Below are 121896 nucleotides of genomic sequence, written 5' to 3'. Positions count from 1 at the left end.
GGCTGTGAATGGCAGAGCCAGTCTGTGAGCAAAATGTGTTCAGCAAAATGGTGTTTTTTTTTTTTTACAGCTGATCTACAGGCTACGCTTTCTTTTTTTTTTCTCCGACAGCGACATTGAGACAAAACACTGAGGGGGCTAACAGCTTTCCACACCTGATGACTGCTGTAATGAAGAGGACATAATCACTTCTACTTCCTGCTGTGCTAACCTCAGCAGGGTTTGATGTTTGCACCAAAAAAGTTTTTGTAAACTCCAGTTCTGGGTGAGTGTTCATGACGGTGGCTCAGATACTGAACTAATTGAGTAGCTGAAATGGCAGGAATAAAAAAAAAAAAGAAAGAGAGAGAGAGAGAAGAGATCCACATAAAACTGGCTTATGATGATGGGCTCAGCAATAATGGAGTTCAGCCATTCAGAATATCTTCCTTGAGCGGCATTTAGCATTCACACTTTTGCTGGTGAGAATCCAAATGTGAGAGTGTGTGTATATGTGTGTTTGTAGATATGCATGCATCCCCAATCGTGTGTGTGCATGTGCATGTATGCATGGCTTGCTTCCGGCAAGAAGCCAACCAGGTTTGCGATATGACATCACCCGATCTGTTGGTTTTTTGCTAATCATCCAAGTTAAGAAGTAATCGCGAGAGCAGCATGGATCAAAGTTAGGATAGCACCCGAGTAGCACCAGAGTTGCCCGTCGCCGTGGGTGTGTGTGCACGTTTGTGTGTGTGTGTGCGTGTCTGACACACCTCCAGGAGTTTGGTTGTGTAGAATGGGGTCTGGATCTGGCCAGGTTCCTGAGACGATAGCACCATTTGAATGTCTCTGTCCTCGTGCTCCCTCCCGGCAAAAGGAGGACGTGGGAATTTTTTCCGTGTTTGATTTTTGTGTTGAGGGCTGGATTTTCGAAGCTCATTCACTGGCACTCAGTCAGTTTGTGTTTGTCTTTGTGGTCCCAGGCTGTTCAGGATTGACCTGATAAATGTTCTCCATCTCACAGGAATGTATCAAAATGCTGGATTCTGTCCTCCAAGTCCTGCGCCACAAACGAGAGAAGAACAAATACACACACGGCTTAGTCTCAACCATCACAGTAGACTCTTGATGTGTGTACAAAGCATCTTTGCACCATGGTTTCAATGTTACTTGGAAATTTCCTACAGCAAACAACAGCTTTCACCATGATAAATGATGTAAAATGAAGCAAAGCTGTGCTGGAATGAAACAGGCAATTTTTCTCAGCATGAAAACAGCAGAGTTTGACACTGACTAAAACTGAACAGAGCCACAGGAAGAGAGATGGATGTTCGCCTGCAACAGACTATGATTAATGCCTGTGTGTGTTCTCTCATCTGAATGGCTGAGTCAGTACGACAGACAACGCTGGAGGATAACAATCGACATTTACAACAGTTAAAGAATATCGACTTCACGGGAGACGACAATTTTACACTTTGAACGCAAAACTTTAGCAACAACCTGGCAACAAGAGACGCCAGGAGAAGGAGCTATTTGTGTAATTATCAAAGAACAGCAAAAGTGGAAAAGGCCTTTCGCACAAAAAAAAAACCTGATAAAGGAAATATCTTCTGGTGCAGTATTTGCTTTGATGTAAATCTATTGAAAAGTATGATTCCCAAATTATTTCTTCAACCAAGAAAGCAAAGGGCAGGTGAGGCTTTTTTTTAAGCTGAAATCATTAAGTGATTAATTGTTAAGTCTACTGACAGAAAGTGAATACAAAGTGAAATGCCAAATGTGTATGTGCTGTAATGTGAATAATTGCCAGTTTACTTAATAATAAACTGAATATATTTAGGCTTTGGAGAATTAGCTGAGGGGAAAAAACAAGCAAAGTGTGTATGTTAAGTTCTGCTAAGAGACACCGTACAGGGCAGTTTAAAATGTCATTTTATGAAAAGCTTATTTGTGACATATTATACTGAGCACTTTACACTGAGCGCAAACCAATAGTTGAATGGGTCAGGTACTGGACTCAGCGGACTATTTCCTGTAAAAAAAACAAAAACAAAAACACATTTATTCATACACTCCCTAACTCACTGATGCTTTCTGTTGAACCATTTGTTCATTAACCCTCACACCATCACACAAATAAGCTCTTACACCTTGACTCTTTGCACCTGTGACTGCAAACTTTATCTGACTGAAGGCAAATCACCTTCCAATCCGGTAAACTCAGCCTCTGCAGAAAATTCCCCGTCTCACTAATCTACTATGTCGGACAGAAAAAAGAAAGAAAAAAACAGATTTCCATAAGCCCTGGCTGCCAGCCAAATAGCTGACTACTCAGTGAGGTCCAGGCAGCTAAGTTATTACCATATTTAGTCAAAGTGACTGAGGCCCTTATACACCTCAACTGCAGGAGGTAACAGACCTTTATTTGAGGCAGACATGTACAAAAGAAAGGCCTTGGCTTCTAATTCCTGTTTTTGAGAGGTATAATTGGTCATATTTTAATACAAAGTCGCGTTTCCCCACTGCTCTCTGCGTGGTGTGAGGGCAACACTGCATGCAAATAAGACCGCTATCAAACCACTTCTTCAACGAGGCTACAGAAAAAGCAATATTTTTGAATGTTTACAGTCTCCATGTGCCATGTTTCAAACAGAGTGTGCATTGGTTAATGTAACGGTAAGTGTTATCCGTTAGCTTGCCGTACATTTATAATGTCCGAGTCAAAAAGTAAACAAATGCGGCCGTCATGGTTCATGGTCTCAGAAAGTTGCTCTACCAGAATCACTTACAGTAGCTCAGAGCTGCTCCAGAAGGAGGACAGAGGACAGAGAGGAGGACCGATACTAGGGGTGGGGGGGGAATTGCGATTCTAACCATCCACGATTCTGAAGCGATTCATAAACTTCAAAAATATATTTAAAAAAAAATTAAATAAAAATTAAGTTTCTATTTTGAAAAAACCCACCAAACACCAGTTTGTGTTATTTGTGTACAGTTTATTTTTTGTAACTTCTGGGAGAAAAAAGCAGCTAGCCCGAAGATTTTATTTATGCTAATTTTTTTGAACAGTAAGTAAGTTTTTATTTGTTTTGAATGAATAAATGTTAACTTTTGTCTTAAGTTTGCCTTTGTGTGATCACATTATCTTATACAAACTGTATTGTTTTGATGCCATAATTTGCCTTAACACACTATGCATTGTATCAGTTTTCAAATTTTCAATCGAATTGTGACCCTAAGAATCTTAATGGAATTGAATCGTGAGACACCCAAAGATTCACATCTCTAACTGATACTGTTGTTTTTTTATGTTATGATATGATATTATTGCATGCACATTAATCGATCATGGTGACTCATCAGGATTATCGGGAAGCTTGTCAACACTCATTATTCAAGTCATTCCAGGGCGTAATTTTTTGAACACAAGTCATATTTCTCAAAGGTTTTTTTTTTGTATAATTGTAACATCTTGTAAAATGTTTTGCTCATTTGAGTTACGTTTTAGAAACATTTGTTCATCCACTCTCATGGAGATGAAATACTGTTCATTTACATTTAAATTATATATAAATGAAAACATTTTTTTTTGCAGTATCATATTTTAACCTGAATAATAGTGAAAATGGATAATGATCCCATGCCTCTAAGTTAGTGACTTTTTCATTTCATTGCTCTATAAATAATATTTACTTGTAATGTCTCATCTTATAAATAAAATATAATTTCCCGTAGTGAAAGTGTATATGATAAAATAACGGCATTAAAATGTGCTGGAGTTTATATAGACTGAATCTGTATCCCGTTGAGAAAAAGCACGACCTGTAGCACCATCTTTCTCGAGCATTGGCAGAAGTCGGCCTCTTTCATGGCTAATGAGTAAGATGTAGCAGCATTGCAGATGTAGGGGTTTTATTTCCCAAAGGAGCCGTCAATACTTTGCAAAGGAGAAATCCAGCTCTGTGCGCTCTCCACTGTTAAGACGTCATCAACCTGTGATGTTCAACCCTTTTGTGACAAAGGTATTATAAATGACTTTGGTGTACTCGCTCCTCTGAACCCATCTCATCTCTTTCCACCTGAGCTACTGATTTCCTTCATTTCCCAGATCAAATTTTCAGCAAACCCTGGGAGAGCCGGGCTCTCTGTGGCGTGTACTTGTAGATTAGGAAAGTTTAAAAAAAGAAGGGGAAAAAAAAAAGGATGTACGTTTTTTTTTTTTTTCCAAAAAAGAAAAAGAGAGTCAAGTGAGAACAATCTTATGTTCTATGCCCAGATGAAGGGGTTGTCTCACAAGATACTGACAACAGGTTCACAAGGATGAAACGCTTTGTGCTCTGCAGGGGCAACTGTCAACAGCAAAATGACTCTCCCTCTGTTTTATGATTTATCTCTTTGTATGAGTGTTCAAGACTGCTGCTTACTGCTTCGTGTCTTCAGATGCTTACCATAAATGATTTACAGGGTGCACATGCCCTTAATTTTCTTCTCATGTAGTCAGGTCATCTATATTTCACTGCCTGTCAGCAAGGGTCAACAAGATGCTGCCAAATAACTAAATGCACCGAGATATACCAATGTGGTTTATTTTTGCAATATATATCTGCAATCTTCAGCAGCAGACACACAAATAATAATGTTCAGGTCGCTCAGCTAGTAGGGTGTGCAGCTCTGGCATCACACAGATCCAGGTCAAAGGTCAAAGGCTCCTACAAAGTCTTTAATTGTGGTCTGAGATACAAGGAAAATGTATTGCTAAGCCAAGGGTGATATAAATGGCAATTTGTAGTCGGGATCATGGCTGGTGTTATTGTGTGCAGAGCAGAGATGGTCCCTCTGGCCTTAACTGGAAGTAGGGTGCAGTCCAGTCCATCTGCTGAAAGGTCAGTTCTTCCAGAAGACTGAGACAGGCCGTACCCAGAGGAGGATGCACAGAGAGTAAAGGAGACAAATGTATGGACACGCTCCATTTCACTCGCCTCCACAACACACCATACACTGCAATGGAGTGCAACATTAAGTAGAAATGGCTTCAGCACCCCCCTGCATACGTGCATGTATGTGCACATGTTTTTGCATTCTCCGGGGAGTAACAAAGAGATGACCCGCTGCGGAGCCGAGATGAGTGTTGGAAACACAGGCAAACAAAGCGTGTGCCAAACGAGCTGACATTTCTGCCCTGGGAACACCAATTTAGGCTGGCAGTACGAGATGAACCCAGACGCGCGCCCTCCCCACCTCTGCCAACCGGCCTGGAGACAAGCAGCACCACCTGGCTGACTGCTCTCTCCCTTTCCTATGTACCGTTTCCACTCCTGACATCCTGACAGCCAGCTCTAGCTACCAGCACCAGGACACTGACATCTCTGACCCACTGTCTGCACGACATCCTACAGCAGCAGCAGATGACCAGATGGGATTCTGGGAAAATATACAGCAGCTTTTTCTGTACGGAACATTGTCAAAAGAGATTAGAGATGAGAAAACGAAGAAAAAGGAGGGAAGAAAACAACCAAATAAGACCTTGTACTGAGGGTTGTTGATCCTCATTTACTGTATGCACAGAATGCACTGTAGTTACAAAAAGACTGACTTACCACACCTTAATGTGCTACAATCAACACTTTCTATTTTATTTTTATGATTTATGGCCCTGAATAATAGGAACTATGCTACAGTATTCTAAAACCTGTAATTCAAGAGGAAAAGTGCAAAGATATAGCAATTTTAATGCCATACAGGCTGAATTGTACTGGTAAAAAATATTACATACCAAAGTATAGACCTTGAGCTGCTTTATATATATATATATATATATATATATATATATATATATATATATATATTTGGATACCTTTGAAAACTGCTTTGGATTCCAGCTCCTGGATTCACTTTGTCTCTAAACATCACAATCACAACACACAACAACTGAATACAATCTTATACAATGCTCACATAGAAGTCCCTACTGTCCTCATTAGATCCTATTGTGGAGCTCTTTCAACAGTAAGACAGATTTATATTGATACTACACAGGTGCACACCATTAATGTCCAGCTGTAGGTCCAGGGTGGATATGAATCATCTAATACCAACTCACCTACTGTGGTTTCTGCCATGATGACTCGACTTTGGTCTACATTTATGCTCCCAAAATTAATTTTCTACTTCGAACCTCAGATTTTATATACCCCCATTCACTGTTCCATTATGGCTTGGTGTAAAAAAAAGAAAAGACTAAAAACATGTGCCTTGGCATCATGAAGGAAGTAACTCAGACAACTTGACCTACTCTGCTTTCATGATGTCAAATCTGCAGGTCAAAATGAAGAAAATTATGTTATTTGGCAATTGGACAACTATATCCCCTGTTGTTATTTTGGGGGCCAATTCTTTTCGCTCTCTCTTGCTAATTTAATGTCTGCTTTCAAGGATTCTGTTTTATTCTGAGCTTTGTGGGGGTTTGTCAGTGTGAGGAGAGACTTCACTCCTCACTGCGTCATCCAACACTTACACCAGCACGGCATGGCAGTGGGTCAGTCATTTTTAGTAAATAGATTTCATAATATTTAATGACATAATGTTTGCAGTAGCTGCTTCTTCTTCTTCTTCTAAATGGGTCTGTGACTAACAGGCTCTCAAAGTTTGAAGTGTTTATTCCGCAGTGCACTGCAGTAGATTAGTGATGACAAAGTCAATCATGTAATTCTGTCTGGAAACGTGCCTCTTTTAGCCTATTTATCTCGTTTACATAAAAAGTATGTGGAAACGGCATAGTTTGTGATTAAAATAATGATTATTTGTGATGTTTTAGCAACCCCTGCATCGATGTATAATTTTTTTTATGATTTAACTACTTCAGGAGCCAGCAGCGTGACGTACAACGACGTGCCCCAGAGCTATGACGGACCCTTGTGCGTGCAAGTTACTACTAACAAAACTAACAAACAATGTGGATGTTATTTTGGCTATTGTATTTGGAAAGTAGAGAGGAGCAGTTACACGGAAGCGATCAGAACCATGGACAGCGCTCAGTGCCGAAGGTGAAAACAATGCACCTGTGCTTTTGCATCCGGTTTAAAAGCAAAATACTCCCAAATAGTGGAATTCTTGTTCTTTCTTCCAACAAACGGTTGCCTGCTAATGGTGTGAGGTGATTGCCTATAGCCTCACCCCCACCTCACTCAACCCTAACACTCACCAGGTCTTCAAACTGTAGAAAAATACTTAATTCTCCTCTTTATGTTCTGTACAAAAGATGCTTATAGAAGGTTTACAAACCAAAACAATTAAATAAAAATAACCATTAGGTTCAGTTGGGTAGAAAATAATGCCAAAGACTTTCAATGAAACAACTATTAGAGTAAAAACCTAATTTTACATTAAAGAAAAAAGTCTTAATCTAATGATATATTCAATCTCACAGGTACTTTGACTTTAAATAGATGCAGAACAAGTGAAACCTATTTTGTGAGACAGGTATAATACTATAACTCCCGGAAATACTCTCATACCATTGCAACCCTACAGGGGAAACAACTAATGTAAAAAGGATCCGAGCTGAATTTCAGTGAAATAAATGGTCAACATGACAGAACCAGCAAACTTGTATTGTTTGTGTTCCCTATATAAATCATATTCATTCATCCTCCTTTCTTTCCATATTATCCCCCCGGTAATTTCCCCCTGCGGTAACTGTACACCCATGTAGAATATATACATTATATACGGTTGTCTCCCTTCAACATAAATGTATACACTCTACATTGATATCAATATATAGCGTGCATCTCTGAGCTGTACACTCACACACTACTACAATCAGATAAACCGCATTGTTTTACTTAATGTTACGTTTATATTTCATTTTTATGTAGCTGTAAGAGCTCAGGAATTTAGTCCATGTTTTTTTTTTGCTTGCTTTAATCGACTAGATATCCTACTGAGAACAGTTTAGACTGCTAATGCACTTTAGAAGAGCTGACTCAGTGTGTCTGTTTAACTGACCTCCAGTAGCTGGGTCTTGTCGTACTCTCTGCGGTACTTGTAGATACACTGGCTGAGAAGGGAGTACAGTCTCTCCAGCTGCTCCACGCTGTAGCCGTCGCTCTTCCTCACCGCCATGTCCAGTAGCACCTGTGAGGAAATAAAACAAAGAAACACATGAAATCGATGGCACTTAAAATACCACAAACTCCTGATACAACTCCTTCCTTTCTCCTTCCAGTGGTTTAACCAGCCACTAAGTGCAAGGGCTTAGGTAACATATCTGCTTTTTTTTTAACCTGTATTCAGCTGAAAAACACCTTTCTCACTCATCCAGGCGTAACTTTAACGACCTGATGCAATTATTCTCCACACCTTTTTGAAAGTAGTTGTGCTGTTTATTTATTTTCCAAACTTTTCCCCCTACAAAAAAAAAGTTTTTGCAATTGTGAAACAACAAAGACCAATGACAGGACATCTTCCATCATTTTCTGCTTGAATTCCATTTATAATAATCCACATCAACGGAGAGAGAGCGAGAGAGAGAGAGAGCACTGCAAGTCATAATGTCTGCCGTGCTCACAGCGAAAACAAGATTTCTTTCTTGGCACAGGTAGCCAAAAATATTATTCTTAATTATTAACTACTACATTGGGAAGTGGGCAGTTACTGCAATGGAAAATAAATGAATAAAACAAGAGGCACTTGTTTATTTATGCACTATAATTTGTATTCTTAACATAGATTTTTTATTTCTAAATAACGACTATTGTCCATAATGGTATAACGCAACACCCTTCTTATAAATATCTATTACCTTGTGAAAGGTAGTGAGGTAAAGTGAGACACTGTGCTGAATAACTAGTCATACCAAATGAGCACTGATGTTGGCGCACAGAGACGGAGAATGTGGAGGTCAGCTATATTCAAAAGCAATTAAGATCAGAGTGACAGCTAATTAAAGCTAATCATAATTAGAACCAAGTTTACATTTCACTGCTACTTTAATTAAAACGTTCTGGACAGTCAAACGGCCTTTAAATTGACCTGTTCCTCACATTTTAACCGAGCCACAGTCTGCGTGTATCTATTTAAACACAGGACTCATCAGAATGCACGGACTAAGAGAACAACGGCACAATAATTAAAGTTGCATTACTGATTCAAGGCAGAGAAATTCTAAAGTGTGTCTACACACTTACCAGAGGGACGGCGTATGTTAAACACACAAGACCAAGGCAATGTCAAGATGAATACGAAGTGAACGTTCTTAAAAGCCTCTCGTCAGCAAATGTCCAAAAGATAATTACAGGGGCAAAAAAAGTAAACACCACTTTAGTCACTGTACTCCGACTACCAGTCGTCTTGATTATTGTCACATCAACAAAACCTTCAGTCAGACGGAACTCGTGAGCACATATTTAACTTTAGAAGCAGCACCTCACTTCCCTGTAAGGACGTCTTCACTTTGCAGCACAAACACATCGCATAGACTTAGGGAAGTGAATTTCAAACACCAGCTGTCCTTGAGATCCACCCTCGATGTTGGCAATTCAGATGCTACCCCACAGCTATCAACATAAATAACACGGACAGGCTAGTTTATCTCCTGCAATATGACAGCGTAAACATTATGGATAAAGACGGGCATTTTAACATTGAGGCAAACCTGGTCAGAATGTCTGCTACTGTGAGAGGGAGTAAAAGATGACCTTATTTGTTAAAGATATAAATAAACAATGACATTTTCTTCCATCTTTTAAAATTTTCAAAATACCTAAAAATGAAAATGGCCCACAACAAAGGTTTGGGCATACTGGACGCTGAGTATTTTGGACAGAATCATAGTTTGTAATGATTTTTTGTGGAGGTTTAGAGTATCTGACTCACTGGGCAGATTTTTATCTCTTCTTCAAAGAGCTTCTACTTATTCAAGATTCTTGGGTAAGCATTCATGCCATTCTCTTTTAAGGTCTAGCCATAGATTTTCAATTAATGTTGAGGTAGGAAAACTGTGAGGGCCATAGCAAAACCTTCACCCTCAGTCACTAGTGGATTTTAAGGTGTTTTGAAGCTAGCTAATTGTCCTGTTGTATAAGCCTCTTCTATCTTCTTTTTTTTATTAAATAGTGAGTGATGTTAGGTTCCAGATTTGCTGGCATTTATTCGAATCTATTCTTTCTGTCTGCCAGTGAACTGCAACAAATGCACAAAACTTGATCGGCCCTATACCTAAAGGTTGAATAAAGGTTTTCTTCTGATGAAATTCTGCACGCTTCTCCTCCAAACATACCTTTTCTTATTTCAGCCAAACGGTTCTATATAAAATTAATCAGCCCACAGGAATTGCTTGCAGAATGCATCAGGCTTTTTTAGACGTTCAATTCACCTGGGAACTTGTTCTGATGCTGAATTCTGTGGCGAGGATGCAGAAAAGTTTGATGCTTTCATAAAGGTCATATTTGTTCAGATGAGGACTCACAGTAAAAGAGTGCCCTAGTCAGCGAAATAGTCTTTAGTACAAGGTCTATTGTAGTCGTACAGAGGTTCTGAAAAGCCTCGCTCGCAATCCTATGATTAGTTTTACTGAAAACCTTTGTTGATCTTCCTGATCGCTACTTGACCTCCACCACTTTCTGTTAACTGAAATTTCTCAATAATAATATGCACTGAGAAGATGAAGAGCAGAAAATAATTTGTTCTTCCTATTGCCCTCTCCGGCTTTATCAATTACTTAAAGGAGCCAGTAAAAGTAAAAAGTAAAATCAAACTTAAGGGACAGGAAATGACATCAGCCACAGAGGCTACTGGGAGCTAACAGCAGTTAGCATTTGGAAAAGTGATCATTTGGGGGCTGTAGCAGGCACATTGCCGTCATATATAACATGTATCCACTGGACAGATAAATCCTCTGAGGCTGAAACTTTGTGTTGGACTCTGTGCTGCACTGTGGAGCCAAGAAAATAACTTTTCGCGGACTTCCGATTTTCTGTGTTTTACGGACAACTCCGCGAGACAACAATTCAAGGAGTTTAGCGCATTGTGATGTCACAATGAGTGCGGAAGTCAACATCATGTGTTTTATCTCCTGTACTTAAAACTGAGGAGGACTACAAAAACATTAGAGTCATCTTATTTCATACTTTGTCGACTGATAGGGCTGCAGAGTCCCAAATATAATGATTAAAAAGTTGATTTTGCACAATATGGGACCTTTAAAATTTTGGAATGCCAATGAGTAAGGAGTAATATTGTTTGTTAAACCATTTAAACAAGCCATAGCACTTTTGAGCTAATGAAGGTCTAAAACCTTGGTAAATCTGAAGTGCCATACCTTTACAGGAGACTCATCCCTTTGTTCATTGTAAACATTTTAGAAAAATAAAAAATAAGACACTAATCAAAATGTTTTTGGACATTTTCTATGAAGCCGAAAAAATGACCAGGAGCTCCTAAATAATTTACATGCCACTTTGTCCTCTGGTCCATGGAGACACTTAGATTTCGAATATATCACCTTACAGTAGTTTTAAAGCAGGTTTGACACTTTTTTTTTAACCTAACTAGGTGGGAATATTTGAGTAGCTCCAGATGAGTAAGTGTTGTGTATGCATGTAAAATGTATGGTTTAACTGAAATCATGTCCTCGTTATGAAATGGAATTATCATAATATAAAAAATGTGCACCGCCTGATTAGAGTGTACGCAGGACATGCATGTAAAGTGGTAAAGTGCATGCATGGCATTCACTATTCCTCTGATGTCCCCCTCCCCCAATATCACTATTGAGAACAGAGGGAATATTGTTAATCTCCCTTGTATTGAGTCGCTGGAAACAGGTTTAATTTTTAATGCTTTACCAGCCAGAGTTCCAGTGGGTTCTTACCATTCTGAACTCAAGAGGGTGGAAACATTCATTTGAAAAGATAATGCCCTTCAAAATATTCCATAACCTAATCTGGCAGTCGCAGAGGATTCACCAGTAATATGCCTTTGACATAAAACCCTCAACCTGGTCAATCTAATAAATTTACTCCCTTGACGAAAAAGTGCAAAAGGAAACTAAGAACACTAAGACTTTCTCTCTTATTCCCAATTCATGCAAATTGATAATTATAATCATGGCTGCCTTAAAAAAAGCACTCAGCCGCTGTGTTTTGAACATATTTTCTTTCTTTCTGCTTTTTGCACAGTACCCCTGGTAAATTATCAAGAGACTTTTTAGGTTTCATTGTTTCAACCCAGCCCTGAGAACTCATAAAAAGAGGACCAAATGGAGCACATCATGGTGCGATGCCAATTTTAACAACATGTGCATAAAAGCTTTAATAAGTATCATTACAATCCATTTCGCATGTGTGTAATAATGTAAAATACTCTGCAAGATACTCCTCTAGTCTTCCTTTCATCCAACTGCTCCTGCATTGCCTTCTATTTTTCATGTTTTCCATCTCTCGCTTTAAGTGCATTTCACTTCTTTATTGTGCACCTTCTCTTTTATAGTGTCTTCTCACCTCAAGCCTATTTCAATGTTTTATAGAGCCTCTCTTCACCTTCTCTTCAACCACATTTTTTCACACACAGTTCTGTTTCCAACGGTTGTTTTTTCATTTGCTTCCTCTTTGTCTTCCCTTCATTCTCCTCTTACCATTAGCCAGCTGATTGCAGCCGTGCACTTTTTTCAGCTTGATCAGGATGTCAGCAACAGTGTGGACTTAATGATGCTAGTGTGTATTACACACGATCCGTGATTGAGTGAGTCCAGTGCACACAAAAGGGTAGTAATCCCAGATAGTTAAATAGTGCTACTGATGTGGACCATTTAACCTCACCCACTCTGAACGCCCTGCTTCTTCTTTCCCTCTCCATTGTTACTCACATCTTTGTCTATCTCCATGTTTCTTAAGACCAGAGACTCAACCTCTTGCTGTGAAAGAGGATTTGATCATAGAAAACAAGTTTTCAATGGCATTAAATTCTCAGAGTGCTGTAAACCAAATTAATACTGGATTTATGTTCATTTTGACTGGGCTGCAGCTCCGCTATTTAAACCCTGACTAATTTATCAGATGATATGCTGTTACACCATCAACTATAAGGCAAACCCATAAACTAACTGTTCTATTGGCTCCAGATTTTCTAATAAGGAAACTGTGCCTCAATTTATTGTGAATGGCAGAAACGCAGCTAAAGGGATGATGTCACAGGACACACATGGAGAAATTAATAAATGAACTGAATTTAACACCATCTTTCACTCATTACAAAAAGGATGCTTCAACACTGCTCCTTTTCAATCCATAATCTACTGTGTAAATGTAATGACGTGACTGTAACTCACTAACGCGTTGTCAACAGTGTAAATTGATACTAAAAGAGCAGATAGATGAATTCAAAACAGTGTCAAGTCACAGAAACACTCTTGTGGCTTGTGTAGTTCACTATTTATTATTTATTTATGTTCACAAAGTAAAGTTTAGATTACTACATTAAAGCTGCTGAAACTAGGGCAGGTTTCTTCCCGACTTCCTGCGTATTGCCGTATAAAGTAAAGATCCACTTTAAACACAAAGACAAGTTATAAGAAATAAACTGTACATTAGCAGGGCGACACTACAGCAGTAAAAGTGGCTTGCATGCTTCCAGTACTGTGCCAGATTCTTCTGTCTATGATCATCAAGGGTTGCTTCACAAGCTTCAGTTCCAGGCAGTAAAGGGGGAAACAACAGGGATGTGATGCCTAGCAGTCCTTGTCACCAGGGACACAATTAAGCCATCAATATCTCCCTCTAAAAGAACAATTCACCCTCTTCTTCCTGCATTTTCTTGGCGCAAAAATGAGTAATACTACATTATTCTAGTTTGGTTGATACCATTAATGGATTCAACAAGGGCAGAAGGTGGTGTGAAACAGAAATCCAGTCACAGTGACAAATAATGTGGCTTTCAGGGCACTTGGTCACATAGGTAATGCAATATTGATAGTGCTACAAGGGTCAGGGACCATCATGACAAATCAAATTATCATGGTCTCAGCGCATTAAAATGAAATGTTCTTCCATTTCAGCAGGGCAGGTAAAAACCCTGCTTGGGTTGACGTTTCATCTTCAATATATAATAGTTGGCTTTACTCAGAACAATAAAACCAATGGAACATGCCCAGCCACTCAATGGCTGTGCATGCCTCAGTATTTGTGTGAGAAGGTCATTTGTGTGAGATCTATATTAAGCTTCACGACTTAGTGCTTTAATAAAATGAATCCACTTATCGTTTAATTGCTTGTGATTTTTATATGTGGCCTAATGAGGATGTTTATTTTCCACAGTGTGTTAAATTAAGACCTCCGCTTTTATGTTAACCTAAGCTTAAATGTTACCAGGTTTTAAATTCACATTCGGAACATTTATTTTCCACTAAGACTACACCTGCATTGGACACCCAGTCAGACCAAGACTTGAGTTGTGTTCATTCAGTAGAAGGTTAGGGATTAAGGGCCAGTCTCCTATCCTTTTGAGCTCACAAAAACATAATTCAGGCAGGATATCGACTAGAATTTCAATATCTGATTTAATTTTACTTTACAAAGTCCAGGCTCAATTTGTGAATGTGTTTCCTTATGATTTATTTACACCACACACACACCTAGCAATGTTGCACAGAGCATTTCTAGTCATTTATCCTGGGAACTTAACTTTCTTCCACATTTCCTGAAATATAATACTGTCTAACAGGTACGTTGTGTGTTTAATTTCATAGTTAGAATAATTAGTTCTTCTTACATAAATCTAAACATAAACATCAGACAGGACAGAAAATGGAGTTTCCTTACCTGTTCATTAGCACTATTTATGTTGACAAAACATAAGCCAGATATCTGCAGATAAGTTGTTGTGTACTAGTGTTAATTACCCGCCAGGAACACAGACACTGCACTTCAATAACCTTGAAGCACGAGATAAGATCTCTTCAACAAAAATGTGTGAGAGAAGAATTTTTCATCCATTAGCTCTTAAATATCTACATAATATCAGGCCATGCCCTTACACACAAGCCTCTTTCATACCATTGACTATGATAGTTCATTTATCTTTAACATAGCTGCTCAGACACATCAGCTCATTTCCCATCAGCAGGTAACTATAGCAACCAAAGCTACAATAAATGCACTTGAGCTAGAACAGCCAGGCTGCCCAGTGCCGAGCTGGTAAATTCCCAAAATAAACAGCTAACGTTTAAACGTCTCATGGTCATTTGTTTACCTAAGTCGTCTTCAAATAGAAAAGCATTGAAATATGGAATGTGTCTGAGCGACTGTGAGGACACATTACATATTTCAATGCTCAGACTTGGATCAGAATCAGAATTACAGTATTTACCATTAGGCAAGTATGTCATATATAGTAAACAACCTTATCAATCTAATCATGCTGTTCTTGTCTAGCCATGTCAGTATATACACAATAGTTCATATAAAAATCCACCTCTGCTCCGTCAGCAAGCTGATTTTTGCAGAACAGCTTTGGCCAAATCTACTCCAAGTATTGTGGTTTAAAAAGTGAGACTGTCACGCTGTGCAGCATTGTCCTCGAGGAGGGTAATTATTGTCACTCAGCTCACACTACTTCACGCCATTAAGATATTTTGGCTAATCCAAGGTAATTTTTTTCCCGTACTAAAATTATGGCTGTGGTTTTTTCAAGACAATCACAATTTTCACGATCCACTTGGGGAGTGTGGAGGTGCTGGTTATTAGAAATGTAGACAGAAACACCTTAAGAGTGTATATGTTTTACAGGGTGTCATTTACCACAAGATTGAGGTAACGATAATGAATAGGGAGTGACGTAAAAGTGATTTCTGATTTCATTTCGCAAGAAGAAAAGGGTATTCTGAGAATTAAAAAGCTGTTAAAAGTTTAAGAAAAAACAAGATGTTTGGTAAATAAGATACAGGGTAGCTTTAATATTTTATAAGTTTAAGACAGCAGAGACCCATAACACCAGTTAATAAGGAGGACAATCTTTGCACTGACTCGCCACAAATGACACCTCTGCAAAATGACCTGATACAGAGATTTGTGGTTGTTTTGGATTAGGTTGTTTGATTTGGAATAATCCTCAAGGGAAATAAAAGATAATTAATTCATATTTATTTCAGGTGAAGTAAAACCAGTGTGACTGCCGTAAAAGGGAACGGTGTCCAACACTGAAATAACCTGTTCATCGTGCATTACATTTCCAAAAATAAGAACAAGGAAACATTTGACACATCTAAATTAGTTGTTGCAATATCAGCCTCTGTAATAGAATTTTGTCATCAAGATTTAAAACTTTCAGGTCATGGGGCTTGTAATTTATAGACGTGCTTCTCCTTTTATAACTCACTGTCATTAGAGTCTTTGTTAGTAATAAAAGTACATGAGAGATTTATTCTTCCTCTGACTTGGAGGCTCACTTTAGCACAACATCCATGCCTACAGTAGCGTTAATGTTGAAGTGCATTCCCTGGTAGACCGATACCACTGGGTGACAAAGGAAAAACGGAAGCATTTAATAAGAGGTACAAAATCCTACACAATCTATATCTTCAGTTTATATAAGCCAAGGTTTAACTGGGATACATGAGGTGCGACCGAGGCAAAAAGGGTATAATTAATCACCCTGAAGGTTCAGTTAAAAGGCAAACTACTGCAGAACAGCAAGAAAATCGAGGAAACTGTTTGTTATGGGCTTTATGGACACTACTGGACTTCAAATGCATGGCCAAGAGGCACAACTATGCACGTACAATTACAGGCAAATGACTGCAATGTCAAGGCCATTGAATGAAATAAATTGAGTGAATGAAAATAAAAGACACACTTCAAATGTTATTGACAATCAAAGGCTTGTCCAGCAGTATTATTAAGCTGTTCTCTTTTGAACGGACATGTGCCATGGCTACTTCAACAGAGGCACCCCCCACTGTTATTAGCACTAAAAATGAACACAGATGACAAGCTGAAATGAGGCCATTTCTGTTGACAGGCTTCTCTAAAACAGGAAATCCTGACATGCTGTAATGGCTAAAACATCAAGCCAAGAGACTCCATACTGTGCCAACAACTAGGAACACTAGCTCTTTTCTTTAGGGAGCTGCAAAAAAAAAACCAGCAAAGCAAACGATTATTTGTGTTCTTGGTAAGATAGAGGAAAATGGCAGGGCGAGATGGGATTTCATGTTACTGAATTCTCATTCTCAATTGTCAGCACCACTTCTTCTAGTCCATCTGCAGACAAGTGTCCGATCATTGATGAAAGAAAACAGCAGAGAATAGGGCACATTTCTATTTATTCTTGCAGTGGAATTAATTTTGTTTCAAATACCATCAAGCATTTTTTCAGTGAAACTGCAAATAACAAAAGTTGATTTCACTAAGAGAATCAACGCGAATAACTGTGTCAAGGCTCTGAAAGATAGGATGTGAATACTCAAATAATAACATCTCAGTTGCATCAGCATTTAGCGCAGGGTCTGTGAACAAACTAATACCAGCGATCGTATTCAATTTCAGAGAGATTTCAGAGTCTCTTCCATCAATTTAAAAGTAAAAAAAATAATGAGCCCACTACAATCAATGAATGAATGCAACTGAGTGAAAAGGGAAGGAACAGTACAGCACTCATGAAAGGCCCTAATACACATCAGGCAACATGCCAGTCTTAGCTACGCCAGCAAATATCTGCTTAAATGGTGACTTTATTCCTGCACACCGGAAATTCAATTTGTTCCGTAAGCCAGGGATGAAAAAGCAATTATTCACAGTCCACTCCTTTCACAATCTGTTTTTTTTCCCCCAGATATCCTTTCTTCCCCCTGTGAACAAATATAACCCAGATTAGTGCTGTGTGTGAAGCTGGTCAATGGGACAGCCACTTGAAGCACTAAGATCAAGCCAACTAAAAAGCTTGTCAATCAATTTGAAAGATGTATCCACATTCAGCAAGACGAGATTGCACAACTTGCCGTCTCCACCATCCCAATGGGACACTGGTAACAGGCACTAGACAAAATGGGATAGCCTATCAATATGTAGCATGGAGGAAAAAAAATAAATGTATGTCAGAAGAACCCTTCTTTTACACCAATTACACTACACAGTGCCCTAAAATCCCATGCCCCCCGTCCCGATCAGTGAGAAGTGCTGTCACAGGAGCCAACTGAACTGACGCTCCAATTTACACTTGGGGTATTAGGTGGGACTGTAGCGTGACCGTGCCATGCATTACAGAGCTCCTACATGTTCTCTGTTACTCCAACACATCCTTAGATAAGTTGGCAGATCTAGTGAGGCGCAGAGAAACTCATGTTTGAGTCATGACCTTATTTCCTTCAAATGCACCAGGAACAACACCTGTTGACTGAGGAATGAGAAAATGACCTGCTGCCATTGTAACTGGCTCTCTCCATGTTTGGATAGCAGGGATAGGAAATGCTGATAGATGGGAGATAACAGGAGGGAGACAGTGGAATAACTACAGGGTGAATGGAAAGGAAGAATAAGCCTAAGATTTTAAGAATCAGCCATCTGAGAAGGGCAGTGTGACAGCATCAGCCACAGAGAGACCTATGGATATGGAAGCTTAAGGCTGGTTCCCCCATGATTGGGTTTCTCTGCCATCCATACCTTCAATTCCACAAAAACGTTCACTTTGGTAGACTTCTCAATGTCTACATATCAACTCTCTGCAACCTTTCATATGTTTAGAAGCTACAGTACAAACGGATGCATTAATGGCACAGAATCTCACTGAGATGAGAACCATCCATCTCAGGAGCCAGTGCGTGTGACAGAATACACCAGCAAGGAAAAAGGCAAGAATCGGTCTGCTTAGGGTTTTAATACAGCCCTAACCAGGTACTACATACAAGTCAGTTTGTACACCTAAATATCTGTGTACAAATATCGACGGGGGCACGGACCGGGCTTTTGCAAAAGTAAAATCTTTCTAGGTTGTACATGGTTAGATCATGTTGTAGAGAACGAATAGATTGTTTTTAATAATTTAATGATTAAATAAATAATCAGTGTTGCTTCTTGTTTAAATAAGCGTACATTGATTCTTGTAAATTAATACCAGACAGTGAGTAAACACTAGAATATTTAGTTTGACACACCTCTACACTGAAATCACATATAGCTTTTTCCACATAACAGAAATTTAAAGCTGTATTTATTGCTTCTTCTGGATATCAGTCCTTGGGGCACTTGTCTTTAAATGAAGGGTATTTAATAGATTTTAAACTGAGATGACCTTTTTATAGCTTTGACAGAACAGTGCAAAACACACTATAAGTAATTCTTTCATTCACTTGTCACTTTAGGAAAAGCCCAATGTTGCAAGTAACATTGACACTTGTTATTGTACTACATTATTGCTGCCTTTAGGATCACATTATTGTATTATTAATTGTGTTAATTGTTGGTTGTTGGTAATATTTTGTATTTAGGTGGAGGCTTTAAAAAGCCCAATGGACAGACTGCCTATCACTGCACTGTACTATTTTTTAAAGATTTAATTTGAATCTTTTGCAAAATTAACAAAATACTGTTAGATTCAAGAACTAAATCAAGTCAGACTGATGCAGCGAATGGAATTCAACGTTCAGAAGTCTTTGCATGTATCCCAGTGTTTGTCTTCCTTTCCATTCTGCAGTGAAAAAATCCTGTACCATGAGCCAAAATCATAGTACTTATAAAACCAATGTATCACTACAAGACTAAATGATAATAGATAATAGTTAAATATTTTTTTTTACCAAGAGTTGCTGGTGGTCCACCACTACCGGAGGATGTGGAGGAACCGGTGGTGGCTCATCCTCAGTCCTTTCAGCAGATCCCTTCAGTTGCTCTGAGGAGCTCCTCTCTTTGGAACCCCCTATGAAGACATAAATGGATGATTAATGGAAAGAAGGTTAACCGAGACAGATAAAGTATTATGAATTAAATCAACTTTAAATTAATGGAAGAGGCAAGTGTCAGACCTCAACTTGTTTTTCTCATGAAGCAGTGGAGAGAACATACTGGATACTTGAAAATAAAATAAATCTCAGCTGCCATTGCTACAAGATTAAAGTAAAACCAGGGTATGGGAGAGTAAATGAATTTGAAAATCCTAACTGCTACTGGGTGCACGATTTTTCATATTAGGCCTCTTTCCTGTCCATTTATAACAGCATTCAAAAAAACGTTTTAATGAAAAAAAAGGGCTGGCTCAGCTTGGGAGAGAGGAGGTGGAGTAGCCGAGTTGTTGTTTAAGGAGCCATAGTTTGTTTTGTGATTGTGTAACACTCTGATGGCTTGTCCATATTCTAACGGCACCATTACCTCAGCCTCCAAACTGGCCTCTGTCCATCACCAGCCAAACCACACGCTCGTAATCAAACACAGACTTATTGGCTTGTCTGACTCGAACACCACACACAAGTAAAAGGAGCATAATGGCTTGTGGCAAAGAAATAAAATATATGGCAGGATCAGAGATAGGGAAAAGCCCTGTGAATCTTTATAGACAGAAACCATTGAGGAATCATATCAGAGGGCTTAGCTTTTAGACAAAGGTTGACATAAATTTCAAGCTCCTGGGCTTCCTCTGTTGAAATATATCATCTGCTAAGGCAGGAGATAGCATTTTTATATTCTGTATGACTTATGTTGCATTATTCATGTCCTCTCCTCTATTTTTAAAAGCCAAACCAAAATGTAAATCAGAGGAGCTGAATGATAATCAAAAAAAGTAATTTCGCCACATTTTAATGATGAGCAAAGCGCTGGCTACATGTGTTTGAGTTAAATGATTTTCTTATCTTGCATAACTGTATAACCACAGTTAAGATTAAATGATTAGCAAGTAAAACGGAAAATACGGCAAAGGCAAAACCTTACTTACTTACAGCAAATGCTGGACCACGTACAGCCAATATTTGAAAGTGAGGACATAGAGTTTAAAAAAAAAAAAAACCCTGCAAAATCTACACGAAAAGTAAACAAATGCCACTAGATTAAGTCATACAATATTTAGCATATTCAAGACATCAATGCATCTGCTTTCTACTCGTGTCAGGTAGTTTTCAGGTAGATTTACTTAACTCCCACTCTTCTGCTCTAACATATGAAGTATTTTGGCACATTTTATAAATTTTAATACATTTACATATTTTTCCTTTTCTGTTATTGCACAATGGAACAAATAGTGTCTAAAGTTCAGACCATTAGGGTATTCAATTATTTTACAAACTGGTGCTTCACACTGCTACACCCCAATTTATACTGACAAAATGACCATATACTGTACATACGCTAAAGACAATATATATGCTCTGTGATTTTAGCTATAGTTGCAAATATTTCTTTAGATAGGAAGACAGTGACCTATTCACACCTATGTCAAGTGCTGTACAGTGAAATGAATGAGAGGCAGAGAGCCGAGATGTGTCCTGAAAACCCAGCTCTTCCAAGAGCATCTTCTGTCCTAGCACTTCCCCTCCCCCCTCCACTAAACTATCTCTTTCTGCACTTGGATCCACCTCGGCACTCTCGCCTTCTATCAGTCCACTGTTCCCATCGAGTGGGGTTCTTTCCAAGACTACTTCTATGTAGCTTATTCCTTTTGTGAGTCGCTTTGGATAAAAGCATCTGCTAAATGCTTCTATGCTTAAAAGTAAATGTCTGGAGAGGGTAAGCCCACACTCAAACTCATTCATAACGCTCAAAATTTACAAGAATTATTGCTCGGGTAAAACAAAAATGCATTAAAGGGATCTGAAGGTGCCAAGTTTATAATGTTTTCTGTAAACATCTATGTGATGACAAGTGAAATAAACAAAAGGCAAAGTTTATTGCTATGCTGAGGGATGGCAAGAAATCACTTGTGTTGGTTTGGCATTTCAAGAAAATTACTTTTCCAGCATCATTATAGGCTATTAAGATAAGTTAAAGCTGCAGCACCGCTGTCCCTCGGAAAAAATGTTAAAGATCAATACACAGAGAAAAATTAACATACTTTCCATCATACAGTTGCAGTGACATCTGTTAACGGGATTGTGGGTGGCAGGAAAGGAGACATGGCAACGAAATAAATGTATGCATTTTCAAAACTTATCAATACACAAAAAACATATTAAATAGGGAAGGAAAGCCACATTGCCAGGCTAGCTGTATATACCTTCTTTGTCTTGATCTTCTTCTGCACTTTCAGTTACTGCCCTCCCGTCCTGAAGAGGGTGCCCCTGAGTTGGATGGCTCTCAAGTTCGTCTTTGTATTCCTCCTGTTCTGGCATGTTAGAGCTGGCAGCCACGATAAGGGGAGTCCTTTTCTCCTGCTTACTGCTCCTCTTGAGGTTCTGTGAGTCCAGGCTGTCCATTGACTCATTTCCATTCACACAGTCCACGTGTGATACTGGAAGATCCTCTGTGTGCTTGGACTGGGCCTCTGCATCTGAGGATTCAGACGTTTCTGTCAAAGGCTGGCTGTCAGCCTGCTTGGCCTGGCTATCCACAACACTGTCCATGTTGGGATGAGAACTGCCAGCAAGACGATGCAGATTGTGGTGTTTCTTTGTGTTCTCAGACTCTCCCTTATTGGCTGTGGACTGCTCCTCCTTAGATGCTGGTTCTTCTCTGGCTTCACTGGCCTCAACAGGAGGCTCATTGGAGCTCTCCTCCTCTGTGGAGGGGAGATGGGGATGGTGGCCATTAGGTTGGGGACCAGTAGTGTCACAGGAGGATTCCTCATCTTGTGTCAAACATGAGTCACTCGGTCCTGCAGCTTCTACTTCTGCCTCAGGCTCATCCTCCTCCTCCTCCTCTTCTATTCCTTTTTTGTAGCTCTTCTTCTTTCTGATAATACCCCTTCCCCAGGAGGGCCGCCGGCGAATCTTGCGCTTTACATGATCTATGATGAAGAGAGAAAGATTAGTTAGGGAACCTCATTGATTTAATCAAGCACAAAAACATTAACACAATTAACAGTTATTAAACCAGGTTCATTTCAAATGCCAATTATGCATATTGAGTACTCGAATGACATTACATCCTAAACTACATAATATATTCTCAAACTGTTACTTCTTACAAAAGAAACAAGAGCAGAAAAGAAAAAAAAATATCTTCAAATAGCTTTCAAGTTGACTTCATTTAAATCTTTAAATTTGAGTCTTCCCGCAGGAGTAACAAGCGATGTGTGACAAAGACAGTAAGAGAGACAAAGACAGCAGCCGAGTTATATCGCTGATATTTGGACTCTAATAGCAGATGGTGCATGGGGTTTTAAGAGGAAAGGGAAATCCAAGGCTTGCTCTCTGCAGTAAAAGTGACACAGCAAGCAAGAATATATGTTAGATGCAGAGAAACAACAAGACATTTGCCTTCATTTACTGCTTTCAAGAAGCAGACACCGAGATAAAAAGCAGAGTCACAAATTCAGAAAACGTCAGTCGAAAAGAGAGAGTGGGGACACTGAAGAAAACTGAGCACAAGTGAGTTTTCTCGCTACACAAACATTTGAACCCGACAGATAGTTGTCAATTTGACACACACCCTAACCCGTCGCAACAACATAATCCAGAGGAGTGACAGATATATTACTTCTTTCATAAAACAACTATCTCATTTTGTCCAAGCCTTAAAATTCTGCAAAGGTCTACATGACTGATAGAAATCTGCCAATGTGGAATCTTGCACAGAATCAATAACACATGCCAGCTAAGATACTGAATGGCTAAAGGTCAAGGTTTCCTTTAGGTTATTTATCAGAAATGAGTCTGCAAACATACACCGAGTGCTGAGAGTGTTGCCTAAATACTTTCGAGACTCTAATGTGCCATCTATACCTACACAACATTCCCCACAAATATACGACTAGGCAAACGGAGCAGCAATCTTGATATGTCTGCGTGTTGCCTGTCAAATTTTCGCTCACCCCCATGCTTTTATCCAAGGCTCATTTTCCACTCTGCAGATGTGATTATGCATGCTGTACATCAGAGGACGGCAGAAAAGGAAACATTATGTTATTTGTTTGCACAGTGAAGGGAAAATGGGAAGGAAAACACTCACACTAACTGCAAGTTATATTTTGTCACCTGCAAATATTATGACAAAAAGGTTATTAGTCAACTTGTTCTCAGTGATTTACTGCGGGCTTTACATTTTAGGAACGGTGTTCTCTAGTGACCACCTTAATGACCAGCCACACAAATCATGTCAGCCACAATCTCCACATTAGACAACCCAGTACGGAATAGAGTACACTTGGTGCCAGCTAATGCTATATAGCTCCAGTAGCTGACATGGCACAACCAAGGTAATGCCCCTCTGGCAGGAAACTACGCTCTATACATGTATACTAGACTAGACAACTCATAAATCAGGCAATATGTCAGACAACTCATCTCTTCACCAGCTGTTTTCATCATAAAAGTGAAGATGGTGGATGGATGTTGTGCCCCGGGATGCCAAAACAGACAGAGACATGCTAAAGGGAGAGAATTTTACCGGATCCCCACAGATACAGAGACAGCGGAGGAACCACTGTCATCAAAGGTGCTCACAGCGAGCAAAAGACGATCAAGCGATGGGAACCCACAGGCGACAGATTTTGGGGTTGGCTCCTGGTAAATAATGGACTCACATTTGATCTCATGATTTGATTCCGAGTCCTTGGGTCACAATTTGATTAAAAATAATGCATGGAGAATACTTTTGCAGGACAGTGTGTCCTTGTTTATGGTAGTGATGGGAAACTGAATCAACGGCAATCAAAACAAGCAACGTTTTTTTAAGTTTTGAATGGATTTAGAATCATTGGGGATAATACTCATGTACTCATGATCTCTATATGAATCAATTTTTTGGACACCTCAAATATACAATTATTGAAAAGAAATTAGTCACAATTAATGTGTTTATGCAGTAGCTAAATTAAGTACTTTTTTTTCAACTTGTTTTAAAAACTTGAAAATATACAGCATATCTAGGACAATGTAGCAAACGTTCCAGCCTCAATTCTCACTGAGTTTCTCATGTCAGTATTAAGTAAAGTATTAAACTTTCCATCTTTCTCTCACTATTTTAAGTCACACTGGCATGTGCCAAATAACTGCCACAAAATTTTCTTCACCGCACTTTCATTTTAAAATGAACCATTGCTCGGGCTACGTGTCATCAGGCCAGGGGACTAATGGATACCTTACCAAAAATAAAAGACAATGAGACACATTCCCATGCCAAGGCTCCCCACCACAAGCCATCGAGCCCAGCTTGTAACACAGCCTCTCTGAACTGGTCCCTGGGGCTGTTGGTGGAATTATATTGAAGGTGGGATGGAGCTTTGTTTTTTTATGGTCCCTCCTGATCTGATATGGAAGAAGTTAGCGGTAGAACAGGCTTCGGTACAGACAGAATGTCTAATTCATTTCCAGGTATGGCACAAGTAGCAGCTGCTCTGCTCTAAGTGAGGGACCACAAATGAACAAAGCAAGAACAGAGAGGAAGAAAACCAGGATATTTCTGATTGCTTGAATCATATCAATATCTGTATGTAATTTTATTGAACCTTCGGGATTTCAATTTTTATGTAGGGCTGTCATGTTGCAACATCCAGCGATTAATCTCAACTTTTATCTTTTCAAGTTCAGCACAGAGAATATTACTTTTTGCTTTACGTTATATGTTTCTGCTTTAAAAAAAAAAAAATATATATATATATATTATCACTTTTACTGAAAACAGCAAAGTAAAGGCAAACCCATCATTGTTATTCTTAGGTGATGATAGAGATAAAATATAGATGACTTGCATGACAATTAAAAAGTACTGCAGAAAGCAGCTTATTTCAGCTGCATCTCTTCCAATGGTATTTTTCTTTTAAACCTCTCTAGATGCTTACATTCCATCACATATATCTTTTTAACTCTCACAAACCAAAAGTAAAAATCCAACTTTCAATGACAGATCTCTTAGGTCAGCTATCACCTATCACTCCTGAGGGATGTAGACGTTTAGACTGAATCATAGCAGACAGAATGGCGGCAAATGACTCATCATAAACAGTTGTTAAATAATGCATGAAAGAGGGTTGGAGCATGTACAGCCAACCACCAAGGGCAGATATACTGATGGGGGAGGATAAGATAGAGAAGGGGAGCTGTATCCAGAGCACTCCGGGATAATTAAAAGTGCATAACCCTTTCAAGATTGAAGATTCATGTATTGGCAGAAATATTTCATTGTCATCCAAAAGTCATAGAATCAGTCACTACTGAAAAACTGAACTGAAGAAGCCACATGGATAACAGGTGAAAGTCCAGTTAGGTAACTTTTGGATAACTATGACCGGGACGAATGAGAATATTTTCAATTTGCCATCACACTTGGATGTCGGAACAGAGTATTGACTTGGAGAAATGCAGCTTTTGAGAGCAAAAAGACCAAGAAGGCAAATATCTATCAGCAAGCATTACATCAAGAAATCAGGCCAGTGACAGTTCAGTAGCACATTGGTAATGCCTTTGGGCAGAATAGTGAATCTGTCTCTGGTTCACATACTGTATTCCTTTATTTAATCGGAACATTATATGGCTGCATTGTTATTAACTAGCTTCAGGGCCGGCCCAAACATTTATGGGGCTCAATAACTTGCATTAACTATATTATAGCTTATGTATTTCAAAATATTTTTATTTATTTTATTTCATGATTAACACTATTCAGATATATGAATGCATCCATCGTGATACAATAAAAAAAATGATATCTTGTATTGATTTATCAGATAACAGTTACAACTTCGTTTTGAAGTGAGGACAAATGAAAAAAAAAAAAACTTAAATACTGACAGCTTATATACAGTATGAAATGTTTTAAGAGTCTTTATTTCACATAGTATTACCCACGGTCTATAGCACTGGAAAACCAGTAAAAGCCTCAAAGCCATGATCCAGATATTTCATTTCCATATACAGTTTACAGTAGGGTCATCCAAGAGAACTCTAAAGTACCTCACACCCATAGTATTAACATGCATTATGATGGAGAATATTTATTACTTTTATATCTCTCCAAGTCACACTACCCCATAAAGGCAAGTGTACTCATCTCAGATAGATTGATATGATGGGTCTCTGGGCTCAATGCCACATTATCAGCACATCAGTACTAACTCATACATACCCTAAAGCTAGTTAAAATAATCTAAGCAATGAATTCAATCAGCCACTCTTCTTGGCCAACATTATGCGAAATGGAAAAACTTGCCAGACTTATTAACCTTGAAGTTTTGCACTGAAGGAATGTAGCCGATTTGAAGCTTATTTGAGGGGGAAAAAATGAATTCAGTACTAAGTAAGTACGAGCAAATATAGTATCAGGTGTGGTGGACCATTTCTTGTTTGGGACAAGTAATAATCAAAAAGACATCTGGTTGCTGAACAATTGGCCAGAAAAAATATGTGAAATAAAAACACTTATTTCTGTTTGCATTTACATGTGTAATTAAACAATCATATTGATCTTCCTTGTGTATTAGTCACTGCAGTTTCCAGGAGATTTGAAATTCCGACCAGTCACAGAGGGAAGATCGTAGCTCAGATGGAGATGATCAAACCCGTCTGCTGATCTGTTCTCCCACAAAGCCTATTGGTTACAGTGACTTGGCAGGGAAAAGTTCAGCAGATGAGTCTCATCATCTCCATCTAAGCCTCTGACTATGCTTACAGTAACTGCATGGTTTCTTGAGTACTGTATTCACAGTTTTTGTCACTCCAATTCATTGGAATCGACAGGACTTGAGGCCTCATTCTTCCAACATAAATTACATATTGATCAGACCCACTCTCATCACCTTCAACTGACAGGGAGGAGCTTGGAGTAAGGTTGGCATAGTCTTAAATGAAAAGAAAAGGATTCCATTTCATTTCATTACACACAAACTGATGATGTAAAATCCTGTTTCATTTTTACAGACATCTTGTGCCAAAAAAAATCAGCTCATCAATCAGTTTGCAGTTGGTGTTTCTTTCAATTTATGTAATGATGATTCAAATAGAAAATAGTTTCCATCCACCGACAGAAATCAGCTTTTCCCACCTCATAACAAATGTATTATTTCCCCAGCTATATCCCTTGTTAGACTAAAAACAATTGCCAAAACCAATTCCTGTTGATCTAGCAATTCATTAATTGACCATCTGCTGCTGCTCTACTAATATATAGATATGAATATACAGTCCATGTTGAAAGATGCACCTGAGTTTGAACTGCAGTGGATAAATAAAGGCATAGGAAAGGGTTGAAAAGCAAAACAAGAGGCAACATGAGGAAACACTCTGTAGGAAACAAAGAGAGCCAGAGAGACGCAGGGCGGTGACACAGGACCTCGGGGTGTCAGTTTGTCACATGATGTGACACTTGATGAAATGTCCAGATCAATAAATGATCCCATCATTGCGTCTTGAAATTAAGGAGATCAATCACTTCCTTCAATTGTGGTGTCGCCCTTCTCTTTTCTATCCTTGTTCCCTTCCTTTATCTCACATAAATGTTCTACACAGCCCAGTCACGTCTTGCTTTCACAATAATCAAGTTCTTTATTAGGAACACTATACATAAACAGGCAAAAACGTCCCTTTGCTCTCAAAAAAACTGCATCTGCTTTCATTACATGTTTTCCACAAGATGCTGGAAGGTTACAGATTTGCAATGCTCCCATTTAACCACACTCCAAAGGTGTTTTGTTTCAGATTCAGATCTGGTCATCAATTGGGGCCATGAAGGGATGGATATTGTCCACAACAACAGTCAATTAACTCAAGCCAAGCACCAAATGGATGTAGATTTTACATTTGGCAACATCTCAAAAGACTAGCTGCTAAACATTTGTAGCCAACCATCTGACCATAACCGTAACAAAACAAACAACATCAATTAATAGGCAAAGCAGTAGCCGGAGTTTCATGGGACTTTCAGAAAACTTGGTGACAGTTTGGTGCCATCCATCAGGCTAATTAAAAGCAAAGAGATGATAAACTGAAGGAGTAAACTAGATTTTACTATAAAAACCCACAAAGAAAAAAGTAATCACCAGTCAAGAGTCACTGAAATCACATTATTACCTTTGTTGGATGTGATCATTAACTGAAGCTCCTGGCACCTTTCTGCTTTATACTATTCACTGCTGGATTGTTTAATGAATAAGCAGGTGAACAGATTTTCCTTATTAAGTGCTAATAAAAACGCAACATATGTTGCAAATAAAAGTAAATGAGATCAAATTTTATTTTTAATTCACCTTTCTTCGTTATATCAGTATGTAAGGCGTTTTAAAATAAGAAAAAAAAGATGCATTGTTCTTATGGAGTAACACCTGTCTGCATGTTACCAATGACATCAAACTTCTCTTCCTGTACATATTCTGCATCAGAGAAAGAAGCTTACAATTTAAATTAAAGGAAGAATCCGGAATAATCTCCCTCCAAAAATAATTTTAAAAAGAGAACCAATAGTTTTTAATTAATTGATTGCATAATACATCACTGTAGCCAATCACCTCTAAGGGGGAAGTCAAACATCAACACTAATATAAAGATGGAATGTCACGAGGTGTATGAACTGCAGATATAAGAGTCAGAGCATCTGTCTCTTTCTGTCCTCTCTGCTGCTCAGTAAATGGCCAGTGGGATGATGGTGCCTCTGGTGTCCTCCTCTCAGAAGACAGATATGCCCTAATGCACCAGCAGCTTCATGTTCTATTGAAGATGTCGGCCTGTGCCTACGCGCACATACAAAGCAGACTAAGAAACGGGAAAGGGGGGAGATGTGAAAGGCTTCTTGCCCTCATGAAAACATGCAAACAGAGAAGTTGCAAGACTGAAGCAAGGAGGTAATGAGTTGTGCACTTTTTCCAATCATTGTGACTGATGTCTGTTATCAAACTGCATGTGGGAAAATTAATATGTACCTTGCAGTAGCCTCCAGAGGGAAAATACTATGTCCCACATGTCCTAGCCACTGTGAACTACTCAATTAAACAATGGCATAATATAATACAATGAGTTTGTGACTGTAAACCAAATAAGCTGTAAGTAAACATTGTCTTTATTTGAAGTACACATAGTGTAGCATGGCCTCCTGACTATACTGCTACACTTGGATGATTGGTTTTGACCACAACGTCATACTTCCACGAGAGTGAGTTCAGCCAAGTGCAGATAGAGAACACAGGCTTTGCAGACAGACAGATGCAAGTCCAAGACGTAGACATATACGAAATGTTAGGTGCACCAGTGTAAAACTAAGAAAAAAAATGGTGTCGCACTTGAAACGTTTTTGGTTGAATGTGCAACAAGAGCCCTGCAGGTTGTCATAATGTCTGTTAAACAAATTAGATACCATTTTGTTACCCTTAGAGGCTTTTAAGGGATTCAAGTGATCACAGTTGTATTATAATAATAGTAATAATGGCAATACTAATAGGATTTAACTGTAAGAGAGTCAAAACTTTATATAGCTACCTTGCTTTTTCATATTCATTGGCTTTTTATATTGCAACAAACTGAATTATAAGTAAGTCGCATAAGTATCATGTCATGCCAGATTACAAATTACAATATAGAGTAATTAATTGCTCAAACTAACAGTTAAAGCTCCACTATGATAGAAATTTCAACTTCTCAAGACCAGCTAATCCTCTGCTCCTCATTGGTGATGCTTAAACTGTCCGCTTCCTCCTAATCTGTGTTGTACGGGACGTGCCGTAATCACTAATCTAACTATTTTAGGACATTTGCTAGCACTGCATTTGTTCAAAGTTTTCACCCATCTGTGAAGACAAGAGTTGAGACAAAGGTCTCCTACTGTTGTGAACTGCACCAGGAGAAATGGCCTGCCTAGGATCCACTTAGCTGCTCCATTATTCAGGAATCAGAATTAAGGCTTGGTTATACTAAAAGGAACTAGTGCGTTCACATTTGGTTAGTGTATGACATGATTTTAACTAAATTGAATGGAAAGACAATGGCACACATGTTCTCTCTCTCTCCTGGAAGGCCTTTGATAGCGTTGCCACAGACAATCATGCACATCTGCACTGCTGATTAGTTCAGCAGAAACTGGATCGTTTGAAAACTTTGATTTTATTGAATCTACCAGAGTAATAGTGTACATTTTGCTGTTTGCTGATGATGTAGGTTGTGTTCTCATTAAACTGAACTGTGAAATTGCAATAAACGACTGCATGTCACGTTATATGTAATGCAATTAACAACCTTGCATATTACGAGCTAATAAACAGCTTTACTGAGAGTCACTGAAAATATGATCCTACTCGAAGCCTCAATTTAATGACTTTCTTAATTCCTGAGCAAGGTCTCCTTCATCTAAACAGAATGAGACCCAGAGGCCTGAGAAGGAGAGTGCTTTTTTAGCGTCTAGTCCCAGACAGAGTAACCCCAGAGTAACATCACTGTGCCACTACAACAGAGAAGACCCAGTTCATTAAACAATTAAAAAGTTAAATGTATCATGCTGAACATGAGTCTGATTTATCGTAAATACGACGGTGTGATAAGTAATGATGAACAATTCACAGGTTCGTTTACGATACTGGGAAGCTGATAAGTGACACAAATGCTTATGACTCTCAGGAAAGTGGTGAGCAGGAAAATGGCTGCTGTTTTATACGAAAACACATCCCATTCTCAGTCTTAAATTAATGGAGATGTGACAATTAGCCTGAATAAGTGTGAATTTAAGATTCATTTGATGTAGGTCTCAGTGGGCACACTTCCCCATTCTTATAAACTATGTAGTACCAATAACCATCAAACCTGAAGCAGAAATGTTCAAATTAACCAAGTGATTTGAGGACTTTTAAAATGTGTGAAGACAAAACAATCAAAAACATCTCAGAGGTTAGTGCTTAGGCATCAATTCAATGAGTAATTCAATGAGAGTGAGAGAATATACCGCATTTCATGACCTCTTATTTACTATATGATGTTTACTGAAGCTGACTGCACAATGGTAAAAACAATGAGTAAAATCCCAGGGGTGGCTTGTATAATTCCCCGTCTGTCGTCCATCCAAACTGCTGACATAGTGAGTTGCTTCGGTGTTGGTGAAAGACAGAGGGAAAAGTGAGATCTTTCATCATGAAATCAGCACCCGTCACAGCCATGGAAGCCTCTAAATGTGATTTTTGACGAAACGATATTCCTGGCGTGATAATCTCAATAAGAAATGCATGTGTCACTTGAGGTCCAGTTATCTGATTAACCAGTCAATCTGCAGTAATTTCAGCATTTAGACACTGTAAAAGCTGTTAAGCTTTACAAGGCTTGAACAGGCGAAGGGGGAAAAAACCAGCACTAAAATGATAAATCACCAAGGGAATGCTGTTCAATAGGGACACCTCTACAAATCTGTGTCAGCGATATATTTTCTATAATCACTCTTGCCCTAATCTTGTCATTGCCTGTGCATTGCTAAGCCTAGCACTTTAAAAGGCAGTGACCATATATTTCATAACTGGAACCTGTCTACATAACAACTCATCCTTTCTAGCATTCAAAAGCCACTCTCTCACACCCATTAACACTCTGTCCTAATATCCTGAGGCAGCACAGCTTGTTGTCATTGGGCATGCACAGAGGCAATGAGCAGCAAAGTTCAATCATTCCAGCACAACTCTTTGGGCTCATTTCTTTCGGGCAAAAATGTAAGCTGTTTACAGTAATATGTTTATCTGCATTGCACAGTAATAAAACAAGGCATTAAAATCCCGTGAAGAGGATCACCACCCAACCTTGTCAACTGTGTACACTTAGCACACAGATTAAACTATGCATGGTGGAAATGAAAAGACCCACAGACACAGAATGAATCTTCTGAAACACTAACACTGATGTCAGCTCATCTCCTCCCTGAAACAATAAATGGAAGCAAGAGGCATCATGGATGATTTTACATTCATTTCACGCATGGTGCCACAATCCATGAGAAATCTGTGCCCAAATGGCAGCTTACGCTCAGTGCTTATTCGCTTGGGGCTTTGCATGCTTTGCATGGATTTTATTAGCGAGCACCACAGGATGTCTGCGAGAGTGCAGCTCAAGATTGTTTTTGCCTGGTAGCAAAATACTGTAGGATGGAAAAATTCAGTGTCCAGTTCAGATCACTAATACAGCTTCTTGGTTTCATGCAGTTTTCTCCCGCTGCCCACAAGCAGCCTACTCTTTACTTCTTTATAGTGCAAATTTGGACAATTTGCTAATTTGAGTAAATGTTTGGCAAACTGGCAGAATGACAGAATTTGAATATCACAATTTGCATTCCAATTTTCAAATGTGAAAGCAAACATGAAGTGAAGTAAGAAAATGGGGGCAGTCTGCTGATTAATGTGAAATGGAAAAGGAAATATGATGAAATTTGATGCAAGATAAAACAAGGGGTTTCAAGTTTCTTAAGTGTGGGTAGTTTTATAGGTCACTTGGACTAAAACTGTACAACCTGTACATTTACATAAATCTGCCAACAGTACGTCCACATGATGTCACCTTAGTTCCATTGACAGGAGACAGTGCGTCAAAGGCACAACTCACAAAGAAAAGCTTTACAAAAGCAACAACGGCAACAATAAGTCTGCAGTTACTTCAGGTAAAACTAACAAAACACACTGGCACCATGGTTTAACTTTGCATTCAGTAAGAATAATAGAGCCAATGTCCTTGTAAACAATAAGGGATAGAAGAGAAAAGCAAGTAAACTTGTCTTCGACTATACAATATTATTCTCAAATGAAAGGACACCTTATTAACCTATATTTTCTTGAGCAATGTGACCATTTCAGCATGTTACAGGCTGTGTGACCAATGTCCTTTTATCCATGGAAAAACACAGGCCATTCTTTTTTGCAGTTAGTACTTAAGCCTGAGGAAAAGTGATACGCAAGTGCTTATTTGTAATTTGAATATCCGATCAAGGTCTTGTGATAGTCTGATATTGACAATGAGGAGAGGGGCTGTCTGTTTACCGTCTGTTGCTGCAAGATACAAGGCAGGGGAGAGGCAAGACACAGTAACGTTCAATCTACATGAATGCAGCCTAGTGGCTGTTGCCTTGGGCGTGCTATTGACTGACAGAGAGGACACATTGTGCAGTGCATGCATCGTTCTTTTCTTCTGCAGTTTAACAGTTGAATGCGGACAATCTTGACAAGTGGAGGTGGGAAAAAACACTGTTGAACTATGGCAAGAAAACACAGAAGCATATGGCTTGTGTTTGCATATGACAATTAAGGAAAACAAGAGAATAATCAAATATGTTTTTTTTTTTTAGGCATATCATGTGACTTCTGTGCACCAAAGCCCACCCCAGCTCATTTTAGCCTGTGAAAAGCAGTCAAGAGTGAAAGAGAAAAACTGAGAGAACTTAATTATTGATGAAGGGAAAGCACTCCATTTGAACTGGATCCTTGTGGTGAGATGCACTACGAATGAACCCAGGACTGCAGCCCAGGTACTGGGCCATGGGTTTTATGCTCCTCTGGGGAAGGTGTGACAGAAGCGCAAGCAATAGGGGGTTGGCACGCCAGAACTATCCATGCAGTCTAATTTAAGCAATATTCTTCTTCCTCTTTTCTTGTGCTTTAACAGCAGCGATGTCTCCCTTCTTCCTACACCTGATTGATCTGACAGTAGCAGAAGATGTCCAAACCACCAGCATCTGAACAACTGGTCTCACCCACAGACATTGCTTTTAACACATGATTCAGAAATATCGTTAGCCTTCAAAAAGCCACTCTCATAAATTTCTACACAATTTCAAAAAAGCACATTTCATCCCTGCCACTACTTTCTGTTACATCTGAATGTCACAGGTAATTTTCAGCTCTGGGCAAGCTGAAATGAGGGATGGAAAGAGAGAGAAGAGGTGGCCCAGATAAAAGCCCTATAGAACTGCAGATACCAAAACAGCTCCAGATAGGCTTCACCCTGCAGGTAATGATATAGGATAACCCAAACCTCCAAATGTCCTGACATTCAACAGAAGAGGAAGGGAATCCAACAACCCCACAGTGTCCAAGCTGCTGTGGGTACAATTTCATGCGCTGTTCATTCACTCTTTATATTGGAAGAGAAGCTGCCATTTCCACTAGCAGATACACTGTGCTTTCATTATGTACTTGTGTCATATCAAGACATAACTGACATTGTGATCAATTAGCCTAATAGCTGCCTTGCTGAGGTGCTCCAGGTGAGAACTGGCTGCCGATATCACAAATTAATCACCTGGGTTAGCCTAATTAATTAAGCCTCTGGTGGAGGCTGATAACGACTCTCCCAAGAGCAACTAAATTGGTGGTCCGCATCTGTGACATTTAGCTATGTAGATAGGGACTGAAGCTAAAACTAGCATTAAACTACAGTTGGCTGTCACACAAAAAAGAGATCAGCCTACATTACAAATTCAAATTCTTTACATTTCTTTCATATTGCTAGAAATGTGTGAATTAATTTGTGTCAGAGTGATTATGCAGTTTTACTGTACACTAAATGGAACAATCCTTAAAATAACTGCCAACTCTAGCTCCACTATATAAACAGATAATAAAAGTCAATGTGTAAGGTAGTTAGACACACATGTAGAATACCATGCAATACAATATAAAATGTCAAGGCTGTAAATAAAGAACATTGAATGAGCCCCATGGGAATCGAGGCTGTAGTAAGTGACTGATATACTGAACAGTACTAAACTGAAATTTTCATCTCAACCCCTAAACAAAACAATAACTCTTCACCTGGTCTTACAGACTTGCACTGAAGCATACCTTGCTAAGCTTACACTAGTGTTGAAGGATAAAATTACGCAACTAAGTCTAAATATTCACTCCCCAGTCCACTACAGTCTACAGCTGCTACATTTAGGCCAAGCAGGACAAGATAAATAGCAATGAGCTTGAAACCTTCATCCCTCAAAAGGAGACTCGTCTCAATGGGAGAATGGTTTACACTCACAGCAGGGGTTATATATTAGCAAATATTCCTATGAGAGACATGCACCACCTTGTGACAAACAGATGAACTGCACAGACACAGAAATCAGTCTTAATTTGAGCTTCAATGAACACACACCATTTGCCCCTATACACACACTACAGTCCATCTGCACACTCCTTAATGCCTTAGGTCGATTCTGAACATCTCCTGCCTCTTCTGACCCATCTCAATTTCCATATTTAGTCTTGGGGCATTTTTCATATGACATATAAAACCTACTTACCCTGATTCACTCAGGTAACAGCCTCATTAGACTGCCCCCTGCTTATGCTCGGCCCTCCCTTCACCCTAAGGCACCCGGCGTTTTCTACAGGTGGGCATGTAATTGCTCTGTGGCGTGGCCATGTTCTGAGTGTTTAGGGGAGAGCAGTCTTGCTAATGAGTCTGCTCACTGTGTTTCTTCTCTACTGCTGAGTGTGTGTGTGCGTGGAGGCCAGTGTATGATATCACATACAACTGGTATATACTGTTTTAATACAAACACAGCTGCTTGCTGCTGCATCAGGGAAAGAAAAAGCAAAATGCTGAATAAAGCTGAAGTTTGAGATTTTGAGAGTCAAATAGACTCTACTCTCCCCTTTATCTCCTCTGTCCTCCATTTTTCCTTTCACCCCAACTGATCGAGGCAGATGGCTGCACATCTGTCAGAGAATACTTTCTTCTTCCACTGATGCCTAGTACTTGCTCATTGTGTGAATTGTTGGGTTTCTCTGCACTCTATAATGTTGTAAAGGTGTCTGCCTTTCCCTGAGATAATGTATGCTGTGATTTGGATAGCTACAAATAAAATTGAATTGAACGATATGTACTTGAAGAAATTTCTTGGAACTTCTTTAAGTTAACAAAGTAGTGAACTTTTTGTAAATACAGTTGTCAATCTGACAGTTTGAGTCAGTTTTTACCACTGTTGATGCGCTTCTGACAAAGTTTATCAAATAGTATGTCAGGTAGGAATTTGGTCATTATTTGCTATGTTCCTATTTATTAATTTGTAAGCCAATTTGTTTATGTTTTTTATTTAAGTTTTTACAGACTTCTTAATATAATTTCTGTTGATTTGCAAGTTCCTAAGTTGCGTGATGACTGATAGTAATGTTATTCAGTTGAAGTTCAATACATTCATAAAATGTCGCCATGCTCTCCTGCTGATTACACGTCCAGAATCGGGATAAGTTACTTCTTTAATTGTTTTGTCGTTGTTAACAAGTGGTAGGCACGGTGTCCGGACCGTTGTAAAATTCATCGTTAAGAAACAATTTATTGTCGTTGTGTGTTACAGGTTGATTAAGTACCGTGTTGAAAATCAACAAAATTCTCAGTCTACTTCGCCGGTTGATCTGACATTTGCTGCGGTGTGTGTCATGGGTGTACGCCATTGCGCTCTCTTGTAAAAATCAATCATTCAAAGGCTCATTATAATTTGTGTTCTTGTTAAAAGTAAGTATGATGTATTGTGATGTATTAAAATTCAACTAAATGTTCAGATCCTCTTTGCGATCCATTCAGTCATTACTGCGCTGCACAGGTTGAAATATGTGGCTCGCTCTGTGCGTGGCACATCTGTTTAATGTTTAAGATTTACATTAAAATCAACATGCCGACGATTAGTCGATGAATGGCCTCAAATGACAACCAATTGCCGTCCTTAGTCAGGGGCGGCCCTGATTCAGTGTGCATTCCCAGAAATGGCAGTAGACTTGGCACTTGTCCTTTGGTGGGTAAAGAGGGCACCTATATGCATCATCACTTTGTACTTCTCATCAAACCCATGGTTTATGCTGCGTATTATTTATGGAAGCGTGTGTGAAGGACTGAATACTCACTCGTGGTGCTGGTGCACGGTTTGTAAGTGGCCTCGCCCTGAGTGCTGCTCTTGGCTGTCTCTTCTCCTACAGTTTGGTGCTTTCTGGTTGCCACAGCGCCTGGAACTGCCGTCGGCTGAGCTGGTGTCTGGGGGTCTGCAGAGCCCACAGAGGATCAGTTAGCAACAATAGACAAAACTCATAATGTGGGCACTTGGTGTTCGCATGTTTGTGTAAATGGGCAAACACATATGAAACTCTTTGAAATGCATGTGTGTGTAGATGTTTGTCCAGACAATGTGAAAAATCAGATATGATAAACAAACATAATGAGATACAATCGTCAGTACAAATACTGACGCAAAAACTACAGACGGTTATAATTTGCAATAGCTGCACATTTCTTTCTGAGAGCCTGAATGTGAGAAGAGTAAACGGCAGAAGAGGAGCACAAGACCTGTAAAATGAGACAATTCAACTTTGACATCAAGTGATATTTAAGTCTTTGGCCAAGATTATTACTGTTCCTTTCACCTTGTCATGGTGGCTAACCCCCCACCCAGATGCTGTACGAGTCTTGAGAACTGCTGCAACTGGACATCATGCAATGCTGGCCTAATTGAAAGTTTTATATCAGGGCCTTGACTGCAAGATGAAATGCTGCTGTCATCCTCAGCTCAGGGAGTTGACTTCTGCTCCTGCAATATTCATTTAGTATCTTGTGCTTTTAGTTGCTAAAAGAGCAAATCAAAAGCAACAGAGTGACTTCTGAATTTTGCTTCATCTTTGAAAAGATTCAGGCCTCTGAGGTTCAAGTCAGAAGTCAATAGGCCCTTGCCGGGGTAGTGCGGTGCATACTGTAGATAAGATTTTTAAAGGAGAAATCAGGGTTTCTTGTGCATTTCCCTCAGTACAGTAGAACAGAACAAAAAAAGGCAACACAAAGTGAGTTACAGTGTCATCTCTGTAAAAAAGATAAAAGCATGGTACTACAAAGCAGAATGCTTCTGTACTCCCACACTGGGAAGAAAACTATGAGGTACACAATGTGGCATATTTTCATGGTCATTCAGTAAAAGAAGTATACAAGGTAGTTAAAGATTTTTCATGATTCCACACTTTTAGCTAATTATTGAATATACCATGTATAATTTGGTGTGATTATATTTTTCCAATGAACTGCATGCCACATTGCACAGTCCTCTAGAGCTATTTATAACATTGGCGAGCATACACCTGCTTGCATACATCAAGAAGATTCTTCAAGTTACACTAATTTCATGACGAGCACATTTTAACACTTCATTTACAGTAAGTAAGTCAAAGCCGGGTGTTCAACATAATTAACCTATTCCCGTGTTGACAAGCAAAACAACAGGAATAATTGTATATGATTACATCCCGGTGTGCTCCAACCGTTGAGAACATATAAAAAACTAACATGTTAAAAAATGCATGCATATTATTCAACTACATCTGTGTGTGTATGTTTCCTATGTGCAAAAGACTGATTTAGATTCACCCAAATTCAATTCAGCACTGCTAAGGGCTGTTTTGTGAGTGTACAGATGCAGAGCACCAAGCAGACTTCTAGCACAGAAGGTTCTATCTGGAACATAAGCCTCTACAGCCTTGGGCATTCCTCCATTCTGCGCCACATACTCAACTTCATCAAGTGCTGCTGGGCTGCCGTACAGACCATTCTCCCCTAAAAGCCGTTTCTGCTCTCCAAAATAATCTATTGAATATTTTCTACAAAGAACTGCAAAGCCAACATGAACTGGCTCAGGGCTCGTTATTCAAGTAAATAACTATTCTTCCAAGGTGTTTATTTATTTAGATAAACAAATGATGCTATTAAGTTCACTGTTATTAGTGAGCTACATTAGTCTGCTACTCCAGTAATATATTGAAAACTACTATCCCTTGATAAAAAGGCCAGTGGAGACAAGATTATTTATTTGAGATTAAGGTGAAATGAGACATGGTAGTTTACCTTTACTTACAATCTCTAATGTGTCTTCAGTGATTAAAAACCTACTTTCCATTTTGTTTTGGTGCATTATTTTCTTACCTCTCTTCCTGCGTGCTTCCTTGATCTCTTCACACATGCGGTCAAACTCCGGATCAAGCTCAGCAGCAATTATAGCGTGGGATGTGTCCTTTAAACTGCACGCTCGGTGCCTGATCACCTTGTCTAGAACAAGAAAAAACAACATTTGTGTCACAAAAAAATAAAACTATGGTTATATGTGTGGATGTGTGTTATGTATGTTGAAGGATATGCCCTTTGCAACACAGGACACATTTCAACAGGGCATTCTGTCACTTGTATTGCCTTTAGCTGTCAGTTTCTTTTTCTCACACCATCAAAGCCTGTGTAGGACTATAGCTTTGAGTTTGATGTTGCATTTTTTCCACAACCCATCATCTACGTAAGGCGAAGTCAATAGAAAGCCCTCCCTACTCAACTATCTGTGAGAACGGGGATTGTAGGATTTTCTCACAGTTTGAATAGAAGGGTAGAGGTGGACTTTGGCTTTCAGAAAAAATATGGGGGAAGAATTTGGGCATGCAAAAAAAAATCTATTAATGACAAAGGCAAGTGTTTGCACATACAATATTCAAAACTTGCGCATGCCTCGAGTCTCAACTGTAATATTAGACATTCTCTCACACAGGTGCACTCCTTACACCTTCATAGCAGCTGTCCTTTTTTTCTCTTAGATGTATGGCAGCACCATTAAATCCTCCTCCTTTCCTGTTCTCTCATCCATGGGAAGAAAATAAACACCGAGATCAAGAGGCAGGCCAAAATCACAGTCACTATAAACAGGCCGTCTCTCATTACAGCAGGCAGAGGAAGAACAGCTCAGGCAGAGAGTGGCAGAAGGGTCACATGCCCGCTTTCTTTGTCTAAGTGGATGATGGCTGGCTAATTGCTATTTCTGTGTGTGAGAGAGTGTGACGGTGTATCTAACAGCCTACTGATACCTACAAGTGCATTACAAGGGCACAGGAGGGATTCAAAAGGCCAGGATGGAAAACCAGGAGGGAATCAGCACCCTTGTGGACCTTGTCTGACTTACCCTTCAACAACAGAAAAGACTGATAGACAACGCTGCCGTTTACACATTCCTTCACTGGAGGTTATGGAACTGACAGATGGTTGTAATCACCATTTCCCTCAAGCAACAAAGGAGAATTTGTGACCCCAACTCAAATCGTGGAGGCATATTGTGTGAGGAGGTAACAGACAAGGAAGCCAACATGACTGTAAATGGGGGACAGAACAATGATGGACACAGAGAACCAGACCACAGCAAGATAATGAGGTTTTTTCTCAGCACTTTGCAAGCTGGTGTGGAACTTCTCAGGGAGCATAATTGTGCAGGGTCTGGGCCATATTCCCTGGGCCAAGCTTTGGATGAGCAGGCAAGAGCCTTCGTTAGTCTTCTTTATTAAACTGCCTAATTGCATTTTTTCCCCTTTAGTGTATCATTTGTAGACCCTGCATTCCAACAAATGACCCAGGCCCTTGCCTGCAAAGACAGAGATATGATTTATTCATTTGAGCTGGCAGAGAATTGCTTCCCATTAGTATCAGCCAGCTATATCCTAGTGAGGGAACCAAAGCAGCTAAACACATGAGGCAAAATTAAAATGGTCACATCAATTGAATGGTCTGAAGCAGACCTACTGTATGTAGCTTTCAATTAATATTACTGGTATTTCTACTGAGGATTAGATTCTGGTGGAAAGCTTTTTTTCTTTTCTTTTGTGTAACAAGCTGTTCTTAAATCGTTTCCATTTCTCCAGGTTATTACCGTGTATACACAGGCGTGTATCTCTCTTACACAGGCCTTTACCTCTCTTGCACACATCAGTCCCAATTAAATAATAAATATAAATCCTACTCTTCCTGTAAGCTCTTGCAAATAAGGCCTATTTGTTTGTTTGTATTCTAGCCCTCATTACGATGACCATGTTCTGTTAAGAAAAAGATGCTGAAGGAAGATAAAGTAAAAGTTAGCTCAAATTGGAAGAAAAGAGAATTAAATTTTTATGCATATGCAGCCTGTCTTATTTAAAAAGTATGAAATACACAGCGATTATGCAATTTTCACAAGGCTGTAAAGTACTGCACTTTGTTTTCCATGTTGAAGAAAACTATCAAGAGGTTCTGTTGCCTGGAGGCCCTCTTCATAAGTAATTTAGTGCTAAATTTAATTACTTTTTTACTCAAATAAACACAGCCTAATGGAATGCAATGACAGCTACATGAACACATCAAACTTATGAGGGCAGTCCAACAGTGACTTACTATCAAGGGACAGCTGCTGCAAAAATGTTCATGGGCAATGTCAATCGATAGATATACAGTATGTATGGACACTCAATTTAGAGTATATAGTTTCAAGTTAAAAAGAACCTTTGGAAAATTTACTTATTTGATTTCTTTCCATCTAATGTCAATCTGTCGCTACAAGATCTCAGGATTGGCAGACAGCGCTGTGATGTACTGTGATGTTGTGTTCTAAGGGAGACATATTATACCCTATTTGTACAAGTTGACTTAGTTCCCTGGTGTCCTAATGAACATGTCTGTGACATACTTTGGTCAAAATACCTTAAGGTTGAAGCACCATAGCAGTTCAACCCCCCTGGCAAAACAGCCCTGTTAAGAACTGTCAGTTTTGAGTGCCTGTCTCTTTAAATGCAAATGAGACACAGGAAACTACGTCAGTGTCACTGAGGCTCCGGCAGCTAACAGCAGTTAGCATTTGGAAAAGCCATCATTTGCCGACTTCAGCTGGCACATTGCCGTCATATAATATAAAATAGATAAATCCTCTGAGGCTGGAAGTTTGTGTAGAACTCTGTGCAGCCAATAATAGTACACTTTGCAGACTTCCGCCTGCACTCTCTGCACTTTTTTCTTTTTAGGGACAAAGCGGAACTCCGCAAGACAACAATCCCAGGAATGTCTCATTGTGATGTAGCAATGAGCGTGGAAGTCAACATTGCGTGTTTTATCACCCGTACTTAGACTGAGGCAGACCACAAAAACATGAGTGAGTCAGCTTTTTTCACACTTTGCCTACTCATAGGGCTTCCAGAATCTAATAATCTAATACTGGTATTAGTATTAAAATTATTAAAAAGTTGATTTTGCTTAGTATGTGCCCTTTAAACAGTTATTTTAATTATAGCAGATTGGTGGTATGATTATGTTAATGAACAAGGAGGTTTTTATCAGTTCCTTCTCACCTCCAGGGTCCTTGTCAGGGTTGTATTCTAAAGCATTACTGCAGATGAGGTCAACATCCACGAGGAAGTCTTTGGCTGTCAGGTACTTGTGAGTGTCAATCTTGGTCATGACAGTAGACAGGTCCATAGGCTGCCGAATCACTTCAAGGTAGTCTGACACCTGACACACACAAACAGTTAATTTCAATAAAAACCTGGCTTTGTCAAACTAACCCGAGTACGGCTTCAATCCTCCTTACCTCCTCAATGTCAACTGGCTTGCTGAAGATGTTAAAACGTTTGTCAGTGGCTAGGCGTTTGGTCACATCCCTGAGAAAGAGCCTGAGCTCCCGTAACGTGTTCTCCTCCTGTTCAGCCAGGCGGCGCTGCTCCTCTGCTGACAGCACTCTGGGACCTGGAGCCTCTGCCACTGGCAGAACCTCTTCACACCTCTCTTGAGAGGGAAGCATTAAAAAAAAACAAGTGAGAAGCAAAAAAAAAAAGAGATGACCCAAAATAAATACGGTTTTCACACCATTTCTGTCAAGACCTGAAAATGTAACACCGAGGGAGTTTGAAAAGAAAAAGTGAAGAATCTGTGTGTTGTAATAGCACTCAACAACAAAACACAAAGGCAAAATCACTACAACCAACACACAGATGGGCCACTGTGAGAAGTAGACAACGGAACAGTGTCTCAATCATGATCCTCAACCATTTCCCCCAACACATTGCAGACAGAAAAAGAAAAGAAAAAAAAACAACTTTGGATCGAGCATGTTTCAAGATTCTGGCGGCTGAGGAAAATAATATATCTACATTCCTTCCCAAACACAGGTTTTGAGACACAGTAAGGAATAGCCTCTAGCGAGTGACAGAATGATGAAGCAAGGTAAGCAGATATCCCCTTCTGCTCTCCCAAGGCACCAGTCCTACCCCAAGGCATCTGCAGACATCGTTAGGAAGGCTCCACAGCACCTAAGGCCACTTCACTCACAAGCAGCAATCCAAACCCTGATTCTAATTATGGCTAATAGCGGCGGGGCCCACTCATAGCAATTCCTTTCCCTGCTTCTCGGCTGTCCTCTCTGCTGGAAGCTAGACTGCCTTCTTAGTCAGGCCGGAATCCCTGAAGAGCATCGTGAAAGTAATGCAGGAGACTCCTATCTTGTATCAATGAGGAATTGGCAGAAAACTGCTAAGCACCATTTCCATGTGAAGGCCTGGGTGGACAATTCTCTCATACTGAAATGGAAATGAGGGCTAAAGAGCACAGAGGACTGAGCCACTTTCCCATTTCTACCCCAGACCTCTATTGATACTGTCTTTTAAAGCTGCCCCAATAGGGTCAAACAAAATTGAAATACTAATGAACACATAAATTGTTAGGTCATTTTCATGAAACTTGCCAAATTGATCCATAATGTAGTCTGCCATCTTCATCAAATAATAGAAGCAACTTTAGATCATACTTTACTTTAGATAGTTGCAGCTCCAGACATAATGCATAATAAATATGTCGATTGGGTGATCGTTTGGTCCATAAAATGAAAGAAAATGTTGATTGGCGTTTCCCAAACCTTGAAAGAGTTTGTTTTAATGATTTGTTTGTTATATGAAGCAAATAAAGCATAACATAAATAATTATTGGATCTTTCAAAGGATCTAAAACGGGCTGTGGGAAAGATTTAAAGTAAGCATGACAAGTACATGCTCTCTTGGAAAAACAGCAGAGATAAAGTACCTGCACTTCTGAGGCGTAGTGGAGCCCTGGTTGCTTGGACCAGCAGCAAGTCAGAGAAGAAGCTCCTCCTGTCCTCTTCTCCTGGAGGGCACAGCGTTACTACCTCACCATAGGTCCTCTGGAACATACTTCTCACCTGCAACCAAAATAATTACAATTTTAATAAAATAATCATTCACTTTAATAAATTTTTTAATAAAATGGTCACATGTGCAAAAAATAGTTAAAGTCATAAAACAAAAAGTACAATGGATTTTTGTTCATAGGGCAGCACACTAGTCTAATATATTTGTTATTTTAGGTCCTCTTCACAATGATCAGATTATAAGCATACTGACTTTCATCCAATTTTATTGTATTTCATTTAGTAAATTAAAGGAATTGCTCAATATTTTTTTTTTTGGGGGGCTAGGGGTAAATTGGAAATGAGCACAACCATAAATATTGAATTACTGAGTACACAGTGTAGCTGATATGCCTGTTTTAATCAGCTGCTACTACTACATTGAGTGTCGACCTTGAGTGTCTCGAAAGTATATATAATATATATATATATACATATATAATGTATTATTATTATTATTATTATTACATAGCAAACGCAGAACTGAGCACAGCACAAACTACGAGTGCTTATACTGTATATTAAAAGTACCTACATCTGTCAGTTGGCACAGGGACGTAATAATTTTCTTACCATTTAAGCTATTTTTCTCTGTTAAATGCCTTGTTTTGTCGTAAAAATGTTAAGAAAAAAAAATAAAGACAGAAAATGAAAACAACCTCATAGTTGCAGAAAGATACTGTAAATGTCGACTGTTTTCGTCATTTTTCTCACAAACGCAAAGGAAACAGTGGTACAGCGAGGTGTCTTTCAACTTGAAGGCTGTGGGTGTGATTCCCCCGCCACTAGACCTTGGGCAAATACTTAACCCCATGCTGCTCCTGACAGCTGTGCCGGCAGTGTGTGAAAGGGTAGGAAAGATGAGTGATAGAAAGTGCGCTGTACATAGATACGCTGTATGAGTGAGTGAATGGGTAAATGGCAAAATTGGAGTGTAAATCACATTTGAATGGTTATCAAGACTAGATTAACGCTATACAAAGCAGAAAAGTTAATTTAAAATGCAATATTTAGTGTCAAAATAACAACTGGCGGGAAAAGATGAGTGTACAAGTTGAGAAAGAAATAGATTTATCCTGAAATATTGCCATATGTACAGCTACCAAAAACTGTCCATAGTTGAGGGATTAGTCTTTGTTTATATTCCAATTAATCTCTTAATTAGGATTTAAACATCTATAATAAAGCAAACACTAATGCATGAATATACATAAGCCATATCCCAGCTACCTCAATGTCTGGTGTGCATTTATACTCAGGCTACAGAGGGCATCACAGATCCCAACTCTGTTCTGTGATGAAGTTCTCTGCTGGAGCTCAAGGCTGCTCCCAACAGGAAGCCCAGATGCTGGCTAAGCACCTACTTTCTACTTTATAGCTGCTCCCCATCTGTCTTTCACATCGATCCCCTTTCTTACACATGGCATGTTTGTTCTCCCTTTCTCTCCACATCTCCTTATGTTCTTTTTCTTATCCTCTCTCTGGAATTTGGATTCTCTCCTCACAGGGAGAGGAAAAAAAGAGGAACAGGGAAATATATGAGGGAAAACAGTAGGGGGGACAGACACCGTCAAAGTAGGAGGCAGGTAATGATTCTCAGTACATATAATCATGGTGTTAGCTGCAGGAGTGGGGAAACATAAATGTTTCATAAATGCATGGTGGGCTATGAATGAGAGCGAGGGATATAATGTGGGATGCCTGGCTAACTATAACAATAGTTAACCACCATTGGACACCTGTGCTGATAAAATGGTAAATTCTGTTGAAAATTGATTTTAATGCTACCAAAAACATCCTAACTTGATTCTTCCCCGTCTCAATTTTCTGAAGAAAGAAAAGTAGCTGGAGAATGAGCATGCTGCAAAACACATCTCGAGTCAATAGTCCCTCAGGCAATCCACATAAAAGCAGCTACAGCTGAGACGCCTATCTTAATCACCATAGTCTAAAGATGATACTCGGAACTCTCAGAGATTAGAGGAGATCACACACAGAAGTGCTGCAGGAGCCCTGAAATAAACAAAGCACGAGAAAAATGTTGATAACATCTGAACAATGATGTACTGAAGTGCAGATAAGTGACAACTGAGTCGGGGCAAGATGGAGCATTAGATCGCCAGGACTGGTGCTGCATCAGCATTAACGCAGGTCAATTTTCCAAATAATAATTCCGGCCAACCGTTCCTTACAACTTTAGACAATGAATGACACCGTCTTGAACTTCAGATTAGGGGTCGTCCAATTATCGGCCTGGCTCATCATTGGAGGCCAATATTAGGCATTTTGTCAATTAATGGTATTTTATGGTAAAGATCACCAATGTTATTAATCTATACAAAGTGCGGTGCTATGGCTCCACTGCTGTTTCTGCCTCTGGGCCATTTGTTCTCAAGCTGCTAATTCAACTGACAGTTGACAACAACATGGAGACACTTACGGCTAATTATAATCCGTTACCAAGCATCCATGTAAATGACAATAGAAAAAAAATAAAGAATGTGCCATCATTTCTTGCCCTTGGCTCATGAGACGGTAGTTCCTGATTTTTTTTTTTAGTTCCAGACTTTTAAAGGCATTTAATCAAAGTTTTGTATGAAGTATGTACAACTTAAAACTTTGGATACCATTTAATTTTTATGGCATATTGGTTTCATATCAGCCTCATTTAGTCGTAATAATTGGTATCAATATTGGCCTTAGAAAAGACAATATTGGTCGACCACTACTTTCCATTGTACTGCAACAGCACACTGAGTCACTGAGGTTTTTCATATGTGCACTGTAATTTGTCAGAGTGAATAAAATAGTTAGAAAAAGTTTGTACTTGTTAAATGTGAATATAAACAGAGCTGTTAGACGTGTGGTAAATTAGTGGCAGATGATGACCACAATGAATGTTTATTTTAGAAAACTGATAACTCGGTGTGTATATGGACTTCACTTTAAAGGTTACCCAGTCTCAGTTAAATCTAACCCTCCTGTCGTGGGAAAAAAAAAACAACAAAAAAAAGAAAGCTATCTGGCATTTTAAGATAAAGGCCATCTGCAGTAATGACAAGGTGAATAACCAAACTGGCCTGCACATATCTACACTGTTGTTGTTTTTTCTTTTAACTTATTAAAATAGTTCATTTTTTAATTATGTTCATCCAAATATGAAAGTACAGAGCACATGTTATGCACAACTGATTTATACATTGCTTCTAACATGCAGCATATATTGCATTTTTTAATTGAACAACTATATCATCAATTATACCACATATATATGTATATATAAACAGCTCAAGGTCTCAAGCTCAGGGGCTGGAGCAGCTCAGTGGTTAAGACCGCTACTCCTGTGTGCAGAGACATCATGGTCACAAGTTCACCTGGTTGTACTCAATTGTGGGTCACTTTGGATAAAAGTGTCTGCTAAATGGCATGTAATGTAATATCAACATAATATCTGCCATTGGCCAGCTTTCTTCTTAAATAACAGCCTCAGGAATTGAAATCCCATAGTATCAGCTAACCATTACTGCAAAATACACCAAATGTCAGTCGCCTGAACACATTTCTTTTTGTTTACTACATCACATCAGCTGTGCCTCAGCACTGAGACCACATACTCGATCATTAATATTCATGTCCTTACGGTAAAATGCAGCATAAATGTTCCCATTTAACATGCAGTTCATAAGTTACACCCTCAGTGTCCGAGAATGCAAATCCCAAGCAGTGTTGAACATAAAGACTGATGGGATGCCATGTCTCTCCAACTGCTGTCAGTAACTGCTGTTACTTCACCCTAACGAACACGTGTTCTGGCAATTTCCCTCAGCCCTCCACCAAAAAGGAAGTCGATCTATGCGCAGTGAGCGGCTGTTAAGGGAGGGGAGGAGGCCGTGTCGTTGGACCCAAGCCTGCAGTGTCAGTTTTGGCTGGGGAGAGATGGTGCCTGCTCCCTGCTGAGGTTTGGAGCTGAGACAGCAGCTGTCACTATGTTCTCAGAGCCAAACAGCGAAGCAACACTCTCACATATAGCCAAATCACTTAAAGCACAGAAGACTGCGGCATGCCCATACCCAGACATAAAACAATACCGTCTGAATAATGCATTTGAGACAAATAAGCACTGCAACTATTTCCTAGAAATAAGCCCTATTATTAAATAAAACTTGGGCTGCAAGTAGCACTGAACAGTCCCTTGGGTTGCGGAGCAACGACAATGGCCAATACGTGGCCCTAGAGAGGGGCCATCAGTAATTTGTTATGTCAGAGTACAGCAAATGTAGATTACACCCTGAAAGCATCATGTAAAGGAAGCAATGTTAGTTACTGAATGTGTTTCCTGTTGCTACTAGGTGGTGCAATGACTAGATCGATTGGCCATAAAAAGAAGATGAAAAGGCATAGAGACAGGGCGGACGTGCTGCTGCATGCTATTCCTGCAAACGGTCAGATCACCTGGTATGCACATCCAGTTTGGTGAGTTTTCATGCACGGCAAGGCCCTCAAAAATGCTGTCCAAGAGTAAGTGGGGAAAAAAATAGAGCAGATACAATAGGGACTTCCAACAGTCGGTGCTTGGGCCCTAACAAAGCTGCTAGTCGGCCAATCATACTCTCTGGAAATCCCATGGCAACCTATTTTTCAGTGGGACCAACAACAAGATATAATCTTATCAACAAAGAGCTTGTATTTCCTGCATCACAACGAAAATCAGTGGCGTTGAGAGCACACCCACAGACTTCTTGATGTTGAAATTTTGCAATTACATAAAGTGAGCAGAGTCTTGATAACACTGCCATTCAGAGTGTTAATGTTTTGGTTTAATGAGGTGACTGGTTAGGTAACCCTAACCCAACTGTAGAAAAGTGCTTGAAACCTGCCAGAGATGCCCAGTCCTTCAAAGTAAAGGAGTTATGTCAAAATTTACAGCTGAAAGTTCAGATACATTTTAAAGAGTTGATGCATTTATCAGGTAATAGGTCATAACTACAAACCTTTCAACTAAAGCGTGTCTAAAGCAGTGCCAAGCAGCTTATTTCAAAGAAATCAATCTTCCATTCATGTACAGTGTTGCCAAAATGTCAGTGGCCAGTCAACACGAGGAGCATTTTCTCATAGTAAAGCAGTGGCTGGGCAGCAGTCCAACACAACAGAGATGCAATAATGTTCATCTTTCTGTCAACCATTCATCATTAAACGGAGTGTTTATCATTGCCATCATTATACTGTAGAAAGAGAGGACAAACCTTTTGTGTGATACAGACATACCAACTGACATTTTTACAATTTAACTGTTAAAACCTTAAAGTGATTAACAACTGTGATGTTGCAATCCTACTGCAATCTAGCAGTGTGCAATACAGATCACACAGGAGAAAGCCTGCTTATCCCAAGGACAATACTGACCCCCTCATGCTGACTGTGTTAACTTGAGCAGCCCACTGGTCCAATCTTTCACACAAAAATCAGTAGATATACCTTAGATATTGGAACCCAAGTGATTAACATCATTTCCATTGCCAGTGGTTGGTCTGCCCTGTGGCATTTCTTTCACCCTGCTGTTTTACAAGTGAACGTCACAAATGCCCAAGTGTTAAAACGTAAGATTCACTACAACAGTCATGGCTAAAGGCCAGAAGATGACTGCACATGGCAGCGTTGCACTGTAAATGATGCAAGAACTTGAATGAACTGACGAAAATGACGAAAACGATCTGACCTGATAAAACCTCACGTGCATTGCCCAAGTCATTTGACCTGGGAGTGTATGTCAATTCAACACTTTCCCATTCGTATTTTGACAAGTGGGAATGTCAAATTAGTTTGCTGCTCAACACTGGTACAGGTTTGGTGACCAAGGTAATTTAATATTAAAGTGTAACTGTCAATCTTATACAGTTTTTCCAGTCACCTAGAATGTAATAAATGGCAATTTACCCAGAGAAACTGCCACTGTATGCCTTGCAGGGACTGATTGCCTCCATTTCTATACTTATTTTCTTAACATAGAATCTACTCAACAAAAACAGTGGAGTGAAACCTTAATCCAATGCAAAGGATTTCCGTGAACTATCAAGAGCACAACATGAAGACAACAAATAATAACTTACATTTCAGAAACAAAAGAAGAAGATAATAGAAAAAGAAGCAATAACAAGCTTCAGAGAAAAAACATGACCAGGTGTCTAAGTGCTAATGAGTCTACTACAGAGAGAATCTCAAACTTGGAGCATGGCTAGGATTGAGGTCTTCCTTAAACAACAGTCACACACAAATTCAGGAATGTTCCTGGACCTGTCAAGGCTCTGACCCAATTAAAACCCTTGCTGCATGACAGGAGAAAACCCTCCTCCTTACTTTTCTCCATTTCTTTTTCCCTGTACATTTCCTCCACTTCCCTGCAATGCCCCCCTTACAGATGAACCCACAGCAGGTGGTGTGATTCTGCTTTGGCTTTCAGAAAGAGAATAATAAATCCAAGAAGGAGGATGAAGGAGCAACAGTGAGGATATCCAGGGAGAAAAGTGGGCAGTGGGATAAATGACAAGAAAAGGAAGATGGAGCCAAAGTAGATAAAAACTGTGGGAGCAGAAGATCTTGACTGTGATGCCCTGTATGTGTCTGCACTCACGCTCCTGACTGTTATAGAGGTAAGGAACCTTTGAATCTCGTCTTGGCCTCGACTGGTATCACATTAAAGGAATTCGTTTCATCAACTGCAATTATGTAATCAGAAAATGTAAGATCAGGCTTGACATAAACCCAAGATATCAGTGTGTGTGTGTGTGTGTGTGTGTGTGTGTGTGTGTGTGTGTGTGTGTGTGTGTGTGTGTGTGTGTGTATCTTGGAAGAACCCATCACGTGCCAGGTGTGAACCGACTGTACTGTACTGCTGTAAGGGTTGTGCACTTGTGATCATATGAGTTTTATTAATGCCAGGTATGAACAGTGGCTGTGTTTGTACCTCTTCTGACAGGTGTGAGTAGTGAGTCTCAGCAGTGGCAAGGATAAGGACCGGACTGAAAGAGGGCACATCCTGTAGCAGGGTGAGGAAGGTGCTCTTCACAGTGTCGCCCACTTTCTCCCACCACTCAGAGATATGCGGCATGAACACCACACTGGGTACACTCCGATTGGCCTCTCGGAAAACCTACAATCACAAAGATAAATCCAAATGAGTAGAAGTCGCTATAAACCTAAAACAGGCAAATCTGACCATAAATGCAAATCCCCTTGTGTGCGCAGACGCCCTCTGTGGGTACTTGTGTTTTACCTGAGCACATGACTCTTCCGGTGTCTTAGCACTGACAGAGTAGAGTGTGGGCAAGTCCAGGCGGTGCACTGGCAGCTTGTCCAGATGGTGCAGCAATGCAGGGGCCAAGTGGGAGCTCTGTCCTGAGCCAGAGGGCCCGGCCAACAGCAGACGAGGCCGGAATGCTGAGGGCTGTTGGAGGGCAGAGCTGGAGGCAGATGGGAGTTCATAGTCAGCACAGTAGATATTACCTGATGATCACTGACAAAAGGTTGTACTGCATTTGAAACAAGCATTTTTATTTTACCATTTGCAGCAGTAGTTGAAACCACTTTGATTACCATAAATACAGTGATAGTCTCTACTGTGCAACCACCTCAGTACCCGTTATATACCAGTAAAACATTGGTTATAATAAAGACTCTCCCCCACACATTTTGACACAAAAATACAAAACTGGGAGCGATTACATCACTGACCAATTAAGACAAGACACACATTAAGTAATGACTTAAACCTCTTTAGAAAAAAGGATGGTCTTTTTTTCTAAAGTCATCCCTTTTAACCATCCCAATAAAAGACACAAAATAATGCAATATTATGCTACCATCGCTTTGTTTTTGTAGCATGTTATTTCAGTGAACCTTTCACAAGAGCAGGATGATATACAAGTAGGACAAATTGATGAGATAACAATCTGAGAGACAAAATATAACATCATAAGGGTAAATCAGGATAAAATGAGGTCCAGATAACATCTGAATAAGAAACATATTTCATTACCAAGCTAAGTGATTAGAGGAAGAATAATAGAAGCCTGTAAAATCTGGACTAACCTACAATTTCCACTACATTATATAATGAAAAAGAGTCCTCTGTCTAATAGGGCTGGTTTCACAAAATTGAGTTGCGGATTCATATGGATATTTATTTGGAAGACCAAAAATCAATTTATAAAACCCTCTTTTCATTTATACCATTAACTGTATCCTTTGCATTAGGGATGGGAATGACAACATTTTTGAAACTTTATTGGAAGATGCGTCTTCAGTTTCACTTCAGTGTTTACGATTGATGCGCTGCCGACTACAAAGTTTATCAGATAGTAAAGTTTGAAGGATGACCCTAAGAAGGTGACGTGCTTACTATTTACAGATTTTTGAAAATAATTTCTGTTGATGTGCAAGTTCATAAATTCCGTGTTTGATGTGATGAGCCGTTGGAAGTTTAATAAATTAATAAAATGTTGCCATGCTCTCCTGTCGATTTTTCCCCGACACTTTCCAAATCAGAATCTTTAATTGCATTGTCGCACTGTTGTAAAATTCATTACTATAGCCACTTTCCCACTGCAGGAACCGTTCTCATTTACCCAGGATTTTGAAAAACCTTGCCACGTTTCCACCAAAATTACCCAGGGAATAAAAAAAAACAAAAAAACTTTCACTTGAAACCCAAACTTTCCTCGGAAAAGAAGTACGTACTCGTGACTAGGGACCTGAATGCTAATTGGTTTTCCGTGTTGCCGTGTTGATTTGAGTATTCAGAGCCCTCGAGAGCCCTCTTTAAAAAAAAAGACGAGCGACAAATTGAGCAGCCTTTTCTGTTGTTGTTAGAGACCTTTATCACGTCAAGGCATGTTACGTTAATTCTTAAGGTCTTAGCACATTGGACTGAGCGAGAGTGCAAATAATTTGGATGCAAATTACAACCCCCCCATGCCCATCAAACATTACATTATGATCCGTCTGCGACCAGAGCAAGTTTCTCTCACAAACACACACACACGCACACACAGCTGCTGTCTCCGTCTGCTGCGGCGGACAGCGAATGCCAGTGACAACTATTTTGAAGCTAGATTTGCACTCACACCACCCCAACTACTTTGTTGTCACTTTTTATGTAGACATTAATATTTTTAATAATGTGCCAGGTTACAGAGATCCAAATTATGTACAATTTTGCAGTGCTAGTTCTGTGAAAAATTGCATAACAAACCAAAAGTGGCATGGAAACAAAATTATCTTTAAAATAATTTTGATTAGAATCATATTGAAAACTGAGTTAAATCAGAATCAAATTGATTGGTGGAAATCAGCAGTGATAGCCAGCCCTCATATTTGCACAGACTACAACCTGACTGCAGCTGACTGATTACGGCAAGTGAAGGTCTGCTTTTCACACTGTTCCACGAAAAACCTACTGAGTGTCATCTACCCTCATCTGGCTCGTGCAGGATTTGTGGCCTATCTGTGACTCCACCTGCAGGAATCTGTCACTGACACTCCCAAAGATTCCCCATTATCCTCCATTGTTGCACAGAAGTCAAACAAACAAGATTTGACTATTCAGCCAGTTAACCTTGGCTTAGGGACCACTGGGGAAGACATAGAGCCGATAGGCATTAAGTGCTGTTTTGTTTACCAGCCAATAAAGATTCTCTACATCTATAAATATGCATGTGCCTGGAGAGATTTTTTTGTGCTTGAGTAGGGAAAATTGTGTAAGGCTTGAAGATTTGAGCTTGATTACTGCTTAATAGGTCCATCAATAAAATGGTTTTAGTAATTTGAAAGCAATAGGTCAGTATTTAAATAACCTAGTTACTTCTTCTCAGGGGAGAAGCAGATATTGCCACTCTGGATTTAGAATCGTCTCATCACACCTTCTTGTTTTATTTTGATGCTCTAGCCCATTGCTCTGCACTCATGCTGCCTGTGAAGTGACTGGGCTTTTTGCTGCTGATTCATCTTATTATACAGTTGGATGTTTCTGATGACTTCTAAGATCTGATACTGTTTCACTCAATTGCCATATTGGACCAGTATACCACATATTACCACTAGATGTACCAATAAACACCAAATAAGTAAAAGCCCAGAGTGAAGCAATGAACAGAACAGAATTGTGCATCCTGTATTTGTTTAAAAAACTATTCAACTTTGAAGACTTCAAATAAAAAATGATATATTGGTGCTGTTAAGTTTGGAACGTCTTCTCCCATTATCGCCACGCCGTGGCAGTCAAATTGTCCTTTTGTTTACAACTAATGAAATACAAGTTGAAATTGCATGAGCCACTAAAGTGGGTTGCATTTTAATTTTTCAGAAACAAAGGTCAGTTAAAGCTGGTTCTCATCATATATGGTTTGAGCTCCTAAAACAGAACCAGGACAGCTTGACTGATAATTGACCCAAATCCATGTCCCTCTACTAAAAAGATAACTGCATTTCCACGAACTATGAGATCAATATTAGCCCCTATTTATATAGTGACACATGAAAATGTAATGACAAAAGCCAGTATGTATCAGCAATACCACTATTTTGGTAAGGGTCTGTGTGGGTGTTGTTTTATTCATTTAGTCATCAGTCTTCACTTCATAGAAAACGACTAACTGCTTGTAAATAAAAAATGTAAATAAGCCTTTCACTTTCTTAAACATAACAACTGTGTCACGAAGCACCCATGAAAATGTTTGTCTGTGGACTCACCGAGAGAAATGGAGGAAGGGTCTGGGCACTACAGAAGAAGACTGTTTTGGGGATGCAGCGGGCTCGGCTTCATAGATGGAAGCAGAGCCCTCCTCATTGTCATCGTCGCTGTAAAATTCCTCTTCAAGCAGTTGATTGTCACCGCCTAGGAAAGAGGAAACACTGCCCATCAAGCCATGCATTTGCACAAAAACGTATTTACTAGAATTACTGAACAATAATGGTAGTAAATGCAATTTAATGTTGTTTCTACAGAATTTAATTGTGAAAGAAACCCTATTGATGACATTAATGTGGCCATTTCACCAGATAGGTAAGTGTAAAAAAAGAGATCTGGCCTATTAGGTGAAATCTAATAGGAATTTAAAGCAAAACTGCAACCTGGGAAATTCATGTTGTGATTGGGTGCAAAAAGTACAACCCTGGGATTGTGCTGCACTGCAGTTAATCTGGTGAAAATGCTCTTGTTGACTGGAGTGGGAGCTCGGTTATTGAAGTGCTCACAGAATGACTGGTTATCCAATCTAATTTCTGAATACTCATGGGGGGACGTTTCACCTCAAGTTCTGTGTACAGTGTGTGAGGGTAACATAAAGTACTTGATTATCTCTTTTTCCTCACCTCATTACAAAAGTGCCAACAGGGAAAGCACACTAACAAGTTAGACAGGTGGCAGGGGAGAAGAGAGCAGGAGTCAAGGTGGGAGAAGCAGCAGTCAGCAGCTTGAAAGTGAAAACAAAACATTGCGGCTCAAACCACAGTCCCAGATCCCTACCACGTGAGTTGTCCCTGTCAGTACACTGAGCATGGGGGAAGACTCGGAGCAGAGCTTTCAGCACCAAGGAGAAAGAGCTAGCCAGTAGGGGCCTGAGGGTGGGGGACAGAGCTCGGCCTGGGGGAGCCAGCGCCCTCTGGGAGGCTGGGACGATTGTCCTCATGGCCTTGCTGAAGTCGCCAGGCCCGAGGACGATGGAGGTGACATCTAGCTTCAGTTTGACGCTGCTGCCGTAGATCTGGGGGTAGCAGCGACGTAGTGCCACCAAGGTTGCCTCCGTACAAAGTGCTTTGATGTCGGCCCCACAGTAGCCTAAGAGCACATCAGAGCCACAAAGATGGATTAAAAATTCATTGGCCTGAATTTCAGCTTTACAAAAATCCCACAATTATATGAATGACAAGCCCCTGTGTAAAGTAGTCATTTGACGTGACACAGTAAAGATGGCATACAGCTTTATACACAGAAATCACTCTTACCAACACATTTCTCTGCAAGTTCTTCTACAAATGGCTCAGCCAATTTGGGACTCCAGTCTTGTGTGTGAATATCCAAGATGTGCTTTCTGGCCTGAACAGAGGAATTTCAATGGCCAAGGGTAAAATGACAAAAAAGAAAAATAGAGTTAGTACAAGAATTCCCTTGTCGCCTTGGTGCAACAACATCTGAAAAAACAATGACAAAGTAACAAGTTTAGCTCCCACTTTTAACAAAGGTGTAAGATGTGAATTGATATGCAAAACACTACATTGAATAAAACAAGATTAGAAAAAATTAAAGTGCATAATAATTATATCTGGGGAAATCATATCATCCATCCAAAAAAAGGCTCAAAGAATAATTTATAAAAACGGTACATTGATAAGTTGTGACATTATTGGATATGCTCTTGGTATGAGAGAAATTAAGAAAATAATCATTTTGCAATTTATCAGAGCTTCATTGCAGAATATATCTCAATGACCAACTCCAGCTATAGTATGTATGCAAGCAAATGAAGCCAAAACACAATTAACTAATTTACAAGAATATGTGAGATAATGATAATGATGTGTGCATTACCAAGCTGACTGTGAGAGCAAATTCTCAAACTCAAATCACTCAATCACCACATGTGACTATGTACATAACTATAAATAGATATAACTACATATTATTTATATTTTTTATTCCTAAAATGGATAAAAAGTACTGGAGTGACACTGGGGTGTATTGATGAGAAAAGTTGCATCCTTAAAATTCGTATAATACCATACCTAACAATTCCATCTAAGAAATTATAAAACTTGGTTGCATGACTGAGTTCAACTAAAGGGCTCGCTCACACACTTCAGCACAATATGCTCTTCAGTCCATTGCTACATCTCTACAGGACAGCACTTTGATGATGATGCATAAGAAACAAAGTGGTCTTTGTCACAAATGAAGGGCAATGGGTTTCATCACCTTTCATCACATCATCATCCTCCCCACTGAAACCACACAGCTGAGCCAGACTTTATATCAGTCTCTAACTCGGGCAGTACCAGGAGGGAGCGAGAGGAAAAGCACATCATTTGCACAAAGGCGAGGTTTTCAATCAGGTGGAGGCGGCACACTACTGGTGAGCTCCGCCGGCAATGGCCTGCAGATTAGTCTGATTACCAATCATCCTACTGTGTGGAAAAATGATGCAAGCTGACCCATTAAAGAGGGTCAAAGAGGTGGAGGCACCTCCACTGAAGTATTCATCACTGACACACATGTAACAGTTTTGCTGTCTTGCATGCAACATTAAAGCATTTAGATTATCTTTTTTTTTTAAAGGGCTAAAATAGATTTTTTTAATTAACAGAAACTTAATGAGTATCTCTGTCAAAACATCAACAGTGAACCTAGGGTTGTAGGATGCAATCTTTTAGGTCAGCAAATCGTTCCTACATCTGAAGTTCAGTAAAACCAAGAGTCGATGTGATGACAATGATTGTGTACATGTGTATACATGTCCACTGCACACAATATTGATGTTATAATCCTTCTCACCTTCTTGTCGGGCAGGTTGAACAGAAACTCCCGGTCAAAGCGTCCAGGCCTCCTGAGTGCTGGATCGATAGAGTCAAGTCTATTTGTAGCACCAATGACCACTATCTCCCCACGACTGTCCAAGCCATCCATCAAGGCCAGCAGAGTGGATACAATAGAACTGGACAGAGGGAAGAAGGTGATGTGACAGATTATTATACATTTAATGTCACACTTAGCAGCAAAATCAGTTTCCACTTGCGTTTATAGTTTACATTGTGCAGACATCGAGAGCCCTTGTACTTTTTGAGACTGAATCAATACTGACAAGACTTAAGAACTAATTACGACAAATACAAGTATAATGAACAAAACAGTGTGAGGCAAAAACGTTGACCGTTTGCCTGTTGTATGCATGTGTGTATTTACCCAGCAAGGCAGAAAGAGTAGCTGTGGTATTTAGTATGTATTTTCCTCAGGGGCAACTGCAAGTTCTCCAGTATTTGCATAATAAGATACCTTTCTACTGTAGCTCATGCTGAATGGTCTAAAACTGAGGTAAAAACATTACAATTACAGACTGCTATGTCTGCTAAATGTCAATCAAACAAATGATGATAAGCACTCAAATCCAGCCAATGTCTCCTGAAAATAGAAGCAGTGCACGGCTGTCACATTTGAATCTGCAATTCCAGCAAACCTGTGCCACCTTTTGGCAAAGAAAGAAACAGCAACAGCAGTTTGACCATGAAGACAGGGGGGTATGTAAATGTGTGCACAAGCAAAAGCAAAATAAAAGGACAAATTCATGGATAATTTAAACTTTGGTCAAAGTGACCTGTGAGATTTGTTCTTTGAAATCATTTACAATTCTGTTATTTTCACTTTGATGGGAAAGTGTACTTAGTATACAGAACAGTTGTACAGTGTTCTGGGACATGAGGGTTAAATCACATTTGTCTTACCTGTGTATCTGGTCCTGCCTGCTGGAGCGAACAGGAGCCAAACCATCAATCTCATCAAAGAAAATGATGGACGGCCTCATCAGGTACGCCTATTGGAAAGCACACAAACAAACAAAACTGTTCACTGAAAAAAATACACTCAAAAATATGGCAACAAAGGCAGCTAATAATTGAAACTATAGTTACAGCAAGAAAATAAAAGTGCCCTTGACCTCACAGGAGCACCGACTCACCTGATCAAAGAGCAGACGCAGCTGACGTTCTGATTCCCCGACCCATTTGCTGAGGCAGTCGGCTCCTTTCCTCATGAAGAAGGAAACTTTCCTGTCTCCCTGGCTACATTCATTGGCAAGCGCTCGTGCAACCAGGGTCTTTCCTGTACCTGGTGGGCCGTAGAACAAACACCCCCTACAAAAGAAGGGAAAAGATTATGTAGCTTTCATAAACATCTTTGTTCTACATTCTGCATATTTATATTTTCTTGAATGTGCTGTATATTATCAGGCAAATGAACGCAGTCCAATTTATTATAATATTGTCTTGTCAGGAAATACAACAAAACAAAAATATATTATTTTCTGTTTTCGTTCTTCTCACCTGGGAGGCTGAATCTTGAATTTCTCAAAGATCTCAGGGTAAAGCAGAGGGAACACTACCATCTCTTTAAGTGACTGAATGTGATTACTGAGGCCACCCACGTTGTCAAATTTCACCTGTGGAAAGAAACACATTTCTCACATCGCCTGCTAGGACCTCTCAAAATCTCTGAAAAATATCAAGCGGCTTTGTTGTTTGTAGCCAAACAGCAATATGTCTTCCAACTTGTCCAAGGCTCAAGCTACAACTCTGCAAAACAGCTTTTTGGCATTTATTAGCATTTTCACTCACAGAACTATCAAGATTCATGGGATCCACATCGGCCAAGCTGGCACCCACTTTCGCCCTGTCACGTAAAACCCCACTGGGCAGGTTTTCTGCTGTCAAGTTCATTGGCAAACATCTGTGGAACAAAACAATCTGAGTGATTATATTTATGGAGTACCAAATCTATAACAGAAATAATGTAATAGTAATGTTTCAATCTAAGCTGAGGTAAAAGACCAATCACCTGTTTCTAGCGCGAGTCATGCTTTTGCTTTTCCTCCGCTCAAACCGCTCTTCATCCGAGGACGAGGTGGTGTCACTGCTGTGAATGGCGTGTTTCTTCACTCTGGACAGGAAATGAGTGTAAAAAAGTTTTGTCACCAAACCTCTCAGATGATTAATCATGACCATGTTTTTAGAAACACATTTCTGCTAACCTTATATGGCTTCTTCTTGCAGGGGATCTGTGGGTATCAAAAATTGAGGGGTTGCTCGGCCTTCTGTTCACAGGTTCTGAGAGAGAAAACCCAAAACAATTATTTATCACAGATAAAGTCTGAAACAACTTTAAAACAAGCAGGCAAAATAAGACACAATGAATGAACAAAACTGTTTTACCGATAGGGGGTGCCTCATATCTCTGCACCGTCTTGCGCTGCCTGAGGTTGTATGGTCTGTCATCTTCCTCTCCGGCTTCTTCTGCTTCATCCCCTTCGTCATCTTCATCATCTTCATCGTCATCCTCTGCATCCTCCCCTTCCTCTCCGTGAGATTCTGAAATTCAGAGATGTGAAAAACACAAAAGACCTGCAACAGTTTCACAATGGACTGATACACACACATACGTTGACAACAGGCCCATCTGTTGACAGAGTCAATGAAAACGACATCATTTGGGTCTTTGTGAACAGAAATGTGTGTATTTGAAGTGTTCACATTCAGGTGCACACCATTATACAAAAAGCTGTCCACTTTATTGGGATGGATATAAACACAAGGTCTATGTAGGCCTGAAGAACCAACAAAAATAAACCGAGAAATCCTTTTGGTTTTGAGAGGCAGGCATGTCATCAAGGTTTCATGATCTTTCCTTCACTCCCCATATTTATAAGTAAAACATGAGGATACTGACCTTCTGTCCCTTCTTCCTCTTCCTGCTCTGTTTTGCCCATGACTTTGTGGTGTGCTGGCATGCTGAAATTGCTCCTGCGCATAGATTTCCGTCGCTTCACTCGGGAGTACATGTCCATGTTTTCCTGAAAGTACAGCACCTTGAGGCTATCACTTGTTTTCACGTTAGATCATAACAAAGTAGTGCTGTGCTTTTCTAGCTCTGCTTTATTTGCTAGAGCATGGCCTCGCTTTACCTCCTCTGTGTCTCCAGTCCACATGCGAAGTCTCTCCACCTCACGGTTCTGTCTGATGCTGCTGATGTTGTCCATCTCCTGAAGGACAGCCTCAGCAGTGCTGCACATGCACAAACAAATACACAAAACAAACTGAAGCGCACCATTGGTAAACATGTTTGTGTATAGGTCACGATCTGTAGCACACTTCTGCACAACAACATCACTGTTATGCGACTCTTTACTACAACACATGGTTTTTTGAAAGAATGACTCTAAAAGTAAAATTCTGTCAGAGAGATGGAGCAAAATGTGTGCTTTGTTTTAACTCTTGTAATGTTTATGAAATATATTGCATAGAGTGACAATAGAAATTGGTCAACCTTAAAGCTGAAGCTCTCTGAAGAAAAAAGACATGGAAACCTTAGCGAGAAATCAACAAATAAGAGGCTCCCAAGTAAAGAACAACCAAGTTGATATAACCATGTACATGTTCTTTCCTTTCCTTCTTTTGGCCCTGCAAAGAAAGGTGTTGCAAGTGAAAGTGTAGGGTACCTGTTGACCAGCTGGTCAAACAGCAGGCTCTGGTTGAGGTGTTGAAATTGGCTTTTTCTAACTCGGCAGCTCCTCTTCAGCTCCACGTGGCCATTCATGCGAGAATGATCTCCACCTCCGCTGTCCTCACTCCGGTGACTCATATGGGCTGCAGCATTGACAAACAAATAAATTAGGAGCCAATAATGGAATATTTTGCTTTCCAATTGTATTTATTGAAAATAGAGAACAAAATTAAGAAAACGACATTACCGTGTCCGTTTTGCATTATGCGAGAGGACAGCCTATGAATGAAACAACAAAGACAAAATTAATATGGTCATCTGCATAGAAGACTGCAAATAAACACACAAAACACTGCCAGGGAGTTCATGTTCATCTCCACTGACTTCAGTTACATTTAACTAAACAGACAGCATAGCAGACTCTTACTTAAACTTTTTAATTGTATGGTTACACAAGTTCATAGGATAAAAGTCTTCAACAGAACTTTGTATTAAAACTAAATGTTGTAACTGATTAAGACAATGCATTATTGTGAAGCACAAAAACTACAAAAATACTTAATGAGTGAAGTAAAAGGCAGCAGCTGACCTGGTGTGGTAGGTGGGAATGTCCCAGCTGACCCTCTGACCCTTAGTTTGAGGAGATGGGGAGGTGTCACTGGAGCTAGGCTCAGAGGCAATCTGCCGCCGTGTCCGCTTGGTAGGGGGAGAAAGACGGGGACTACTGGGGCTGCTCACATCACTACTGGGCTCCTTCTGCAAAACAAATACCAAAGCAACATTTAAAGCTCTGGTGCTAAACCCTTGTCACCCACATGAGGAATTCTGAGTAACCACCAAAACACTGTCAGTGTGTCAACATCACCGGTGATCCCACACCACCCCATCCTCTGCTACCCAGTTGCAAAAGACATTTATCCTATCAAACCACTCATCACTCAGATTTTATTAGCAGTAGAAGCCCCTTCGGAATTTTTACATGGGTGCTTATTGGCATTCTCAGCCACACTCAAACCATTTGCAGCCACCTCACTTTACTTAGGATATATAGCAGTTTGTTGCTGTTGTCCTTCTGCCTTGCCTGTCATTTATAGGCTGTCAATAGAAATTACTTTTAAGACTCCTTTTCCCAAACTCTGTGTTGTTCTCTGTATGACAACCTAACACCGACCAGACATGTCCTTGAGGCTCCAAACATCACTGCTCACCTTCCCTGCTGATATCAGAACATATCCAATTGTTGTCACAGGTAACGGTCTGCAACACAAATGCCTGCAGAGGGGTTTGGCTAACAGCTTCAGTAGATACAAACACAGAAAATGTGCAAAATGCACCAAAGGGAGTGAACACAGGTGAAACTCTAAATCATTCCTAATCAATCAATTTAGTAAGTAACAAATAGGGTTGGCCAATATTTCAAGAGCAATAGAGAAATATAGATATTACTTTATTCACCTGCAATATAAAAGACCAGTATACCCATGCAATGTTGATGCATTGCACAAACAAGGGTATAACACGTATAATCCCGACGAATACTTTACCTCAGCGTAAAATGTTTTTCTGTTTCACAAGTGTTTATAATTTCCTGCCAGTGAAGAAGTTTACAACTACAATTAACTTCAACTTTTATTTAGCAACTATGTCACAAGAGGTTCACAAAGAGAAGTACATATAAGTGTACATAAAGAATCTGAAACCATTTAAATCTGGTAAACTGAGAACATTAAGACGCATCTTAACATAAGCCAGGAATTATTCCACTCTCTTCGACCATAATAAAGTACAAATTGTGGCCGTACTGACTAATAAAAACTCAAGAACGGCCAAATAAACGGTCAGCTCGTTGATTGTAGTTGTTAATCTGTGTTGAAAGCTCTAATGACCGTAAACGACGTGTGAACGCAGAGCCTCTTCGCTTGCACAATCTCAATGTTTACATTTTGAGACAAAGACTGTCAGAGCGCTTGTAGGTCAGTCGACCAGAGTGCAGACAGAGCCATTATTGCAATACGAACTGTTCCACAAAGTAGTTCAATATCATCCGATATGTCGTTATATCGCTGATTTTAAAACACATAATATAAAAAGACACTCTAGGAGTCTTCGGGGGTATTTACAACCGAAAGTTCATCAAGTTCAAACTTGCTAAATACGGGACTTGAGCCAGCCAACTGTTGTGAACCCGAGACTCCCTTCCCCCACTGTAAGCTAGCTGACTAGCTGCAACCTGCAAACGTTAGCTCTACAATTGCTTTATCTGTCCGCATTTGAGATAACATGTATGCAACGATGCCCCCCAGAATGCTGGCATTGAGTACTGCGGGCAACATCATGCCATATTCATTGATGTCTTTAACTGCGGTGCTAATATACAAAGGAGACAGTGGAACAAGTCAGCCGGCTACAACTGCCAAACACAAAGAGAACTCAAGTTGGGGCTAGCCTAGAGTTCACATCACTAGCATGTCATTTGACAGCTGTGCAATGCGTATACTGTGAGCGACCCAAGCACGGGCAACTGCGTTCACTTCTTTAATTGTGTGCCTGCGTGACTGAGCGGGTGTCAAGTTCAATAGGGCTCGTATTTTGTCTGTGAACACTGCGTTTGCGTGGAGTATCTTGAGGCCACGGCTACAGCTACCTAGCCAACTAGCAGAACCCGCTAGCTCACCGGCTGAGAAAAGAAACCGGCTTACATGTTCATCGGAGTTTCGCTCGGTTCTCGACGACGACCTAGTCCTCGAGGAGATGAAGGGACCGGTGCGCACCCGCGTGCTTTTCCTCGTGTTCACCATTGTTTTCCTTTTGTCTGCCCTTACTGAATCTCACTAACCGGCTTCAAACACTGGCTCAGTGAGCGCAGCATCGAGGCGCCATCTCTCTCTCTCTCTCTCTCTCTCTCAGTCGCTCTCAGTCGCTCTCTGTCGCTCTCAGTCGCTCTCAGTCGCTCTCTCTCTCTCAGACGTGGGTCTGTTCGGCAGGTGCATTCATTTTGTGCTGACTGGACATATTATCACCGTAAACTAGTGACCCAGTTACCAAAGGGATTCCATACAAACGTCACATAGACGGCGTAAAGACTTTTAACATATAATAACGTGGTTTGTGGTCGTGATAGTGACTTAATTGTGTAATATTTGCAGCAACATAAAAGGCAAACTAGGAGACAAAGAAAACACTACAATGTTGTCTGACAACGTAAGCACATAATGTACCCTATGCTACAGGAGAATACTCCACTTTTTACTCATTTGTTTTGTTGTTGTTTTACATGCAGACTCTCTAGAGGAAAATCAATTACAGTATAAATCGACACGTTAAAGTTCTGTAACATAACTTATTTTTTTGTTATTTAACAGGTCGCACATCTGATTCCAAGAGCCATGTTTGGTAAATGAATCACAACCGTATTATAAGCATGTTTTGTTAAATACATCTTGAGTTAATTTAATTTAATATTGGTGAATAAAGCATTAATTAATAGATAGATAGATAGATAGATAGATAGATAGATAGATAGATAGATAGATAGATAGATAGATAGATAGATAGATAGATAGATAGATAGAGAGGAAGCAAACATTCCCGGGGGCCCCTTTCAACCAGTGTTCATCACCATTATGTTATAAATAATCTGACACCAACGAACAATGTATGAGTTCAATATTTTTTTTATTTTTCGAAAGGAATGAAATAACATGGAAAAACCTTGTAATTAAAGAACAATACAATACTGTAAATAGCTTCTTCTTTTTTTTAACTATATAAACTTAGTAAAAAAAATACATTACACTGTAAAGAACCCACATTATAAAACAATATAAATATATCGAAGAATAAAATACTGTAAATAACTGAAAAAAACATATACAAACTGAGTTTAAAAAAGTGCATTACACTAAATAGATAGATAGATAGATAGATAGATAGATAGATAGATAGATAGATAGATAGATAGATAGATAGATAGATAGATAGATAGATAGATAGATAGATAGATAGATAGATAGATAGATAGATAGATAGATAGATAGATAGATGTAATTAGGTGCTTACAGTGCTGAAAGAGCAGTGTAGTGTTGCTACGACAACAGGAGTCAATTTACGACATAGTTGCGTCACACACATTGCTCAGCAGAAGAGCTGCTGCTGCTGTTGCTGTTGCTGCTAACCCAAAGTTGTGGCTGCAGATGTGTAGCCCAGGATTAACAGACCAAACATGGACTGGTAAATCGCTATTTTACCTTAACCGTAATACGCGCAGGATAACGAGCATATGTGCTGTGTCGTTGTCGATGTATGACATGTTATAGTGTACATAGGTCGCCGGTTGTTGTCTCTATGCACGTCCATGATTTTCTGCCCCCTTACATAATTGACGTTGCTTGTTTTGTTTATCAGTAAACACCCTTACTTACTACCCGGTGTTTAGCTGTTTCTACACGGAATTATAGTGAGCAAACACACGACATTAACCGAGGTAATACATGTAAACAGAATAAAGAAAGAAATATTAATGTCGCATTTAAACGTGAGGCCCTGTTATAACGATGACCAGCGCTTTAATCTCTGTTTATTACATTTGTTTTAATGTGTTATTTCCTGTAGATGGAAAACACAGGACGTCATGAAAGAGATTGACACTGTGGGGGATGAGAAAGGTGAAAACTGGTATGTCACAATAACATTTTCTTATATATTGTACATAGCATCACCATAGACCACATATGTCAAACTCCAGGCCCGGGGGCCTGATGTGGCCCGCCACGTCATTTTATGTGGCCCGTGACTGATTAATTGATTTCCCACAATGCATGGCGATGCGTTACCCTCAAAGTGACGACATCCCGCCACTAGATCGCAGTGTATCATTGTATATGAATCAATATTGAGATTGAGACTGTGATCGCAGCAGAATGTGTTCACAAAAGCCACAACCAAAAAACGATGTGGCAGTGAGAGGTAGCTTTATTGTGGCTGAAGAAATCACAAGTCTTTTTTGAGGGTTTTTGAAGCAGTGCATGCTGAAGGTGTGTGAGCAGGTCTGCCCCGACCAGATACAGACTTTTAAAACTGTTAGTTTGTCAAGAAACACCATCGTGGACCGGGTTATATCTATAAGGCATCATATTTGTAACTTCAATAAGTAATAAATACAGAGTTATTTAGTAATATGTTACAGACTAGTTACCTTTAGTTTACATTATATTTGGTTACATTTAGTCACATTTATTCTGTATGACAGTTACATCCGGCCCTTTGAGGGTAACAATTATGCTGATGTGGCCCTCACCCCTGCCATATGCCATAGACTAATCAAAGAAAACTCCTCATTTTCAATTATAATTTAAATGCCATGGTCCAGTGCATTCAACATTTCCTCTGACAAAAGCAGTAACCCAGAGAAATCTCTGTTTTTTCCCCCCAAGGCTGCTAAGGCTGTTTCCTATGAAATGTCATTGCATCTTATCTTACACAGTAAATCATATTTTTTTGTTGTTGTTTTGTTAAATCTGGACTCCGGATCAGTGTATGGATCACCACCAAAAGCTAATATTTTCTTCCTTGAGCCATAACCTATACCCCCAGACAATATAATTCAAATCTGTCTTCGACGTTGTGAGTTATGTTGCTCACAGACAAACAGACAACCAAAAGTTCACCTCCTTTATAACAGCAAAACTGTGTTCCTTCAGGCTGAACTCAGAAAGGCATATAATGAGTGAAATACACTCTGGTCCATTTCTTAAAGGGTTGTTGGTGAAGAAAATGAAGAGGCTGCTCCAATGAGGCGTAGTTTCTCAGTAGAAGACCTTCTCGATGAGGTGGAGAAGATTGGTTACGAGGCCGCAGGGTCATCAAAGGTCAGAAAGAAATTCACCCTCCCTCATGGATCGTCAGGCTGTCCAAATGTTCCTCACACAGCTATCAATGGTCATCGTGTCAGACTGTTTTTGAAATGATTGGCAATGTGTAATAATCTTGGTATAGATATGTCATTAAACCGTAGTCTCAGTCAGTGAATAATTACAAAGTGTACACTAGAAATTCAAGTGGCATGGTCAGGAAGCAATCTACAATGATCGTGCCGCTGTGTTTTTCATACTTAACAGACTTTTTGGTCAGTATTGGATGTACAGTAAGTACATCGTATACAATGATTTTTTTTTTCTGGCCTTTTTTCCAGGCTGAGATGGTGGTAAGGCTGTGGAAGGATGGCTTCACTGTAAATGACCAGGAGTTTCGCAGCTACTCCATCCCAGAGAATCAGGACTTCCTTGATTCCATTAAGAGGGGGTGGGTTTAATTTGTCGGTGCTAGTATTCATTAAGTTTATTAAAAAGCATCATGCTATTCATGCTTAAAGGCACAAACAGGCAATGTTAAATTCAAATCGCTTTATTTACATGAACAAAAACATGTTACAAAATACTTAGCGAGTTTGCGAGTCTGTCAGGGTTTTTAATGATCATTACCAGTGGCAGTAATTGAGAGGTTTTTTTTTTCTTACTTTTAGTAAGTATTCTAAGCTTGAAAAGCACTTAAATTGAACACAACAGCACTAGAGAAGTGCCATTGTTACACCACCTTTTATTTCCTGGCTGGTAACGAATAAGCAGTGTCACCATGACACTGATTTGAAAGACTACAGACAAAATGTTTTTGTTAGCTTTGAATAAAAGCCACTGACTAACAGAGGAATACATCAGAATAATGTCAAATACATTTGAGATTCAATTTAATTTCTTGCATAACATGAAATGAAGTCACTGTCCATACATAGTCACCAACAATAGCATCAAACACGAGGCTGCCTACAGATAGCTTGTTTGAAATGGGTCTCTTTTCACAAAAATTAAGATCCCACTTCTCAGATGTTCAACTTTTATTAGATGTCGCTCAAGCTCAAAACCATGGTTCACATACTTTTTAAGGAAACACTGGGTTAAACGGGCCGTGAAAATGTAATGTAAAGGTAATGGAACCATGTAGTACGTAACTCACATGTTCGATAAAGTCTGTCCTTGTTTTTAATTCACTGGTTTGACCTTGCAGTCAAACCCTACACGTCCCTGAGGGGAAATTAGCTCCACAACCAGGTGACAGAGGATAAATGAAGCGCAATGTTCTTTAGGGCCTTTTGTCGTATTGATTGATCTGACTAAGGACCGATCTTTCCTGTTCCAGAGAGCTTCCAGCAGAGTGGGAGAGTCGAGCAGAAGAGGAGGAGCTGGAGATCAGTGTGGAGGATCTGACGGAAGAAAATTACGTTCCTAAGAAAAGGGCCTTTCATCCTTTCACTGGCAGAGGATACCGACTTGGCAGGTAAGAGGTCATACAAAAAAGAGTGGAATTTTGGATTATTAAATTGTTGGTACATACATTCCCCTGTCTATAATTATATTTGTATGGAAACATGACATTATTCCCATTAACAACTTTGTAATTGTTGCCATTATTATTGATCTCTGAGATGCTGTACTGCTTTTTACCACTAGGTGTCCCTCTAAACCCAGCTATCAAAAAAATCTGACCCAACAGACCAGCACAAGGATGAACTGAGAGCCTCAGTGTTGTCAAAGCATCACTCCATAAAGGCTAAATTGTACAAAGGGTTCAAACATATTTTGTGTAATGTTTTCTCTGCCCACACAGTGTCAAAGTTACCAACATTAGAACACACTGTGCATATGTATGTTATACTTCTGTTACTTAATCTCTTGTTTATTCCTAGTGTTGCACCCAGAGTAGTGGCCAGGTCACCGTCTGTGCATGAGGATGGATCTCCTCCTATTCCCATGGTAACACTGGACCACGCCCTTCCTGTTACCTCCCTGCAAATCTGGTTGGCTGACGGCAGGAGATTGGTCCAGAGGTTTAACCTATCCCATAAGTGAGTGCCACAATGTCAAGGCCAAAACTCATCTGTCCACATTTCAGACGGCGAGGTTAACAACATTTCATGTCTACTTATTGGACACAAAGACACTGTTCTGTGTAGTCAGAAAAAATGTAGTCCTGCTGTGCTGTCTGTAAATCCCGTAATCTTGCACGTCGCAGGATAGAAGTAGTTCAAGGAATGACAAAAGAAGAAAAAAAATGTATTTGTTCCAGCTCCAGAGGGGGTGAGGGGGTTTTATTTGTAAATTATATAATGCTTTATTCTAGTGGAGTTTGAAGGCATGGTGCATCATGTTATATCCCCTGCCACTGTGCATGGGGCTGCAGAAAACATAATCTGAGATGTAGCAACAGAGTGGATCTATAAAATCCCCTGAGAGTGAGGGATTGCGTAACTCTGGTGCAGCATTTATATAACAGGGTTAGTAGCTAAAGGATGAACCCCTCCAACCTTCAGATAGCCTTAGTGTGAGGAGAAGGGTCTCCATAGGATCACTTGTGTGTACTCTTATGTGATAAATAATGGATGATGATAGTAGTGCTTTCCAGAGAGTAGAGTATTTGGGTGGGAATGCTTTGCCACTAAAAAGGAAACAGTCATGCTCTATGGGGAAGATGTCTGTCTCCTTTTTTTATTCAGTTAAATCATTCTGTTCCTTTTCCAGAATCAACGATGTTCAGGATTTCGTAGCACGTTGCCAGAGAAGTTGCCCACCTTTTGTCCTGACGACTTCAATCCCTTCCCGAGAGCTCAACGACAAAGAATTAAGTTTGGAAGAGGCCGACTTGGCCCACGTCGTCATTGTTCAGAGACCACTGAACACACAGGCTCCGTTTGGACACTGCTGACCAACAGAGCCTTGAAATAATACTTAAAACTTCACACACCACCCCTGATATACTCGTCAACACCCGCTGTAACATATAATCTATATTTATTTAGCACTTTATGTTGCATTTGCTGATTGTTATTTACCGCTACAGGCTCTGTGTAGGATTATCTAATGGAGATAGTGGTTGTAACACAAAAGTGCTGCTGAGGTGTTGTTTTCTTCCTCTGGAGGACACTGTTACCTCACTTCATATGCTGAAACACAGTCATATCAAAGCATATCTCATGTTACTCTTGCAAACAGTCAACCTTGTACACTGCATCCACAGCAATAAAATAGGTAACTGACTTTAATGTTGTCGCAGTGCAGCAGTGTATATCTGTGCCGTCATTCTTAACCATCTAATGGCATTTTAAATGTGAACTATTACTTATTCTCTAGCGGCTTCATGGCTTCGCAAAGTCAAAAACATACCAATTAGCCACGGCATTAAAACCAGTTTGCAGTTTTATTGTTGTGGCTGATCGATGCACCTCTGTTGATCTACTACATGTAACCCTCCCTCTCTCCCTCCCTGCCTCCTCCCACAGTCGCACACAAAGCCACCACCAGCACCAACGAGCAACTCTCCAAAGTCTTCCCAAACTATAATCACATTTCTGCACTATTTACAATAAAAAGAAGCCGCTGTTTTACTTATTAAACCTTTATCTGTAATTTTACTAATCATTTCATTTAAAGAAAGACAGCTTGTTATTTATGTTGGCCTTGGCTCGTTGTTATATATATATATGTATATATATATATATAGAGAGAGAGAGAGATTTAAAATGGACAATGTACTGTTTCTTTTGACCGCATTGTTTTAAGAAACCACATATCAAGGAAAAATAAAAACATATTCCATAAAAATCTGTGTATTTTTTTAGATTATTTGATAAGTTTTTGATGTAAAGTAGTCAGCAGGAAGTAGTGTTATCTCTGAAGCACTTTGTGGATCTCCATTCGCATTAATAGTGTCCAGGTGCTGAGTTGAGACTGCTAGTGTGGTGATTATGGCGTTAACATCCAATCAGCCTGTCATTTCATCCCGTAATTCAACATCTGTGCTCTCATTATTGATTAGATTAAAGGGGGACTTGGATTAAGGAAATGGGCGGGGAGGGGCCGCTGATGTCAAAGGAGTCAGATTGGGAGGAATGATCGCCTCACAGTGGTGTTTCCTTATCTGTTGATATGAAAAACATGTAGTCATTGTGTGTTAAAGGGTTGTAGAAATCAGTAATTTCATATTAAGCAGGAAGGTGCAAAAAAAAAAGGCAGGCGAAGTAGAAGTTCCAGTGCAGACGGGGTGAAATAAAGTTGAATTCCTGCTCTGTCTTCCCCATCTCAAGTGTTGTTTCTTTCATGTGTAAAGACATGCTTGTGCTCTGTGGGGGTGTGTGTGTGTGTGTGTGTGTGTGTGCGTGCGTGCGTGTGTGTGTGCGCGCGTGCGTGCGTGTGTGTGCGACTGTTTCTCTTGAGTCCAAGCTTTCTGCACGGCCTTGGGAAGAAGGCAAACACCATTATCTATCTTCAATATTTAAAGCAGCAGGAAGGAGGGAGGGTTTTGTGTGTGTGTGAGAGAGAGAGAGTGTGTGTGTGTGTGTGTGTGTTTGTGAACTGAGCAGCAGAGGGTGTGTGTATATGTGAGAGATGACTGCCTCAGGACAGTCAAGGTCAGAGGGAAGACATGAAGCAGCAGAGACATCTAGAATGTCAGAAACCCTCTGAATGAATTAGATGAGGCCAGGCTACACACATTTTAGCATCTTCACCTGAACATGCAGGATGTGGGCATCACTTGATTGACTGCCTGAGGGGGTCTGGCTGTAGAGTTAAAGAGAGCACATTTCCTTTGTGCTACATATTTAATAAGGCTAAGTATGCAGGGAATTACTTTCCCTTAAACTCCCGCATTTCCTTTCAGAATGACCCTTTTACTCGTGCAGCGGCCAACCTTTCATTTCGCACATTCCTCTTCACGCATTATCAGAAACATGCCCATTCTCATACAGGTCATACGCCTGACAGTGTTTGTTGTTTCTATTTTTTTTTTTTTCTCCATGCATTTTTCATTTCATTTCACATAGTTGTAGCATACATGCTTTGAATTGATGTAGGCTGTGAAAGAACGGCCATGACAAGTTCTTCATTCCATCAGCCGTGATGGCTCCTCTCAATCATGGACGACTTTGACATGTTATTACATTTTTTATTCAAAGTGTTTTTCCATGTAAAGTAGAAATTTTTCTTTATTGTTTTGTGTGATGTGTCTTTTTTTTTTAAATCTGATACCATGCCAAAGATGATTCTCCATCTCTATGTAAACTAACTAACTAAATAAATACATAAATCTATAAATAAATAGACAATAAAGTGTTAAAATCTGAATCTGAGAGGTCTGGGTTCAGCCACGACAAGAAAAAAGAAAAAGCACTGAATACTTCACAAATAATAAACTCATAATAAAAAAGGTCTATAAAAGTTGTAATGTGTGGAATTAAATCTCACACCTGCTGTAATATGTAAGAACATGTAAGAAATCATAATAAAATCTTATTTGTAAAGAATTAACGATTTATGAACGAACCCAAACAGTTTTTCAGAGTAAAAACCAATTTCCTTTTTCAGTACACTCATCAATACTAATATTCCGCCTGTTTATATTATAATCAGTTAAGGCTTTCATTTCTTAATTGAATTGAAAATCATGCTTTACAAAGTGGAGACTAAAAGGAGCAGACTTTTCAAGGGAGTCTGTTCAGGCTGGAACAAAATGAATCCTCAAGCATTCATAAAGCATTTTCCTCTACAGGTTTGATTACACTGAAGTAGTTGGTGTATGAGTGACTGCATCCAAAGTAAGGTCTCTAGTCATCTCTATTATTTGTGTTGAACAATTTAACAATGTGCAGGCCTAAGTGACTGGAGTGACAGGTGTATACCACAGACTTTACTGTCACATGGAGTCTTACATGTTAAATGTTAGTGTGGCACAATCACTAGAAACTCTATGAAAGAGGCTTTTTAGAGGCCACATAAGAGGCCACAATGGCTCTCTGGTTTTCTTCCCATCCATAAACATGCAGATTTGGGGATTAGGCAACTCTAAATTGACTGTGAGTGTGAGAGTGGATGGTTGTTTGTCTCTATGTGGACCTGGCACGTTACACCCTGGACAGGTCACCCTATGCCCTATGTCAGTTGAGATTGGCTCAGTGCCGCCCGTAATACTCATGTGGAGGATAAAGCGGTAGAAGATGAGTGAGTGATGAGTTATTGTTTCCAAAGGAGTGCATTTCTAATGGAGAAAAGTGATGCAGTGCCCAATGAGATGACCTTGCAACTTAATTTCCTATGGACGCTCCCTTCCAACCAAAAAGGGTGCCGTTATGAAGTTCCTCTTACTGTCCCATAGTGTGTCCTTAGAGAAAATTCTATTCAACGCTGTACAGAAAATGCTCATCTTGATGATAGAAAGTGATGCTGTGCTGTGAATGATGTCCCTTTAAAGATATAATGAGTGAGAATGTGGAAAACTATATACTAGTGGTGCTTGCCCCACTGGTGGGTGTCCTTTTAATTTTTGTCCCTGCCCTTCAAATGTCTGTGCACGCCACTGGTTACAATGAAAAATAAGTACACAGCTTCAGTACTTACACCTTCACATGTATTACTTTGAATTACAATTCACCAAACTGCAATTTAGATCTTCACTCTAAAGAACACCACTCTATAATCCTTAATGAAAAGCTTGGCACCATGCTTTTTTTTGTTTCCAATTCAAAGTGTAAAATGCCTTTTATTATCACATAAGAATCACTGTAAGTGATCATTTAAACGAAATAAACAGTGCTTATGTCTTCTCCATCTTATTATTACAGACAGTAAACAAAGGCACACACACACATTCACATAAAATAAACTGTTTATTATCCACCAGGGGATTTTCAGGCTTTAGTTCTTCTCCACACACACACACGCACGCATGCATGCATACATGCAACTGGCCACTGCAGGGCGCAGCTCCGTCACTGCAGACAGAGACAGCTCAGAGCAGAGGAGCGCTCCATCTCCATCCTCCGCAGTCTCTCTCTCTCTCTCTCTCTCATCCGGACTGTCAGAGCTCAGGAGTAACTGACTTCCAAACTGACGGACAGCTCCGGCTCAGCTTCTATCAATCCGGGGTAAGACGGTATCTCTGTTGTTTTTCCAGTAGGTTTATTTGTTTATTGTTTATCTGTTTTTTTGCAGAGTGCGCTCGGACGGACGCACGCACACTCACACTCACACACAGTTCAACGCGGGACATCGTGGCGCTGTGCGCTCCTTTTTTGCTCTTTCTCAAGGTCTCAGCATCTCTGTGCAGACATGTCTGACTCTGCAGATGATGCTGTCAACCTGGATGACTTTTAGAAGGCTCTCTCTCCTCCCCCCCCCCCCCTCTCTCTCTCTCTCTCTCTAACCCCCCCGTGTGTGTTTCTTGTTGCGTTCCTCTGCATCTGTATTCATATGTGCTGTTGTGCCATTTGCAAACAGCAAAGAGTCTTTGTCTGCGCTCATACATGTGTGTGCAGTTATGTGTCTGCATTCTTTCAGCACATTCTTTGAATACATGTATGTGTGTTTGTGTGTGTGTTTGTGCAGCCAATATGTGTGTGTTTTCATTCCACACACTCTTCTGTTGTAGATCATCTCTGTGCCAAACATGTCGCATTCAAAGTCACTGCTGCTCGGTTTCATCAGCAAGTCTATATCATGTTCTTTGTGTGTTTGTTATTATTTGTATAATTTGTGTGGGAAAAAAAGCAGTTTCTAACAGACGTACCTAATAAAATGCACAGTAATTGCCTTGCATTCTTCAGTGAACACATATACACGTGTGTCTTAATTTCACCCCCCTTTTCCTTTGTGGCCTCTTTCCAGATAAGACCAGCATGTGAAAGGATGACAGCAGAAAGCGGCAGAGTTGTAACAGAGGAGGAGCAGGAGGCGCTCCCAGCCTCAGGAGCCGTCACACACGCCCAGCACACTCACACCCGGAGTCAAAGCCACATCCAGTTTCAGCCTCTGACCTACACCACCCAGTGGCAGACTGTTGCTCACACAAGGAGTCACAGCCACACTCACTTCAGCACTGCCTCGCACACGCAGCCTCAGAAGTTCGGCTGCCGCCTGTCACACAGTCTCTCAGCCATGACCAAGGGGGAGAAGGGAGTACGAGGCTCTGTGGGGAAGCTCATCAATCCCTCTGAACCACTGGTCCCCAAAACTCCTCAGCAGGTAAGAGACACTTGTTTTGGTTCTTTTGTTGTATTGGTGCACATGTTGTCATCCTATTTAGTTGTACTTTTTGCCACTCACGCGACTTTAACCCTTGTTTGCACGTAAAGTAAGTCAATCTCACGTGGTTGCATTTGCAGCCTCACTTGGCTGTGAGTGATTCCCCCCATGATTGTATGGAGAGAGGATGGAAAGTGTGATCTCTTTAGTTTTTCGCTTATCTGGTCGTGATTAATCGGCTGCATTGTTTTCCTGTGAACTGTAATCCGCCAGATTATGGACTGAATGTGTGGAAGTTGATTGTTTTCATTTGAGGGAAGTGTGCTCACTGATGGGATGACCTGTTTGATGATTGCTTTCTTTTGTCGGATCCTGGGGCAACGACAGTGGACTTTGGTGATGATGATGGGACAGTTGTGATCACGGACATGATAGTGAAACAAGACAGTAGACAGACAGCACAAAGTACTGTTTTTGCCAACACTGGCAGACTGAGTTGACTTTTGTGTCATTTTTGTTTGGTCATGTTAATTTGGATAATATGCCGTTTGTGTGTGATGAGTCAATGATGTAGGCAACTCTCTTGTGTGTTTTCATTCACATGACCCATAAAGCAATTTAAGTAAAGCAAATGACAGAGAACCAAGCATTTAAATCCACTGTTGTCCCATCAGAGACTACTGTATATACTGCTGGAATGCAATAACACTGCAGTTAGCCACACATTCTCTGTTATAATGTGGCCCAGGTTGTCCTTTAGACTGAATTGACACATGATCTAAATAACCAGTTCTGCCACTGCCTCATTTCTGCCAAACCTCTGTCAAATACAAAGTCTTTTTTTTTGTTACAGTCAGATTAGCTTTGTTGTTGAGTGAAGTTCGTTTGTGCATGAAAAAAGTTGCTAATTGTATTCAGTCCTCACAGTTTCCAAAATATTTAGCTTTTATTGCCATTTCCTCCTTTGAAAAATTGATGGGAGACAGATACCGTCCTTGTCTGCCTTTGAGTCAGCAGCATCCACACTTCCATTTATTATTTTCCATTATTACCATTCGGGTTTGAAATGGTCAGCACATCAAAGACACCAGTGCGTTTATATTCTGCTGTTTCTGCCATTTTCCCCTATTAGAAAATTAAAATAGTACACTGTGTTCCAACCACGGTTTCACATGATAAGATCAAAGGCGCAAAATAACTTTCAACTCATCAAAGCTTTTGACACTGGTGCCTTCACAAGTCAAACTGATCAAAGGTGCACATGAAATTTCATGTCTATTCAGCGCTTAAGACACATTTTTAACCAGTGAAACTTCTCACGGCCTGACAATGACAAGCACTGCAGAACAGCATCCCAGCTCTGAGGTAAGTAAAACATTGTTCGTTTGTGAATGAGACAGAATGATAGATCCACTCAGTAATGGACCAACTGACACAGCTAATTCCACATGAAGAGTTTCCCAATCCATCACAAAAGTCCCTCCTTGGGAGCTTAGGCAGTGCTGACATTTTACCCACTTGTTACTATCAACTGTACTATATCCAACTTTCCATTTCGATTCATAATTCATTATCTTTGATGTAAACAAAACTACTGGATGTGACCATTATAACCAGTACTATGTCACCAAATCGTCAGATAAACTGCTTTTTCATCCATTTTACCAGCTCAACACTTGAGTTCATGCATTTTAACTAAGCAGGATTTCCTTAATTGTAGTAGAATTATCCTCAAATCCTCAAATCAAATTTTAATGACTTGCAGTTCAGGTCAGACGTTTTAAACCCCAGAGCAGTTAAGGATTCATTAACTTTAAGAGATTAGTCTTATCTGTCCTTGTTTCTTTGCTTGTTGTCAGTCTGAACTTTGCCAATGCCCCTTTCACTTTGAGCCAGTTTTTCTACAAATGTGTGTATATGAGGTTTTGTGTGTGCATCCAGACAACAGTGGATGGGATATCCTGTTTATCCCTTTTTGATGATAAGAACTCCGCAATGAAAGCTTAAAAGTGAGGGTTTGGAGGCACAGAATAAGTGTTTGGAGTGATAGAAAGAGAGAGAGAGAGAGAAATGTTGTGTGCACTGAGTATTTTTGCACATCATCAGTTAAGCAGCGTTCTCCAGACACCAAAGACTTTGATTTTTCTCTCCAATTAGGGGTAATTGCAGTGAGAGTGGAAGAAGAGAGAGTTTTGAAGTTGGAACCGCCGCACAGTCTTTACTTACCTCTGACCCGCTTGTCTTGCGATTGAATAATTACACACCTCCCTCCTGGTAATTGTCATTCTCGAAACCCCTCCATGTTTTGATGGGGCAAAAAAAAAAGGAGGAAGAGAAAATGTGAGCCGGATAATAACAGTGTGCCGGTCGCGGCTGTGGTTACTTTGGTGATTTCCTTCTTTCATAGAGCTCTGAGGGGAGCAGCTGCGGGCCAAACGTGGGCCACTGGATGTGGACTGGCATTGTTTTCAATGTGTTTACTTGTATTTGTTACCTGTATTTGGCGAGATTTGATTTGTGGTTAGGTTAAGGTTAGGCATGAACTGGTTATGGTTAAGGTTAGGGATAAACTTGAGGCTGCAAAATGAATGGGAGTCAATTTAGAATCCTAAGAAAAAGCATGTGTGTGCATGCGTGTGTGTGACACCAAAGGTTGAACGCAAAAGGGAAGGGGGAAATTGCAAAGGTTGATATGTGTGCAGTACACAGCCTCGGAGACGGTCGTAAATATTGGGCTCCCTAGACTGTCGTGTCTTGTCTTATTCATGTGTGAAGATGAAAGCGTGCCCTTCTCACTGCAGACACACACATACACACTACACACACACACACTCTCAGACACACACACACACACACAGTTACGTGCCTGATGGGTTTAGCAGAGCTGAAGGGAAACAGAGCCGTGATGACTTGGTGGGTTTCTCAGGCTCCTGCATGTGCCTCAATGTCTGCTCTGATAAACCACAACGCAAACAGCCAAGGGTCTCCTTCTTTCTTACACACACACACGCACATACGCACACACACGCAGCTTGGAAGTAGTGAGGAAATGTGTGCATCTTTAGTGAGTAGAATTCATTAGCAAGCACATGTGCACATCATAGCAAATAGATAAATTTAGCTCTGAAGCAAATATTTCCTTTTCCCCTGAATCACTGAGCTGCTGTGGAATGGTGATAATGAGGAACTAAAGCTATTTTGAGCACCTTTACTGTAAAAAGACACAGAAAGCGTTCAAATTATGGATGACTATACACAATTCACTATATGTGAGTCACAAATATGCTGTCATGTCTTCCTTTATTTATTTTAATTGACACACCTAAAGGTTTCACGCTGTACAGGAGAGCAGAAACTGTCTTGGCTGTGGGATTGTTGATTGCATAATGTCATTTTATCAGCCAGTAAGCCTGAATGATTCATGAACACTATGGATCGTTATGCTGATGACTTCAACGCTGAATCATTCGCGTTTTACTGGCTTTCAAAATGACACATTCTTTATTTAGAATGCTGACTTCCCTTTGTAGAAATGAGAAAAAATAAATAATTGTAATAAATGACTGTGATGTGATGATATTATTCTTATACACAATGGTTATTGTTACAAACATACCATTTTTATCCTAAAAGGCAATAGCCTTATATTTACATTACACTACTAAACAATTACAGTGGGAGTTCAGTGTCAACAATCGATGGCGTCACTTATTTCTCACCTGGAATAAGTTCATTTGTTCACCATCAGCCTGATCTACAAAGCCCCTGTTATCACATTTTCAAATGTTTGCTCCTTCTCCTTTGCCCCCTTCTGTCTCACAGACCGACTTGAGCCAGAAGTTGTCGACATGGAACAAGTTGTGTTTCGCTATCGGCGGCGCACCAAAGGAGGTGGCTGCCAGCGCCACTGCCTTCTTCCTGCAAATCTACCTGCTCGATATTGCTCAGGTAAAATGTGGTTAAGGTTTTAAAGAGAGCAAAAGCTTCTAAACGGTTGTGGTTTTGTGGCTGAAAGTGTTCTAACCTTCACTCTGTCCCTGCTCTGCTCCACAGATCACAGCCTTCCAGGCCTCCATGGTGCTGTTCATCGGTAAAGCATGGGGAGCAGTGACCGACCCTATTGTTGGTTTCTTCATTACAAAGAGCAGCTGGACCAAGATTGGCAGACTAATGCCTTGGTGAGCTCACACTTATCCATCTCTGTTATTGCTGTTTCTCGTGCAATAGTCCTGCGATATTTCGGTCATTATTATTGTTATTGTCTCTGCATTTCCATGTGGATTTCTTTCTTGGTTTAAAAGTAGGGCTGAGCACCACTGTGTATATAATAATCAGATGACAGCATTATAGGGAAGCTTCACCGTTGCAGTGAGGTTATAGACACAAAAGAATATTATGAGATTGGATCATGTGGCTACAAACTGAAACTACAAAAGCACTCGGAGAGCGCAGACCTCCCCCAAGGCAGCTAAGCCCCCCACGGATCAAAATGCCCAAAATGTCTTGTTTCTGGTCTCATTCCGGACATTTCCTGAAAATTTAATCCAAATCCGTGACTTTTCGAGTTATGTTGCTAACAGAACGACAGACAAACTCCGGCGAAAACATATACCTCCTTGGCGGAGGTCAACTAGAAAAGTACTCGGAGAGCGCAGACCTCCACCAAGGCAGCACAGTGCGTACAAAATAGCGATAAAAGTAGTGATAGCGTCTACAGATCACAATGTAATCACTTGTTCCATTGCGGACATTTCCTGAAAATTTCATCCAAATCCGTCCGTGACTTTTTGAGTTATGTTGCTAAAAGACAGACAGACAGACAAACAAACTTATATATACTGTATATATATATATATATATATATATATATATATATATATATACCTCCTTGGCGGAGGTCAATAAATTCAAGACAATAATGAGACGTGTGGAGCTGTCGCTCTACTACATCATTGAAGAACCTACTGAAAATTAAATATATATACGTTGTCTTTATTTATTTATTTGCACAGTCACCATGGGCAAAATCCTCCTTCTTCTCCCCAGTAAACACACGGTGCTGATGACTGTGATTTGTTGACAGGTGATGAAACAGGATTTGGCTTTTGCTCACGCTCTCTTAGACATAACTGTGGCCAGCGATGATTGTGTGAAACTGCAAGCAAAACAAACAAAAGTGTGCTTCAGACAGTTTTGTTGTCACGATACTCTCACCTGAGGATTAAGCTGCGTAAACAACCGCTCCGTTTTAATGACGCTGTTCCTGACGCTCCCTCTGATGAGCTATTTATACTGCACGCTTAAAGGGCGTGGGTCACTTTTGGACAACAACTCAGTAGCTGAGAAAGTAGCACTGGCATATTTTCATGAATTTGCTGCTACTGTGCGTGGCTGGGGGACAGTCGATCATGTCTGTGTCACTCCTCAGTTCAGTTTATGGCATCATCCAGCTCTGGTCTTGTATGGTAGAACAATGGTGATCACATTTTGGATTATGAAGCCATTACTGCATTTTTGCTCCATCACCAGTCCCACAGATGATTATATTATCAGCTGTGTTGTGTCTGTGCGTGTGTGTGTGTCCCACACTAGTGCGACATTAATAGTAATTACACAGCCTGAAGCCTATTGCATTATAAACCTTAAGTTATACACCAGCTGACGGTGCTTGTCCACTGAGGCCAGCCAGTCGCACTCAGCAGCGGGCAGATGCTCCATGCTGCTAAATCAGCTTTGATTATTCTGGGAGGCTCTAGGTGTGTGTGTGTGTGTGTTACCTTGTGTTGTTTTTCCACACGGATATTTTCTGTGTTAGGTAATGTTGGAATTTTAATTGCATGTTCATTTGATGTTTGCGACGTAAGTGCGAGCAACTCTGTTTTCCCCACTTCGGAAAGTCCCCTCGGCCTATGTCACATCCACAGCCAGACATCCAGTGATTTGTATCTTTGTGCTGAATTCTTAAGGATGTAGTCATTTTGCCCACTATGCCCCTTTGGGTGTTGCAGTGTTTATTATTTTGTGATTGTGATCGTGCCCCATCCCACTGGCAAGGAAAAGCACAGGAAGTGTTTTCTTCCGTGTGACAGTGATGGTGAATCAGTGATGGAAGAAGTCGCTACTTTACTAAAACTGTAATGAAATGATATTGTTCTTAGTCCCGTAACTGATGAACTTCATGATTTGACTTGATGACTTTATACAGTTAGTTTTATTAGGTGGTTCCAACCCAGAGTTAGACTGCCCTATGAAGGGTCAACAAGTACATTTGTGGTGGGTTTTGAGATGATTAATCATGATTTTTTGTATTATTTGCTTTGCCTGTTGAGTGGTTATTGAAACGATTACTCCGACATCTAAAACCGACAAAGAGGGGCCTCAAAACACTCAATACTGCTGGTTTAATTTTAAAAAATACGAGACAATACATTGTTTCTTTTATGAATTATGTCTTTTATTTGGTGTCAGGGAATTTTTTTCAGCCATTTGCATTTGGAGTAATAGTATTGGAGTAGCAGTATTCTGGGCAATAAAGTGTATTATCAAAATAAGTGTAAGCCTTTAATTAGGGAAGTTATCACCAAGGCTATCAATGTCAATGTGGCGAAATGAAAAGTGCAGTATTTGTTTTTGTGGTTAAAAAAACCCACTGAGTATAATACTTACTCCAGTATAAGTATAATACTCCAGTTAAGTAATTACTAGTATCTTTAAAAAGCGCAGGGAAAGTGGTTGTTACTAATTTCCACCACAGACACACACACACACATACACACACTCTCACCTACCAAACCTCCTCTAAGTCCCTGTGTTCCACTGCACGTCATCTACAGTTAATTAACATGCTGGGAGTGTCCCAGACAAGTCAGCGAGGAGACAGTTGTCAGTGCCAGCCTCTTGTCAACCTCCTCTGACTTAATTAAGACTGTGCCGATTATCAGTGCAGGTGTGACTGTGTACCCGTGAGAAGGCATGGCAAGTGGTTTTTTTGCACTTGTGCCTCTGTTGTCTCTGCTCTCTGAGCACAGTCATCTTGCAGGAACATTCTAACTGTCCCATTCACCCCCGGAACCCTTTCATCGCTCCCATGACCACAGCGGTCAATACTGCAGCACCAGCGTTGTCGGCCGCCTTTGTTTAAACAAACAATCAGGAGGAGAGTGAGGTGGTCGGCCTGGACGGTGCTAGAAAGGACTGCAATTGGCCTCTACCTCGTCTCTCTCTTTAGTGTAGAGGAGGTGAGAGGTGACACAGTCACCTACATTCCAGCTGTGCCTTTATTTTAACCTTCAGATGTGCTGCTCTTCCAAGAACGGATGACAAACAGTCTCCCTGTTTGCCGTCCAAAAGAAAAGGGAGAGGAGGTCGGCTGATATATTGGTGTTTTTGTCAGACGCTTGCTCATCCCATAATCTGCACTTTACGCTTCACTTTGAAACACACAGCTGTTTGCTTTAACCATAATGACATATACAAAGTTGTTTACTCATGAATTATACATGGCCCACACACTGTATTGCTCCGAGTCTTGAGAAAAACACAGCACAGCATATTTGCCCAATGGTTTGCTTTGCAGTGTGTGGTGCATTTTTCTGCATTTCTGTATGAAAACGCATGTGTGTGTGTGTTATTGTGGTAGTAGTCCTACTCGCGTGTTCCTCCCAGGACAGATTCCTATCGTACTTACAGCAACATAATCATCGAGCTGTCAGCTTAGTCCCACTGTAATCTGCTAGAAATATGGCCTGATTTTAACAGTGCTTCGAAAATTACACAACACCACCACTGTCACCCATATTCTGACAGTTTAAAATACTGGCTGCAGCTGCTTTTAAATAACCTAGCACCACAAAAGACGTTCAGATAGTTTTCTTTTTTCTGGCTCCTTGTCTCTTCTTCACCAATTCCATAAGTTTGTAATAGTATTGATGTCACCTAACACCTAAACCTTTTTGTTCTCCAGGATGGTGGGCTGCACTCCGTTTTTGGTGGTCTCCTACTTCTACCTCTGGTTTGTTCCTCCTTTCATCAACAGCAGGTTCCTGTGGTACCTGGGATTTTATTGCCTCTACCAAACCCTTGTCACAGTAAGTGAGCGTGCACGTTTCCCTCACCATCCCTTCCCAGCAGGCCGGGCTGCAGTACAGTAGAAAAAGACGGTACAAAAAGACATATCAAGTAAAAACCAGGAGATAAAAGCGATGATTGAAGCAGCTCAGAGTCTACAAATGACACATTACATAACATATGATAGATAGATGAAATGCAGCAAAACACGGGGAGCAATAAAGTTTAAAGTGAGGATGATTGCAGACATCTCTTGCCAGCCTCCGACAGCTCCTGGTGAGATTTACACTTTGATTTGTGAGACATGGAGCAGATTAGAGCCCAGAGCTCTTCGATACCTCACCTCAAAGTGGAAGTGTACTTATTTAGGTTGCCTTTTGTTATTATGTTCCAGACCATTCATCTCTCCGCTCCGCTCTGCTCCGGAGTAACCCATATAACATGTGCTACAGAGCATGTAGACCACTGCAGCCACACTGTGGCGAGCTGTAATGGCATGTCATTCTAACTACTTGATAAGTATACGGACAGTCTTGCCAGGAACCTCTCGCTGGGTAAATGCTGGTTACCACTTTTAGCCTCCCGTCATTGTCTCTGGGTATGTGTTTGTGTGGAGTTTTTGCTGGGAAAGGCCACTCTCACTCAGAGGGTCACAGTCTGTAAACAGAGGTCAGAGTCGCAATATTTTGTCTGTCGACGCCGCTACGAACTCACAATGGCTTTTCAATCAAATGAATCACGTTCTCACTTTCATGCACCTTCATGCAACAGATTTCCTTGTGTTTGCATCCAGCAAAAGGTCATGCCATATAGGAGAAGCGGCGAAAAAGAAAACCACGTTTATTTTCATCATGGCTATGCATGCTTGTTTGGCCACAGTGCTGACTGAGCCCTTGTGTAAATTACAAAGTGAGGCAGAACTCGGTTTTCCTCGCCTATTCTCTGGGAGAGGTGGTGAGGAAGGAGAAAACAGATCTAAGGGTTCGCCAACATGGAAACTGCAGAGATTGCATTTGGGATATATATATATATATATATATATAAGTATATGCGTATATACTTTACGTCCGCTTTTACAGTGGAACGTGTAGATAAAAGACTAAATCTAAACATATCTGGGGTGTTCCCATCTGATTGTGAGTCAAAAGTTAAGACGCTAACAATGACTGACTGAATGCTATAGCCCTGCTTCAGCTCTCAATGGCAGTAATAACAACATTTTAGGTATAATATTTGCAATTTCTGTTAAAAAAAAATACAGTCTCACATTACAGTTTGAACAACAGTGAAGCCCCAATATCTCTAGGATTCATCCTCCAGGGAACAAGAACGTTTGTGCACAGTTTCAAGGCATTTTCTCCAACAGTTGCAGAGATTTTTTGAGCTGACACGTTAATGTGACCTTTGCAGCTGTTTTGACTGCTACTGTGCTTGATTCTTTATTTATTTATTTATGCTTTACCTAAACCACAACTGTTTCTTTCTCTCCTCTTCAGTGTTTCCACGTGCCTTACTCTGCGCTCACGATGTTCCTGAGCACAGACCAGAAGGAGCGAGACTCAGCCACTGCTTACCGTAAGGCCCTTTTTTTTTTCATATGACACAACAATTATTGATCAGTTTTAATGGAAATCTGTTAAAATAAATCGTTTGATTGCAGGAATGACGATGGAGGTTCTGGGGACACTTCTGGGAGCTGCCATCCAGGGCCAGATTGTGGCCAGTGCTCACACTCGGAAGCACTGCCGAACTCAAAACGTGTCTGCGGGTTACCTTGGCAACAGCAGTGGGGCAGAGATCGTCAAGAGCCTGGTGCACTCCCAGGAATACCTGTCACATGCTGTAAGTATCACGGTGCCCAGCCGTGATGTCCAGGTGTGCTTGAACTGGGCCACATTGTTGGCTCAAAAATAACTTGTCATCACCCCCTCTCACTTAAAGCTGTGTGGTGTGTGTACACAAGGAGGTTTACTTTTGCTAAAAAAAAAAAAAACTGAATGAAAAGGAGGATTGTTTGAATACGGGACCATATGACAGAAAGGGTCCAGGTTCTGACATCCAAAATGGCTCCATGCTTTAACCCATGGATTTGAAAGGCGACGCCACTGTTTGATATCTGAACCCGACTTCCTGAGCCAGCTCCGCTCACAAAACCACAAAGGGGGGTTCCTCCCTCAGATCATTACACGGAGGGGTCTCCACGGTCGTCTGTAAGTCATTAGGCCTATTTATATCTCACCCAGGACGTTTGAGCGCGCCTCATATTTGATATGTTGGGAATATTAGGCTTTTACTTCAAGGCGACTGCAGTTTTAACACCTTCAGGTTGGAGGGAAAGAGCCATAATATAGGACACATTCACGTCTGCTGCTTGCCATGAAGATGAAACAAGTCAAAGTCCAGACTCTCCTATGTTGGATTTTGGTTGTGCCGCAGCTATTTGGGTTTCAAATGGGTCCCTTTCCAATGGATTATGGGTGAACCCAATCAGGGCAACCCACTCACCACGCCAAGCCCTCTGCCGCCACCCGCTAAATTCCTCCGTGGTCACTGGTGAGGGTGGCACACTGTCTGAGTCTGCCCTCGGAAACAGGGAGTGTTTGATGTGCATAAATAATAATGAACCGCCGGGGCTGAGCCACATGGAAAAATTGCAAACAAACAGAGGTTGTTTAAGGCAGAGCGTTTCCTGTCGGCGCACTGCATTGAGGCTGTATTTTGGGCTGCAGAGCTACTTGAGGTTTCCCCCTGTTTATACTTGTATTTGCACAGTGCGTGTGATGTGTGTGAGTTTAAACTGCACGCGGAAAAAACAACAACACGCAAAGTCACAGCCACTCAATCATCCGGTGATGACTTTTAAAAGAGGAGAAAAACTGGAAGAGACGAGAAGAACTCAACCCCCCACGCTGAAGAAAAACTGACACCTGCTGTGTATGCTCAGCAGATCTGTTTCATTTTTAGTTATTTATGAAAATGATGAATTAACAATTAAGCAAAGGCTCAGAATAGATTGCGCTGCCTCTTTAGGAAAGGGATGAATCGATGTAGGTGACATGTTTGCTCTGTCTCTCCACAGAAAGAGGTGTACATGATAGCTGCTGGTATCATTGGAGGAGTGTTTGTCGTCTGCACCGTGCTGATGTTCCTCGGCGTCAAAGAGAAAGATGGTGAGGCTTTTTTTTGTGTCTGTATACGACTGACATTTTCTGCATTTTAAATGACACATAAATGGTCACGTGTTTGAATCCTGTAACGCTGGCTGAGGTTCTACCTGGAACTATTTGATTCCTGAAGAAAGGGTTTTTCAAGGGTTCTTGGTAACACTAGTGGTTCCAGTAAGAACCGTTTTAATCCAGAGAACCCTTTAAAACCCCTTTCCTGAATAAAAGCTTTAAAGGGGTTTTTGGTGGAACCCTCCAAAAGGGTTTCAGGTGGAACCTTTATTAAAAGGTTCTACCTGGAGCCAAAAAGGGTTCTCCTATGAGGACAAGCCAAAGAACCTTACATGGTTCTACTCAGCAATATTTCTGAGACTGTAGAACACAGTAACTGTGTGGGATTAAATTAATAATCGTAGTCAAATAGACTGTGAAGCTTTCCCCTGTAATAATATATATATAATATAATATATTATTAGTTTGGAATGCTGAGTTCATGTTATGGTCTGTTAGAGGACGTTTTTAGACATTGATTTTGTTTTGTTGTGCAATTTTAATGTGACCTAAGATGATTTTGATTCTAATCATTTCCTGATCTATTAAAGGTGCCATATGTAAGAATGTGGCCAAAAACGGTTACTACATTCAATTCAAAATACCAAAATACTACTGACTGCAATGATTGGTAGATGGCCGTAGGTGGCGCCACATGCCAAAACAGGATTTCATTTATTATTATAAACATGATTTGCAGTCTGCAAAATATATCTTTTAATGCAAATATTTTGGCTGTACTGTTGTTGTTGGTGAGTTCAGTTTGTTATATGAACATTATTCCTGAGTCTCTGTGACATATTAGGAGGATTTTATGGCCAGTTTCTTTAGATTTAGTACATAATGCACCTTTAAGCCAATCTAAAATATAACACTACATTTAGCACTTTTGCAAAACATTCACTAGCAACCATAACAAATGTGTTCCAATTACATCCTAAGTGTCTCTGAATGTCTTTGGAAATCTGCCATTCCCTGATTTTTACTACGCCATAAATGACAGCTCTCAGTGGGACAAGCTGCATCCACTGCATTGCAGGGGCAGTTCCAGGATTGTCAGGGAGAAACTCCATCGACTGTCTCTCTCTCTCTCTCTCTCTCTGCATGTTATTCGATACGCTGCACACTCACACTCTGATTCCACGTGTGTTTCAGATCCTTACGGCCTGACGACAGAGAAGCACGTGTCGTTCTATAAGGGCTTCACCCTGGTGATGAGACACGGGCCGTACCTCATTCTGACTGCCGCGTTCCTCTTCATCACTGTCGCCATTCAGGTAAATGCACATTTATTTAGGCAGCACTTCTCAGACAGGACACTACACATTACAGTAAACGGGAGGCCGCTCTGGATCCTGACAATGCGGGAGTTATCCTGTGCGCTCAATGTTGATTTGATCAGTGCAGAAGAGCACTTACTGAAAGCTCTGTTTTAAGTCTCAGGACTCTTGAGAGTGGCACCAGACCTGCACACGCTTTCTCTTTGTCAGATGCTTCACATTTGACACCTCAGGTTTAACGCTGAAATTGTATCAAACTTCCCCAGTTTCGCATCAGATCTGTTTCTGTGTAGTTTTGCTGCTCTCGTCTCAGAGGATTTGTCACTTGTCATCCACCGTATGTGAGCTGGAAATAAATCACAGCACAGAAAGAAAGCCAGCAGATTCTCCAGTCGCTTCACTCGGCACTCGGCACAGCGAGCTGAGTGACCAGTTAAAATGCTGAGCAAGACAAGACAGGAATGGACGTCTGAATGTTTGATCTCTGTTCTCTGCAGCTGATACAGAGCAACTTTGTCCTCTTCTGCACCTACGCTGCAGACCTGAGGGACCACTTCCAGAATATTGTGCTGACCATCCTGGTGAGTTCACCTCTCAGTAGACATACATGCACATCTTATTTATTTGAACAATATATTTCTCACTTTGTCATAGTTGATCTGTTCCCAGTTACTAACTCTTGTGATTTCAGACTGACTTACGAGACAGAATCATACACATAATTACTCATATGCTTTACATAGGCGAACGCATAGGCTTCTGGTTTCAAAACAAAGTCCTATTTCGAAGCCTCAAGGTTTGCAATTTGATCAGCGCCATAACAACATCTGGAAATTCATTGGCATCAACTACAATGAGACTCTCATTAGCTGATTCCAGCTGTCAGTCATACTGGTGTTCACTCATATGTGTTCTATCATCTATTTTCCTCTAAATGGAAACATAATTGACATAATGCTCTATTGAAGATCTGAAACTAGCAATGTTGACCCGTAAGTCCTCCGGGAAATGTTTACTGATTTTCCCATAGACTTCCATTCAAACAGTTTTATTTTTGCAGCAGGTACATTCATACTTCTGGGTTGGCCTCAGGCAACAACCTAGAAGTCTATATCCTTTTTTTTAATGTTATACTCTACATACATAATACATAGAATGTGTTTGTAACACTTGATGTTTCTTTGCAGGCTTCTGCAGTGATCAGTATTCCACTGTGGCAGTGGTTCCTGCAAACTTTTGGGAAAAAGACAGCAGCGTTTTGTGGCATTACTGTGAGTATTTATATCGGTCTTTTCTAACTATTAAGCTTTTGTGTTTGTGCCATCTTGTGGGCAAAGGTGGAAGTGTTTTAATCACAAAGAAGGAAAAAAAAATATGACAGAATATCTCCGCTGTGTTCATCCAGTGGATCCTGCCCTTCACCTTGATGCTGGTCCTCATCCCTAACGTGGTGGTGGCCTATGTTGTTGCCGTGTCCTCTGGACTCAGTGTGGCTGCCTCGCTCCTCATGCCATGGTAAGACATTTTACACTATACTTTTATCAACTATATTATTATTTCACCAATATGCCCAGTCTAGGTTAGAAAAACACTTTTTTTTAAGAAGTAGCGTGAGTAGTGTTTCTTATTCTTCAACATCCACTAACCCTCTGACTTTGTTTGTGTACGTCCAGTCCTTCTAGATGTTTGCTCTCCACTTTGATTGATACGAAGTGTAATTTTTAAACCACAATAGTGCACCAACATGTCGTTAGTGGTGACTTTGTGCCTCGAGGGCCTCGGGCCACTCACCCAGGTCATGCCACAGTCTGGCACGATGTCATTTTGTGAAGAATTAAAGACTGCACAAGTGTATACGCTGCAAATCTTCTTTACTATCACACAACTAATACATTTACAAAGGTAAAACAGTCTCTACGTCCTCCAGCTGATTCTATTCCTCACTCATCTCTTGCCCTTGCCCTAAAACCCCAAATTACAGGGGCCTGTCGTACGGACATGTTTATCTTGGAAGGGGCTGATTGTTTATCCAGTCTGAGGCCCGGGACATGTGGTATCGCCCGCTGCTCATCATCTAATCATGTTATTAGCCCTGTAATTTTAGCACACCAGTTTATCAGAGCGCTATAAGTAGGCCCCACATCATCAGCTGCGACGCGATTAAAGTATAAGCACGCAGTATAAGCGGGCTGAGACACACATTGGCTTAAAATTTGACAGTGCGTCCACATGCTCACGAAATCCTGCAGAAACACAACAACAAATAGTCAAATCATTCATTTCTCCCTATGTGTGTGTGTGTGTGATCCAGGTCTATGCTGCCAGATGTGGTGGATGACTTCAGACTGGCTAACCCTTACTCTAGAGGTCATGAAGCCATCTTCTACTCATTCTATGTCTTCTTCACCAAGTTTGCTGCAGGCATCTCCCTGGGAGTGTCCACCCTCTGTCTGGAGTAAGTCTGCATCATAATATCACACACACAAACACACGCACACGCACACACGCACGCACGCACGCACGCACACACACAGCATGATGCGCTGTATCTGGACAACCTGATGCATAATTGATCACGCCGAGGGTGTTGAGTTTGCACACTTGGCAGTGTTGCAGCATCAGACTGGATGTCGATTCCTGTAATGTGTTTTTATATAATCTATCTGTGTGTGTGTGTGTGTGTAGGTTTGCAGGGTATAACACCGGTGCCTGCAAGCAGCCTGCTGCTGTAGTGTACACCCTGAAGCTGCTGATCGGTGCTGCTCCAGTGGCCTTCATCGTTACCGGGTTGGTGATCCTCCTCCTCTATCCCATCAGCGAAGACGTCAGGCTCCGGAATAAACTCTGCCTGGAGGAGCTACGGTGAGTAGAAATGATGAAGCTACGCACCTGTAAGAGAAACACAAACATAACAAAACAAACGACCTCACACTGAAACCTTTTGGGAGCACTTTTTTGACTCGCTTCACTTGTGCCGTACGGTGCTTGCGCTTCAGCCTCGCCTCCATCAGTCGTGATGTAAATAGGCATCACTTTCTGTCTGCAGCACAGGAATGTCACACGAGAACACGACACTATACAAATGCGAGGAACGTCTGTTTGACTGCATATATCAAAGGGTTCGCTTGACAGGCTTCAGTCTTGGCAGTTGACTTACTAAAGGCAATGGTGCGCATTGTAGACATAGGATAAGAAATGTATGAGAACAGGTACGGGTACTGTACTAGTCCTGAGAAATACAGAAAACTGTAATCAGCATTGGTGAAATCATTTGGCAGTGGCTTGAATGTAATGGACATTAACCCTTTGAACACAAGAGTATTTAGACTGCTTTTTTTCCATATACACAGGCTATAAGAATGTGTAATATAGAGTGTCTTATATCCTCTTTTTCAGCACAACATATAGGCCATCTAGGCTATCCCTACTCATGGTTTTAAAGCCTGGATTTGTGACCTATTAACCCACATCCCCAGGGTGTCCAGATAAGGAGTTGTGTATTATTCCCACAGCATTTTTTAACAAGGGTGCACCTGTGAACTTTAAGGATTAAAAGATACCCACTTCAGCTTTAGATGACCAGTGTATAAAAATGTAAGATGCAGGCTCACACCTTCCATACCCAAGTCCTTCAGAACACACAAAATGCAGACTGGTTTTTCCTCATGAGCTGCTGCAGACACATGGCAGTAGTGACGGTAGTGCCAAAAGTACTTATAAAAGGCTTATTTTAAAGCTCCGAAATCCAAGTGGTTTTAAAGCGATGTTACACATACATACTTATGGGTAATACATTTGTTTTGGCTGATAAACCGTCCTAAATGTTACACACTGGATCTGCACCTGTGAAGTAAGGATATTTTCCCTCACTACAAATCTAACATGTCACTCGTATCATTGTCTCTCACAGGAAACAAAGCATCAGCTCCAGAACGATGGAAGATTTGAATAACGTGTGACTCCTGAACGGCGTCCAACTCAAAAAGCCTCATATTCCAGTTATGGCCGCTGGAAGTTTGTTGATTAGTGTATATTACACTGAAAAAATAATTAAATGTACAGTTGTGCTCATAAGGTTACATACCCTGACAGAATGTTTGACCTTTTTTTCGCCCTTTTTCAGAGAATATGAATGAAAACACAAAAACTTTTTATTTCACTCATGGTTAGTGGTTGACTGAAGCCATTTATTGTCGAACGACTGTGTTTACTCTTTTTAAATCATAATTACAGCACAAACTATCAAAAGTGTACATACCCTGGTGATATGGCCTGATAACATGCACACAATTTGACACAAAGTGGTTTGAATGGCTATTATTAGTTATGGCTATTGTTATTATTCAATTAGTGGGTGTGTATAAAAGGTCAACGAGTTTCTGGACTCCTGACAGACTCTTCATCTTTCATCCAGAAAGATGAAGAGTCTCATCCATACATGCTATTAGGAACTGGAGTATGTAAACTTTTGGATAGTTTGTGTTGTAACTACGATTTAAAGAGAGTAAACACAGTCCTTTGACAATAAATGCCTTCAGCCAACCACTAACCATGGGTGTAAGAAAAGTGTCTGTGTTATCATTTATATTCTCTGAAAAATGGCCAAGAAATCGTAAATTCTGTCAGGGTATATAAACTTAAGGGCACAACTGTATTTTAATGTAAACATTCTTTGTTGCATTTTCCACATGTACTAGATTGTCATCTTGGATTTTGAAATATATAAGATTACCTAATTTATATAAATGAATGTATATTGTTGTTTGCTGTGTTTAGCTCTACAACACTTGTTATTTATTTATGACGTGTAATTACAAAGAGTTGATATGGAATAAATGTTGTAGACAATAAATGTGTGTTGTTGTTTTTTTTGCTGAGGAGGTGATAAAAGAATAAAAGAAACATGTGCTGGATACACACATTTAATGGTCTACAAAAGAATTGAGCTTACAAAATACAGCATTTGTCTGTAGTATATTAGTCTTCCAGGACAAGTGAAGAACCAGTGACATATTTATTGCATATTGCTCCCTCTTGTGGTCATATGAGAGACATGATGACAAATGTGATGCTCAGTATCACCTCAGACGGAGTTGAAAAAAAATAACATTTTAATTGGACTATTTGGTAAAAAATTATTTTTATACGCCATATTTTCAAAAGATTAGCAATATTTGCAGTTCTCCAATAACAAAAACAACACATTTACATAATGTATTATCCTGTATGTTGGTACTTAGGAGGATATGTGAATATATGATAGAATATCTTAAAAATCTCTGAAACATACAGTGAGCAAAGCTGTTAGTGATGTGCCTCAGTGAAGGACTAGACTTGAACACCACTGCATTCTTTATGTACAAAAATAGAGAACAAATGTTGCTCCGTCTTCAAACTTCTTTCAGGTACACTTTCATTTCAAAGCAGCAATGTGTAAACATAACATTACATTAGGCAGCCCTTCAACTACTACTGTTAATCTGACGAATCAACTCTTTGCATGTTTGTGTCTGAACTGTGTACTTGGATCAAGCCAATGATATTTAAATAATGGGTATATGATTGTATATTTTCATTAACTGGAGTCAGTGTGTGTTAAGAGAGACTATACTGAGGCCTCTGTGGTTGTGGTGGGGTTTTGGCTGGGGCTAGGGCTGGATGTGCAAGAGTTCTCTGGACTCCCAGGAGTCCGCAACATCGTTTTCCGCTTCCCGTTCCGCACTGTGAGCTCCTCCTTGGGCTTGAACGTCAGAGGCACAAAGCCATCTGCGTCTGCTACAAGCACAATCCACAGAGGACCTGGAAAAACAACAGAAGACTATTAGTGCATGGGTGTTTTTTATTTCCATGCATCCAGGCTCTAAAAAATATCTTACAGCATTGTCTCAGCCTGAGACTCGGCTAGTCTTTGATACAACTGCAACAAAACAGTGTGCAGCGCACTGAATGGGAGTAAGCTGCTCTCGTTTAAAACCTCGTAATCTCACCTAGGCTTTTAATCACTTCCAATTATATCTTACACAGTGTAACAGAAGAACAGTGCTGGAGTGAAAGACTATACTTTTAAGGCATGCAGTTGATAGTGGCAATAATCAAAAATAATCTTCAAAAATAAATAAATAAAGGAGTCGTCTGAATTGGATAATCTATGTGACAACTTCTAGGTAATTTCAGGGGAAGCCCATTAAGCTTGCTGAAAATACTCACAGAGGAGACCTACCGAAGATTTACAAGGAATTTCCTCTAAGTGGTTTGAATTCATTAACCTTGTCACACTCTGTCACAACATGGTTTATCATAGAGCTGATGGGATGTTTCAAAAAAGACAGCTTAGTTTCAAAATAAAACCAAGGCTCTGCTTAAGATATCAAACTGAACGCACGGAACTTTTGAACGTGATGTCGACTTTTTGTCATTTACAACGATACACCTGAAGGAGTTGTTTTGTTCCTGAACTTGGTCTGCACGCACCATACATCATCTCCACTATAGTCAGGTTGAAGAGGTCCTGCAGAGCACGCAGACAAAGCTTCCCGTCACACAGCAGCACAGGCCTCCGCTCATCAATGAACACGTTCTCCGACAACTGCTTCTACACGTGCACAAAGAAGGGGAAAAGTAAACAGAAAAGGAAACAGATTCAGTGTGATATGAACTATGGAGCAATGCTTCATTAACAGTAGGCAAATGTGAGTAAAGAAACTGTACCTGACATGTGATATTAGCATAGGGGGGTTCAGAGGCATTGGGGTAGACACTCGGGGCCTTCTTGCCATTCTGGGTAAAATCTCTGATTTCTGTCAGGCACTGCTGTACGTCTGTAAAGCGAGTAAAAAGCCTCTCCATGTTGTGGACGAGCTGCTCCAGTGCCTGCTCCTTGGCAGGACTTGGTGTCTTTGCAGGCATAGGCAGCGTTGACTCGGTGTGGAGTTTTTCTGACATCTCGAATCGAGGAGAACTGCACCGACTGGAGTCTCTGCTGCCGTGGCTGGCCACAGCCAGGCTGGCCATGCGGTTGACGTGGTCCATGTCAAAATTTTCCACCGTGATGGAGGAGGCACTGGAGAGGGCTCTGTCTGATGCTCGGTCAGAGAAATCCACAGAGCTGGTAATGGGGCTTGGCTCGCTGCTCCTCACCTCCTCCACCAGCCTCCGCCTGTTCCCAGGCGATCGAACTACTCCCCCTCCAGGCAACACCAAGTCCTTTATCCCTGTTCTCTCCCTGTCATCTTTGGAAAGACTCTCAGAAAGCCTCCTAATCCCTGCACATAAATTAGAAGTGGATTCCTGGTTGTGAGCAGAGGGGGGTGGCGTGGCAGGAGTCTCTCCATTGAGCATCAACTCTTTGGCCGTTAGACGAAGAATATATTTATCTGTGTTTGAGGATGGGAGGAAGGCAGGATCGTTGGATTTCTGCCTGCCCACCATCAGCAGCAGCATCTTGTCGTTGAGGAAGCAGACTCCTTTCGGCCTCTCGTTCGTCTGCAGAGAGAACTGCTGAATGTTTGGCATTCCAGAGGCAGTGATGCAGTACACAAGCACCATGTTGCAGGTGTTGGAAGCCACTGCAACTGTGGAACCACGTGGGTCAAAAGCAACAATGTCTGGGACCAGGATCCCAGGGATGCTGACTTTGCGGGTGGTAGTGACTTTGCGCTCATATGTGACCAGGATGAGGTGAGAGGAGTCCTGACCAGAGCCTGTCAAAGTGTCTCGGCGACGCAGATGGATAAGTGGGCTGGGGTCAGAGCGACGGTGCTTCGACAGGAGGTGGGTGAGATCTAGAGGGCCTGAGCTGGGGATGAAGGACCTCTCTGATTCAAAGGATCTCCTTCGTGAGTCCAAAAGGCTGTCGTCATCAGACCTGACGACACGCGGGCTTTGGCCTTGCAGGGACACCGACTCTGGTGGCATGTCAAACGCCATGCCTGCATTTAACCCACAGATTTTGTCCAGAGGAAGCTCTGTGGCCACAGCTACTTGCGCATCACCTGTGGTCTCAATGGCACATATGTAGCCTCCCACATCAAAGATGGGGCAGAATGAACAGGCAACCAGACTCTTGTGGATGTCATTCCAGATGTAGGAGTGTAGAGCACTGCCAATAGCTACTACCAGGCGTGTGCCATCCTTAGTCCAGCAAGCACAATGGATCGTTCCACTGACTTTGATGTCTGCTTTGACTCTCCTGTTGTCTACCCGTACAGAAAACAGCACAGATGCGTCCCTCTTGGTCAACAAGGCCAGAATGTCCAGTTTAGGATGCCACACACAGCCTAGAGACAGCAAGGGGAAAGGCTCACTCATCTCGCAGGTCTGAGTACACAGCAGCTTGTTCTGCTCAAGTGCACTGAGCTGCAGTTGCCACACGGTAACATGTTTCTTGTGCTGAACAGCCAGCAGCGCAGGGGAGTCAGAGCAGCACAGTGGGCCCCAGAAGAGCCCGAAGACGTGCTCAAACTGCCCAATAACGTTGGTGTCCCCAAACTTCACCTCACCATTGATGAAGTAGAGAGATGTCAGGCAGACCTGCTTACCGTCCGTCCATGCTATACCGTGCACAGGGTGAATGGCTTGGTGCAGAGTGTTGAGACCTGTCCTAAGCAGCTTTGCTTTGCCAAGATCCATCTTGGCAGGTATGGAGAGGAGGAACAATAAAGGAAAGAAAATATCAGACTTGGACAGTTAACATTGATAAGAGACCTGTGTCCGGTCTGATTGGTCCTGCACAGGAATAGCTACGGCTACCTATGCAGAGTAAGAACAGTAAAAGCCTCTCTCGTGTCTCCCTCCAAGTACGTGCCTTAATCTCCTCTCCCTGAGCTGAGGCAGTGGTGACGAACACTTATAGCTGCTTATGCCTGAATGACCTTAACAACACTCAGGTCCACTTTGGACCCCAGAGCATTAACAACTGTATTGTGGAACAGAAGTGTCTCAGTCAGCACAACAATTACAACAGTAATACCTGCTGAAACTGAGATCATTACATTAAATAAGCTCTTGTCCACTTTCCTCGTCCAAATGAAATAAAACACACATTTATTGTCATGATGTATAGGATATGCGTTTAACATTAACGCAAGTTCACTATATTATAAGTTACAAAACAAAATATAATTAAATGTGTGCTCACGTGAAGCTTTAATTCATACTTATTAATCAATAATGATAACTGTAACTCAGCAAGTATGATAAGCGCCTTTATAACTGAATTCACACAGTGGAAATGACTTGTTTACATGCATTTAGTTAGCCATGTTTATTTAGAGAGCTAACTAATAACGAGCGCATAAAACGTGTACAAACATGCATTTCTAAAGCACATTTACCTTCAAACACCACAAGCATCTCAGGAAGAATCCGTGTGAACCTTTGAAAGCGGGTTTAACATCTTAAATGTCACGTTTTGCCGGTCTAAACACAGGGAAACGTTCGTTTTATTTGACCCGGAAGCAGAGATAACTGTGATAGTGCATTGTGGGATATGAAGTGTGGGTGTAACTGAACAGGTTTTTTTTTTAACGCTTTGGGTCTCTGTGTACGTCTGTAAGTGCTATTTAATTTAATATAACTCTAACATTTTGATATTCTTTATGAGGGATACAAAAATAGAATAGTCTGAGGAACTGGCGGTTACCAGGCTGAAGACAGTATGCGTGGTGAAGTTGCTGATCTCTACTGTGACTCGAAATAGAAAATATCTTTGCTGTCTTTGAGGTTGCCAGGTCTGCTGTTTTCCAGGAGAATGTGAATACTTTTCAAAGCATTGTATTTTTTGTCATCTTTGAGTTGATGTGTTTACATGACAACACCAGATAGAGAGAACTGAAACATTTTAAGCAATAAAAGCACTATTGCTATAAAAAAAATGTAGCTCATTTAAAATGTAAAAGTGACACATTTTTCAACAGCAGGGGGGACGTCTTTTCTTTCTATTTTTTTTCTAAACTGAATTACCATATTTTCAAAACAAAATTAAACATGCTGGCACAACATTTAGGGAGGTATGGTGGTAGTGCAGACAGTTGACAAACAAGATTTTCCCAGTTCTATCTTTCACGATTCCATTAACTGTAGATTTTTTTGACTATCCTTCTTCAATAACAAACACAGACAACAGTCAAAAAATTTACTTCAGGCAAACAATAAAATAACAGATTTGACCAAGGTTTTCCAAACAAACCATACCAATGACATTAGAAACTTTAAATAGTTCCAGCCAATGAGTTGCTTTTGCTGTAACAGCATGTGGTTCTCTCAAATCATTCATCTATAATGGTATGATATATATTGTACAATATAATCTATAATAATGCATATAGTTTATTATTTAAAAACGCCATTCTAAGATCTTGGTAAAATGGGTAAACTATAATGATGTCACAGTAAACGCTTTGTAGATGTTAGAACCCATTTAGTAATGATAATAAACGTAATTGGAGTTTAAAAGCTGTGTGGCAGCGGTATCTTTTCTGTTTTGTTCTTACTAGTAGTTACTAGGTAATTGTTTTTGTTGATTTTGTTGCCTCTGGGCAGCGCTTGTCGCGCAGATCTGGCAACCCTGGGTTTGGCTGCAGCGGCAGCAGCTTCGGGTCGGTGCTGTGAGCTGAATGCATGGTTTCCACCGAGAACAGCCCGACTCGTAGCCGCAAATCGGGTAACACTGGTCGTCCGAAGGGCTTTTTAGGCTGCATGTTTCAGAGTTAATCGAGAAAGAAGCACAAACATGGGCGTGGAAGTCGAGACAATATCTCCCGGTGATGGTAAGTTGTTTTTATTCGCTTGTGCGAGCTTTTAATGCGGGGGTGTTGGGGCTTGGTACTTTACCGGAATGTCGTTCAAATCATATGACATATAACAGTAACTTATGACTAAAAACTGTCAAGTTGGGCTGTGCAGGCTATTGGTTTTCCCATCATATGTCTAACGATTAATAGTCTTATTCGGGGTACAATAATAGTAGTAATAATACAATCTTAAACCCTTATTTCCACAGTGTTACTAATTTGCTTGACGTCTTACTAGAAAACAACTTACTTGCTGGTTGTTTAATGGGTGAACTCTGTCAAGCTTAATCTGCAAGTTTCCTTAAATATAGAGTAAGTGTTTGATGGGTATTAAGTAAATCGGGTAGACTTGCAGGCTTCATGAAGGTTATATGTCTTTGATAAACGTATTAGAGGATTTTAATTGCCCCTTACCCTGGAAAAAAACAAGTTTCCAGGTCAAAGTTAATGTAAGGTTGAGACATACCAGACGCTCAGAGCATGTCTGACTTCAGCCTGTCTGCAGGCATTAAGTAGTTGCATGGCATTCCTGCGAGGAACTCCTCACTGTTAATGCACAGGATTAGTCTGACAGCCTGTGTGATGTGCACAAACACTCAGCAACACTTGTTTTCTCTCCTCACAGGAAGAACATTTCCAAAGAAGGGCCAGACATGTGTTGTCCATTACATAGGTAAATAATAACTCCTTTCCTTGCTTTTAGCAAACGTGACACCAGACGTCTTTCTTGTTGTTTCAAGGAAATTTGTCTGTGTGTGTGTGTGTGTATTTGTACATGCATATCTTGTTTTTTCAGCAGCTCAGTGTTGAGCCCAGAGCTCTGGCAGACGTGTGTCGCAGACATTTCCAAAGAAACGCTCAGGGAACAATCATTAGTTTTTTTGACTTCAGGGTGGGAAGGGCGTGTTTTGGTTTGACACAATATCAGTGACATTTTAGAGACTGTTGAAACTTGCACCGTGCACTCACTCAGGTAATGAGTGCACGCAACATGCTTTTCGTTTTCCTGTGTGTCTCCTGTCAGACTGGCCTATTTTGAGACGCAGAGATTGTTGGGGGGGAATAAATTTGGGTTATTCTGTGCCTCTGGGTTGGCAGACCAGACAACTAGGTCAGACAGAGCGTAAACAAAACCAAGTTCACATGTCATCTGTCTGTGCGTCACATGATTATTACACGGTCATAAAAGTTATTGCACTTGTCGTGGCGTTATCTCTCTGAGTGTTATTATTCATGTATTGTCGTCTTTGTACCTGACGATGGAAAAATTCATACATCATCAGCTCCGTATAAGCTCTGCGGCTGTGTTTGACTGTGTTTGCGATTATACGAGGAAAAGATACCGGGCGACACTCGGTAACTTATCTTTGTTGTCCAACTTTATTGGGGACAGTGGAAAAAGTAATCACATTTTGCCGTCTAGCCTGATCCTTGCAGAGATCAGCTGCTGAATCAGTAACAAATTATGCTGTAATCGGAAATGATGCATTTAACCCGAACATGGGGGGGTTTGATCATTGCTTAGCAGTTCGCTTGTAGCTCTAATTTACTTAGACAATGATTTAAACATATAATAGGTAACATTTCTGCATTAAAATATCTACAAATTGTCTAGATTCATGTATTTTTTTGTTACAAGCATTAGCCGAAAGATGTGTGACACTGTCCCCGTATGAAACCTATGAAGGACATATTCAGTACTACTAGTTTTGACTTTTCATTGTGTGTATAAGTCATTAATAGATCATAACTACTCTTCGTGCTCTGCCTCTGAAGCTTCTTTCTGACCATGATCTGTTGTTACTGTTTTGTTTGAAAGAACCCTAATGGCATGAAATCCCACACTGCTTTTAAAACTGTTGAGTTTTTAGTTTCCAACAGCACTTCACCCACTCAAAAAAGCTTTTGTGCCTTTTATCACATGTTCTTTACTTTCACAGTCACATCATAGCCACCTTTTGGTACTTATTGCATCCCTAAAATGGAACAAAGTAGACTAAAGTCTCCTGAATTCAAAAGCTGCATGTGCTACAGCCTGACAATATCCTGTGCGACTCCATAAAGCGAGCTTTTCTTTCAAAGAAAAACAACAATATTCAGCTTATTGTATGCTTCATTCAAAGCCACCGCCCTCCTTTTTCTCCTTTTTGACTTGCAGGATTTCCCCATAAGCTCCTGGTGTTTTAGTAGTTAAGCCAAAGCAGGTTTCTCACCAAATGAGCTCTGAAAGGTTTGCAAACATAATTGTATTATTGTGTGTTGTTGTATCGGCCTAGGAAATGAGTTAACTGTCAGTTACAAAAACATGTCGTGGTATTTTTTCCAAGATATGTGCTCAACTCTAACCACAGTAGAGCGTGACACAAACCAGGTTATTGTTTGAAGATTTGTTTTGCAGCTATGTGGCTCTCACACTGTTCAGTTTCATTACTCTATCAAGTGACTGGAAATAGAGTGAACAAGTCAGCGTATGAACCACTTTATGTTTTTTTGTTGTTGATCATCTCTAATGGGCAAAAAACAGTATTCTGTATTTTTTTTTTTTTATTGCCCATAAAAAAAATCAGTTAATGTGGATTAGGCACCCAGGAATTTGCATGTAAATAAGTTAAACAAGATCAGATCAGCAGGCTGTAGTAAAGACAGAGACTAACCCACATTTGTTTTATTTAAAAGCACACAGACAAGATTAGTTGGAGATCTAATAAAGGGATAGCACTGATAATAGAGGTAACTTGGCTGTAGCTCTGGGATGTGAGAGCATGTCCAGCTGGCTGCACAGACTGCACCCTCCACTCCACTGCACTGCACTGCACCCTGCACTGATATTATTTTCCCAGACAGCAAAAATAAACAGTGAGAGTAAGGACAGACCACTCTGTTTGTAGCATTCAACATTAGACTGGCCCAAAATGACTGAAACACTCAATGGCTTTTTGATCCTCACTTTCACCTCTGGGATTTTAGACATGCAGACACACACGTGCCGCGGAGACGCTGAGAGACAGCACAGACATGTGCGTGGCCTTCCTCTTAGTGCATCATGGCAGGATGAAGGAATTAACACTCACAATTGTTTCCTTTGTTTTGTAGCTGATGGTGACAGTGTGTTTACGGAGCAGCAGCATTGCAGACCAGCAGGCTGCTGCAGGTCAAATTGGCCTGGGATTTGTTATCTATTTCATTCTTGGATTGGCTTTCACAGGCCTTGCTGTGATCTCACTCATGCTGTGTAATGAAGTCTGGCATTAGGCTGTGATGACAAATGGTCCAATCCACAGACCGGGGGCATGTTCAGGAAACCCAGGATAGGTTTTTATACGTCTAGTTTGACTTAACCTAATATTGGACTGCTGGATAATAAAGCTGTGAGTGTGTTCATGTAAAAGAGGTGGGGGTCGCTCATTAAAAGTGTGTTTTTACATATTTTTCCTGATGGTGTAAAAACGTAGATGAAGTCAAGCAGTCCTTGCTGTGTCAGAGAAATTTGACTTATCAGTAACACCAGTACTAAAAACACTCTTAGAAATAAAAGTGCTAAGTAGAACCATATAAGGTTATTCGGCTTGTCCTCATAGGAGAACCCTTTTTGGCTCCGGGTAGAACCAAAAGGGTTCCAGGTGAACCCTTTTAAGACCCTTTTAAGAACCCTTTTAAAACCCTTTATTCAGGAAAGGGGTTTTAAAGGGTTCTCTGGATATAAATGGTTCTTACTGGAACCATTAGTGTAATAACCCATTTCTTTGGGAAAGTGTTTTTCAGAAGCAAATGGTTCCAGGTAGAACCTCAGCCCTTGTAGAAGAACACTTTTGGAACCCTTATTTCTAAGAGTGAATGTAATAATGACGTACTATTATGGTAATACTGTCATATTTCTATGCCATTATTGTCATAGTCTTTCACTCAAACTGTGATGGTGATCACAAAAGAAAACATTTCTGGAACCAAGTTCAAAGACGTTTTCATCTGAAGGTGTTAAAATGTAGTAATTCTCATTTAAAAAAAACTATTAATTTGAAAACAAAGGAGATATTACTGTAAAAGTATTTCCATAATTCCACACTAATACCATTGTTCCTTTTCTTTTCCCCGTAGCCTGAGCTGAACCACTTTCTCATAGGTATTATTAGTAAGTTACTATTTCCTGGTTGACCTTGAGCTCACCTCGTTAACAGAGGGATTGACAATCCCCTGGAACTGACCCTGGGTAACTGTTATTTTATCCCTTTGCAAATGCACAAAGACAGGCTTGTTGTTATAGGAGCTTCAATTTCAAATTTCCACGCCAGCTGCCAACGCCGTGTGCATTAATGTGTGACGAGCCAATTGTTTCTAATGTACAAAATATCGATAAGTGCGTCGATTGCTTCTCTAATGAAACACATTAGAGGGTCGAGTTTTAATTTCTCCCCATGTTCTGAGTTGAATGGTTAGAATGAGTCAGGGCATTAATACTGGGAGGAAGTTTACTCTGTGGTGAATTAATTAGGCCGGTTGTTCAGTTCAATTGAAGCAATTATTTTTTATGGTGTATGAACACAGTCTGATAAACTCTCTCTGTGTTTGTTAGGGGGCTGTTCTAAAAGCAGAGTGGGCACATGGGAAGTGTGGAACAATAAAAGCATTAGTCATTGATACCAATGATCTGCTGCGCTTTGATATTTCTCTCTTAACAGTGAATTTCTTTGTGTGTATCAGGGTCCTGCGGGGTGATGATCTGTTTCAGAGATCTGATGAGTCAGGAGTTGAGCTGGTTTGATTTGGGAAACATAATCTGGAGTTCAATACTTAGTGTATTTGAGATATAAAGCAGTATGGAGCATTACCACATGACACTATCAAAGTATTAATTGCAATAATGCAAGGTCGGTAACCATAGACTACGTATGCAACTGTGATTGCTTGTTCAGCCCTAGTTTTGTTCCATTATCTCAAACTTAAACCCCAGCAGGTTCACGGATTATCACCAGTTTCCATGGTGATTTATCTCAATAAGAAGTGCAACATTACATTACTGGGGGGATTGTTTTTCATAAACCACAAACCCTGCTCTGGAGCACAGGTCCCAGGAGCATGAACTGTAGGAGCAGCAGAGTGACTGCATGTCATGCCTAAATGTGGACGTCATGCCTTACCATGTTTGAGCTCCAGACTTCACCGTGAAACACGCTGAGGTGAAGTTGAGCCCTAATGGCTTTTGGAGTGTGACACCAAAATAGACAGACCAAGTTGTATGTCACGTGATGCCAAAATCCGCCCTCCAAGGGAGAATCCTGCTACTGAGTGCCACAGGAAATGTCCAGCCCCAAGAGCATGGAGAGCAAGAACGTTTTTAACATGCAGTTTAAAAAAAAATCCTGTGTCAGTTTTAGCTCTTGGTGAATTATGACACCCTGTTCTTTTTTTTGCACAGTGCAGGGCAACAGAAGTAGATGTCACAGCATGGGAGAGTCACAGTGCAGTCATGGATATAAATTCATCTTAGACCTCATTACATAACGGGCACTCAAAGAGGGAAGGCCTTATCTTAAGATTGATTTGTCAGTTTGTGTTTGACAGGTTTTTAAGGCTTGTCGTCTGATAGAGAGTAAGCAAAATGTCTTCCTGCAGTGACTTTAAAGCACATAAATAAGCATCTAACAAACTCCACCGAAGAACCGGGACATCCTATTACTCAGAATCGACTTGACGTGAAAATTAGGATAAGACAATACAGGGCAAGGCATGAACAAGATTTTGTTCTTTCCTTTGAGACGTGCATGTTTGCAGCTGTGAAATGTGGCAACACATATAGGGTTTGTCATAGACAGATAGCTTTACACACATCTCATTTCACCCACACTGGGGGCTGAGGGGGTTGTTGTGCTGGCAGCCAACCTAGACAGGGGTGAGACAGGATACAGTAGGCAGAGTAAAAATAACCCCACCCCTGTGCACTGCAGCTTTTTGCAAATCTAGTCAGAGCACTAACATGAGAAAGCCTGTGGAGAGGAGAGTCTGGGAGCCAGCCTCAGGAAGGGAAGGGTTCGGCTTTGTGATAACGGAGCAGTGATACAAGCGGGGTTTAGGAGTAGTTTTGGATGTCTTCTCTTTCCTGTCAGATAAAGTCTGACAGACAATTTGCGTAACTCTCTTTGTGTTTGATTGCAATAACTGCAGTCCACATTGGTTTTATCCAAGTGGCAACTGGGTATGACTTCACCCAGAACTCCCACTTGGAAGCCTAGAGATTTGCGATTTGATTAGCACCATGTTTTGCGGTTTAACAACTGGAAATGTGTCACCTGCAACCAGGCTCCTACTGGACTACACCAGCTGTCAATCACAGTGGTGTCCACTCATACAGTATGTGCTGTGGTTTATAGTCTATATTTCCTCTTAATGGGAACATACTTTTTTATTGTCTGCCACTGGAGCCAATCCCAGCTGACATAGGGTGAAAGGCGGGGTACACCCTGGACATCGCAGGGCCAACATATAGAAAAGAACAACCATTCACTCTTACATTCAATCAATTTAGAGTGTGCACTTAACCTCTGCCTGAGAAAACCCACACACAGAGAAAGACCCTTGGTCGGACCAGGTCGGGAACCCCGCCACTATGCTGCCACGTGGCCCTAATGGGAACATCCTTTACAAATTTGATATTATGTTCTATCTGAAACTAGCAATTGAGACCATTGAATGTATAAATCATGTTAGAAGTAAGCTAATTTTACCATAGACCCTTCTTTTTGCAACTGGAGGAGTTTCCCCCTGGTGGCTGTTCAATATATTTTTACTTCCTGATTGGGCTCAACAAGCTTTTTATATGTGGTTGAGTGTTTCAACCCGTCTACAGTGGCCCTTGCCAATCCACTTGGAGTTGTTAGTGTCTCGTGTTTATGTCATAGTTAGAAGTCATGAGTGAAAAACATGTAAAGTGTGTAGGTGTACAATATCAGTCCTACGTCAGCGGCCTCTCAACATTTACTTCAGACATCAAGTAGGGTTCATTAGTGCAATTCCTACGATACAATCCCCCACTTGTGCATGTTGCCAATTAGTGTTTCCTAGCAAATTGCAGACACCATGGCCAGAAACTGAACTCACTTTTTTTTTTTTTACAGTTGGTGTGAGAAGGTTTTCCCTCTCTGTCGCTCGAAACACCCTGTAGCAGGTGGCATTCGTCTTGTACTTGATGACTCCGTAGCTGGAGCAGGCCCAGCCCGCTGATATCTGGCCTACTGAGTTTCTTGGAAAAGATGGACCTACTATGTTTAGAGAGCATGAAAGTGGAGAAGGAGGAGTACAGTACCAACATTCGTGACAAGATGAGCCAGACACCACTGCTATACTTCAGTTAACGCGCAACGTTAAATGAAGTATTCACACTTGCTAGGTTACTACAGAAATTGTTTTACTTTTTTGACCGGACTGGGTTAAAAAAAACATATGGTTTATGCAATTTTTACACCACAATATAAAATGATGCATAATATTGACAAAGTAACAGGATTATGAATGGGTCCACATCAAAATTCACACAACGTATATATCATAATAGGGGGTGGGAATCACAGAGTACCACTCTATACTATACGACACAAGATACATGGTCCACAATACTGATAATATCACCATACTCAATATATTCTCGATTTATTCACAACATAGAGAACAACGTGCATAAAGTCTATGTATTGTATATGGTTGGGGCATTTCTTAATGTAGCTTTTGCCGTCGTTATCCTGCTGTAAACTCCTTCTTCTTCAGTCAGGTAACTTCTAGAGACTATTTACTTTAGATATTTATTATTTACACCAATAAATATCTGAAGTAAATAGGTGTTATTTACACCAAATACAATTTGAACCCACCCTTAATAGCAATGTTAATTGTCTTTGTTTGTAAGCGCCACACTCTTAGAAATAAAAGTGCTCAGTCGAACCATATAAGGTTCTTCGGCTTGTCCTCATAGGGGAACCCTTTTTGGTTCCGTGTAGAACTTTTTATAAAGGTTCCACTTGGTAACAATTTGTGTTACCAAGAACCCTTTTAAAACCCTTTATTCAGGAAAAGGGATTTTAAAGCGTCCTCTGGATCAAAATGGTTCTTACAGGAACCATTAGTGTTACCAAGAACCCTTGAACAACCCTGTCTTTGGGAAAGGGTTTTTCAGAAGCAAATGGTTCCAGGTAGAACCTCAGCCCTTGTATAAGAACACTTTTGGAACCCTTATGTTAAGAGTGAATGTAATAATGACGATATTGTGATAATAATGATATTATTATATCCTGTGACAAGTTCTCAGAGAAACACAGCATCAGCTAAGATGGTAATTTGGATTCCCTCGATAGAAAGTGGCAAAGAGGAAGTCAAACAAGAAACCTTGAATGCACTAATCAGGAAGGGCCTAGACTAGAGTTTCAATGCCTTTAGTTGTGTTTAATGGCCCCAGTGTTATTATCATGCCTGAATGGCTGGTCAGTGCTCTGAAGGAGCACAGTCCTGCACTGCTCCGCCTTTGTTAGCCTTTTCTCCCTGTAGTCTAGACACAGGCAGGCACTGGCCCAGTTAACTTTAAAAATAATCCACTAAACCAGGCCATTGCTTCCAGATTCACATTCCCTTTGTACATTTGGGTAATTGAAACAGGCCCGAGGCCCTGATAAGGAATGCCGCCAGAATAATTCCTCAGACTGGAGCCAGCACAGCTTTATTCTTTAAATCTGAGAATGTGCTTTCCGAAAACATCAGTAACTGAAGGAAGGGTGTGCGTTGATAGTGAATGACGTTAAGGCCATGGAAAGAACAACTAGTCATAAGAGCATGTCTTATGCTCTGAAATGGCCATTAAAAATAGTATAATCTTAGTCTTAATTTGGTCTCTAAATTGTGCTGATGCAATGTCTCTCTCTTGGTAGGTATGCTGCAGAATGGGAAGAAGTTTGACTCCTCCCGAGACAGGAACAAGCCCTTCAAGTTCAAGATCGGACGGAATGAGGTCATTAAGGGCTGGGAGGAAGGAGTAGCACAGGTAAGAAGAAGGAGAGCGGGCAGTGCTTCTTTGACACTTTGTCACATCATGTGGTTCAGCAATTATTTCACCAAGTGTGAAATAATATGGTGATGAAGACAGAGTTGCACATGCTTCTAATGTTAAATTTGGATGAATTGACATGACCACTGCTAAGAAACCTTCAATTCCATTAAGATGAATACATCATACATACTACTACTTTAAATTAAATTAGAATCAAATATATTGCTGTCCACAATCGGAGTCATTGCTATTAGTTACACGTGTCTGTCACAATAAGTCCTCTGTGTGTGAGAGGGAGGCTTTTAAGAGAGCACACCAGCAGCATAATCAATTGTGTATCTTTGTTTTCTTCTGTGCTTCAGATGAGCCTGGGCCAGAGGGCTAAAATCACTTGCACACCGGACATGGCTTATGGACCTACAGGTCACCCTGGGGTCATCCCCCCGAACGCCACGCTTATATTTGATGTGGAACTGCTCAAGCTGGAGTGATGTGTGGTGCGAAAATAAGAAGGCCAAAGGTTAATGAGTTTGCATTCGCTCCAGCCTGTTTTCCACAGGGTGCTGTCTCCCACCATCCTCTCACTCCTCTATGATTTCTACAGTTTTCTTTCGTTCGATACTAAAAAAATGATGTTTACTGCTGCTTTGTTGCCATCGTGTCATAAATGCACACTGAAAGAAAGACTTTAACACACACCATGTTTGGTTTGTTTGTTAGAGATGCTTTTTTTTGTTGTTGTTCAATGCCGTATGAAGTTGTAAATTTTGTTGAACCAAGAGAAAATCAGTCATCTGATGAAATGCTGTACTACACTGCAATCAAAACATGCCTTACAGTTTCAACAGAGTACATGTGTTCATTACTTATGCTCTGTGTATTGACTGGGCATTATGTACCACTGTCTGCATTGCCACTTTGGTGAAGATTTGTCCTGCTAAATGCTCTGAATGGTGTTGCTATGTTTAGTATATTTTATATCCCTCATAAACGATGGCTGCAAGTGTACAATATCCAATCTAACCCAATTCAATACTGTACAGAACACTGTACGAGCCATTGCTACTGCTGTGACAGTTTATTGACCAACCCTTGAATAAAAATGGCATGTACTGTGTTTTATGTGTGACTGTGATTGACTGATAATAGAAGAAAACCTTGGCAGGGGCCTCTGGACACACATCACCTCCTAGTGGTGAATTGTATAAGTCCCCACCAGCAGAGGAAAGTGTACTGTGAATGTGTAATAATGGGATTTTAAAATCTTGTATCTTTGCACAGACTGTGTCTCTTTCCTACAAGATATATCGCCCAGCGAGATATAGGCTTTTATGCTAAAGGAAAAAAAAAGCATGTGATCCACTGAATCAGGCTGATTTGTAAGGGCAACGACATCCGGTTTTCAAAATAAAAAGCATCTGAGTGCACATTTGAAATGAGAAAAATAATGAAAATCCTCATAGCTATGTTTCTAACACTAATGACTGGACTTTGAGCAACAGTATAAAGAGAGTTCTCTAAAGGTTCTGAAATGAAAATGAAAAGGTTATGTTCAAGCACATAAATATCTATAACTGTACTGGATATCAGATATTTTTACTGTAAAGTTGGAGAAATTTCAAGTTAAATGTCCCATATTTGATCAATTTAGTTGTATCCAGGACATCTATGACTACTAGCACACTGCAATTTATAGCAAAAAAATAGCATACAGACATTTTTACTGTACAGTGTTTGAGAAATTTAGTTAAAAGTCCCATATTTGCACTTCAGCGTATGAAAAAATAAATACATACAACATGTAAATGATGAAAAATGACTAGAGAGGTACAAAAAAAAGGTTAACAAAAATATATATCCCTAAAAACGCACACAGGATATTTGAAAATACACACTGATGTATAAAATTTGCCATACAAATCAAATAGCAAAGTACACGAGCATTTACTCCACAGTAATAAATGATATCACGTTATCGTGCAAATATACGAAGTGTAGTAGTGCACATAGCTTATCTCTACAGGAGTCAACAATCTTTGCTGTTGCGTTTACTTCCGGTGTCGCAGGTCGAAGAAAGTTGTTCCTCTGAATGTAACACGCTATTGGCCGACTCTTAATGTTATGAAACTCCATTGGATAAACGGACACACGCCTATTGTCATCCCTAAAGAACACAACCGACGACAAGGTCAGAAAAATATCCTAAAATGTGTGATAACAAGCGCCATGAAATATGCACCCGTCATGTTTACAGCCTTTGTTTTGGTTCCTCGCGCTGAAACCGACAGCACATCAAATCAAAGGCTGTTGTTAGCTAACAGTTGCTTAGCAGCTAGTCCAAAAATTATACAGCTGTGTTTTGGAACATGAACCTGCACGTTTTAACATTTAACAAATCATTAGTACAGTTTTAACCACTGTCTTCCGTTGTATCTTCCCGTTTTTCTCGTGTTTGTTGTTACTGTTTGCTCAACGAGCCACACTGCTAAAAGGTAGCTTTAATTTCCAGTGTCATCTCTGGAGCGTCACTTAAACACGGTGTAATGTTAAACATGCCCAGACTTGTATGAGTTATGTCCGCGGTTATATTGAAACTGAATCAGTTATTAGTTTAAGTTGTATTTGTAGTTGTGGTCAGATGTTGTCAAAAGTTACCGCACACGTACTTGTGTTAATAGCGCCACTCTCAGTGACGGTTTGTCTATTACACGTCGTGAGTCACCGCCTGTTAAATAGTCGATTTAAAAGTAAAAACTTATTTAACGTACTTAATTTGATTTGTTTTTAAATGAGCTTTAATTCGGTCACAGTTTTAGTTTTTTAAATTGTTTTTATCCACTGGTTGCCTGAAAGATTTCAATTGTTTTATTGTCCTTTTGTAAAGCTCCTTGTAACCTTGTTTTGAAAAGTGCTGTATCAATTAAATTATAACTATTATTCATAAATAATACTTATTATAATTAATTGAATCGTCAAAATAAAATGTAGAGGGTGTTTGTGAGCAGAGAAACAACACTGGAATTAATTTCTCTCTTGTTGGTAGTGCCATTTTCTCCTTTATACGTCCAGGTGCATTATCACTAAAATATTACCAATAACAAATATAACATGTACTTTCATGTCCATCTCAGGTCGATCCATGTGTGTCTGACTGAGCCAACAGGAAGTATGCTGACAGCACGAAGAGCATGTGCAGCACTCGCTGCCCGGCGCCTGGTTAGAGCTTCTGTCTCAGGCCAGGTGCACCGCTGTTTGATCCACAATTCCACACCAAGACAGGACCAGGCTGAGCTGCATTCAGAATGGGCCAGTTTGGCAAAGAAACAGCTCAAAGGGAAGAACCCAGAGGACCTGATCTGGCACACGCCAGAGGGAATCAACATTAAGCCTGTGTACACTAAAGCAGACTCAGCCGCTGGTGCTGATGAATTGCCAGGAGTGTTTCCGTATACTAGAGGACCCTATCCCACTATGTACACATACAGACCGTGGACTATCAGGCAGTATGCTGGCTTTAGCACTGTGGAGGAGAGCAACAGGTTCTATAAAGATAACATTAAAGGTAGATTAATTCTCTGCTATTGTCTCTGTAAATATTTCTGCAGCCAAAAAATGTGTTTTATTTGCCATATTTAATGTGCACACTGTCTTATCAGTTTTACTTCTTATCCACTCTCGCCTTTCAGCTGGACAGCAGGGTCTTTCTGTGGCCTTTGACCTCCCAACACACCGTGGTTATGATTCAGATAACCCCCGTGTCCACGGAGATGTTGGCATGGCTGGAGTTGCCATCGATACAGTTGAGGACATGAAGATACTTTTTGATGGTATACCACTGGAGAAGATGTCTGTTTCAATGACAATGAATGGGGCAGTTATTCCTGTGTTGGCTATGTTTATTGTGGCTGGAGAGGAGCAGGATGTGCCCAAAGCCAAACTAACAGGCACGATTCAGAATGACATTTTGAAGGAGTTTATGGTACGCAACACCTATATTTTCCCCCCGGAACCTTCTATGCATGCAATTGCAGACATCTTTGCCTACACTTCCAAGGTATGTGCATGCATGAGTGTTACCTCTTCATTTGCATTTTATTAAACTGTTTTGGAAAACTTTATGTCAATTTTTTTTTTTTTATGTAATACGATATATTGATTTACTAACTTGATAATGTTTACAGCACATGCCTAAGTTCAACTCGATATCCATCAGTGGATACCATCTTCAGGAGGCTGGAGCTGATGCCATCCTGGAAGTGGCCTACACCATTGCTGATGGCCTTGAGTACTGCCGCACGGGCCTGAAAGCGGGCTTAACCATCGATGAGTTTGCCCCAAGGTACAATCCCAAACACACACACACACACACACATTATATGTATATATAGAACCTACATAGATAAAGCTATGCCATCTGCTGTGATTTCAATAATAATTCATCACAAACACTGCATATGTTTGAACATATGAACATAATATAACGACTTGTTATATTGTTGAATATATTGTATTACACTGTAACTTGTGAACTGCAGACATACCATTACTATTACCCCTTCCATAAAGTTAAATGTGTGTGCAGGTTATGACCCTTTCATCCAGATAAAAGCGTACTGTAGCTGCATATAAACACTATAGTTTAACAGTACAGTAGTAGTTTTTGAATGATGTGTCCATAAAACTGCTTATCACGCTTGGACCTGTCCACCATCTTTATTGACAGTATAAACTGTGCTTGCAGATTTACTCTGAATATATGTGTGTGTATGTATATTGTACATATCTATGTATATATACATATTTATATGTTCTACACATGTATCTCTTTGGTTCTATTTTTCTGTTCAGTTGATGGGCTATATATAGTTATATTTATTTTTTGTCAGTAGCGTAATTGCACTATTTCACCTCAACAATGTCCTCAGTCCTTTCCTGTCCATTACATCTTACTTCCATAATGTCCTTTTCACTTACCCTTCAGCCCCCGTTCTGACAGCTTTTCTATTTCTTACTTAATAGCAGTTACATGCTGCTCTGAGGAACATCTTGAGCACATAGGTCAGCTTGACTTCTTTCCTGAACCTCACAGACCGAGACAGTCTCAATCAATTTAAACATGTCACTCATCCATGTGAAATGGACGTTTTCCACCCTAAGCCGTTATCTCTGCTGGCAATTGTAATGACGTTTCTTCGATTTAATAATGATGCTTGCCTTTGGGTTTGCGCAAAGACTGTAATGATGTCACAGTGTCATACTGTTGGACTTCCAGTGTATTGGTATTGTATGAATGTTGTTTTTATTAAAAAGAGAAAAGAAAACAGCTGAAATTAAAACAAAAAAATAGTTTTGTCATCAAGTCCTCTTGATTGTCCGATCGCTGACCATCGGTTCTGTTGTATTCCACTGGTAGACGTCACTGGCTGTTGTATTTGACTCAATCTGGTTGTTAGGGTACTGGGATTTAAATAATCTTTAACATAATATTAAGCCAAAAGCTGCTTTTCCTTATAGGTCCTTCCTTATAAGTACCTGATCGTCCTTATAGTGTCTGGTATTACAAGAAAAGAGCCTTGGAAAAAGAAAATACTGATTTCTATTTTTGTTCATATCAGTTGCAATGAATCAGTCCATTACAATAACATTGTATTTGTCTCCTTGGACTTGTGTTGACAGGCTATCATTCTTCTGGGGTATTGGGATGAATTTCTACATGGAAATCGCGAAGTTGAGGGCAGCCAGGAGGTTATGGGCCACACTCATTCAAGACAACTTCCAGCCCAAGAATGCAAAGTCTCTTCTCCTCCGCACCCACTGCCAGACCTCGGGCTGGTCACTCACTGAACAAGTAAATACATACATCAAGAAAATGCCCAAATCAAAATTAAAACATGCAATCATTGTTCATTTATTTGACAACTTTCCACTATGGCCGTTCTCAGGATCCATACAACAATGTGATCCGGACTGTGATTGAGGGCATGGCAGCTGTGTTCGGAGGCACACAGTCACTCCACACCAACTCCTTCGATGAAGCCCTGGGATTGCCCACAGTGAAGAGCGCTCGCATTGCTAGGAACACCCAGATCATCATCCAGGAGGAGTCAGGCATTCCCAAAGTGGCTGATCCCTGGGGCGGCTCACACATGATGGAGTCTCTCACAGATGATGTCTACAATACAGCCCTGAAGGTTTGTCATGTGTTTAAAAATACAAATTCCTTGATTTACAAAGGGCTAATGTATCTCTTTGTAATCCTTTCTTACAATATATACTGTATTGCATAATTCAGAATCATGTTGTCTTGTCAAGTTAATCAATCATCATTGATGTGTTGTCCTTTGTGTAGTTCATTAAAGACATTGAGGATATGGGAGGCATGGCCAAGGCTGTGGCAGAGGGTATTCCAAAACTTCGGATTGAGGAATGCGCAGCACGCAGACAGGCCCGCATTGACTCAGGTACTGTATGAATACTAACGTGTTTATGTGCCCTTACAACCTTAGTTTTTCATCCTGTCTTCACACACAAACTTCTCTTTGACTTTCTAGTCTGTGTACCTATCACTTGGGCTCTGTTGCACATGTTCGCCTCCCCGCTAAGGCCTTAAATTATATTCCTGCTTTGAGGACTCAACAGACAACATTTGAGATTATTACAAAGTCTTTATTTGGCTCAAGTGGTATTACATGGCTTTTCCACACTACTTTGGACTGGTTGGTTCCTACCTTTTAAAACCCTTTGGTATCAACATAATACTAAATGATCTAATTAGCTAAACTTTAAACCTGTGGCCAGTAAGATTTGCTATAAATTATTTTGTTTTTAAATAAGCAAATTGGCTAACACAGCTTGAATCCAGTTGACCATGTGTGTTTATGTGTTGTGTGACGCACTGTATTTACAGTCTGTCATGGAGTTTATCTAAGGATCTGCTGTGTGTCTGTGAAAATTACTTTTATCTTTCTCCCATATTACCAGAAATGATTGCGATTTAGCCGAGCAGAACATCCATGAACTGGGGATCGTCTCTCTTTAATCCCCCTGACACCTTCTTTCATTGTTATTCATTGGCTTTCTGATTCATTCTGCCAGTAACGTCTTCACTGCTGCCATTTTTTCCCCTACTCGATAACTGGCCTTGTATTCAAGGACTCTTCGTTGTTATGGGTTTTCTGACCTGAGAATATCATTCACATGTTTCTGTGAAAATCCTTAATAAAAAAACAACACAGATTTGCTAATTTAAGTGTATACTGTATGGGTTGAGTTTATTATTGTGTCCATGAATTGTTGAAGCTACACCCAGAGATTGTCACTAAGATGCTGTAAATGTTTTTCTTCATTTTAATTTACAGTATACTATACTACTATTTAGTATCAGTATGCTCCTTAAATTCAGCTTTAGATTGTGCTTTTTACATCAGTATGGGCAACAACTGAGAGCCTAATTAATACAGCATTGATAGATAATCTTATTGTTTATGTGATAACTTTCTGCCATTTTTTCTACCCTTTGATAGTTACATGCCTGAATTTGAGTTCTATTTGTTTTCAGTGTGATTATAAAAGTTGTCTGTATACTATCTTGCTTAAAAAAGTAGTGAGTGAGGACAGATGCAAAGGTTAGGTTTATCAAGGTGTTCTTTGGAAATGAGCAGAGAAAAGGCCAGAAGGTTGCTGTTTTTGTAATTTATTTGATGGTTGCTGACATCTAATGCATTCAGGGATACTTCATTTAAGGTAGGTCAGAGCTTGTTCTCGCTGTCTTTCTTGCTAAATCATGTCCTTTTCTTTTCAGGATCGGAAGTCATTGTTGGTGTGAACAAGTATCGCCTGGAAAAAGAGGAGAGTGTAGAGGTGCTGGCCATAGATAACACTGCTGTACGTGAGAAACAGATTGCAAAGCTGAAAAAGGTCAGTGTTCCATTGAGAATGTTCCCAAATGGGATTAAAGGTAAACCCATGATGGTCGTATTATCTGTGCATCATCATGCATTTTATTTTATGTTGTCACCTTCAGTTGTTGACTCATCTCCCTATTATAATATTTTCCTGTATCTGACGGAAAGAATCTGGGTCCAAGCATAATGCAAAGTGACTCAGATTGTGACTCTGCAATCATACTGTATACAACCTGACAGGAGAACACTCCTGAACCTGCTTTGTCTCGACCAGTGGCAGATTTAGATATGGGTGGTATTTTGCCAGGGGCAGCAATGACCGATGCATCAGAAAAAGGGTTTTCAATACTGGAACATCACATTACTGATAGGTACCAGTCAGTCAGAACAAACATGGTAGTACACAGGTTGTACACTGTATATACAGGTTGCAGCATATGTATCTAAACTGTACATGTATATATTCAGACACCTGGTTTTAATGTCAGTGTAGTGTGTGGGCAGGGGCATAGGATTGGATAAGGACAGTAGGGACATGTCCCTTCCAATATCAAGACACTGCTGTGCCGTGTGGGTCAATGCTGACATGGTCTCTATCCCAGTTGCATACAAGTTAGATCTGCCACTTCATTTAAGTTGAGTATGTTGAGCTCACTGCATTTGCTGAAAGGTCAATTTGTATGAAAATGTCATTACCTTGGAAGGGCATCTGACACAACAGGGCCAAAGAAATGCCACATGACTTATCCAGTATTGAGAATAATGTTTATGTTTGACCTTATTTTCCTTGCACAAGTTGCCATGTTGTTTTTGTTTGTGTGACACTGACGAGGAGGCAGACAATAAAGTGCTGACGCTGTAGGATATTACTGCAATATCCCTGGATAAGGAAATAAATTAAGTCTGTGAAGGTGTCAAAGTCATCCATGGTCTAGACACTCAGGAAGAATTGAATCCACCATTTGATTTGATGCAAGGGGCTTCTTGGGTTGAAAAATAACTGATACTGCATAACTGAATGTAGAATTGGACTCATGGCAAACTGGACATATTCTTCATCATACCGACAGTGTTTAAGAATAGAAACAGTGTTTGATATGTTACTGTGGTTGCATATAATTTGTCCCCTCCTTTGTTTTAGGTGAGGGAAAATCGTGATCCTGAGACAGCAAAGAAGTGCCTGGAAGCCATTGAGGAATGTGCTCGAACCAGGGAGGGTAACCTCTTAGCCCTGGCTGTGGAGGCCGCTCGAGCCAGGTGAGACTGCACAAACAGTGGTCGCTGTCCACTTGTGATTGAAAATCGATCCACAGGAGAAGATGAAAATAGGATTTTGCTTTGTATTTATCTATCAAATGCACAGAAATACAGACAAAGTCTTTTCTGGGAGTCCCAGATGAAATGTTTCCTGAACAAATGTATGTAGTGGAAACCCTCATGGATGGTAATGACTGTAATATCAGCCAGAATTGTCAAAATCCTCCCTGCCTTTGTTTCAGCGTCTATTCCTTCATCAAGATGAGGAAATCATGAGAGATATCAGATGACTTGTGTCATGAATTGCATATGGGAAATTCTGTCCCCTTTCATCGTATTCTGTAATCACATGTCTCTTATTCCGTCACACACAGACACATCAAACAGTCACTTCAATATGGTATTTCCCCTTTGTTCATAGGGAATATTTAGCAGTGTGGTGTCGATCGATATGTCTTTACTGAAGTTGTCATGTAGCAGCTCATTAAACGAGCTAAAGCACTGGTACTGTGCGAAACCTCTATTAATGATGCTCATTTTTCCATGGTGTCAATACACATACCTATCACAAAACGTTAACACCACTAAAGTCCTTAGTCCATAGTCTACATTCCCAGAAAGTTTTACTTTGAGATCATCAATGGTCGTCGCACCTCATTCATTGTTCAGATATTTGCCCGATGTTTACAAATACAAATATTAATCATAGTGGTAGTATGTGTAAATATTAAACATCATTTTGGGTCCTCTTCACTAATAAAGTAACTGAGTCGATTGGCGGAACATGAGAGCATGTACTTTATGTTCCTCTAGCCGCTCTTCTCTTTACCTGTTGACATGTTTGATATATAATGATTGAAGTGTACTGTGTGCATTGCTGTGTGAAGAGCACATATGCACGGCACAGCATGTGGGTTCTCAGCAGGTGGGCAGCGAGTGAAAGGCACTGGCACAGTATGAACACAATCACTAACATTGTGAGAAACCCTCACAATAATCGAGTTCATGCTATTTTAAGACCTACAACCTAAATCCTATCAGTGCAAGCTGTGATTTGTTGCACTTATTAATTCATTGATTATTGCTGTTTTATCTCTGCACTGCAGCAGTAATATTGTGAGAAATGGGACTAAACACACACACAGAAAACTGAATAAATTGCCATTTATTGAACGTAGAAGTCGAAAAACAAAATGTGAGCCCGAATGAATGAATGCATTATTAATCACTGTATAGTGAAAACATATTAAGGAAAACAGTGTCTGCTTCTTTCTTCAGATGCTCTGTTGGTGAAATTACCGACGCCATGAAGAAAGTGTTTGGTGAGCACAAAGCCAGCACCAGGATGGTGAGCGGAGCTTACCGCAGTGAGTTTGGGGAGCACGAAGAGATTTCTGTCGCACACAACAGGTAAGAAAATCAAAATAATCTCAATCTGCACAATCATGGTGGACAGACTGATCGCTTGTATTTCAGATATGCATAAAATATACCCCCCCCCCCCTTTGTTTTTATATATCTTAGAGTTTCAGACTTTAAGAAGCACGAGGGCAGAAATCCTCGACTGCTGGTGGCTAAAATGGGGCAGGACGGTCACGACAGAGGAGCCAAAGTTATCGCCACAGGATTTGCTGACCTGGGCTTTGATGTGGACATTGGCCCACTGTTTCAGGTCAGTGCCATACATTATTATAGTGGTGCTAAATGGTGAAAACACATGTATATGATATGTATAGATGGTGCAGACATGCCAAAGGGTACAGAGTACAAACAATGAGGAGTGTCAAGTTATAGCGACTTAAGATTGGGAAGTGGACATACCTTGTTTGTTTCAGATTCTGGTGCTGGATATTATCAGACTGCATACATTAAATATCATGTGTTGGGTCCCATTGACTTCCTGATATGATGTAGAGAATGCATGTGTCTATTGTGGCATAAGTTCTAACGATAAGTAGATTAATGACTGTGATGATGAGTGTGTATCTTGAGAGAGTACACCTCACTTCCCCATGTCTCACTCGAGGGTATAATTTGTTAACCGCTTGTCATCACATGGCTCAGTGTTGAGCACAGACTCTAGCAGTGATTCACTGAAGAATCAATACAGTACGCAATACATTATTAACTAATGATGTCATTTTCAAAAATAGCTTAGAGAACAGTGTTTGATACTGAATTATGTTTCGAGTCAGACGGGACAGAGATACTGATTTTAAGAAAATGAATGAAGCATTACTTGTAATCAGTGTTAGGATTATAGCTTGACCAATTAATCGATCGATATTTGCATTTTTCATGTATTTCATATAATAGATTTCCTTTCAGTCAACTGGTTTAATGAAGTTGAGGGATTTATTTTTACATTGTTTGTTGAAAGTGAAACTGCACTCATATGTCGTCATCTTGAAGTTTTTTTTCCCCCTCATGTATTGATTTGTAATGGACAGACTCCCGCTGAGGTGGCCCAGCAGGCGGTCGATGCAGACGTTCACTGTGTTGGGGTCAGTACTCTGGCTGCGGGACACAAGACTCTGGTCCCAGAGCTCATCAAGGAACTACGGAAGCTCAACAGGCCAGACATCCTTGTCATCTGTGGTGGTGTCATCCCACCACAGGTAAGCTCTGAGTTTAAATATTCTTCTAAATGTGACCTTGTTGTATGGGTACACAGTAATGGTACAAACTTGGCTTTCTTTGGGTGTTTACGTGACTCTGTTTGTTTACCTCGCCATGGTAACAGGAAAAGGTGCCAGTGTCGTCAGAGCTCACTTTAAACCCACAGAGATCGAGTGATATATCACAGAACCTGACAGACTGAAAGGAACTGAGCTTTAAAAATGCCCCTGGTGCTTTTCACATGTATGGAAACAGTCAGAATGGACATTATTTCAGACCTGTCGTATCCCCACATCTTCAACTCTCTGCTAAACTTTCCCTCATCTTACTCTGGAGAATGTTTCCTGTCGGTTACCCATTATTCCATCCAGGAAGTTATCCACCTCTGTTGTCTTTAAGGATCTTTGATGATCCAATAAACTGCTCTTCTTCCATTTGCTTATCCCAGTTTGGGCATCACTGGGAACAACATCTAACCCTCTTCACAAGGACAGTTACAATCATACATATAATTTCTATTTGGCAAGCTAATGTTTTATTATTAAGGTAGACAACATCATTTTTTGTGGTAAATGAATCACATTTAAAAGACTTTCCTCTCTTGATCCCTTGATACAGTGTGTGTGTGTGGTGATTTCAGTTAACTGCATACTTACATACTTACATGTTAGTCATATTCAGAATGCCACCTGAGCATGCTATACACATTTCATGTACTATACATTATACAGTGTTTGACCTTGAATTCTGTATATGTTCTCATTGTTATGTTGTTACTCCTGGAGAAGCAGTGACTATTCAAACAGCACAGTGTGGAATAAGAACTCAATCAAACAGAAATCAATTCTTCTTTAGCATGGCCTCCAGCATGGCCACTAGCCACCGTGGAGACACAAAAACACACATTTATCATGACGTGATAAGCACACAGATAACTATAAGTCGTCCTATTGCTGTGCATGTGGACACACAATTATCATTATCACACTATAGAATTTTCTGGATTGCTCAGGCTCGCTTTATGTCAATCATAGTTTCTCTGCACTCAGCTTGATAAACAGCATAATCCCATCGGCCCTTTCCTCTCATAATGAAAGCTGAATTCCTCTTATGCTACAGTTGGTCTAAACTGTGTTCCGTGTGTGTGTGTGTGTGTATTCCCAGGACTACGAGTTCTTGTACCAGAGCGGTGTGTCTGCCATCTTTGGCCCAGGAACCAGGATCCCACAGGCTGCAGGGGAGGTTATTGACAACATTGAGAAGAGTCTGGAAAACATACGCCAGGCCATGTGAACTCAAAAAACACAAGTACAAGTCAATTTCTACAAAGAGCACACAGCATGGAGAGTGATGGAAATCCATAATAACATGGTGCTATGCCATGCTTGTATTAACATCAAATTCTCCCCACCTGTGTCTGAATCCTGGGTAATTACGA

The 121896-nt window shown here is 40.4% G+C and overlaps 6 protein-coding genes across 7 annotated transcripts in view; 4 read left to right on the top strand and 2 right to left on the bottom strand.

Annotated features, from left to right (window-relative positions):
* Nucleotides 1-997: 997 nt before the first annotated feature.
* atad2b (ATPase family AAA domain containing 2B) lies at nt 998-65036 on the bottom strand (the record flags this gene model as incomplete). Its single annotated transcript, XM_083899102.1, has 28 exons — nt 998-1039; nt 7990-8118; nt 19769-19887; nt 22174-22902; nt 37888-38022; nt 39941-40063; nt 43138-43297; nt 43377-43570; nt 44861-44996; nt 51946-52131; nt 52255-52441; nt 55728-55872; nt 56503-56814; nt 56982-57072; nt 58525-58684; nt 59469-59557; nt 59702-59876; nt 60066-60181; nt 60357-60468; nt 60577-60678; nt 60770-60845; nt 60951-61106; nt 61465-61588; nt 61700-61799; nt 62234-62381; nt 62486-62517; nt 62828-62994; nt 64938-65036. The coding sequence occupies 28 exons, from the start codon at nt 65034-65036 to the stop codon at nt 998-1000; spliced, it is 4344 nt and encodes a 1447-aa protein (XP_083755228.1).
* A 1347-nt stretch (nt 65037-66383) lies between these two features.
* On the top strand, nt 66384-71875 carry ubxn2a (UBX domain protein 2A). Of its 2 annotated transcripts, none has more exons than XM_083899014.1 (7): nt 66384-66468; nt 66850-66912; nt 67994-68105; nt 68429-68538; nt 69430-69567; nt 69977-70135; nt 70809-71875. In XM_083899014.1, the coding sequence occupies exons 2-7, from the start codon at nt 66869-66871 to the stop codon at nt 70990-70992; spliced, it is 747 nt and encodes a 248-aa protein (XP_083755140.1). In that variant the 5' UTR covers nt 66384-66468; nt 66850-66868; the 3' UTR covers nt 70993-71875. The 2 variants fall into 2 exon arrangements, with proteins under 2 accessions (XP_083755140.1, XP_083755141.1); XM_083899015.1 differs by having other exon boundaries at nt 66451-66468; nt 66850-66902.
* A 4090-nt stretch (nt 71876-75965) lies between these two features.
* mfsd2b (MFSD2 lysolipid transporter B, sphingolipid) lies at nt 75966-92822 on the top strand (the record flags this gene model as incomplete). The annotated part of the gene is made up of 14 exons (XM_083899009.1): nt 75966-76301; nt 80124-80249; nt 80355-80479; nt 84265-84388; nt 85865-85943; nt 86029-86210; nt 87448-87538; nt 88739-88860; nt 89361-89444; nt 90051-90134; nt 90269-90378; nt 91175-91318; nt 91549-91725; nt 92774-92822. 14 exons carry the CDS (start codon nt 75966-75968, stop codon nt 92820-92822), a joined length of 1833 nt encoding a protein of 610 aa, XP_083755135.1.
* Nucleotides 92823-94437: 1615 nt separating this feature from the next.
* Nucleotides 94438-97491, bottom strand: wdcp (WD repeat and coiled coil containing; the record flags this gene model as incomplete). The annotated part of the gene is made up of 3 exons (XM_083898809.1): nt 94438-94662; nt 95335-95455; nt 95572-97491. 3 exons carry the CDS (start codon nt 97489-97491, stop codon nt 94469-94471), a joined length of 2235 nt encoding a protein of 744 aa, XP_083754935.1. The 3' UTR covers nt 94438-94468.
* Nucleotides 97492-99457: 1966 nt separating this feature from the next.
* Nucleotides 99458-109795, top strand: fkbp1b (FKBP prolyl isomerase 1B). The gene is made up of 4 exons (XM_083898906.1): nt 99458-99629; nt 100279-100326; nt 108560-108672; nt 109041-109795. The coding sequence occupies exons 1-4, from the start codon at nt 99593-99595 to the stop codon at nt 109167-109169; spliced, it is 327 nt and encodes a 108-aa protein (XP_083755032.1). The 5' UTR covers nt 99458-99592; the 3' UTR covers nt 109170-109795.
* Nucleotides 109796-110739: 944 nt separating this feature from the next.
* mmut (methylmalonyl CoA mutase) overlaps nt 110740-121896 on the top strand; it is an 11731-nt gene continuing 574 nt past the window's right edge. The window contains exons 1-13 of the mRNA XM_083898720.1: nt 110740-110866; nt 111810-112240; nt 112365-112732; nt 112860-113017; nt 114355-114526; nt 114621-114869; nt 115028-115139; nt 116480-116595; nt 117724-117839; nt 119118-119249; nt 119364-119511; nt 120290-120457; nt 121623-121896. The exon at nt 121623-121896 is cut by the window's right edge and continues 574 nt beyond it. Of these exons, the coding sequence (XP_083754846.1) occupies nt 111847-112240; nt 112365-112732; nt 112860-113017; nt 114355-114526; nt 114621-114869; nt 115028-115139; nt 116480-116595; nt 117724-117839; nt 119118-119249; nt 119364-119511; nt 120290-120457; nt 121623-121751 (2262 nt within the window). The 5' untranslated portion in view covers nt 110740-110866; nt 111810-111846 and the 3' untranslated portion in view covers nt 121752-121896. The remainder of the gene's footprint in view (nt 110867-111809; nt 112241-112364; nt 112733-112859; nt 113018-114354; nt 114527-114620; nt 114870-115027; nt 115140-116479; nt 116596-117723; nt 117840-119117; nt 119250-119363; nt 119512-120289; nt 120458-121622) is intronic.

The sequence above is a fragment of the Microchirus variegatus genome (assembly GCF_963457635.1).
Source record: "Microchirus variegatus genome assembly, chromosome: 12".
Lineage (NCBI taxonomy): Eukaryota > Metazoa > Chordata > Actinopteri > Pleuronectiformes > Soleidae > Microchirus > Microchirus variegatus.
Note: the sequence above shows the minus strand (reverse complement) of the source record. Positions and strands in the feature narration are given on the sequence as shown.

Excerpts from the sequence above, each read along its gene's own strand:
- ubxn2a (XM_083899014.1), top strand. The coding sequence starts at position 66,869 with ATGAAAGAGATTGACACTGTGGGGGATGAGAAAGGTGAAAACTG. Across the intron at positions 68,539-69,429 it reads CTTGATTCCATTAAGAGGGG|AGAGCTTCCAGCAGAGTGGG; the intron begins GTGGGTTTAATT and ends TTCCTGTTCCAG. Across the intron at positions 69,568-69,976 it reads AGAGGATACCGACTTGGCAG|TGTTGCACCCAGAGTAGTGG; the intron begins GTAAGAGGTCAT and ends GTTTATTCCTAG.
- fkbp1b (XM_083898906.1), top strand. The coding sequence starts at position 99,593 with ATGGGCGTGGAAGTCGAGACAATATCTCCCGGTGATG. Across the intron at positions 100,327-108,559 it reads ATGTGTTGTCCATTACATAG|GTATGCTGCAGAATGGGAAG; the intron begins GTAAATAATAAC and ends CTCTCTTGGTAG. Across the intron at positions 108,673-109,040 it reads GGGAGGAAGGAGTAGCACAG|ATGAGCCTGGGCCAGAGGGC; the intron begins GTAAGAAGAAGG and ends TCTGTGCTTCAG.